This window comes from Tachypleus tridentatus, chromosome 4 (genome assembly GCF_004210375.1).
Source record: "Tachypleus tridentatus isolate NWPU-2018 chromosome 4, ASM421037v1, whole genome shotgun sequence".
Classification (NCBI taxonomy): domain Eukaryota; kingdom Metazoa; phylum Arthropoda; class Merostomata; order Xiphosura; family Limulidae; genus Tachypleus; species Tachypleus tridentatus.
Window position 1 is genome coordinate 47,848,645 of NC_134828.1, and position 103,945 is coordinate 47,952,589.

General features: G+C 35.8%; 2 protein-coding genes and 1 long non-coding RNA gene across 22 annotated transcripts; 2 read left to right on the forward strand and 1 right to left on the reverse strand.

Annotated features, from left to right (window-relative positions):
* Nucleotides 1–36,101: 36,101 nt before the first annotated feature.
* On the forward strand, nt 36,102–58,040 carry Polr3B (RNA polymerase III subunit RpIII128). Of its 15 annotated transcripts, none has more exons than XR_013027500.1 (5): nt 36,102–36,240; nt 42,277–45,878; nt 47,058–47,114; nt 50,212–50,347; nt 52,078–58,040. XR_013027500.1 is itself a non-coding variant. In XM_076498269.1 (4 exons), the coding sequence occupies exons 2-3, from the start codon at nt 42,563–42,565 to the stop codon at nt 47,099–47,101; spliced, it is 3,360 nt and encodes a 1,119-aa protein (XP_076354384.1). In that variant the 5' UTR covers nt 36,102–36,240; nt 42,277–42,562; the 3' UTR covers nt 47,102–47,114; nt 52,078–58,040. The 15 variants fall into 15 exon arrangements, 13 of the variants coding, with proteins under 13 accessions (XP_076354384.1, XP_076354374.1, XP_076354386.1 ...); XR_013027501.1 differs by having other exon boundaries at nt 50,220–50,347; XM_076498269.1 differs by lacking the exon at nt 50,212–50,347.
* LOC143249070 (osteoclast-stimulating factor 1-like) lies at nt 50,432–78,462 on the reverse strand. Of its 5 annotated transcripts, none has more exons than XM_076498275.1 (9): nt 78,210–78,447; nt 75,690–75,790; nt 72,909–72,955; nt 72,488–72,601; nt 71,441–71,532; nt 70,470–70,589; nt 67,899–67,977; nt 66,527–66,628; nt 50,432–50,662 (listed from the first exon to the last, which is right to left on the reverse strand). In XM_076498275.1, exons 1-9 carry the CDS (start codon nt 78,243–78,245, stop codon nt 50,649–50,651), a joined length of 705 nt encoding a protein of 234 aa, XP_076354390.1. In that variant the 5' UTR covers nt 78,246–78,447; the 3' UTR covers nt 50,432–50,648. The 5 variants fall into 5 exon arrangements, with proteins under 5 accessions (XP_076354390.1, XP_076354391.1, XP_076354389.1 ...); XM_076498276.1 differs by lacking the exon at nt 50,432–50,662 and adding an exon at nt 59,023–60,404 and having other exon boundaries at nt 72,488–72,605; nt 78,292–78,462; XM_076498274.1 differs by lacking the exon at nt 50,432–50,662 and adding an exon at nt 59,023–60,404.
* Nucleotides 78,463–90,140: 11,678 nt separating this feature from the next.
* Nucleotides 90,141–93,192, forward strand: LOC143249072 (uncharacterized). 2 transcript variants are annotated; one of them, XR_013027502.1, is made up of 3 exons: nt 90,141–90,369; nt 91,698–91,740; nt 92,696–93,192. It is a non-coding gene; the product is annotated as an uncharacterized LOC143249072 (long non-coding RNA). The 2 variants fall into 2 exon arrangements; XR_013027503.1 differs by having other exon boundaries at nt 92,699–93,192.
* The last annotated feature ends 10,753 nt before the right edge of the window (nt 93,193–103,945 follow it).

Consider the following 103,945-nt stretch of genomic DNA (forward strand, 5'->3'; position numbering starts at 1 on the left):
CACACTCCTTGCACCCCGTTGCTAGGTAAAATTCTTCAGTTCTTTCCCCCGTTGCAAAGGAAATTTCCCCCTATTCTTGCTGCCAATTGTTTGGAAATTTTACCCAATTCTGTCCTCCCATTGCTAGGGAAATTTTCCCCTCTTCTTTACTCACGTTGCTAGGAAAATTTTCCCATCATCTTGCCCACATTGCTAGGGAAATGTTTCCCAATTCTGTCCCCTCATTGCTAGGGAAATTCACCCACTCCTTGCCCCTCATTGCTAGGTAAAATTCCTTCACTACTTGCCCCTAATTGCAACGGAAATTTAACCCACTTCTCGCCGCCATTGCTAGTATAATTTCCCTTACTTATATCTCCTTGTTACTAAAGAAATTTCCCCCACATCTTGCCCCCGTTGCTAGGAATATTTCCCCTACCACTTGCCTCTAATTGCCATGGAAATTTTACCCACTTCTTGCCCCCGTTGCTAGGTAAATTTCCTCCAATTCTGTCCCCCCGTTGCTAGGAAAATTTCCCCCACTTCTTGCTCCACGTTACTTGAAAATTACCCCACTTCTTGCCCCATGTTGCTAGGGAAATTTTCCCATCTTCTTGCCCCCGTTGCTTAGGAAATTTTCCCCACTTTATTACCCACGTTTCTAGAAAAATTATCCCCTCTTCTTGCCCCTTTTCTCGGTAAAATTCCCCCACTTCTTGCCCTTCGATGCTAGGGAAATTTCCCCCACTACTTGCCCCTAATTGCTAGGGAAATTTTACCCACTTCTTGCCCCTGTTGCAAAGGAAATTTCCCCCAGTTCTTGCCCTATGTTGCTAGGAAAAATTCTCCCTCTTCTTTCCCCGTTTCTAAGGAAATTTCACCCACTCCTTGTTCCTCGTTGCTATGGCAATTTTTCGTAATTCTGTCCCCCCGTTGCTAGGGAAATTTTCCCCACTTCTTTTTCCACGTTGCTAGAAAAATTCTCCCCTCTTCTTGCCCCCGTTGCTAGGTAAAATTCACCCACTTCTTGCTCCGGTTTCTAAAAAAATTTCCGCCACTACTTGCCCCCGATTCTGTCACCCATTGCTAGGGAAATTTCCCCACTTCTTGCCCCACGTTGCTAGGGAAATTTTCCCCTCTTTTTGCCTCCGTTGCTAGGGAAATTTCCCCCACTCCTTGCCCCCATTTGCTAGGTAATATTTCCACACTTCTTTCCCTCCTTTGCTAGGGAAATTTCCCCCACTAATTGCCTTCAATTGCTGGGGAAATTTTAACCACTTCTTGCCCCGTTGCTAGGGAAATTTACCCCACTTCTTGCCTTACGTTGCTAGAGAAATTTCCCCTCTTCTTGACCCTGTTGCTAAGAGCATTTGACCCACTTCTTGCCCCTCGTTGCTAAGGAAATTTCATCAATTCTGTCTTTCCGTTTCTATGGAAATTTCCCCCACTTCTTTCCCCACATTGCTAGAGAAATTTTTCCCTCTTCTTTCCCCAGTTGCTAGGGAAATTTCCCACACTCCTTGCACCCCGTTGCTAGGTAAAATTCTTCCACTTCTTGCCCCCGTTGCTAGGGAAATTTTCCCAATTCTGTCCCACCATTGCTAGGGAAATTTCCCCCACTTCTTTACTCACGTTGCTAGGAAATTTTTCCATCATCTTGCCCACGTTGCTAGGGAAATGTTTCCCAATTCTGTACCCCTCATTGCTAGGGAAATTCCCCTTCTCCTTGCCCCTCATTGCTACGTAAAATTCCTCCACTACTTGCCCCTAATTGCAACGGAAATTTAACCCACTTCTTGCCGCCATTGCTAGTATAATTTCCCTTAATTATATCTCCCTGTTACTAAAGAAATTTCCCCCACTACTTGTCCCCATTGCTAGGTAAATTTTCCCTAATTCTGTCCCCTTGTTGCTAGGGAAATTTCCCCCACTACTTACCCCCAATTGCTAGGGAAATTTTTACCACTTCTTGCCCCGTTGTTAGGGAAATTTCACACAATTCTGTTCCCCCGTTGTTAGTGAAATTTACCCCACTTCTTGCCCCTCGTTGCTAAGGAAAGTTTATCAATTCTGTCTTTCCGTTGCTAGGGAAAGTTCCCCCACTTCTTTCCCCACATTGCTAGGGAAATTTCCCACACTCCTTGCATCCCGTTGCTAGGTAAAATTCTTCCAGTTCTTTCCCCCGTTGCAAAGGAAATTTCCCCATATTCTTGCTGCCAATTGCTTGGGAAATTTTACCCACTTCTTGCCCACATTGCTAGGAAAATTTTTCCCAATTCTTTCCTCCCATTGCTAGAGAAATTTCCCCCACTTCTTTACTCACGTTGCTAGGAAAATTTTCCCATCATCTTGCCCACGTTGCTAGGGAAATGTTTCCCAATTCTGTACCGTCATTGCTAGGGAAATTCCCCGACTCCTTGCCCCTCATTGCTAGGTAAAATTCCTTCACTACTTGCCCTTCATTGCAACGGAAATTTAATCCACTTCTTGCCGCCATTGCTAGTATAATTTCCCTTAATTATATCTCCCTGTTACTAAAGAAATTTCCCCCACTTCTTGCCCCACGTTGCTAGGGAAATTTTCCACTCTTCTTATCCCGTTGCTCGAAAAATTAACCCCTCTTTTGCCCCATTACTAAGGAAATTTCCCCCACTCCTTGCCCTCGTTGCTAGATATAATTTTCCCATTTTTTGCTCCTGTTGCTAGGTAATTTCCACCACTACTTTCCCCCAAATGCTAGGGATATTTTCCTTTTCTTGCTCCCGTTCTTGGGAAATTTCTCCCAATTCTGTCCCCTCGTTGCTAGGGTAATTTTTCCGAATTCGACAACCCGTTGCTAGGAAAATTTTCCCCACTTCTTTTTACACGTTGCTAGAAAAATTATCCCCTCTTCTTACCCCTGTTGCTAGGAAAAATTCCCCACTTCTTCCCCCCGTTGCTAGGGAAATTTCCGCCACTTCTTGCCCCCAGGTGCTCGGGAAATTTCCACCACTACTTGCCCCTAATTGCTAGGGAAATTTTACCCACTTATTGTCCCCATTGCTAGGTAAATTTTCCCTAATTCTGTCCCCTTGTTGCTAGGGAAATTTCCTCCACTACTTGCCCCCAATTGCTAGGGAAATTTAACCCACTTCTTGCCGCCATTGCTAGTATAATTTCCCTTAATTATATCTCCCTCTTACTAAAGAAATTTCCCCACTTCTTGCCTCACGTTGCTAGGGAAATTTTCCTCTCTTCTTCTCCCGTTGCTAGAAAAATTAAAAACTCTTCTTGCCCCCATTGCTAGGGAAATTTCCCCCACTCCTTGCCCTCGTTGCTAGATAAAATTTTCCCACATTTTGTCCCTGTTGCTAGGTAATTTCCACCACTACTTTCCCCCAAATGCTAGGGATATTTTAACCTTTTCTTGCTCCCGTTCTTGGAAAATTTCTCCCAATTCTGTCCCCTCGTTGCTAGGGTAATTTTTCCGAATTCGACAACCCGTTGCTAAGTAACATTCCCTCACTTCTTTCCCCACGTTGCTAGGGAAATTTCCCCTTTTCTTGCCCCTGTTGCTAGGGAAATTTCCCGCATTCCTTGCCTTCTGTTGCTAGGTAAAATACCCCCAATTCTGTCCCCCCATTGCTAGAAAAATTTCCCCAACTTCTTGCCCCACTTTGCTAGGGAAATTTTCCCATCTTCTTGCTCCCGTTGCTAAAGAAATTTCACCCACTACTTGCCTTTCGTTGCTACGGAAAATTTCTTCCAATTCTGTCCTCCCGTTGCTAAGAAAATTTCCCCAATTTCTTTCCCAACGTTGCTAGGGAAATTTTCCCCTCTTCTGTACCAGGTGGCTAAGGAAATTTCCCGCACTCCTTGCACCCCGTTGCTAGGTAAAATTCCCCCATTTCTTGCCCCCGTTGCTACGAATATTTCCGCTACCACTTGCCCCTAATTGCTAGGGAAATTTTACCCAATTCTGCCCCCCGTTTCTAGGGAAATTTCCCCCATCTGTGGCCTCCGATGCTAGGGAAATTTCCCCCACTACTTGACCCTCATTGCTAGGGAAATTTTACCCACTTCTTACACCAGTTGCTAGGTAAATTTCCCCCACTTTTTGCTCCACGTTGCTAGGGAAATTTACCCCATCTGTGGCCTCAGATGCTAGGGAAATTTCCCCCACTACTTGACCCTAATTGCTAGGGAAATTTTACCCACTTCTTACACCAGTTGCTAGGTAAATTTCCCCCACTTTTTGCTCCACGTTGCTAGGGAAATTTACCCCACTTCTTGCCCCATGTTGCTAGGGAAATTTTTCCCTCTTCTTCCCCATTGCGAAGGAAATTTCACCCACTCCTTTTCCCTCGTTGCTAAGGAATTTTCCCATCTTCCCTCCGTTGCTAGGGAAATTTTCCTCACTTCTTTTTCCACGTCACTATAAAAATTCTCCCCTCTTCTTGTTCCTTTGCTAGGTAAAATTCCCCCACATCTTGCCCCATCTTGCTAAAGAAATTTTATTCACTTATTGCCCCTGTTGCTTGGAAAATTACCCCAATTCTGTCCCCCATTGGTAAGGAAATTTCCCCCACTTTTTGCCCCATCTTGCTAGGGAAATTTTCCCCTCTTCTTTCGCCCGTTGCTAGGGAAATTCCCCACTCCTTGCCCCTCGTTGCTAAGGAAATTTTTCCCATTTTGTCCGCCCGTTGCTAGGGTAATTTTCCCCACTTCTTTTTCCACGTTGCTAGAAAAATTATCCCTTTCTTGCTCCCGATGCCCCCTGTTTCTAGTGAAATTTCCGCCACTTTCTCTCCCCGATGCTACAAAAATTTCCCCCACTACTTGCCCATAATTGCTAGAGAAATTTTACACACTTCTTGCCCCCGTTGCTAGGGAAATTATCCCCAATTCTGTCCCCTCGTTGGTTGGGAAATTTCCCCCACTTCTTGCCCCACGTTGCTAGGGAAATTTTAACCACTTCTTGCCCCGTTCAAAGGGAAATTTCACCCAATTCTGTTCCCCCATTCCTAGTGAAATTTCCCCCACTTCTTGCCTTACGTTGCTAGTGAAATTTTCCCATCTTCTTGCCCCCATTGCTAAGGAAATTTCACCCACTGCTTGCATTCCGTTGCTATGTAAATTTCCCCCACTATTTGCCACCCCGTTGTTGGAGAAATTTCCCCCACTACTTGCCCCATTGCTAGGGACATTTCTTCCACTGCTTGCTCCGTATTGCTATGCTAATTTCCCCCCTGCTTCCCCCAGTTGCTAGGAACATTTCTTCCACTGCTTCTCCTTGGTTGCTAGTGCAATTTCTCCATTGCTTACACCCCATTGCTACGGAAATTTCCCCATTGCTTGAACCCAGTTGCAAGGTAAATTTCCACAAAATGCTTGTCCCCCGTTGTTAGAGACATTTTTACCAGTTCTTGCCCCCGTTGCTAAAGTAATTTCCCCCACTGCTTACCCCGTTGCTATGCTAATTTCCCCCCTGCTTCCCCCAGTTGCTAGGAACATTTCTTCCACTGCTTCTCCTTGGTTGCTAGTGAAATTTCTCCATTGCTTGCACCCCATTGCTATGGAAATTTCCCCCACCAGTTGCCTTTTGTTGCTCGGGAAATTTCCCCCACTGCTTTCCCCCCTTTGCTAGGGAAATTTCACCCACTGGTTCCCTTTGGTTGCAAGGGAAATTTCCCCACTTCTTTCCCCGTTGTTAGAAACATTTCTTCTTATGCTTCCTTGGTTTGAGGGTTGTTTCCCAGAAATGTCCCCACTGCTTGCCTTTGGTTGCTTGGGAAATTCTTCCACTGCTTGCCCCTGTTTCTAGGGATATTTCTACAACTGCTTTCCTCCCGTTGCTAGGGAAATTTCCCCGACTCCTTGCACCCCGTTGCTAGGGAAATTTCTCTCACTACTTGCTTCCCGATGCTAGGAACATTTCTTTCACTGCTTGCTCCCCGTTGCTATGATAATTTCCCCCTTCTTCTGCATTGCTAAATACATTTCTTCCACTACTTGCTCTTGGTTGCTAGGGAAATTTCCCCCAATTCTGCCCCCCGTTTCTAGGGAAATTTCCCCCATCTGTGGCCTCCGATGCTAGGGAAATTTCCCCCACTACTTGACCCTAATTGCTAGGGAAATTTTAACCACTTCTTACACCAGTTGCTAGGTACATTTCCCCCACTTTTTGCTCCACGTTGCTAGGGAAATTTACCCCACTTCTTGCCCCATGTTGCTAGGGAAATTTTTCCCTCTTCTTCCCCCGTTGAAGGAAATTTCACCCACTCCTTGCCCCTCGTTGCTAGGGAAATTTTCCCAATTCTGTCCCTCCGTTGCTAGGGAAATTTTCCTTACTTCTTTTTCCACGTCACTATAAAAATTCTCCCCTCTTCTTGTTCCTTTGCTAGGTAAAATTCCCCCACTTCTTGCCCCATCTTGCTAAAGAAATTTTATTCACTTATTGCCCCTGTTGCTTGGAAAATTACCCCAATTCTGTCCTCCCATTGGTAAGGAAATTTCCCCCACTTTTTGCCCCATCTTGCTAGGGAAATTTTCCCCTCTTCTTTCGCCCGTTGCTAGGGAAATTCCCCCACTCCTTGCCCCTCGTTGCTAAGGAAATTTTTCCCAATTCTGTCCGCCCGTTGCTAGGGTAATTTTCCCCACTTCTTTTTCCACGTTGCTAGAAAAATTATCCCTTTCTTGCTCCCGATGCCCCCTGTTTCTAGTGAAATTTCCGCCACTTTCTCCCCCCGATGCTACAAAAATTTCCCCCACTACTTGCCCATAATTGCTAGAGAAATTTTACACACTTCTTGTCCCCGTTGCTAGGGAAATTATCCCCAATTCTGTCCCCTCGTTGGTTGGGAAATTTCCCCCACTTCTTGCCTTACGTTGCTAGTGAAATTTTAACCACTTCTTGCCCCGTTCAAAGGGAAATTTCACCCAATTCTGTTCCCCCATTCCTAGTGAAATTTCCCCCACTTCTTGCCTTACGTTGCTAGTGAAATTTTCCCATCTTCTTGCCCCCATTGCTAAGGAAATTTCACCCACTGCTTGCATTCCGTTGCTATGTAAATTTCCCCCACTATTTGCCACCCCGTTGTTGGAAAAATTTCCCCCACTACTTGCCCCATTGCTAGGGACATTTCTTCCACTGCTTGCTCCGTATTGCTATGCTAATTTCTCCCCTGCTTCCCCCAGTTGCTAGGAACATTTCTTCCACTGCTTCTCCTTGGTTGCTAGTGCAATTTCTCCATTGCTTACACCCCATTGCTACGGAAATTTCCCCATTGCTTGAACCCAGTTGCAAGGTAAATTTCCACAACTGCTTGTCCCCCGTTGCTAAAGTAATTTTCCCCCCTGCTTCCCCAGTTGCTAGGAACATTTCTTCCACTTCTTCTCCTTGGTTGCTAGTGAAATTTCTCCATTGCTTGCACCCCATTGCTATGGAAATTTCCCCCACCAGTTGCCTTTTGTTGCTTGGGAAATTTCCCCCACTGCTTTCCCCCCTTTGCTAGGGAAATTTCACCCACTGGTTCCCTTTGGTTGCAAGGGAAATTTCCCCACTTCTTTCCCCGTTGTTAGAAACATTTCTTCTTATGCTTTCCCTTGGTTGCGAGGGAAATGTTTCCCATTGCTAGGGAAATGTCCCCCACTGCTTGCCTTTGGTTGCTTGGGAAATTTCTTCCACTGCTTGCCCCCGTTTCTAGGGATATTTCTACAACTGCTTTCCTCCCGTTGCTAGGGAAATTTCCCCGACTCCTTGCACCCCGTTGCTAGGGAAATTTCTCTCACTACTTGCTTCCCGATGCTAGAAACATTTCTTTCACTGCTTGCTCCCCGTTGCTATGATAATTTCCCCCTTCTTCCGCATTGCTAAATACATTTCTTCCACTGCTTGCTCTTGATTGCTAGGGAAATTTACCCCACTGCTTACCCCCTGTTGCTAGGGAAATTTCAAACACTGCCTGCCCTTCTTTGCTAGGGAAATTTCCATCACTGTTTGACCGCCGTTGCTAGGGAAATTTCCCCACTCCTTGCCCTTCATTGTTAGTGAAATTTCCCCCACTGCTTGCACCCCAGGTGCTAGGAAAATTTCACACACTGCTTGCACCCTGTTGCAAAAGAAATTTGCCCCACTGTTTGCCTTTGTTCATTAGTGAAATTTCCCCCACTGCTTGCATTCCGTTGCTAGGGAAATTTCACCACTGCTTGAACCCAGTTGCAAGGTAAATTTCCACAACTGCTTATCCCCCATTGTTAGGGACATTTTTACCAGTTCTTGCCCCCGTTGCAGGGGATAATTTCCCACTGCTTACCCCATTGCTAGGAAAATTTCCCCAACTATTTGCCCCACGTAGCTGAGGATATTTCTCCGAATGGTTGTCCCCCGTTAATGGAGAAATTTCGCCAGTTGCTAGGGATATTTCTACAACTGCTTGCTGACTGTTGCTGGGGAAATTTCCCACTGCAACCCCCATTCCTTGGGAAATTTTCCCACTAGTTGCCCCATTGCTAGCGATATTTCTTCCACTGCTTGCACCCAGAGTATTGTGAAATTTTCCACACTGCTTACACCCCGTTGCTAGAGAAATTTTCCCCTCTGCTTGCCCTTCGTTGCTAATGAAATTTCACAACTGCTTAACCTCCGTTGCTAGAAAAATTTCACCCACTTCTTAACCCCCGTTGCAAGAGAAAATTCCCCCACTGCTTGCCCCCATTGCTAGTGATATTTCTTCCACTGCTTGCCCCATTGCCAGGAAAATTTCCACACTGCTTGCATTCCGTTGCTAGGGAAATTTCCCCCACTCCTTGCCACCCCGTTGCTAGAGAAATTTCACCACTGCTTTTCCCCGGTTGCTACAGTCATTTTTCCAAGTGCTTGACCCCACGTTGCTATGAACATTTCTTTCACTCCTTGCCCTTGGTTGATAGGAAAATTTTTCCCATTGCTTGCACCCACTTGCTAGGGAAATGTCCCCCACTGCTTGCGCCACGTTTCTAGGGACATTTCCACCATTGCATGCTACTTTGTAGGAAACTTTTTCCCACTTCATGACCCAGTTACAATGCTTGCCACGCCATTGCGAGGGAAATTTCACCACTGCTTGCCACCCTGTTGCTAGGGAAGTTCCCCACTGCTTGTTCCCCATTGCTACGAAAATTTTCTCCACTGCTGCCCCCCGTTGGTAGGAAAATTTCTCATAATGGTTGCCACCCGTTGCTTCGAAAATTTTCCCAACTGCCAACCACCGTTACTAGGAAAATTTCACCCACTGCTTACCCCGTTGCTAGAGAAAATTCCCACACTGCTTACCCCAATTGCTAGAGACATTTCTTCCACTGCTTGCCCCGTTACAAGGAAAATTTTCCCCACTGCTTGCTCCTCGTTCCTAAAAAAATTTCCCCTTCTCGTTGCCTTTGGTTGTTATAAAAATTTCCCCCACTGCTTGCACCCCATTGCTAGGGAAATTTCCCCCACTAGTTGCCCCTGTTGATAAGCGTATTTCTACATCTGCTTGCCTCCCATGGCTAGGGAAATTTTTCCCACTGCTTGCCTTTGGTTCCTAGGGACATTTCCCACACTTCTTGCACCCCGTTGTTAGGGAAATTTCACCACTGCTTGCCACTCTGTTGCTAAGGAAACTTCACCCAGTGTTTACACACCATTGCTAGGGAAATTTTCTTCACTGCTTGCTTTTGGTTGCTAGGGAAAGTTCCTGCACTCCTTGCCCTTGGTTCCTAGGGAAATTTCCACCACTGCTTATCCCCCGTTGCTAGGGATATTTTTCCCAATCCTTACCCCCGTTGCTAGGGACATTTCCCCCAGTGCTTCTCCATAGATACAAGGGAAATTTCCTCTTACTACTTTCTCCCCAAATACAAGGGAAATTTCCTCTTACTACTTTCTCCCCCGTTGCCTGGTAAATTTCACCACTGTTTGCCCTACGTTTCTAGGAACATTTCCACCATTGCTTGTCTCCCTTTGTAGGGAATTTTTCCCACTGCTTGCAACCCGTTACTGGGGAAATTTCCAACACTGTTTGCCCCCCATTACAAGGGAAATTTCCCCCACTGCTTGCCCCCCGTTGCTATGGAAATTTCACCACTGCTTGCCCTTGGTTGCTAGGAAATTTCCCCAACTTCTTGCACGCCATTGCTAGGTAAATTTCCACACTGATTTGGAAAATTTCCCCCACTGCTTGCCATTGGTTGCAAGGGAAATTTCTTTCACTTCTTACCCCCACTACTAAGGAAATTTCCCCCATTCTTTGCACCCCGTTGATAGGAAAATTTCGGATACTGCTTACCCCACTTGCTATGTAAATTTCCTTCAGTGCTTGCCCCCCGTTGATAAAGAAAATTACCCCACTGTTTGCAACCCGTGGTTAGGAACATTTTTCCACTGTTTTACCCCATTGCTAAGGACATTTCTTCCACTTCTTGCCCTTCTTGTTGCTATGGTAATTCCCCTCCTGCTTCCCCCATTGCTAGGAACATTGTTTCCACTGCTTTCCCTTGGGTGCTAGGGAAATTTCAACCATTGCTTGCACCCCGTTCCTAGGGAAATTTCCCGCACTGCTTGCCCCATTGCTATGGAAATTTCCCCCACCATTTGCCTTTGGTTGCTCGGGAAATTTCCCCCACTGCTTTCCCCCCTTTGCTAGGGAAATTTCACCCACTGGTTCCCTTTGGTTGCAAGGGAAATTTCCCCACTGCTTTCCCCATTGCTAGAAACATTTCTTCTTATGCTTTCCCTTGGTTGCGAGGGAAATGTCCCCCACTGCTTGCCTTTGGTTGCTTGGGAAATTTCTTCCACTGCTTGCCCCCGTTTCTAGGGATATTTCTACAACTGCTTTCCTCCCGTTGCTAGGGAAATTTCCCCGACTCCTTGCACCCCGTTGCTAGGGAAATTTCTCTCACTACTTGCTTCCCGATTCTAGGAACATTTCTTCCACTGCTTGCTCCCTGTTGCTATGATAATTTCCCCCTTCTTCCCCATTGCTATATACATTTCTTCCACTGCTCCTCCTTGGTTGCTAGTGAAATTTCCCCATTGCTTGCACCCCATTGCTAGGGAAATTTCACCACTGCTTGAACCCAGTTGCTATGTAAATTTCCACAACTGCTTGTCCCCCATTCTTAGGGACATTTTTACCAGTTCTTGCCCCCTGTTGCTAGGGTAATTTCCCCCAATGCTTACCCCATTGCTAGGAAAATATCCCCCTGCTTCCCCTGTTGCAAAAAACATTTCCTATGCTGCTTGCCCCCCTTTGCTAGGGAAATTTCTCATACTGCATGCAACCCCATTGCTAGGAAAATTTCCCCAACTATTTGCCCCACGTTGCTGGGGATATTTCTCCGAATGGTTGTCCCCGTTAATGTAGAAATTTCCCCACTGCTAGCCCCCAGTTGCTTGGGAAATTTTCACCACTAGTTGCCCCCATTGCTAGGGATATTTCTTCCACTGCTTTCACCCAGTTGCTTGTGTAATTTTCCACACTGCTTACACCCCGTTGCTAGGGAAATTTCCCGCACTGCTTTCCATTCGTTGCTTGGGAAATTTCCACCACTGCTTGCCCCCCATTGCTAGGGTCATTTCCCCCACTGCTTGCTTCCATTGCTAGGGTCATTTCTTACACTGCTTGCCTCCGTTGCCAGGAAAATTTCCACACTGCTTGCCCTCTGTTGCTATGGAAATTTCCACCACTGCTTGCACCACAGTTGCTAGGGAAATTTACCCCACTGCTTGTCACCCCGTTGCTAGGGAAATTCCCCCACTGCTTGCCACCCCGCTGCTAGAGAAATTTCACCACTGCTTTTCCCCGGTTGCTATGGTCATTTTCTCAAGTGCGTGACCCCATGTTGCTATGAACATTTCTTTCACTCCTTGCCCTTGATTGATAGGAAAATTTTTCCCATTGCTTGCACCCAGTTGCTAGGGAAATTTCCCCCACTTCTTGCACGCCAGTGCTAGGAACATTTCTTCCACTGCTTGTCCACCGTTGTCAGGGAAATTTCCACCACTGATTGCATCCCATTGATAGGGAAAGATCCCCACTGCTTACCCCATGTTTCTAGGGACATTTTACAACATTGCTTACCCCCCATTGTAGAAAATGTTCCCTACTTTTTGCCCACCATTGCTAGGGAAATTTCCTCCATTGCTTATCCCGTTGCTAGGGAAATTTCCCCCCTGATTCCCCATTTGCTAGTAACATTTCTTCCACTGCTCGCCCCCGTTGTTAGGAACATTTTACCCACTTCTTGCCCCCGTTGTTAGGGACATTTTCCCTACTGCTTGCCAACCGTTGTTAGGTTAATTTCTTCCATTGCTTATCCCCGTTGCTAGGGAAATTTCTTCCACTGCTTGCCGCCGTTTCTATGGAAATTTACCTCACTGCTTGTCCTCCGTTGTTAGGGACAATTCTTCCACTGCTTTACCCCCGTTACTAGAGACATTTTTTCCACTACTTGCCCCCCGTTGCAAGGAAAATTTCGACTACTACTTGCCCCCAGTTGCTAGGGAAATTTCCCCCACAGCTTGCCCCACGTTGCTAGAAAAAAATTCCCCACTGTTTGCAGGATGTTGAAAGGAAAATTTCCAACACTGTTTGCCCCCGTTGCTAGGGAAATTTCCCCCTCTTCTTGCACGTAATTGCTAGGTAAATTACCACACAAATTGCCCCCCATTTCTAGGAAAATTTCCCCCACTGCTTACTCTTGGTTGCTAGGGAAATATTGCCCACTGCTTGCAACCCAGTTACTAGAGAAATTTCCCCCACTGCTTGCCACCCTGTTGCTAGGGAAGTTTCCCCACTGCTGCCCCCCGTTGGTAAGAAAATTTCTCATAATGGTTGCCACCCGTTGCTGAGAAAATTTTCCCAACTGTCAACCCCCGTTACTAGGAACATTTCCCCCACTGCTTGACCTCCATTGCTAGGGAAATTTCCCCCACTAGTTGCCCCTGTTGGTGGGCGTATTTCTACATCTGCTTGCCTCCCATGAATAGGGAAATTTCCCCCAATGCTTGCCCCTCGTTCTTAGGGAAATTTCCCCACTGCTTCCCCATGTTTCTAGGGACATTTCCACCATTGCATGCCCCCTTTGTAGGAAACTTTTCCCACTTCATGCCCGAGTTACAAAGGAAATTACACTCACTGCTTGCCCCCCATTGCTGGAAAAATTTCACCTCTGCTTGCCACCCTGTTGCTAGGGAAATTTCACCACTGCTTGCCCCTACGTTGCTATGGTAATTTCCCCCTGCTATCCCCATTGCTAGGTACATTTCTTCCTATGCTTGCCCTTCGTTGCTAGGGAAATTTTTCCCATTGCTTGCACCCCATAGCTAGGGAAATGTCACCCACTGTTTGCCCACCGATGCTAGGGACATTTCTTCCAGTGCTTTACTCCCGTTGCTAGTGGCATTTCTTCCACTACTTGCCACACGTTAGTATTGTAATTTCCCACCCCCTTCTTCCACCTATTGCTAGGAACATTTTTTCCCCTGCTTGCCCTTGGTTGCTAGGGAAATTTCCCCCACTGTTTACCCTTTGTTCCTCGAGAAATTTCCCACGATACTTGCACCCTGTTGCTAAAAAAATTTCTGACTCCTTGTCCCATGTTGCTTGAAAAAATTCCCCTACTGCTTGCCCCCATTGCTAGAAACATTTCTTCTACTACTTTGCCACCATTGCTAGAGACATTTTTCCACTACTTGCCCCCCGTTGCTAGGAAAATTTCTCGTATGGTTGCCCCCCATTGGTAAAGAAATGTCTTCCACTGATTGCTACCCATTGCTATGGTAATTTCCCCCTTGCTTCCCCCAGTCGCTAGGAACATTTCTTCCACTGCTTCTCCTTGGTTGCTAGTGAAATTTTCCCATTGCTTGCACCACATTGCTAAGGAAATTTCACCACTGCTTGAACCCGGTTGCTAGGTAAATTTCCACAACTGCTTGTCCCCCATTCTAAGGGACATTTTTACCAGTTCTTGCCCCCCGTTGCTAGGGTTATTTCCCCCACTGTTACCCCATTGCTAGGAAAATATCCCCCTGCTTCCCCTGTTGCTAGGAACATTTCCTCTGCTGCTTGCCCCCCTTTGCTAGGGAAATTTCCCATACTGCATGCAACCCCATTGCTAGGAAAATTTCCCCAACTATTTGCCCCACGTTGCTGGGGATATTTCTCCGAATGGTTGTCCCCGTTAATGGAGAAATTTCCCCACTGCTAGCCCCCAGTTGCTAGGGATATTTCTACAACTGCTTGCCCCCTGTTGCTTGGGAAATTTTTCCACTGCCAACCCCCATTGCTTGGGAAATTTTCCCCACTATTGCCCCCGTTGCTAGGGATATTTCCCCCACTGCTTGCCCTTCGTTGCTAATGAAATTTCACAACTGCTTAACCCCCGTTGCTAGGAAAATTTCCCCCACTTCTAAGCCCCCCGTTGCAAAAGAAAATTCCCCACTGCTTGCTTCCATTGCTAGGGACATTTCTTACACTACTTGCCCCCGTTGCCAGGAAAATTTCCACACTGCTTGCCCTCTGTTGCTATGGAAATTTCCCACACTGAATGCACCTCGTTCCTAGGGAAATTTCCACCACTGCTTGTCACCCCGTTGCGAAGGAAATTCCCCCACTGCTTGGATTCCGTTGCTAGGGAAATTTCCCCCACTGCTTGCCACCCCGTTGCTAGAGAAATTTCGCCACTGCTTTTCCCCGGTTGCTACGGTCATTTTTTCAAGTGCTTGACCCCATGTTGCTATGAACATTTCTTTCACTCCTTGCCCTTGATTGATAGGAAAATTTTTCCCATTGCTTGCACCCAGTTGCTAGGGAACTGTCCCCTACTGCTTGCACCCCATTGCGAGGGAAATTTCACCCACTGCGTGCACCCCGTTGCTAGGAAAAGTTCCCCACTACTTACCCTTCATTGCTATTGAAATTTCACAACTGCTTAACTCCTGTTGCTAGGGAAATTTCCCCACGGCTTGCATTCCGTTGCTAGTGAAATTTCACAACGACTTAATCCCCGTTGCTGGAGAAATTTCCCCCACTACTTGCCCCATTGCTAGGAACATTTCTTCCACTGCTTGTTCCCCATTGCTATGCTAATTTCCCCCCTGCTTCCCCCACTTGCTAAGAACATTTCTTCCACTGCTTCTCCTTGGTTGCTAGTGAAATTTTTCCATTGCTTGCACCCCATTGCTACGGAAATTTCCCCATTGCTTGAACCCAGTTGCAAGGTAAATTTATACAACTGATTGTCCCCCGTTGTTAGATACATTTTTACCAGTTCTTGCCCCCCCTTTGCTAAAGTAATTTCCCCCACTGCTTTCCCCGTTGCTAGGAAAATTTCCCCTGCTTCCCCCATTGCTAGGAACATTTCTTATGCTGCTTGCCCTTGGTTCCTAGAGACATTGTTCCTGTTGCTTGCCAACCGTTGCTAGAGAAATTTTCCCCTACTGCATGCCACCCCATTGCTAGGAAAATTTCCCCAACTCTTTGCCCCACATTGCTGTGGATATTTCTCCGAATGATTGCCCCCCGTTGATGGAGAAATTTCCCCACTGCTAGCCCCCAGTTGCTAGGGATATTTCTTCCACTGCTTGCCCTTGGTTGCTAGAGAAATCTTTCCCATTGCTTGCACCCTACTGCTAGGGAAATATTCAACACTGCTTGACAACCCATTGCTAAAGAAATTTCCCCCTCTGTTTGCTAATCCATTGCTAGAAAAAATTCCCCCACTGCTGGACCCAGGTGCTGAGAAAATTTTTCCAATGGTTGCCCCCCGTTGCTCGGGAAATTTCCCCAACTGCTCGCATGCCGTTCCTACGGAAATTTCCCTTACTGCTTGCCACCCTGTTGCCAGATAAGTTTCACCACTGCTTTCCCCCCGTTGCTATGGTCATTTCTTCCACTGCTTAACCCCACGTTGCTATGTTAATTTCCACTGCTTCCCCCGTTGCTATGAACATTTCTTCCACTTCTTCCCCTTGGTTGCTAGGACATTTTTCTCATTGCTTGCACCTACTTCCTAGTGAAATGTCCCCCACTGCTTGCCCCCCATTGCTAGTGAAATTTTCCCCAATGCTTACCACCCATTGCTAGGGAAATTTCCCGCACTGCTTGCCCTTGGTTACTTGGGAAATTTCCACCACTGCTTGTCCCCCGTTGCTAGGGAAATTTATCCCACTGCTTGCCCTTCGTTGCTAGTGAAATTTCACAACTGATTAACCCCCGTTATTAGGAAAATTTCCGCCACTGCTTACCCCCGTTGCTAGAGAAAATTCCCACACTCCTTGCCCCCAATTGCTAGAGACATTTCTTCCACTGCTTGCCCCGTTACAAGGAAAATTTTTCCCACTGCTTGCACCTCGTTCCTAAGAAAATTTCCCCCACTCGTTGCCTTTGGTTGTTAAATTTCCCCCACTGCTTGCACCCCATTGCTAGGGAAATTTACCCCACTGCTTACCCCCTGTTTCTAGGGAAATTTCAAACACTGCCTGCCCTTCTTTGCTAGGGAAATTTCACCACTGATTGAACCCAGTTGCAAGGTAAATTTCCACAACTGCTTGTCCCCCATTGTTAGGGACATTTTTACCAGTTCTTGCACCCCGTTGCTAGGGTAATTTCCCCCACTGCTTACCCCATTGCTAAGAAAATTTCCCCAACTATTTGCCCCACGTTGCTAGGGATATTTCTCAGAATGGTTGTCCCCCGTTAATGGAGAAATTTCCCCACTGCTAGCCCCCAGTTGCTAGGGATATTTCTACAACTGCTTGCTTCCTGTTGCTGGAGAAATTTCCTCACTGCCAACCCCCATTGCTTGGGAAATTTCCCCCACTAATTGCCACTGTTGCTAGGGATATTTATTCCACTGCTTGCACACAGTTGCTTGTAAAATTTTCCACACTGCTTACACCCCGTTGCTAGAGAAAATTCCCCCACTGCTTGCCCCCATTGCTAGAAACATTTCTACCACTGCTTGCCCCTGTTGCTAGGGAAACTTCCCCCTCTGCTTCCATGCTGTTGCTACGGAAATTTATTTCACTGCTTGCCCCCATTGCTAGAAAAATTTCCCAACTGCTTACCCTCAGTTGGTGTGGAAATTTCCACCACTGATTGACCCACGTTGATAAAGAAATTTTCCCCACTGCTTTCACCTCGTTCCTAAGGAAATTTCCCCACTCGTTGCCTTTGGTTGTTATGGAAATTTCCCCCACTGCTTGCACCCCGTTGCTAGGGAAATTTCCACCATTGCTTAACCCCTATTGCTATGGAAATTTCCTGCACTGCTTGCCCTTAGTTGCAAGGGAAATTTCCATCACTGCTTGCCCTTCATTGTTAGTGAAATTTCCCCCACTGCTTGCATTCCGTTGCTATGTAAATTTCCCCCACTATTTGCCACCCCGTTACTGGAGAAATTTCCCCCACTACTTGCCCCATTGCTAGGGACATTTCTTCCACTGCTTGCTACCAATTGCTATGGTAATTTTCCCCCTGCTTCCCCCAGCTGCTAGAAACATTTCTTCCACTACTTCTCCTTGGTTGCTAGTCAAACTTCCCCATTGCTTGCACCCCATTTTCTAGAACAATTTCCCCTCTGCTTGAACCCAGTTGCTAGGTAGACTTCCACAACTGCTTGTCCCCCGTTGTTAGGGACATTTTTACCAGTTCTTGCCCCCAGTTGCTAGGATAATTTTCTCCACTGCTTACCCTGTTGCTAGGAAAATTTCCCCATGCTTCACCCGTTGCTAGGAACATTTCTTCTGCTGCTTGCCCTTGGTTGCTAGGGAAATTTTCCCCTACTGCATGCCACCCCATTGCTAGGAAAATTTCCCCAACTATTTGCCCCACGTTGCTGGGGATATTTCTCCAAATGGTTACCCCGTTGATGGAGAAATTTCCCCACTGCTAAACCCCAGTTGCTGGGGATATATTTAAATCTGCTTGCCCCCAGTTGCTGGGGAAATTTCTACAATTGCTTGCCCCCCGTTTCTGGGGAAATTTCCCCACTGCCAATCCCCATTGCTAGGGAAATTTCCCTTACTAGTTGCCCCCATTGCTAGGGATATTTCTTCCACTGCTTGACCATGGTTGCTAGAAAATTTTCCCATTGCTTGTACCCCATTGCTAGGGAAATGTCCCCCACTCCTTGACCCCTCCTTGATAAAGAAATTTCCACCTCTGTTTGCCAAACCATTGCTAGAAAAATTTCACCCACTGCTGGCCCCCCGTTGCTAAGAAAATTTTTCCAATGGTTGCACCACGTAGCTGGGAAAATTTCCCCACTGCCAACCCCTATTGTTAGGGAAATTACCCACTGCTTTACACCAGTTGCTAGGGAAATTTCCGCCACTGCTTGCATGCCGTTGCTACGAAAATTTCCCCCACTGCTTGCCACCCTGTTGCTAGAGAAATTTCACCACTGCTTTCCCCCCGTTGTTGTGGTCATTTCTTCCACTGCTTAACCCCACGTTGCTATGTTAATTTCCCCCTACTTCCCCCGTTGCTATGAACATTTCTTCCACTGCTTGCCCTTGATTGCTAGGAAAAATTTTCTCATTGCTTGCACCCACTTGCTAGTGAAATGTCCCCCACTGCTTGCCCCCCTGCTGCTGGGAAAATTTTCACCACTGCTTTCACCCTGTTGCTAGTGAAATTTTCCACACTGCTTGCACCCTGTTACTAGAGAAATTTCCCCCACTGCTTGCACCCCGTTGCTAGGGAAATTTCCTTCATGGCTTGCATTCCGTTGCTAGAGAAATTTCCCCCACTGTTTGCACACCGTTGCTAGAAAAATTTCCCCCACTGGTTGGATTGGGTTGGGTTGCTTGGGAAATTTACCCCACTGCTTGCACCCAGTTGCTAGGGAAATTTCCCCCACTGCTTAACCCCCGTTGCTAGGGAAACTTCCCCCACGGCTTGCATTCCGTTGCTAGTGAAATTTCACAACTGCTTAACCCCGTTGCTAGGAAAATTACCCCCACTGCTTGACCCCCGTTGCTAGAGAAAATTCCGCCACTGCTTGCCCCCCATTGCTTGGGACAATTCTTCCACTGCTTGCCCCCATTGCTAGGCAATTTTCCCCACTGCTTTCACCTCGTTCCTAAGGAAATTTGGAACTCGTTGCCTTTGGTTGTTATAAACATTTCCCCCACTGCTTGCACCCCATTGCTAGGGAAATTTACCCCAATGCTTACCCCCTGTTGCTAGGGAAATTTCCAACACTGCCTGTCCTTCTTTGCTAGGGAAATTTCCATCACTGTTTGCCTACCGTTGCTAGAGAAATTTCCCCACTGCTTGCCCTTCATTGTTAGTGAAATTTCCCCCACTGCTTGCACCCTAGGTGCTAGGAAAATTTCCCACACTGCTTGCACCCTGTTGCTAAAGAAATTTCCCCCACTGTTTGCCTTTGGTTGTTAGGGAAATTTCCCCCAGTGCTTGCATTCCGTTGCTATGGAAATTTCCCCCACTATTTGCCAACCCGTTGCTAGAGAAATGTCTTCCACTACTTGCTATGGTAATTTCACCCCTACTTCCCCCAGTTGCTCGGAACATTTCTTCCACTGCTTCTCCTTGGTTGCTACTGAAATTTCCCCATTGCTTGCACCCCATTGCTAGGGAAATTTCCCCCACTGCTTACCCCCCGTTGCTAGGGAAATTTGCCGCACTGCTTGCACTTGGTTGCTTAGAAAATTTCCTTCACTGCTTGCCCTACATTGCCAGGGAAATTTCACAACTGCTTAACCCCGTTGCTAGGGTAATTTCCCACACTGCTTACCCCGTTGCTAGGGAAATTTCCCCCTGCTTCCCCCGTTTCTAGGAACATTTATTCCACTCCTTGCCCTTGGTTGCTAGGGAAATTTTTCCTGTTGCTTTCCTTCCAGTTGCTGAAGAAATTTTCCCCTACTGCATGCCACCCCATTGCTAGGATATTTTCCCCAACTACTTGCCCCACGTTGCTGGCGATATTTCTCTGAACGGTTGCCCCCTGTTGCTGGGGAAATTTCCCCCACTGCTTAACCCCCGTTGCTAGGGAAATTTGCCGCACTGCTTTCCCTTGGTTGCTTAGAAAATTTCCACCACTACTTGCCCCACATTGCTAGGGAAATTTCACAACTGCTTAACCCCGTTGCTAGAGAAAATTCCCCCACTGCTTGCCACCCATTGCTAGGGACATTTCCTCCACTGCTTGCCTCCATTGCCAGGAAAATTTCCCAACTGCTTGCCCTCTGTTGCTATGGAAAATTCCCACACTGAATGCGCCCTGTTGCTAGGTAAATTTCCCACACTGCTTGCACTCTGTTGCTAGGGAAATTTCCCCTACTGCTTGCATTCCGTTGCTAGGGAAATTTCCTCCACTATTTGCCACCCCGTTCCTGGAGAAATTTCTCTCACTTCTTGCCCCATTACTAGGGACATTTCTTCCACTGCTTGCTCCCCATTGCTATGCTAATTTCCCCCTGCTTCCCACAGTTGCTAGGAACATTTCTTCCACTGCTTGCTCCCCATTGCTATGCTAATTTCCCCCTGCTTCCCACAGTTGCTAGGAACATTTCTTCCACTGCTTCTCCTTGGTTGCTTGTGAAATTTCTCCATTGCTTGCACCCCATTGCTAGGGAAATTTCCCCACTGCTTGAACCCAGTTGCAAGGTAAATTTCCACAACTGCTTGTCCCCCGTTGTTAGGTACATTTTTACCAATTCTTGCCCACCGTTGCTAAAGTAATTTTCCCCACTGCTTACCCCGTTGCTAGGAAAATTTCCCCCAGCTTCCCCCATTGCTAGGAACATTTCTTATGCTGCTTGCCCTTGGTTCCTAGGGAAATTTTTCCTGTTGCTTGCCCCCCGTTGCTAGGGAAATTTTCCCCTACTGCATGCCACCCCATTGCTAGAAAATTTTCCCCAACGATTTGCCCCACGTTGCTGGCGATATTTCCCCACTGCTAGCCCCCAGTTTCTTGGGATATTTCTACAACTGCTTGCCCCCATTGATGGGGAAATTTCCACACGTAAAACCCCCATTGCTAGGGATATTTCTTCCACTGCTTGCCCTTGGTTGCTAGAGAAATCTTTCCCATTGCTTGCACCCTATTACGAGGCAAATGTCCCCCACTGCTTGACCACCCATTGCTAAAGAAATTTTCCCCTCTGTTTGCCAAACAATTGCTAGAAAAATTTCCGCCGCTGCTGGCCCCCCGTTGCTAAGAAAATTTTTCCAATGATTGCCTCCCGTTGCTTGGAAAATTTCCCCACTGCCAGCCCCCATTGTTAGGGAAATTCCCCACTGCTTTTCACCCATTGCTAGGGAAATTTCCCCCACTGCTTCCATGCCGTTGCTACGAAAATTTCACCACTGCTTTCCCCCCGTTGCTATGGTCATTTTCCACACTGCTTGCACCCCGTTGCTAGGGAAATTTCCCCCACTGCTTTCCCCCCATTGCTAAGGACATTTCTCCCACTGCTTGCCCCGTTGCCAGGAAAATTTCCCCACTGCTTGCCCTCTGTTGCTATGGAAATTTCCCACACTGAATTCACCTCGTTCCTAAGGAAATTTCCTTAACTGCTTGCACCCCAGTTGCTAGGTAAATTTCCCCAACTGCTTGCCACCCCGTTCCTCGGGAACCTTCCCTCACTGTTTGCCCCCCGTTGCTAGGGATATTCCCCCACTGCTTTACCCGCGTTGCGAGGGAAATTTCCCCCACTACTTGCATTTCGTTGCTAGGGAAATTTCCCCCACTGCTTACCACCACGTTGCTAAAGAAATTTCATTACTGCTTTTCCCCCCATTGCTACGGTCATTTCTTCCACTGCTTTACCCATGTTCCTATGTTAATTTCCTTCCTGCTTCCCCCGTTTCTAGGAACATTTCCCCACTGCTTGCACCTCGTTCCTAAGGAAATTTCTCCCACTGCTTGCTCCTCATTCCTAAGGAAAGTTCTCCCACTGCTTGCACCTAGTTGCTAGGGAAATTTCCCCCACTGCTTGCACCGCAGTTGCTAGGGAAATTTCCCCCACTGCACCCACATCGTTGCTAGGGAAATTTCCCAACTGCTTGCACCCCGTTCCTTGAGAAAATTCCCCTACTGCTTGCCCCACGTTGCTAGGGAAATTTGCCACACTGTTTGTCCTCTGTTGGTAGGGAAAATTTCCTTACTGCTTGCCTCCTGTTGCTAGGGACATTTCTCCCACTGCTTTACCCCCGTTGCTAGGGACATTTCTCCCACTGCTTGCCCACCATTGCTAAGGAAACTTACCCCTCTGCTTATCCCCGTAGCTACGGAAATTTCTTTCGCTAGTTGCCCCCGTTGCTAGGAAAATTTCCCCCATTGCTAGGGAAATTTCCCCCACTGTTTGCATCCCATTGCTAGGGAACTTTCCCCCACTCCTTGCCCCCCGTTGCTAGAAAAATTTCACCACTGCTTGACACTAAGTTGCTGAAAAAATTTCCCCCACTGTTTACACCCCATTGCTACGGAAATTTTCCCCACTGCTTGCCCTTGGTTGATAGGGAAATTTCCACAACTGCTTACCCCCTTTGCTAGGGAAATTTCACGACTGCATACCCACCCATTGCGAGGGAAATTTCCCCCACTCCTTTCCCCCCGTTGCCTGGGACATTTTTTCCACTCCTTGCAACTGTTGCTAGGGAAATTTCCCCCACTGCTTCTCCCCAGTTACAAGGGAAATTTCCCCTTACTGCTTGTCCCCCGTTGCTAGGGAAATTTCTTCCACTGCTTGTCCCCTAACAATGGGGGCAAGCATTGAGGGAATTTTCTCTAGCAACGGGGGTCAAGCAGTGGGGAAATTTCCCTAGCAATGGGGGGCAAGCATTGAGGGAAATTCTCTAAGTAATGGAAGGCAAGAACTGGGAAAAGTTTCCACTGCTTCCCCATGTTTCTGGGGAAATTTCCACCATTGCTTGTCCCCCTTTCTAGGGAACTTTATCCTACATCTTGCCCCCATTACTAAGGAAATTTCCCTCACTGATTGCCCCCACATTACTAGGGAAATTTCACTAGTGCTTGTCACCCCATTGCTAGGGAAATTTCACCACTGCTAAGAACATTTCTTCCACTGCTTGCCCCCATGTTGCTATGCTAATTTCATCCACTGCTTCCCACATGTTGCTATGGTAATTTCACCCATCCTTCCCCTATTGTTAGGAACATATCTTCCACTGCTTGCCCACGTTGCTAGAAGTATTTCTACAACTGTTTGCCTACAGTGGCTGGGGAAATTTCCCCCACTGCTTTTCCCCCGTTGCTAGGGACATTTCTTCTACTGCTTGCCCCAACGTTGCAAAGGTAATTTCCTCCCTGCTTTCCCTGTTACTAGGAAAATTTGCCCCACTGCTTGCCCCCTTTCCTAGAAAAATTTCTCTGACTGCTTACACCCCGTTGCTATGGAAATTTCCTACTGTGCTTGCCCTTCGTTTCTTGGGAAATTTCTTCCACTTCTTGCCCCCGTTACTAAAAAAATTTTCCTCACTGCATGCCTTTCTTTGCTAGGAGAATTTCCCCGTTTGCCTCCCGTTGCTAGGGAAATTTCCCTGACTGCTTGCCTCCTGTTGCTAAGGAAATTTCCCCCACTGCTTCCCCCCATTGCTAGGGAAATTTCTTCCAATGCTTTACCCACGTTGCTAGTGACATTTTTTCCACTGTTGCCCCCATTGCTATGGTAACTTCCCCCTTCTTCCCCCGTTGATAGGAACATTTCTTCCACTGCTTGCCCTTGGTTGCTAGGGAAATTTCCCCCACTGCTTCCACCTCGTTGCTAGGGAAATTACCCACTGCTTGCCCTTCGTTACTAGGAAAATTTCCCATACTACTTGCCCCCTGTTGCCTGGGAAAATTCAACCACTGCTTCCCCCCGTTGCAAGGGACATTTCTTCCACTACTTTACCTCCATTGCTACAGATATTTCTTCCACTACTTGCCCCTGTTGCTATGGTAATTTCCCCCTGCTTCCCGCCATTGCTAGGAACATTTCTTTCACTACTTCCATTTGGTTGCTAGGGAAATTTCACCCATTGCTTGCACCCCATTGCTAGGGAAATTTCCCCCACTGTTTGCCCCCCATTGAGTGGGGGAAATTTCCCCCACTACTTGACACTAAGTTGCTAAGAAAATTTCACCCACTGTTTGCTCTTGGTTGCTAGGGAAAATTCCCCACTGCTTGCCCCATTGCAAGGAAAATTTCCCCCACTGCTTGCCCCCATTGCAAGGAAAATTTCCCCCACTGCTTGCCCTTTGTTGCTAGGGAAATTTCTTCCACTTTCTACCCCCACTGCTAGTGAAATTTTCTTCAGTGCTTGCCCCCCGTTCATAGGAAAATTTCCCCACTGCTTGCAACCCATAGCTAGGGGCATTTCTTCCTCTTCTCGCCCTTCTTGTTGCTATGGTAATTCCCCTCCTGCTTTCCCCCATTGCTAGGGAAATTTCCCTACAACTTGCACCCTGTTAATAGGGAAATTTCCCCACTTCTTGCCTTCGTTGCTAGTAAAATTTCCCCACTGCTTGCCCCACGTTTCTAGGGACATTTCCAGCATACCTTGCCCCCCTTTCTAGGGAAACTTTTCCCACTTCTTGCCTTCCATTACTTAGAGAATTTCCCTCAATGCTTGCCCCCCGTTGCTAGATAAAATTCCCCCATTGTTAGGTTCATTTCTTCCAGTGTTTTACCCCTGTTGCTAGGGAAATTTCCCCCACTGCTTGCCACACCATTGCTAGAAAACTTTCACCACTGCTTTCCCCTCCATTACTAGTCATTTCTTCCACTGCTTGACCCCACATTGCTATGTTAATTTCCCCCTGCTTCCCCCGTTCCTATGAAAATTTCTTCCACTGCTTGCCCTTCATTGCTAAGAAAATTTTTCCCATTGCTTGCACTCAGTTGCTAGGGAAATGTCCTCCACTGCTTACCCCCCGTTCCTAGGGAAATTTCATCCACTGTTTGCACCCCGTTGCTAGGGAAATTTTCCCCTGTGCTTGCACCCCTTTGCTAGGGAAATATCCCCAATGCTTACCATTCGTTGCTAGTGAAATTTCACAACTGCTTAACCCCCATTGTTAGGGAAATTTCCCCCACTGCTTGCACCCCAGTTGCTAGGGAAATTTCCCCCACTGCTTGCACCCCAGTTGCTAGGGAAATTTCCCCCACTGCTTGCCACCCCGTTGCTAGGGAACTTTCCCTCACTGCTTGCCCCCCATTTCTAGGGAAATTTCTCCAATGTTTGCCCCCGTTGCTGGGGAAATTTCCACCACTGTTTGCCCCCGTTGCTGGGGAAATTTCCACCACTGTTTGCCCCCGTTGCTACGGACATTTCTTCCACTGTTTGCCCCCAGTTGCTAGGGAAATTCCCCCTGCTTCCTCTGTTGCTAGGAACATTTCTTCCACTGCTTGGCCTTGGTTGCTAGGGAAATTTTTCCCATTGCTTGCACCCAGTTTCTAGGGAAATTTCACGCACTGCATGCCCCCCTGTGGCTAGGGAAATTTTCCCCACTGCTTGCACCCCGTGGCTAGGGAAATTTCTTCCACTGCTTGTCCCCTAACAATGGGGGGCAAGTTAAAAATTAAAACATTTTATGAAAAAATATGAGTGGTCATAGTTTTCATGTTGCCTAAGGTTAAAGTTGAAACAAATGTGATTGAAAAATAGTACTTTGAAATCTAATCCTACATGGAGTATCGTAAAATATGCCCCAGAATGTTGTGACCAATCACTTTAACATCATGGGATCAAGAGAATTATGAAAAAATTTTTGGATTAAAGAAATTTTATTTATCAGAAAAAATTTCTGAACTCAATATTCGAGACTGGATCAAAATGTCAGTTTTGAAACTTTTCTATGGTTTACACATTTGTATACTTTACAAACATAGCTGTGATTAAAGTACTGTTTGAAACAAATACCTAAAGAATATGGCAATATTTTTGTATGAGCTGAAGTTTTTAAAGATTCACTTCACTTTTACAAAATTAAGTAGCACAAAGTACCAGGAAACATTATGTTATTGGTTTGCTACAGTTGGTATACTATAAACCTCGGAAGCTATAACTGTGGTTAACGTCTATTAATCGGGAAACTCGGATATTGATAAGGAACATTTCTAGATTTTAAACACTACAAACTATTTAATTTCAGCTAACTAAGATCAAATGTTAGTATTGTTATGAAGACATTATATAACTTCAGCTGTGAAAAACGTGTGATTAACAAAGAGTTAGCTTGCTCCACATTGAGTGAATTCTAGTGATACAAACTTTTATATTAATTCCCTCATTCTGAACTCTCAATATGATATCAAGAAAGTTCCAGATCAAGTAAAAAGGCTATATTGTTTGTAAATTTGTACAACTTTTGAATATAAATTATTTGTAATAACTGTTATTATATATTGTATTGTTGTCTGTGTGTTAAAATATATTTATCATAAAAAAGAATACTGTGTGTATCAATCTTGTTGGAAAATATCACAATTTTAATGCATTTCAATAGTTAATTAGCTTCTGAATTTAAATTACAATTTAGCTCAGTTTCTGGCTATTTGAAATTATAACATGTAATATAATGTATTGGGAGTTTATGTCCAAGATCTGAATCAGAGAAAAAAATGTATTTTAAATTCAAATCATAATTCAATTTATATTTATCAGTCTGAATCACCCTCCCTCGAGCAACTAGAAAGATACAGTCATGTGAAAACGTTAAGACACCCTATGAAAGCCTGTGTACTTTTGTAACATTTTTTGACATATAGATTTTTAATCTCAATTTCAACAATACTGAGAGATTATAGGAATATAACTAAACAATTAAAACTGAAGAAAAGACTTTTCAAGATTTTCTGTAAATGTAATTCTACAAAAATGCATATTCCAACTGAGGAAAAAGTTAAGACACCCTACCCCCTAATAGCTGGTGTTACTCCATTTGGCTGAAATAACTGCAGTGAGATGCTTCTTGTAGCCATCTACCAGTCTCTGACATCAGCCTGAAAAAAGTTTGCCCCACTCCTCAATGCAGAATTCTTTCAGCTGTGAGATGTTTGAGGGGTTTCTTGCATGTACAGCCCATTTCAAGTCATCCCACAGCATCTCAATGGGATTCAGATCTGGGCTTTGACTCAGCCATTCTAGGACTCTCCATTTCTTAGTTTTCAGCCAGTCCTTGGTGGATTTACTGGTATGTTTTGGGTCATTGTCATGTTGCAGAGTCCAGTTCCGCTTCAGCTTTAATTTTCGTACAGATGGACCCACATTATCTTCAAGCACCTTCTGATACACACCAGAATTCATGGTGGATTCTATGATTGTGAGCTGTCCAGGTCCTGCTGCAGCAAAGCAGCCCCAAATCATGACACTTCCACCTCCATGCTTCACAGTTGGTATGAGGTTCTTTTCCTGGAATGCTGTATTTGGTTTATTCGAAACATGTCCTTTGTTCTAGTGTCCAAATAATTCAATTTTGGACTCATCTGTCCAAAGAACATTATTCTAGAAGTCCTGGTCTTTGTCTAAATTCTCTCTGGCAAACTTCAGTCTGGCCATGATGTTTCTCTTCGAGAGCAAAGGTTTCCTCCTTGCAACCTCCTATGCAAGGTGAATTTGTGCAGTCTCTTCCTGATTGTAGAGGCATGCACTTTCACATCAACAGTAGTCAGAGCCTGCTGTAGGTCCCATGATGACATGTTAAGGTGTTTGGAGACCTCTTAGCATCTTGCAGTCTGCACTCGAGGTGAACTTACTTAGACGACCAGACCTGGGCATGTTGGCAGTTGTTTTGAAAGCCCTCCACTTATTGACTATTTTCCAGACAGTGGAATGGCTGATTTCAAAATCTTTTGGGATCTTTTTAAACCCCTTACCCAACTCATAAGCTGCTACAATTTCTTTCTGTAGGCCTCAAACAACTCTTTTGCTCTCACCATGGTGCTCACTCTCACTTCAACAGTCAGGAGCACACCAAACTAAATGTCTGAGGTTTAAATAGGGCAAGCCTCAATCAAAATGCCGAGTGACGATCTTCTAATCATATGCACCTGGTGTGATACACCTGTGTGTGAGTTGAGCCATTTTAAGTGGGAATAAATGTGGGGGTGTCCTAACTTTTTCACATGACTGTATGCTGTAGGCATAAATATGTATTTATTTTTATATAATGTTATTCAAACATTAACTTTTGGAAAAAAAACATAAATTTACAGTATTAGTAATCTCAAAATCCCTGTAATTTTGTAGGGTGTCTAAGTAAAATATATATGTGGGTTGAAAAAATCCCATTCCTATTCAGAGAACAGACTTGTTGATCACACAACTATAGTATTTAGTTTTGAGGAAAGTATTTCACTTTCCCAACTTAGATGTTCAGATATATGAGTGTCCCCTTTCATCCCGCTTGGAAATATATTGATGAATCAAGGAATTAAATGTTTCAACAGTATAGATTGAATGGTCATTAGGTGCCTGTTACAATATTTGGTAAATGCCCAGTGACCGTCGAGGATGAGTGAAGTCCAGGGCTGTTAGTGATGAAGATGACGAGTAACCAGACATAAGAAAAAAAGAAGCAAGTCGATAGCGTTCAAACAAAACATCACATTAACGGGTCTTTAACAGGGCCACTTGGTGGCGGGTATCAATAAATCCAATGTCTTGGCTTGAATGAATTGAATAAGCCAGTGAATTAGATATGGGAGGAATTTTCTAACAAAATAAAACTATGGCAGGTATTTAGTTTAGAGAAAAAGTATTGTACTTTCCCAACTGGGGTATTCAGGGAAATAGATTATTTCCCGTTGCCATGCATGTGAATAATTTTATTTTTAAAAGTCGAGAAATTTCTTCTTTCGAAGCCAGTAGAAAGTTCAGTTAATACCTATTGCGAGATTTGACAAAATTTAGTAAATACCAGGAGCTCATCGAGGCAGGTTTTTGTTCTCAGCAAGACTTCATATTTTATGTTATTATCTATAACTCATTATTTGAGTTCTGTCACTTAACCAACCTTGTAACTATCATAAAAAAATTAGGAAATAAATATAAATTATGCTTTTTCTGTACTAAAATGACTAATATTATAGTACAAAAAAAAATACAAATGTTTAGTCTAAGTAGTTTAAGTCTCATTATGCTATCTATTTACATATATATTTATTATTTTTTAACACACTGATCTTCCAGTTATTCCTACCTAACATTGCACAACTTGCATTGATAAGGTGCGCATACATTCAGATCATGTATCCAGTGGTATAAAACTTACCTTCAGTCTTCCCTGTCTTAACTGTGTTTTAGTCAACTAGTCACATTTCAATTATTATACATTATGCATGTGTATATAGATTATTACTATTTAGAAATAAATTATTAAACTTGTTTTTCTTCAAATACACAATAAATCAAAAAATAAAGCAAACAATTTCCCTTGTAGAGGATGTAAAACAATGTTGTTTTCTTGTTTTATATACCTTGTTGAATAGCTAAATAATCATAACTACACTGATAATATAGAATTTCACTAATTTGTTATGCTCAGTAACTTATATGTATTGAAGTTTTAAAGAATATTTAACATCAAGCATAACCCACCCTTTTGAAAATTTGGATTGAAAGAATGTGGTAGTAGACTTTTCAGATATTAAAATGGCTGAGAAAAATCATTCTGGAGACATTTTAAGCTGTTGACTGGTTATTCAAGTGTTATTTACTGTAGTAAGAGTTGAATGGGGCCAATTATGTTTGATTCAGTATGCAAACTATATCTCAGTAAAATAAAAAGATACAAGGCTCTTATTACATATTCTGGCTTGCCAATATCAGTGATTTGAGTTCATAATTGGTATGAAAGAATAGGCCCAGTATTTTCACATCACAAACATCTAATTTTAAACAGTGCTGCATTCAACATACCATGTGGTTCATTAAAATCAATATTCATAGAAGTTATTTTAATATTTACTTCTAAATTAAGAAATTAATTAATATATAAAACTCATCAACATAAATTCATAAAATTGTGGTTCAATAAAATTGAATACAAGCCAACAAACCTGTTAACAATCACAAAAAGGTTAGACAAGAAAAGCTGGAAAAGCATCACAAACTAATTGCCTAATGTTTATGTTAATCACGGATAAACTAGACACAGTATTACTAACCACACTGCTCAAACAAAAAAATATTGTGTATTCAGAATCTTCCAATATAAATGACTTACCTACATGTATTGTGAGTATACTGATACTTGACAGTGAGAATCTGTTAATATTCTTCCAAACTGTGCTATCAGTGTTTTTTATAGTGCCTTATGTTCTATTAGCAAAACTGCAATACTTAACAATTTTCTAGCATTAATTGCAAGCTCTTTAATTGAGAAACATTTAATAAAACCCTTCACTTCTTACCTTCAAGTCAATTATTTATCAACATTTTGAATTTTCTCCCATATACTGTAAAAATAGAACTTAATTATCCACATGAGAGAAACCTTACTGTAAACCTTCTGCATGTCTAAATACGCATATCAATGGGAAATGAACAATCCACACAAAGAAAAGCTTTATCAAAAAATGGTAGCACATCAATAAAACAAGAGAATTACTACTTACTAAAGTAATGCTGATAATTTATCAAATTCCAGCTTCCAAGGTTTTCTTAAAAGTAATCCTTACAATGAATTCCAAGTTAGACAAGAAATTAGAGATAAGTTAGTCTTTCTTAAACAATGTTTTTGAAAATATTTATTACACTTGCAACATTCCAATCAGATATTTCTCATGTCTAAAGATTAGATTTAGTTTCTGAGAAAAACAATCAATTTATCACTTAATCTCTTTAAAAGCCTTTTTAAGATTCACTATCAAAGCATTCTATGCATTTCCAAAGTAACAATTTTCTTTAATAATATTACTTATAACCACTTTATGTAGATTTAACAGTAGTAAAAAAATATTATCAAACAAAAACATACAATTTAACATTTCAGCAGCGTACTTCACTGCAGTAATAAGTCATCCTTCTCAGAAACTCCAACACTGACACTTATCAGAAGTTACAAGGTTACTTATTTATTGACTTTTATTTTAAAGTTTGTTTTTGTTATTCTTTATAACAATTTAACATTCTGGGCAAGTTGTTAAAAACTAATTAAAATTCACACTACTGACATTAGGCCTACTATAAGTAAAATAGTAGTACTACTACTAGTAGCAATAATATGTTAATACTGAGAGCAATAATAAATAGCCTACTTTTATTACATCTCTACTAATATTAGTAAAACTTTATTAGTAGCATAGCTGGTGAGTGTATCAACTTTCCCCAAGTACAAAAAGATCAATCTGCGTTTGTGTTTCTGCTAAGTATTACTACTAAAGTATTATTAGTTTATTACAATTAGGGAACTGGCATGGCCTAGCGCGTTAAGGCGTGCGCTTCATAATCTGAGGGTCGCGGGTTCGCGCCCGAGTCGTGCCAAACATCCTCGCCCTCCCAGCCGTGGGGGCGTTATAATGTGACGGTCAATCCCACTATTCGTTGTTAAAAGAGTAGCCCAAGAGTTGGCGGTGGGTGGTGATAACTAGCTGCCTTCCCTCTAGTCTTACACTGCTAAATTAGGGACGGCTAGCACAGATAGCCCTCGAGTAGCTTTGTGCGAAATTCCAAAACAAAAAAATTCCAAAAAACATTTATTACAATTGGAAATAGTATTAATATAACAATTAATATTAGTACATACCATACAGCAGATAACTGTAGAAATAATTATATATGTAAAAAAAGGCTGGTATGGTTAGAGAAAGTACTATGTAGAGGAGCGAACAACGTTTCTATCTTCTTCAGCCGTTTTCTACATAAATGCAGAGAAATATAAACTAATTAACGTAGTAAAATACTTAAAAGACATACACATGTTCTCACATTCAGATATTCATCAACCGAAAAACTTTGAAATCGAAACAACCAAATTTGAAATTTATTTACAACAATAGTCGGTACAAAAACATGACAGTAAAGAGAAACAAAAAGAAAAGTAAAAACATGAGATATATATACAAAGAAAAAAAACAGTAATATATACAACAGTTATTATTAAACATTTATAAGTTGTTTTGTATTAAGCACAAAGCTACACAATGGGCTATCTGTGCAGTCATCCAGAGAAAGGACGGTTCCCAGGTACCAGACCAAGGGGAGAATCCTTCTCCGTGCAACCTCTGCCCTGTCAAACATGTTGGCAGGGAAGTAACGGTAATCATGCACAGCTGAACCAACACGCTGAACCATCCCCTCCCAAGGAGCCCCAGGGCCCGCGAGAAAATGAACCCCAAAGCAGGTGATCGGGGAGGGGGTACAATCCAGACCAAACGGGGAGTCGGAAGACGAGGCCCATTTGCCAAAGCCCCTCGCAAGAGACTTGGGGACATTCCCGAGAGTAGCTATGGACGATGGCCAGCGCCGAACCTAAGGATGTTAAGTTCTCTTGGAACAGGTTCACATCGCACGAACCCCCTGGCAGCTGGAGACCACGCACCGAGACTGAGTGGAACAGATAAGAGAGCAGGCCCTCGATAACCAACACATAAAGCGTTGGGGACAACGGGCAGCCCTGACGAACCCCCCTGCAAGATGGGAAAGGAGGACGTCAGGTACCCGTTAACCAAGAACCTGCTCGAAGCAGATGTGTACAAGGCTTTCACGTAGTGAACAAAAACTGGAGGGAGGCTACACCTCTCCAGAACAAACCACAGAAAGCCATGGTGAACCCGATCGAAAGCTTTGCTCTGATCGCGGGACACAAAGACCGCACAGATATCCAGATCCGTGATGTAATGAAACAGGTCCCTGAAAAGCACCAGATTTTGTTGGATGCTCCTACCCCACACACAACATGTCTGAGTGCAGTGGACCAAGGAAGGCATTACCGCACCCAAATGGGCACACAGGACCTTAGAAATGATCTTTGCATCCATGTTCAAGAGAGAAATGGGCCGCCACGAGGAAAGATCATCAGAGTGGCTGGGATCCTTACAGAGAAGCATAATGAGCCTATCCAGGGTTCCCGGTGGCAGAGACCCCGCAGCTAGACAGTCGTTAAATAGGCGGACGAAGGAGGGTCCGACGACATGCCATATATAGCTGTAAAATTCCACCGGCAGTCCATCCGGCCAGGACACTTACCAAGCGGCATAGACCGAATGGCCGACCAACACTCACCCAAGGAAACAGGTTTCACCAGGTGGTCGTGAAAAGAGGGATCGAGGGAGGGCAAAAACTGTGTAATGTCATGCCACAACCCCTCGTTCACAGGTGAGGCTGAAAATAAACGGCGATAATAGTCGTGGCACGCATCCAGAATGTCGGAGATGTCAGACGAAATGCGACCGTTCTCCAACACCAGACTGGAGACGTGAGGGGTCTTAGCCTTCTCCCGTGCCTTGCACAGTGTAACCCTGGTGGCAGCACTGGGATCAAGTGAGTCGATCAGACTAGAGACGCTCGCCGCTCGGAACAGCCTGAAATAATCCAAATCTATATCCTAATGCAGCGTCTCAATGTTCGAAAGGACCCAGCGATTCGACGGTCTGCCACGAAGCAAGGCAGCCAAGATGTTCTGCTTGCCCCGCAGAGTCTGGCGGCAAACCCTCGAAATCTGCATGCCTGCTTGCCTCAGCAAACAGGCACAGGCCTCCTTGAGCCCCGCCCACCATGACCCAGTGACAGACTCGACAGAACAGAGTCCCCAAACAAGGGCAAGCAAAGCGTCTCCCACCCCATCCTCGGCAAGGAGGGAGACGTTGAGCCTCCACACATCGGGGACCCAAAATACGGGGACAAGATCCCGGAAGGTGGCAAGAAACGCCCGATGGTCAGACACTAAAAATGAGACACAACCTGTATATAAGAGACTTCCGAACACGTTCTAGATGCTAAATCACTACCAAACGTAGGCACTTTATTTATTTGGTATCATTGAGTTATAAATAGAAAGAGAGCTCTGGTAACGTGACCGTGTGACGACATGGGAAAGTTACCGCCATTGTTAAAAAGGACATCTGTATATCACTAACGGATAACTGCCAAGTTCTCAAACAATGCCCGAGAGATTATTGCACAAATAAGCGTAAAAAGGCCTCAGGAATCTCCTTCCATAAGCAAGTATTCACATTTATGAACTTTTCTTTCAAAATGAAAGATTTGAAGCTCGAGTAGTCGCAAACTATCGTCTGCTTTGCGTCTGTCAAAGGCCAAACTGTATTGTAATGTACTAATTTCTACTAGGCTAAACACTGTAGGCCTAGTTAAGATATTGGACAACAGAATTTGAGTTATACATGGTACTGATTTAGACTGAGGTATTAAATATACCAGGATTTAGGTACGAATAATCGATCAAGCAGCCAAATCATAAATGGCAAAGTCCGCTGGTGAAAATTAGGTGCAGACTAAACATGTGTTTGGTCCCAATGTTGTTGTTTTTTCATTTCTTATTTTAAAAACTGAAAAGAAGATTTTTAGATAGATGTAGCGGAAAGATGTCAGAAAGTGTATCCTCAAAATTAGTTACAGTACAATATCATTTTTAGGTTCTCTTCTGATGATGTACTTCATCAACAATGATTGAAAAATATAAGTCGTGAAGGATTTTTGGCGCCACAGGGTATGCAATGAATACTTTCTGGTAAATGATTATATGAGATGTATAAAACCACTTGGATAATACTGTCAATACTTATTGATACTTTTGAAAAGAAAATTCATATTTTTATTTTTGAAAATTTACCAATGACTTTATAACATATGGTGTTTGTGTTTTTCTTATAGCAAAGCCACAGCAGGCTATCTGCTCAGCCCACCGAGGGGAATCGAACCCTTGATTTTAGCGTTATAAATCCGGAGACATACCGCTGTACTAGCTGGGGGCTATAACATATGGAAAATACATCATAATGATTGTCTATGTTTGTTACTGTTTATAGGACATATATCTTTAATATCGGGTATGTTTAAAAAAAAGGAGATAACAAACTATCATTAGCGTTCTTTGTGAAAACCTGCTGCAATCACAAAACTTACAAAAATAAATTTCATTTATTTCCAGGAGACATGAAGGAAGATAGCATCTTGAAGTATGAACTGAAACCTCTGGCAGTGCCTCCAATCTTTTCATGCCATTCTCGACATAAGCAAGTTGTACAATCACAAAGCAGGCCACCTTCAAGAAAATGAGCTCCTAAAATCAGGGAAACATGCCTAGTACCTGCCAATAAGAAGAAAAGACATCAAGTGTCAAGCATTCATACTGTTCAACTGTCCCAGTAGAATATCAGCTCGAAGCAGCTAAGGACAAGCTAAAACAAAAATACAAAACAATTTGAGAGTATGCAAGCAAAAAGTGAAAAGAAAAACTGAATGTGTCGCAAAACTGCTATAAATCCTAAAAGAAAAGAATCTTCTCACCAAAGCGTAAGTTGATTCGATGTCACTAAACTTCAGTGATAAAACTCTGGATCTTACTGAGAATGAACTGAAGGCATGTGAGACTGATCCCAAAGGAATGCGTTACTCAAATCATCTCAAACAATTTGTAATCACAGTATGGCCAAGCGCGTAAGGCGTGCGACTCGTAATCTGAGAGTTGTGGGTTCGCGCCCGCGTCGCGCCAAACATGCTCGCCGTTCCGTACCATGCCAGGGCGTTATAATGTTACGCTCAATCCCACTATTTGTTGGTACAAGAGTTGGCGGAGGGTGGTGATGACTAGCTGACTTCCCTCTAGTCTTATACTGCAAAATTAGGGACTGCTAGCACAGATAGCCCGCGAGTAGCTTTGTGCGAAATTCCAAAACAAACAAAGATAACTAACTAATATAATTGTGTTCTTTCACAATTTACAATGTGTTTTTGTGCACTTATTAACCTTCTTTTGATTCGAATTAAGTATTGTCAGGGCTTTCTTTTTCTTAAATACAAATTATGAAGTAAGTGGACATTCAAATTTTTAATAGCAATTTGGATTGTTTATTGGCAGATTATATATATATAACATTCAAGTTGATTGGTTTGGTATTTTATGGCGCAAATAGCCAAGGTGCTTTGCGCCATAACATATATGAAATTAACTAAATTACTACATAGTTTGTAGAGTGCGTATCCTGAATAAACAAAATCACTGAGCACTGGAAGTGATTTAGCATTTAGTATTACTAAGTTTCGTTTGTCGTGTGAACCTCAATCTAAAGTTTTGTGGCTGATGAATATCTGAGTGTGAGAACATGTGTGTCTTTATTTTGTTGTTGTTTAAGTGTTATTATTACGTTATTTAATTTGTATTTCTCTGCATTTGTTATGAAGTTTTCGATAAATAATTAGAAAGATAGAAAAAGTTTTTTGTTCAAAACTGCTGTTAGGTATGGTATGTACTAATAATAATTATAGTATTACTATTTGCAATAGTAATAAACTAATGATATTGTAGTAGTAATGTTTAGCAGAAACACAAAGGAAGGAAGCATTGTGTATTTGGAAGAGCTGATAAACTTATCAGCTGTGCTGTTAATAAAGTTTTATTAATATTAGTAGAGATTAACGAAGGTGGGGCTATTTATTGCTGTCAGTATTAACGTATTATTACTAGTGTTACTATTATTTTACGTACAGTAGGCTTAAAGTCAGTAGTCTGAATTTTAACCAGGTTTTATAACTTGACCAATATGTTAAATTGTGTAAACAAAACAAAAAAAACAACAGCAAACAAACTCCAAAATGTTTGTGTTTTGAATTTCGCACAAAGCTACTCAAGGACTATATGTGCTAGCCGTCCCTAATTTAGCAGTGTAAGACTAGAGGGAAGGCAGCTAGTCATCACTACCCACCAAATAAAAGGCAACAAATACGTCGCCTTGCTACGTACGAACTTTTGCTCAAACTAAGTTAAAGTTTAAACCTCCACACATTGTGTTAAATGTTCGTTTTCATAAGCTAGGAATTTTTAATTCTGAAAACATATTTACAAAATTTTAAATTTAATAGTATCTTATATTGTGAAAAAGACAAAACTTAAGCTTTTTTCAGATTAGAAATTGTAGATTTTGGAGCTTGTCAAGATCTTTCTGAAGATATAATTGTTATTCTCTATTCAACTGCACTGATGCAATATACATTGTAGATGGCAAATTTGTATGTATTTACTGTCAGTTTTAATACATAATACCACTTAGTTTAAGTTACTGTTAGGCTTTTATAAATTTTGTTATGCGTATTGTATACTTTTTTTGGTGTACTACTTTTCACTGGTTATGGTATCAGCAAATAGCATGTAATATTGAATTAATTATATGTGATGTGGAATTTGTGTTTGGTAACTGTTTTTAACTTGGTATGTTCAAGAATTATGATGTATTAACCTTGTTTATACTTGTGACAATGAATAGGTTAAAATTATAATTTATATTTATATTTTGAAACTTAGGGACACAATCCTTGTTTATTCTACATCTGATATTAGAAAGGCTAAGCCTTAGAAACTAACAATTAAACTAGTTTGATTAAATAAACTAACTTAAAACAGAGGACTTGTATTAATTTATTTTTACTAAGTGTATTAAATTTGTTGAGAAAATTATATTTTTTGTACATTTCTATGGTCAAACAGGTGAAAATACTAAAAAGTGAACACAGTTGTTCAGTGTGTGATAAGTGTTAAAGTTGGAACTTCCGGAGAAGGGTGACTTATTACTGCAGTGAAGTACACTGCTGAAATGTTAAATTGTATGCTTTAGTTTAATAATATTTTTTGCTAACTTTAAATCTACATAAAGTGATTACTGTTTAATAAGTTTAAGGTAGTGGTTTTAAATGATATTTGTGAAGAAAACTTGTTTTGGAAATGCATAAAACTTTTTGATAATGAATCTTAAAAGGTTTTTAAAGAGGTCAAGTGATGAGTTGGTTTTGTGAAAACTAAAATCTAATCTTTGATAGATTGTTTAGGCAGAGTATTCGTGATGAAACTTTGTAGAATGGATGATAACTGCCTGTTGTGGAGACAAATGTAGAGGATGATGTTTTGAAGTCTTCAGCATTTCGTCTTCAGGTTGACTTTCAAAACGTCATCCTCTACACTTCTGTCTCCACAACAGGCAGTTGCTGTCCATTCTATAAAATCTAATCTTTAAATATGAGAAATATCTGATTGGAATGTAGCAAGTGCAATAAATACATTCAAAAATTGAGTGTGAAAAAGATGTGAAATTAGAGGTAAGTTAGTCTAACTTGTTAAATAAATTTTTGTATGGGAATTCATTGTAAGGATTGCTTAAGAAAACCTTGGAAGTTGTAATTCGAAAATTATTATCATTACTTTAGGAAGTAGTAGTTCTCTTGTTTCACCAATGAGTTATCAATTTTTAATAAGGCTTTTATTTGTCTAGATTATTACTTTCCTGTTGATATGTTTAAACTTGCAGAAGGTTTTTACAATAACGTTTTTCTCAATAAGTGGATTATTAAGTTCTATTTTTACAGTATCTCTGAGAATAATTGGAATATTGATAAATAATTGACTTGAAAGTAAGAAATAAAAGGTTTCATTAAATGATCTTCATTCTGTTTGGGAAAATGTGAGTAATTAAAAGCTGTTTCCTTTTTTTTTAGTGTGGAAAAGATTGTTAGTATTATGATGAGAGAAAGGAGTTTGGCTGAAACCTTTTACTGATTATTTGTTAATAGTGTAACAAGTAAATAGAATGCTTGGATCAAATTATAGAATGTTCAGGAATAAGGAAGTGATCACAATGTGTAAAACTTTGTCAAGGAAAAACTTTTTAGGAGACGAACTAAACTACCTTTTTAGGATATGTGTGGGAGTTTTGGAAGGTTAAGGGTGAGATCCAAAATAGTAAATATAAGCTTTTAAAAGTTTAGGCAAAAAACGAAAAAAGACATCTTCCCTGTTTTTTAGTGATTAACATTTTTTATAATTTATTAAATAATATATGTTGACAGTTTGAACTTTTGTTAAGTCTTTTCTTCAATAATTGTGTGGATATGAAAGGATATGTGTGGTTTTCTCAGGATAATTGGTCTTCTGTTGCCTTGTATGTTGTTATAAACTTGTAGTACAAATGAAAAATAATGTGTAATAGTTTGGAAATTCTCATTATCATCAAAGAATGATTAAGTTAATGTCTCTTTTTATGTTAAAATGTGTAAAGTGTTTTGAAATATTTTTGTGTAGTTGCTTATCATGGGGACACTATACATTTTTACAGTTTGTGATATTGCTACATGGTACATTGTAGAGAATTTTCTAGGTGATAAAGTATATGTTCCATAGTTTGATTGCTAAATTAATATCTATTTGTTACATATGAGCTTAGCTTATAAAATTTGTATCAAATATTTTGTAACATTTTTGTAAATGACACTTGAGGTACCTCAATTAAAGAAACAGGCAGAAATTTTAGTTAATGCTAGAAAATTGTTGGTCAGTGTTGTAGTTTGCTAATAAAACATGAGGCACTATTAAAATAAATTGATAGTACACAATTTTGAATAATATTTGCATATTCCCACTGTTTTGTATCAGTGTACTCTTGATACATGTCAGTCATTTATATTGCAAGGTTCTGAACACATCACTGTAATTAACAAGATTTTCTCATTTGCGAGTGCCATGCTGGTTATGCAGTTGACGTGATCTGTGTGGCAAACCAATGCTAAGTATAAGGAAATGTGAAAACAAGAAAGCAACTCCAACTTTTTTGACTGTTTCCTAAGACAAGTAGCATGCGGGCCGGCTGGTTAGGCGCACAGTATTTGGCCTGAGCAATGTGGTTAGCAATACTGTCTAATTTGTCTATGATTAATATAAATGTTAGGCTATTAGTTTATACTGCTTTGTCAGTGGTCTGTGATGATAAGAAAACCCACTTGTAGAGAAAGTTATATATTTAAAAACAGCTGGTATGGGTAGAAAAAGCACTAGAGGAGCGAACAACGTTTCTACCTTTGGTAATCGTCAGGTTCACAAGGAAAGGGTTACTGACCAGTAGCTGACCACATGTTTGAAGGCAGTTGTGTAATTCAGTGTAAGAATGTAGAGGGCTTAGATGTTGGATATATTTATTAATATAGGTATAACCAGGCACAAAACTAAGGTTTATATCATGTAAAAACTACATTGACAAACACCACACCAACATTATTTATAAAATACAATGTGATAACTGCCACGACTTCTATATTGGAGAAACAAGTAGAAAAATGGAATCCAGATTCAAAGAACAGTCACCTTCACACGTTTTCGAAACTGAAAATCAAATAAACATAACATAACCATAGAAAACACCCAAATACTATACAAATGCAAAATTAAAAAGCCTTACTTATACAACAACTCACTCAAAATAAACCAATACAAAGGAACACCTTTGTACCTATATTAATAAATATATCCAACATCTACATTCCGACAATCAATTGCACAGCTGCCTTCAAACATGTGGTCAGTAACCCTTTCTTTCTTTGTGAACCTAACGATGACCGAAGAAGGTCTAAACGTTGTTCTCTCCACTAGTGCTACCCATACCAGCCATTTTTAGTTTATAATGCTTTGCCAGCTTTTCTTGTTTAACCCTTTTATGATTGTTAACAGGTTTGTTGACTTGTATTCAAAATTTTATTGAACTACAATTTTATAAATTTATGTCAGTAAGTTTGGAATCAAATTGTAGATTATAATTCAACTTTGATATTATATATTAATTAATTTCTTAATTTAAAAGTAAATATTAAAATAACTTTATGAATATTGATTTTAGTGATCCACATATGTTGAATGCAGCACTTTAAACTTAGATGTTTGTGATGTCAAAATACCAAGTCTATACTTTCATACAAATTAGGAACTCAAATCACTAATATTATCAAGCTAGAATATAAATTAAAAGTCTGTATTCTTTTATTTTGTTGAGATTAGGCTTATATACTGAAACAAACATGGTGGCCTCTTTCTATATTTTGGAACAGTCCATTATACACTTTTACTACAGTATGTGAAATTTGAATAACCAATCAACAGCTTATAACATCCTCAGACTGATTTTCTTGGCCATTTTAATCTGTGAAAAGTCTACCCCATCCCTTTGATTGAAGTTCTCAAGGGATGGTTTATGTCTTTAGTCTGTCCGAAGTGACATTTTGTAAAATGTAAATATATTTTAATCACTAAGCTTGCCAAATTATCGTGAAATTGTATGTTATCAGTGTAGTTTATGATTTTTGATTATTCAACAATATATACATAAAACATAAAAAAACAACAAAAACTGCTTGATATTCTCCACATTAAAAATTTTGAAAGGCTTAGCAACCTGTGTCCAACAACAACCAAGTACAAACTGAGAAGAGATAATTGTTTGCTTTACTTTTTAATTTATTGTTCTATATTTTAAGAAAAATAAATTATGTAATGTTAGGTAGACATGACTGGAAGATCAATATAATAATAATAATAAAAAAAAGTAAATATATAGCATTTTGAGACTTAAGCTACTTAGACTAAACATTTATTTTTTATAGTATAATATTAGTCATTTTAGTACAGAAAAGGCATAATTTATATTTTCTAATTTTTTTTATGATAGTTACAAGTTTGGTTAAGTGACAAACTCTTGATAATTAGTTATAGAAAAGAGCATAAAATATAAAGTCTTGCTGAAAACAAACATTTGAAATGTATTTAAGAGATTTTATGCAAGTAATATTTGTGATTTTTTGGGACAAAAAATAGTTTGTTTTTAATCATGATATCCCTTTCTTGATGACAAGAAACCCACTTGAAATAAAAATGTATTTCAGAACATCTGGTATGGATATTAACATTTTTATTGATAAGGAGAGAACAACATTTTGACCTTCCTACCATGTGAAGTTTGATAGTTAAAATATATTTTAATCCTATGTTTCATGGAAGCTTGTTTTAATTTGTTATGGGTTGGTTATATCTTTACTCAGACTTCTAAGAGGTTTTCATATTGGATGATCTTTATAAAATCAAGTATTATTTTGTTTTTAATTGTTTCAAATGTTTTTCTTTGAAGTACCATCAATTTATTTCGAACAACCATCCATTCAATAAAATGTTAAGATTATACAATAGTCTTAGACTCGGGTGTTTCTGAGATTACTGAAGGGCTTTAGAAATAACTTTATCTAATTGTTCTTTACTATGCTTTTTAGTTTTAAAATACAGTGAAATTAAAACTTAAGAATATTAATACACACAATAATGATTTTTTTGTTTTTTCAGATGACATGAATTAAAATTGGAATGTGAAAACTAAATTCCACTACAAGGTCAGTTGGTTCCTCTAGGCTTAACCAAGTCAAAACAAAAAATTATTTAATGATTTATTCGCCATTGATACGGTACGAATATGGATGCTGTTTTTCTTATGTTATATATCTGCTAGTATTTTTATCACTCAACATGTATAGGATTTCATATAACGTAAAAATTAACTGTATGGGTTTCACAATTTCTTCACTGTAATACTCTTGCAGAATATAACTCAAGTGACTAATCATTTCTAATTATGTGGAATGTAGTGAAAGATCCAACAGTGACAAAACCTATTAAAGAACTGGAGGATAAATGGAAACTTCTTCCTGCTTTTCTTCAGGTGAAAGGTTTGGTAAACCAACATGTTGATTCATTTAATTATTTCATTACAGTTGACATTAAAAAGATTTTAATGGCAAATAGCAAGATTACTAGTGATGCTGATCCTTTGTTTTATATGAAATACTTAAACATTCACATAGGAAATCCTGATGTAGAAGAAGGATTTAATGTTACAAAACCAACATGTCCTCATGAGTGTCGTCTTCGTGACATGACATATTCTGCTCCCATAACAGTTGACATAGAATATACTAGAGGGCAGCAGAGAGTTGTCAGAAATAATGTTCCAATTGGTAGAATGCCAATTATGTTACGCAGTTCCAAATGTGTACTTACAAGGAAATCTCCAGCAGAACTTGCTAAACTAAATGAATGTCCACATGATCCTGGTGGCTATTTCATTGTCAATGGCATAGAAAAGGTGATACTTTGCCAAGAACAGTTGTCAAAAAATCGAATGATTGTTGAAGAAGACAGTAAAGGTGGAATTGCATGTCAAGTGACTAGCTCTACTCATGAACGAAAAACACGTACCAACATAATCGTTAAGCATGACCATTATTATTTGAAACACAACAGTTTTTCTGAAGACATACCTATTGCTATTGTGTTTAAAGCTATGGGTGTCGAAAGTGATCAAGAAATTGTGCAGATGATTGGAACTGATGACCACACCTTGTCAGTATTTGCTCCTTCTCTTGAAGAATGTCATCGAGCTCAAGTGTATACACAGACTCAAGCTTTAAGATGGATGGGAAATAAAATCAAACAACGTCGAATTTGGGGAGGTGGACCTAAAAAAACACCCATTGAAGAAGCTCGTGATTTATTAATAACAACTATTGTCGCCCACGTACCTACAGAACAGTTTACTTTCAAGGTAAAGGCCATGTATATGGCTCTTATGGTTAGAAGAATCATTGAAGCCCAGACAAATCCCAAGCTAATTGATGATAGAGACTATTATGGAAACAAGAGAGTTGAACTGGCAGGATCCTTGTTGTCACTGTTGTTTGAAGACTTGTTTAAGCGATTTAATTCTGAGCTGAAGATGATTGCAGACAAGAACATTCCTAAAATTAAAGCAGCCCAATTTGATATCCTTAAGCACATGCGTCAAGACCAGATAACAAATGGCTTAATCACTGCTATTTCAACTGGGAACTGGACAGTGAAGCGATTCAAGATGGAACGTGTTGGGGTTACACAAGTTCTTTCAAGATTGTCTTACATCTCTGCACTGGGAATGATGACAAGAATTAATAGTCAGTTTGAAAAAACAAGAAAAGTCTCAGGACCAAGGTCTCTGCAGCCTTCTCAGTGGGGTATGTTATGCCCTTCAGATACACCAGAAGGTGAATCCTGTGGTTTGGTGAAAAATTTGGCATTGATGACGCACATTACTACTGACATGGAGGAAGAACCATTGATTAAACTTGCTTTTAACTTAGGGGTAGAAGATGTGCACCTTCTAAGTGGAGAAGAGCTTTCAAATCCAAACATTTACATGGTTTTTTTAAATGGGGGTATTCTAGGAGTCATAAAAGACTACCAAAGATTAGTGCATACTTTCCGTCTCTTGCGTAGAGCTGGTTACATCAATGAGTTTGTTTCTATCTTCTCAAACCATACCCATCGTTGTGTTTACATTGCCTCAGATGGTGGCCGATTGTGTCGTCCATATATAATTGTCAAAGAAGGTCTTCCAGTGGTCACTCAAGCACATTTAGAAGAGTTGTGTTGTGGTGTTCGCCAGTTTGAAGATTTCATCCATGATGGCTTGATTGAATACCTAGATGTCAATGAGGAAAATGACAGTATTGTTGCTTTATATCAAACAAGCATTAGTGAAGAAACAACACACCTTGAAATTGAACCGTTTACTTTATTAGGTGTGTGTGCTGGCTTAATACCATATCCTCATCATAACCAGTCACCACGTAACACTTATCAGTGTGCTATGGGTAAACAAGCTATGGGGACAATTGCTCTCAACCAGAGGAACCGAATTGATACTCTCATGTACCTTCTTGCGTATCCTCATCGTCCAATGGTAAAATCTCGAACTATCGAGTTGATCAATTTTGAGCAGCTGCCAGCAGGACAAAATGCCACAGTAGCTGTAATGAGCTATAGTGGTTATGATATTGAAGATGCCATTGTCATGAACAAGGCTTCCCTTGACCGAGGATTTGGACGATGTCTAGTTTACCGTAGCCAAAAATGCACACTGAAACGATACATCAACCAAACATTTGACAGAGTTCTGGGTCCGATGATAGATGCAACCACTCGTAAACCAATATGGAAACATGAGGTTTTAGATGCTGATGGAATTGCTGCTCCTGGTGAGAGAGTGGAAAGCAGACAAGTTGTAGTCAACAAATCTATGCCAGCAGTTACTATGAATCCAATTCAAACTACACCAGGACAACCACAGCAAGTGGAGTACAGGGAAGTCCCAATTGTACATAAGGGATTAGAGCCTTCTTATGTGGAAAAGGTAATGATTTCATCAAATAATGAGGAGGCATTTCTCATTAAACTTTTGATGAGACAGACTCGTCGACCAGAAATAGGAGACAAGTTTAGCAGTAGACATGGACAGAAAGGAGTTGTAGGTCTTATTGCCCAGCAAGAAGACATGCCTTTCAATGATCAGGGAATTTGTCCTGATTTGATAATGAATCCTCATGGATATCCATCTCGTATGACAGTTGGTAAGTTATTAGAGCTTGTTGGTGGTAAAGCTGGGGTGCTAGAAGGACAATTTCATTACGGAACAGCATTTGGTGGAAGCAGTATACATGAGATCAGTAAAGAGTTGATAAAACATGGATTCAACTATCTTGGTAAAGATACATTGACGTCTGGAATCACTGGGGAACACCTCAGAGGATACATTTATTTTGGTCCAATATACTACCAGAAGCTGAAGCACATGGTGATGGATAAAATTCATGCTCGAGCTCGAGGCCCTCGTGCTGTTTTAACCAGACAGCCAACAGAAGGAAGGTCACGAGAGGGAGGATTACGATTAGGTGAAATGGAGCGAGACTGTTTGATTGGACATGGAGCAAGTATGTTGTTATTGGAGCGACTAATGCTATCTAGTGATGCTTTCCAAGTTGATGTGTGTAATCAATGTGGCCTGTTAGGCTACTCAGGCTGGTGTCACTATTGTCAGTCATCTTGTCAGATTGCTTCAATTCAAATACCTTATGCATGTAAGTTATTATTTCAAGAGCTGCAGTCAATGAATATTATTCCCCGCCTTAAATTATCAAAATATTTTGATTAAGGTAAAAGAGGATTTGTTCTGAAGGAATGAAATACCTGAATATAAATCTGTCTGTTAACTATACATAGTTAATTAGATTTAAACATTTACTTTTAAGAATACTAACAAAAAACTTAAGTTTGTTGATATTTTGAATCCTAAGATCACTAATATTGCTTACTTCATTATAAAATATTATTTAAAAGTTCTGGACAAATATATTTTGACAAGTGGGCATTGTTTTTTTTCATTTAGTTAATGTAATGCTTTTTTTTCTTTATAGGTTGTTGTATCATTTTGTCTTTTTAAAAAAGCATCAAGCCTCTTCGTACTAAATAACTGTTTTGATTAAGCTCCACGTAGTTGTCTAAATATAGTTAATAACTGTTAAGGTTTTTTCAAGTTTGTTGATGTTCATACATGAATGTAATTACTCTTCAGTATTTAAGCTTGTAACTATTAAGAACAAGGTATGAAAGTGATGCACTGCACAAACATTTTGGAGTTCAACATTTTAAAGCTGTTGTGAATAAACTTTGTATATAACCTACTGTATATCCATCAATAACATGATGCAACAAAACCATTGCTATCTGAATTTCCATCTATCCTCTTAGAAAAGTTTCAAAAGCTACGATGAGTAATTGAAAGGTATTATATCTGAAAAGAGATGCAACTGTTTTGTGTTTGTACATGTAAATGTTTTATTCTTGTTTTTTCAACCTCATTAATTCTGTATACCCCAAGATTGAGTTCACCTGTGAACAGGAAAAAACTAATCAAATAGCATTTCTCAAAACCTCAACTATTTTTACAGCATAAGCTTTCACTGATATCACGTGTTTTCTGGTATTTTCATTTGATTATAATAGAATTACAGCATTATTCTTGTAAAACTTTTATAATTAATAGTTAATGGAAGAAAAAATTGTCCTAGATTAAATTGAATATCTATTCTAAAGGTGGCTGGTATAGATATTAAAACTTTAATTGAAATAAAGGTTTTATTTGTTAAAAACGTGTTTTTGTTAATCTGAAGATGACCTATGAAGGTCAAAACATTGTTCTGTACCTTAAAGTTTTAATACCTGTACCAGGTGTCTTTAGTAATACATTTTTATTTTAGGTGGGTTTTTCATCATCATAAATTGTGAATACTTTGCACCATAGAGGAGACATTGTGGTAAACTTTTCATTATTATTCATTCAAATAAAATGTTCTTGCCTTTATTCATTAATTCATCGTTTAATTTTTATTTTCTAGACTAGCTTAATGACTATTTGAATTTAATGATACTGTGCTCAGATATCTTTGTTACATGTCATTTTCAGTTTGTTTTTGAGAGAAACATTTTTTATCCTTGTGAGTAAACTACTAAAATTCAGTATGTATCAGATTATCTAAAATTAAGTGATAGAAGAGGTGTAATATTTATTCCTTAAAACATTTTGTACCTAATAGATTATTTATTGCAAACTTTGCTATGTAAAATGAGGTTAAACTATGAACTTCAAATATCTGTATTTTGATTCAATAAACTTTGGAGAATTATTTTTAAATTGTAACAAACAATCAAAACTTGAGATAAGAACTTGTATATCTGATTTTCTTTATTAATTTAAACTTGAATGAACAGTTTTGATGTAAAAGAATTACATTCAGTTTGATAGTCAACATGTGAATACATTTAAGAAACTGAAGATAAAAATGAAATGGGTAAACAGCCCTTCTGAGAAGATGCCAGTTTGTTAGCAGTCAAAATGCACGATAAAATTGGTTATTGTTAGTGTCTAATTAATTTTTTCTGGATTTGGTGTCCTCTTACAGAAGGTTTGCTGTCATTGTGTGCCTCTAATGCTTCCAGTGTAATCCAGTTGTAGCAATTTGCATACGTTTTTCATTCAGTTCCTTCTAGTCTGTTTCCATTGGTTTTTGCCCTCCAGTAATGTTCTCTGTTATTGTCTGCTCTAACCACATAATCGATGCTTTATTTTAATGAGTTAGGTAACATTCTGTTATCTTTGAAACTACAAAGTACGTTTTCATTGGTTGGTCTATATAAGATACTCAGCATCTTTCTGAACACCCACATTTCAAATTTGTTGCTCTTATCCATAGTCTTGTTGATTGTTAACATTTTCACCTGCATATGCAAAAGTAGACTGTATATAGCATTAAGTTATAAAATGAATAGTAAAAAAAAAAGTTGATTAAAATCTGCTAGCTACAATTTTATATTAACCTCCAATATGAATATCTTGAAGAGTTTACATAAATATATTTTAAATTTGTGTGTGTGTTATTTTTCATTTATTAGAGTAAAATCAAGCACTTATAGGGTGCAGGTTTTGGAAGTATAGGAAGAAATATTTTCAATAACCTGCAGCTTGTGTATTCTATTAGGATAACTAGGAATTAGTTGTAATTGCAGATGTCTTAGCTACTGTCCATAACTCACTATATATACTTATACACGTAAAGATAAGTTGTTTTTGCTGTAGGATATAAAATTAAATGAAAGCTCTATGATTGTTACATATTTAAATAACTAAATAAATAGTTCATGTGGGTTTGCTGTATTTTTTAACTAATGGATATAGAAAATAAGAAGGGAGTAGTTTAAAAGTTTACAGAGCAAACTTTGTTAATGTGCATCTACTGGATGGAGAGGGAAGGATTTTTAATCCTGGGCACCAGAATTTCTGGCTGTGGCTCTGCATAACTGATAGTGGGATTAAGCTATGAAACCAAATTTTCAAGGTTCATGATCCATCATTATAAAAATACTATGCATATCAAATTTGATAATGAAAGTAATATTTAAACTAAACACAATGGGCAAGACCTGTAACTTCAAATTGTCACTAAAAGACAAAATAATGTCGTATAGCCTAGCAAAGATGATAGTGAGCTCTAGGGTTACCAATAAATCTTGGACAGTTTTTGCTCTTTTTTCTTAAATTTAAGTCTAGAATAAATATAACTAGCAAAATAAAGTACCAAAAGAAATTGACCAAATGTAAAATGGAACCTTCTATTCAATTATTTAAAAACAACTTGGATAAAAAGTTTTGTTTTGTTTTTTTTGCATTTAAGACAACATTATGGAAATTTTTTAAACTAAAAAAAAATGGTTGTTGCACTGAAATTGGTTTCATTCTTCTGTGACTGTCTTAATAGACAACTACCTATTTGAGAGGAGGGGTTATCGCTAGTTAAAAGCCTGATAAACACTCAGTGTAAAGTATCTTAGTACTAATATATGACAGAAAAGTTTATTTGATTGTGAAAACAGTATTCAGCATGAATTACTGAGTTTAAACTAGGTAAATTTGAATTTGGCCAATGTCTCAAGTGAATGCACCAGTCAGCTCTCAACATAAAAACAAAGTTGCTAATTGGAAGAACCGTTGATTGTCTGTAGTGCAGACAAAGATGAGTTTCTAAAAATGGCAACCAAATAAATGTATTTGGAGAGGCCGACAACTGACTTCATATCAACATTTAAGAAATAACTGTTCTCTGATTTGGGTTCATGATTTCATTATTTAGATTGATTTACTGTGAAAATTGTCAGCCAGTTCTATGAAAAAAAACAACAAATCTAGTCTTAACCAGAACAGGTTCCAAAAGCTAGACTGTTTACGTGTTAGGGAGGTAGCAATACATCATATATTCAAGTGATGTACTATGGTTTACTATGGAGGTATTGCTAACACACAAAAATAGTCTGTCTAAATTTAAAGCAGGTCATCTGTCGAAGTGCAGGTGTACCAGTGCTAGTCTGTACTGGACACTTGAATATTCTGCCCCTAGCTGGAATAACAATTAGAATATACATAAAGACAAGTGATACAAACATGCCAAGTATTTAGTGTTGCAACCACAGCAGATCTATGAATTTAATGTGTACAAGTGTGATTTATAATCTACTTCAATATTTTCTTTAATTTTCTTCCTAATAAGATGTGATTATTTTGAAGTGCAAGCTGAATTCTTTCCTTTTTGTTTTCAGGTGAATTTAATTTAGTTTTTGCTTGACATACAATCACTTTTGTATCCAATTATTTTTAATACATTTGTTTCATTCTATTTAAATTTTATACATATAAAGGCATCACTGTTATTTGGTTTATATTAAGCTTATTTTATTTAATTCCTTTCTTTTGTTCCTGGTTACAATTTTATTTTTGAATCCAATGCATTTAACTTTAACTTGCCATCAGAATGTTTTATAATGTATTTAATTTTGTAATGAATTCTTATTTCTTTCTATGAGTTCATTAGTTATATGTACTAGAAGAATGGATCTAAATTCGACCAAATATATGGAGTTGGAATATTTCACTCCCAGTCACACTTGTGATACCAGGACCGATCAAAGAGTGCAGGAGACCCGAGTGCAAGAAATAATGGTGGGCCTCCCTGCTACACTGAATATAAATTATATTTGCATGAGAGACAGCAAGATAAAAGACAAAAAATATAATCATACATGATACATCTGAAACTCAGTTTTATGACCTATACAGTTTTCAAAGATAATGTGGAAGCAGATGCAATAATAACAGTGAAAAAGAAAATGTTTACAAAATTCAAGTAATATTATATTTTCTTATACTATCACTGGCCCACTTTTCTATAAGGTTTTTAAAACTGCAGTGTCTTGCTTCCTCTCTCTCGGTTGACAAGACAGTTAAGGCTTTGATACGGTCTTCAGTCATGGTTCACTGTAAATATGATCATATTACCTTTAGTTTACCAAATGAGCATCAGAACCAGCCACTGTAACTTGCAGGGACAGATAAACTCAGAGTCACAAGAACATTTGGAAATGCATCATATCTGCAGTTAACTAAAACTCTCAACACGGACTCTATCAATTTGACTGACTATATGTCCTCTTCGTAATTTTAATGCAACTAACTTTTTAATTTAATAAGTATAAACATTATAAGTATTTCATATACAAAAAAGATATTTTTAGTTAAGTAGTTTTTATTATTATTATTATTATTAAATACTAGGCAGCGTACAAAGTGATCTTTATGTTAAGAGTGAATCATGTGTACTGGACTTCGAATTATTTTTACCAAATAATTTAAAACTACTCATGTAACAACAGAACATGGTTGCAGCAGTACCACACATGATGTTAAGTGGTGCTATTATAGATATGGCGATCTAAATATTGAGTATAAAAGTGTTTTCTTATACCAAAGCCATATGGGGTTATCTGCTATGTCCACTGAGGGGAATCGAACCCCTGATTTTAGCATTGTAAATACGAAGACTTACCGATCTTCCAGTGAGAGACAGTGTACAAGGGATCCAAGAAAACTAAATGTCAATGTGTGAAAGAAGGATACCTTTAATTGGGTTATAATAATGCCATTTCCCTCTTAACATAGTATAAAAAAAGCCCAGTCTTAAGACAAACGTGTTTCTTACTAGATGGTAAGATTAAATATAAATTATTTGCAAATCCTTTCATGTTTTGAAATTGTCATCTAACCTAAACATTTAATGAAGGTTAAGAACAAAAGTATACATCTTAATAATAAGAGTATTTTGTCTTTAGTTAAAGCATGTCAAACATCTAGCTTTTATATTGGGAAAAGTTAGCTTCAATTTCAACAGCTCAAATGTAATTGGATACAGAAATCCACTAATAAACTTTCGCCATAAAATCACAAGTCGCAGCCCACAAGATAAGGAAATATATAAGATATGGTGAAAATAAAGCAGCAGTTCTGTGTTTGCAAGACAAATTATTAAAATCATGATTGTTTGAGTAATTTAGGTACAGATATATGGAAACCCAAACTTTTAATTAAAAGTTTTCATCTTGTATGTTCATGAGATACATATAAAAACAAAATCCAACAAGATATTTTAAACAACTGGAGTAGATTATTTGATCAACTAAATTAACTATACTTCTGCATCATATAAAACTGAGAAACAATTAATGACATTAACTGGGACTAACAACAATTGATCTAGTTTTTGTTCTCTTGGAAGATAGAAAAATAATTACTGGGCACAACCAAAGTTATCACAAACTCGTAATGCTAATGTAAGTCTAATATTTTTAGTTCGTTACTGGCTTTCTTTTATATTTATTTACCATCCTTTCATTTAGATGTTCACAGTGCTCAAATTGAGGGGGAACAAGAAAGGACATCTTATTCTATCTATGAGATAAAGGTAAATGTTAAACAAAAACCTCAGAACCATCCCTCATAATTAGAATATTTATCAAGCTTTCCATTACGTTCCGTCAACTGCATCTACCACACCCAAAGGCAAGCAGTTCTAAAGTCTAACAAAAAGAAGTAAAACCAACAGAAATGGCATTGTCAAATGCTTAATTGTGAGAACATATATTTGTAGGTAGATTATAGCAGTAATAAATCCTGTTAATTTCTACCAACTATCGTGCTGGCTATATGTTAATCATCAAAATGTAAATAAGTGTAATCTTTCAAATATTTAAACAGAAATAATATTATTGCTGTCTCAAAATACCAAAAATAATACTTTGCTTTAATGATGCTTTGGATGAAGTGTCACTTTATCTAAAGTAATTTATTAAATATATCCAGTAAACCATCACGTGAACGTGGTGCATTTAATGAGTAATGACTGTAAGTTGTTAACAAATACACATCAAATTTGTAAGAATGTTCAAGGCTTTATCAAATTCACCTTATCAAAGCAATATTATAATGTACCACACAATAAAATATATTTGAAAATGCATTAAATAACAATATTTATTTTGAGTTATAACAAATATTGTTATTTAACATAATTACCTGATACTGCACTTTGACCTTTTACTTCAGTTGGTAGAACACTTGTTAGTATGTGATTAAACTAAGGTTTCACCCAGAGGCCAGAATATACAAAATGAGATTAATATCATTATGGATCATTCTGAGAAAAGAAAAGGTGATTTTAATTGTTGAAACCCTTTAATATGGTGAATAAAGCATTTGTCTCGTATGTTAGAGGTCTGTTTTAATCCTGCTTGCCTAAGCCTGAAATGTTCTGTCGGCATAATACAGTAATGTTTATATTTTTGGTGGTTATGATCTGAAAGTTTGTGATTAAAAATATCGATTAAAGATAAAAAAAATTTATTCAGTCATACAATATATGCATATTGGTACTTTGCATAAATTTTTTTAATAATCATAGCATTACATTTTATTTTTCACATACTTCATGGGGAGAAGTGGTTAGTGTACCAATAATTAAGAAATAAACACAGTTAAATCTATTATTTTAGTAGTGATTGTCTTATTATGATTCTGATGATCATTATTATTTCTTATTTAATATTAATATTTTTGAACTGAACAATAGTTGAGATCTGCTATTGCTACTAGAGCATACTGTTCTCATGTTCATTGAAACTGTGATCATTTTTTAGAATTCGTAGCAATGTAAAGCTATAAGGCTGTGGAATTCAACAGAAATATTAACTTGTATAGATCAAAACTGAACTAAATATATCAGTTTAGAAATACAGTCATAAGGCAACTTGTAATGGTTAGAAAGAGAATGCATTGATTTTGATGGTTATATTCAATAAACGAGTACACTAATTATTAATTAGTTACTTTTACCAACATGTGATTAACATGATTAAATTTCAGTTAAGTCTTAGGTTTGCAAGAAACAACTAAGAACAGGTACATGGAGTACAGTACTCCATGTTTAAACACTTAACAACAAATTGCTTATTGTTTATATAAATTGCGCACAATCAGCACTCTTAGTGTTACTGGTTACTTCATATTTAGGGCCGGCATCGCCAGGTGGGTTAAAGCTTGCGACTCATAATCTGAGAGTCGAGGGTTTGCATCCCCATCGCACCAAACATGCTCACCTTTTCAGCCATGGGGACGTTATAATGTTATGGTCAATCCCACTATTCGTTGGTAAGAGTAATCCTAGAGTTGGCAGTGGGTAATGATGACTAGCTGTCTTACACTGCAAAATTAGGGATGGCTAGTGCAGATAGTCCTTGAGTAGCTTTCCGCGAAATTCAAAAAACAAACTTCATATTTAATGTGCTATGAAAATTGTTTCATCAATTGCAAAAGCTATAAAAATAACCCTTTTAAATGGTAAAATATTTATAACTTCATAAAATAATTTTAAACTGTTGCATGTAATACATAATATGTCAGTTAACTCATAACTTTGAAGTAATATAGCAAGTGCTTAAGTAAAAAGTAGTGTAACTTAGAACTTATGGCAGAACTGTAAATGCACATTTGTGCATCCATGTCACACTGTGCTCTTCATGATGCATAACAACTGTATATGTGTGTGTGTGTGTGTGTGTGTGCATGGAAGATTTCCATTTCCTTCCTTACAGTACTTTGAGTACATACACATTTATTTTTTGTTAAATTTAAAAAAAAACGATCTAGATTTAAAAGTATTACCATCAAAATAATTTCTCATTGTAATGTTTACAAGGAAGTCAACAGTACACTATTAGTCCATAAAGACACAGGTAAAGGCTTTTGTTTAAAATAGTTTCAGAGACAATAGCCTTAAAAATTCTCTCTTAAGATGTTCTAAATGTATTTATTAAACTTTATTGTTACTTATTTATTAACCTAGTATTTCTCTCATTAAATTGTTTACTAAGCTTAATTTATATAGTAGTCTTTCTGCTTGTTAGTTCTTGATTAGATGACTTTACTCCACAAACTAAAGCAAAAGTTTGACACCATTTAAAACTGTATAAGTATGTGGTTAGAACTACTGTATCTATCATATCTCAGCCATTCTGAGACATATGGTATTGGATGTAAGGTCTCATTGATACAAGATATAGCAGATAAGGTGTGGTATATACATCTTATACAGTTTTTACTTTCACTCAGAAGTTCTTGGTAATATATCAGTAAATATTCATCTAGTGTACGACATTCGGTTTTCTAAGTAAGATAATTAAATAATATGGTTGATATCGGTATCAACTAAAACAAAATTGTGGTATGTGATAGCCACAGATATCAGTGAAGTTTCTCTAGACCCTTAAATTTTAAAATACTTTAGGGCCTCCAAACACTCAAGCTTGGATGAAGCTTAGAGGTGGATTTTGATTCTGCAGTTTCATCTAACCTTTTAAGTACTATTATTAACAGTACTCTATTTTATGATGGCAACCTTAACCATTTCATGATAAAAAATACTTGTATCAGTTTGTGATAATACTAAGCATTTTCATCAAGCCTGAAACTAAGTCTAAAAACAACAACACTTTAGTGAAAATAAGGAATGAATGGTTAGGTAAAATATGTAACATGTAGCAACCCTACTATAGTTGACTGTAGACTAAGGAATAAGAAATTACTTGCAGTACTTGTTAATTTGATTTTTTAAGTTTTAAATGTTGGTATGTATGGATAGACTTAATCAGTCTTGGTTTATTTTCTATGCAACCTGAAGCAATTACTTTTAGGTTTACATGATAAATTTTTAATCTATATTTACCAATAAATTATAAGATTTAGATATTTTTTGCTTTTAGAGATTAGAGGATATGTAAATTACATGTTAGTGTTTGTAATACTAAATACTGTTTTAAGATAATTTTAATTCTGTAATAGGTTCATATCTGGGTTTAATCAAACAGTTATTATTAGACCTCAAAGTTCTTGATTTCTCATACAAGATTTACTTACTAAATGTATGGACAAGGATCTTAGAATATTGCTATTTTTGTTTTTAAAGTTTAATGAAAAATATACAATGTAGTGAACCATGCAATTAAAAAGTAATTTAAACATTTCATAAAATAAATGTTAACATAGTGAATACTTAAATACATCATGTGTTGTTCAATCATTGAAAATACATAATTAAGAAGTTAACAAATAATAAATATTTTTGTGTTATAGCTACAACAAGGAACAGTTGTTGTAACTAACTCATGTTAGTGTCAATCCTGACTTACTGTTTTTGCAAAATAAGTGTAAACTGATCCTTAACTTACTTTGTCAACATGAAAGTCTATTAATAGTTTATATTCACAAATGTTTACTCAGTAATAAAGAATTTAGCCCAGTAAAGGATTAGCTTTTGTTTTGTTTTTTAATTTTGCACAAAGCTACTCAAGGGTTATCTGTGCTAGCTGTCCCTAATTTATCAACTTAAGACTAGAGCGAAGGCAGCTACTTATCATTGTTGACTGCCAACTCTTGGCTACTTTTTTTTTTTAAACCAATGATAGGAGGATTGACTGTCACATTATAATGTCCCTACAGCTGAAAGGGCAAGCATATTTGGTAGGATGGGTAGAGCATAAAAAAAATATTTCTTAATAAGGCATACAATCACTTTGAACACTAATGCAAATTTTACAGAAATGTGGCATTACAGAAGTGAGTGAATCATAAAGAATACTGCAGTTAAGGCTATGGAGGATTTAGTTTTTTGGCTCACGACATTAAATATGTTTTCTTCTGGTTATTATGTAACTTAAAAACAACAACAAAAAGCTAAGAATAAATTACTTTTCTTTAAGATTGAAATGGGAAACTTATAAAGTGTATAATTTAACTTAAGTTTTAATGCCTTTCATAATGTTTTTGTGCAAAGCTTCACAGTGAAATATTTTGCACACTGTCCACTGTGGAGAATAGACCTCCATAAACTAACCACTAATTCACCAGGGAACTTTATTAAAGAAGTAGAAAAGAGATTACTTATCTCACAAACTTAATAAAGCTGGGTAATGTTTTTTAATTATCTATTTTCGAATTAAAAACACCTTTGAAAAAAATGAAAAAGCTTTGATATCTTACTTAAAATAAAGAAATTGAATTGGTAAAACTTATCCTGTAACCATTTAAGAAATTATTAGACATTATGAAAATGCCTTACAATTGAAAACTGCTAACAAAATTCTTATTTTTCAAACAAACAACAAAAAAAACTCAGGAAATTACAAATATGAATAATGTGGCTTCTTTTATTCTCAAGATTTTAAAATTTGTTCTCACTTAGAACAAATTTGCTTTTTAGCACTAGAATTACTAATGAGTTCTACGTGGAAACAATTTGCTTATTAAAAAATTATTCTGAACTGTTTATGCACCATTTGTAGTTACATGGCTTTGCTGATTATAGAAGTCCTAGAAATATATTAGTTCCAGTGAAAAAAAAATCTATATTGCAGTTAAATCCACTTACTGCTGCTGTGAAACACTGTATACTTTAAATATATTCCACTCAGATTTTTTTAGTTAGTTCTATACACTGAATGTCATAAAAAAAAAAACACCAAATTACTCAATACATGATTCTCACCAATTCAAATTGCTATTAAAAAAAAACAAGTAATATGAGGGTTAAATAATTTCAGAGCAGTATTCAACATTTGACTACATTTTGCTTCTTGAAAAATATCTGGAAGGGGAAAATATTAGGTTAAGAGCAAGTGTGAATTTTATTTTTTTCCCAGACTGGGAACATTTCTGCTGAGATAGCAGTCTATTTGGAAAAAGTGTAATTTTTTTACATTATTTAAATCAGGCTTAAGTTCTGAATTTCCTGTTAACAACTTATTGCACTTTTTGCTCTTTTTTTAGCTTAAGTTCTGTAATTATATGGTAATAGAGGTCTACAGTTTACCAATACAGGTAATGAAAGTACTAAATGTTTTCTTGTAAGTGGGCTGTTTTGCACAATGTACTTTTCTTTAGTTTATGAATTGTGTGAAAGTATATGTTATGGACTATGTTGCATTAAATGTAGCACATCAATTAGTTTTTCATGAACCCAATCTTCCTGACCTCGTTAGAGTCCATCTAAAAATAATGTTCAGATACTCCCCAGTCCATCCCTGGCAGTATCAAAGATTTAAAGATAATTTAAACTATAAAAGGTTTTTTTCTAAATAAATTGGTTTGTGTCTGCAGAGAAAAGAATATGATCCAATTTATAACTTAATAATAAAAAAGGGGTGTGTGGTTCATCATAAAATAGTTATTGTTTCCTTCTGTAAAAGTACTTATTTTGCAGGTCTCTTAAGAAAGATGAGTATGTTTAAAAAATAATAACCCAACCTCATTTCAGTAACCATTCTAGGCACATCCAACTTAAGCACATGTTGAACTAGTTTCTGTAAATATTAACTAAACGTGTTGAACTTTAATGTCATCAGCTTATAATGGACATGTGTTAAACCAGGTATCAGTTAAGAACTCATAAAGCAGCAAGATGAATGTTATTTTCATAAAGCACTGATTATTTATGTAAGCTAATTTTAGCCACATGATGTATTTTACTGTGATGAAATTTTTATTTATAGAATATTTCACGAATTTTCCTATTTGCTTTATGATTATTTTTCTTTTTCCATTGATTACTTGAAACAATGAAAACAAACATAAGGTCTTGATAGAATGAAATATTACTTCCTGAAGTATTTCTTGAGATATCTTACATGTGATATACTACATTCCTACCATATAGCCATAACCATTAACTGATCAGACTGAAGTAATTTAACCTGTTTTCATGGAAATATTTTCAACTTAAACGTAGCACATTTATGAAATTTGTAATGTGGGCTTATGTGCAGTACCTAGGATTATTTTTATTGTTATATATAGTTAGGGTCAGCATTTACTGAAATATACTGTGCTTTTCTGCAAAGTGCCTCTATATATACAAAACAATTATGTTCAATTATATCAGTTTTTTTTATAATTAAGTAATATACATATTTTACATTAAATTTATAAAACAATGCAAAGCAACAGGATCACAAGTCATAATCAGAGTATAGTTATTGAGTGTATTTGTACTATAGCAATGCTTTTCTGTCCCTGTATGTGTTTTTCTATGAAGGCATTGTACACATCTGTTGAAATTTCTTGAGTTTCCCTTTTGACCAGAGAGTTAAACATGATTAACCCTGAAAATCCTGTTAAAGAATTCAGGAAATATATGATCCAAATGGATGAATGAAATAATTAATTTATTCTGTTTTTGGCTGAAACAAGGTTTCAGACTATGTTAAAAAAAAGATCAAATATCTCACCATATCAAAGGACCACACAATTTAATAGCCCTGGGAGGCTGAAAACAGATAGAAATGAGGAATATAATTACAGCAAAATGGATGGCAAAATGAAAAAATAGATATTTAACAATAAATATTTTATATATTGGTGTTCATATCAAAATTACTAAAATTTAAGGTTTTAGCAATTTGAAGTACCTTTACTGGCTCTATGTATCAAATAAACATTTTTATTAATGATAAATTATTGTAACATTTTTCAACGTTCATTTTCTCTTACTTAATATTATATTTGCAATCTTTACAAGTCCTACAAATTGTTGTAAGTACAAAATAAACTGATGGCTGAACACAATACACTGCTAAGTTTATATAAATGTGTGCAAGTATATTTTTATAACACGTAAATATAAAACCTACACTACAATGCTTGAGTTGGGCTTTTAAGCCAAAGTTTTAGAATGAATTTGATTGTAGACTATTTTCTGAACAACTATGCAATTTCATATAGAACATGCATACTTTAATCAATTTTATTTCTTACAGAAATGCTACGTGGATGTTCAGCTAGAATATTTTCCTGTTGTAGGTACAGGAAATTATTATGCAGTTTTCTTGTTAACCTTTAACTTGCTAATTTGTTTTTATACATGCTAAAAATGGGGTTGATCCACATATTTTATTACAATGAGCAATAGTTGTTTTTGCCTGGTGCAACTGTAAGTGATCCCACCCTCACTCATTTTCTATGTAATATCGTAGAAATTATTTGCAGTATTAATGGAATTTTTCTTTACATTTTGAATTATCTGTGACTGATTCATTATTAAAGACACTGTAATTAAGCCATAAGTAATTTGATGCATAAATAGCACAGAAAAATGTTTAAAAAGCCCCAGTCATTATTCTAGAAATAAATATACCAGGATATTGTGAGTTGCCCAAATGCTCATTTAATAATTAGAAATACTTGTTTTAATGAATATACATACACAAGTATTTAAAAATAGTTCTATGGAGAAATTATATCACTCAAAAAGAAAATTACATGACTGACAAAGATACTTGAACTTCATGGTATATGTCTACCTATTAATAATTTGTTAAATCGCAAAACTTCCTTACTCATAGTAGTGTGAATAAAAACCTGAGACACAAGTTGCAAGTTCATGGTTCTCATTGTGTTTTTTGTGTATCTAAAAACTGGGTGTTTTTGGAATGAAACAGTGTAACCATTCAGTGCTCCATTTTAATGTTTTATGACTTTTCACAGTGGGAGCTCAACACGTTTCCTATGGAAAGTGCTCAGAGATGTTCAAAGTTATGTAACGATATGCTTCAAATACAAACACTTTAGTCAGATTCATCAGAATCACCATATTCTTGACCTTCAACAGGTGGTCTATGACCTTGAAAACAACAGAATAAAATTTATTTTACATTTCCAAATATTAACTAAATCAACTATAATTTTTATAAGAACTAGTAACAATTGCCTTCATTTGTTGTTAATTCCAATCCAAGTTATATGCATATTTTAAACTCCTTCACTGTCATGTTTATGTTTAGATATTTATCTACTAACTTGAATGTTTAAACTGATAACTTCCAAGAAGTTTGAAGGTAAATACCCTTACATTATGGTGGTACAAAATCCAAAACCTACATTAGCAGTGCTCTAGAGACTATAGACCACACAAACAAGTACATTAAATTATAAGCCTTTCTCTATACTACAATTTTATGGCCTGCCTTATAATTTTTTCTTCTTTGACTTCCTTATAAAACATTTGTTTCCTGAAGTGGTTAACCTTATTTTTGGAAAAACATGTAAATATACTTATAAGAAAAAACAAAGTTTTGTATCTACATGTCTTTTTCTTAAGAAAATTATTAAAATTTTCTCTAGGACTAATATTTAGATAATGTAAATCTCACACACTTTTTATACCATGTAATTAATTGAACAAAAGTAACATTTCGTATAAAACTTGAACAGAGTAATGAATGTATGAATAGAGCACATAATAAACCTATCTTTACATAGTGTACTGTTCCTTAAAATCAAAATCTCAAATGAAATAAATAAACGGTGTGAGTGTGTTACAAATTTAACCCTTTACAGACAAGAAGGGTATCTCTGACATTCCTTGATCCTTTTTTCTTCACCAAGTAGAAATAATAAACCAAACTGCATGATATACTTTACCAACACAGAGCTCTTGCTGGATCACACCAATCTAGTGACCCCAAAGTGGTTATCATGGGTTCCACACTGTAACTTTTAACATTATGTATCTTCATGAAATTTTTCAAACTTTCAATAAACATTACAAGTATTTTGTAAACACAAATAATCATAATTTCTGATTACATATTTGTTCCTAGATATAGGGCATCAAAGTGTTGACTACTCTGAATGTAAAGTTATTTCATGTTAAGATTAAAAATACTGTTCTCCATCAAAACATTTTCAAATTTCAGTTGTGCAATGTCTAAATTCTTATAAATATCAAATTTTTCAAATTTGTATTTTATCTACTATTTTCTCTACCTTACCTCTAACATAGGGTTGGTGAATTTGCCTGACCTCATAACCGCCATAAAACTTTAAAAAGTTAAAAAAGTGCAAAATAAAGTGACTGGTACTTTTCTATCCTTTTTTTTACTATTCACCATAAAGCTCCAAAGTAATGCTTTTTAGAATTCATACTTCTAACTTTTTCATACGTATTTCCTGTATTTATTTTATTGTTAGCAACTGAAGTAGAAACTAGCCAAAAATAAGCAATGAATTGCTATTTACATAACACCATAACATGACACTGTCGACAGCAAATAAGCTGATACAATGCATTTACCAGAATGTTTTTACATGTTATTGTAATCCTAGCTCTGAGAACCCAGAGGGAGAGGATTTATCAGTTAGTTTACAGTACAGTGGTTGCAACAAGAATTATTTAAAGTAATAAAAGTGCAAGAAATTTTTATGTTGTGGCTCTGTACTAGATACTCATAAACACTTACCTTTTAGTTTGTTTTTTAAAACATAAAACAATAAATAAAAAATTTATAGAAAAAGAGTGACTTCTAGACTTAAAACATTAAAAAACTGATTTCCACTCATGTGCAAGATAATTTTTTTAAGATGCATTTTAGAAAATCTAAAAGTTATCAAATTACTAAAACCACTAATTTATCTGACTTTCTACCTAACAACTGTGATTTAACTTCATTTTCAGTGACATTACAAGTTTCCCCTTCCAGCCAATTATAAACAATTGTCAGGATTATGCAGTTTGGGATGTGCTCATTCTATTGATTATAAACATGTACTTATAAGTAGACAAGAGATTTCAAAAGAATGGAGTGGGCTGGGCTACTACTGTACATTTGCAAAATATAACAATATCTCAGTAAATCAAAAAGGAACAAAGTTCTTATTTTATATTCAAGTTTGTAAATGTCTTAAATTTGAAGTTTACTTTTTATTTGTTAACCACTACAGACATATAAACTGAGCAACAAAACAAGAAGATATATGACAGGCAAAAAATGAATATTTAGCATTTTGTTTTAAATATTTTCTTTTAAATTAAGAAACTAAAATATAAATAATATTAAAATTTGGATCATAAACTTAAGTTTGTGAAGTCAATTTTATTGACATACAAGGGCAATAAAGTTGTTTAATTAAATTTTGAAAATAAAACAGCATGACATGGATGCTTGGGTGGGGGTGCAAATTTGACAGTCCTGAGGGTTAGCACTCTGGAAACAGTGCAATAAGTGATAAGTGAACAAAATCCCCTTAGTGTGTTTTTTCTTATAGCAAAGCCCCAACAGACTATCTGCTGAGTCCACAGAGGGGAAAGTTCCCTAAATTATTACAAACAAACTGATCCCGATTTATTTAATCCAATGACTGGCAGAAAAAAAAATCTTTAGCTTTACTAATGATAGTTCATGATAATATAGTAACACCATCTGGAAAGTGCCTATATGGTCTTATGAAACACCTCATTTTTACAGAGCCTTTTGCAATGAGTACCAAAAATAATAAAATTAGTTGATAATGTGAAACTGGGTTGAGAGAAGCAGCACACCTGTCTTGGTAACAAAGGGGAATCCAGTGGAAACAAAATGTAAGGGGTCCTGGAAAATAAAGAGACGATACTGTGACAAACTGGACTCGTAAAAATGCAATGTAGTAAAGGCAAGAGATAAAAAACAGAAACCAAATTCTCCCCAAGATCAACAAAATGGCAACTCCAGAAACCCAGAAAAAAACACTCCAGGATAAAAACATGGATAACTCCTGAAAGTACCCCCTTGCCACCTAGAGATGCTAAATAACAAAGGAGCACATGAGGTCAGATTAGTCACCTTGCTGACAACAGTAATACAGGAATTCAGACCCACAAATATCAAGCCTAAATTAGTTTATATATACATACATACACACATCTTTTTTTTTTTGTTTATTTTTATAATTGTAAAGAAATCTACAAGGCAGCATGAAAATCTCAATCCACAATGATACAACACAAACATTCCATCAGACATGTGTTACCAATGTTTTGTGGAGAAAAAAAATGATTGCATTATCTAAATGAGGTGCTTATATACAGTACCAAGATAGAGGGCACATTAACAAGAGTAGAGAATTTTGGAAATTAGATATTGCCAGAGGCATTTAAGTGGGGATGAAAGACCAGAGTATGTATTGTCAGCAGATAGTAAGTATGCTTTGGATGCTTACTATTGGTTGGCTGATTCAAAAGTAATTTCATTTACTTTTCTATAATTTTTGTTCATTGTTCATTTTACAGTAAGTAAAAAAAAAAATATTTGACTTAAATTTTGGTTCTTATTACTGAAAAAAGTTCAATTTTATATATAAAAAGTTTGAAGTTGATTGAAATTCATTAAAATATTTATTTTTGACACTTTGCTGATTGTAGTAGTCACCTCTTTGGTCACAAATTCATAAACAAGACAAAGATTTATCAATGACCTGTAACCTGATATGTCACAATGGTGTCAGGTCAGGCTAGGCAATAATATGTTTATTAAATTTCTTAGTTGAGATCGATTTAAATGTAAAAAATAGTTTCTTTTCAATAAATATGTTGTTACATCTCTACATTGTTTAAATATGACAAAGATACACAATAAATAATAATTTCAATCATATATGAGTCATCAGAATACTTTAAAGTCACCTTCTATGCTCTCTAAACTTAACTAGGCTTATCTAATGTTACCAACATTTAATTTAATTTTAAATGGAAACATTTTCAGAAATAAAGATAATTATAGAAACTATAACAATTCCCCAGGTCTGTGGTTTGTTTCAAAGCCTTCTAAACATCACATTAAATTTCATTGTTCTCTTTCAATTTCTTTTTCTCAAAAATACAAGTTACTTTTAAAATCCATTTCATTCTCTCTTTACATTGATATAAGGTTTATAATTTGCTCTGCTCAATGGTACTTAAACCTATTCTGTATGTATTTTAAAAAGTTTTATTAATATTTCTTCAAATCACATGCTGTGAAGTTATGTGGAAGAGACACTATTCTAATAGTCAGAGAAAGTATGAAGGTTATATGATAAATAAGAGGATTGAAAGTTTCTCGATAATGTATACCTCTATTTCAAGAGAGTCCATAAAGAAATTATAGGTGCATTGTTTATGAAATTTGATAAGGTTTAGTAAATTGCAAAAAGCAAACAAGTACAGAGTTTGTATCTTGAAGAGAACTGTTTGCTATACTTCTTCACTTACTATTCTATATTTTAAGAAAAATAAGTTTTAAACTTATTTGTAAATAGTAATAATGTATATACATATACAATGTATTATAAATGAAATGTGACTGTATTTCACAAAACATTAGTCCATTAAAATGCAGCCAAGACAATCACTTTGTAAAGGTCAATTTTATATTCTTGGATAGAATAACATGAGTACATATGTGCCACCTGATTGCAGTATCTTTACTGTTATCCAAGCACGGATGAAAGGTCAATATTATAAGAATATTAAATACATATAGATGTATTATGTCAAGGTTTAAGCTACAAATTTGTTTTCACGTCATAATCCACAATCAATCTAGAATGAAAAAAACCATTTTATATTTATTTTCTAATTTTGTATGGTGATTATGAGGTCAGTCAAGTTTAGCAAACCTATACAGATATGCAATAATAAAAATAATTGACTTTGCATGTCAAATTTGATACTTTTTTTTTCCATAAGAGTATTTCTAATCTTAAAATCAAAATCACTTTGTATATTGGATGGTCAACATTCAATAAAAAAAAGTTCCAAGAAATATGTTATTTAAAAAATCTTGAAACTGATGAAAAAAATCCAATAGTTTGTATATGAAAGCCTTGTAATACTAACTGATAACAAGAAGTTTCATGAAGTTACAGTTACTAATTTATAAGTTATAGCATGAAAACTATAACAAGCACAAAATGGTTATGAGTTTGGTCCCTGGGACTAAGTACATGGTGAGAAAGTTAATTGATAAATTATATTACCTAAGAGCAGTGATTATATTGGTTAATATCCTTTAATTAATGAAAAACTGAATTAAATCAATTAACCAAAATTCCTATTATAGTGATTATCATAAAAGTAAACACCTAATTAATATCAGTATTTCAAATTATTCCTGTTTTTGGTTATTCTAACAATAAATTCATCAAAATTATGATTAAATCTATTGATGATAATAATCAAGTGATCAAAATTACAGTTTTCAATTATTACTATTTTTTATTATTCCAACTATTCAAGTAATCAATATATTGCCAATAAACTATCTCATACTATATTTGTTATGACAAAGCTACTAAAGCAATCTGCCTCTGTAATAAATTTCTAAGTTTTGACTCTCCAATAGTATTTAAACTTTTCCCGTAAAGTGAACTGGCTGGCAGCATCTGCCTCTTTCCTCCTATTCTTCTTGTTGCTGAATTGCTGACCACCAGCTGTTTTATTTTTACTTATATGTACCATTGTTTGATGTTTGAGGAACACTGCACTAATCAGTTAAATGAATGTAACTGATGAGAAAATACCACTTATCATTCAACTCTACTCATTTTGTTGACATTCACTTACAAAGTGTATGTTCTGCTGGAGATTTTATAGTTTGTAACATGTGATACCTCTTCACCGTTAATGCAAACAGTAAAGAACTAGTATAGATATACTCATATACAATCTGCTCCTGAGAAGAATTTCTAATGACATTAAGATAATATAAATTGCTTTGAAACAACATTAATTATTTGCATTAATTAAGTTCTTTTACTATAGAGAAATGACTGGGTATTTAACAAATAAATCAACCAATAATATCCTTAAAAAACAAGAAATCTGTTAACTTGTGTTTGAAAACATGACAAGAAAGTGTGGTAATGAAAGTTACCTTTTCAAAAACATTAGTAAGTCTACATATATATATTTCATTTGTTGGAAGTAACAAACATGATTAATAATCTTACCAGTCTTTAAGTTATATGAATTCAAAAGGGCAGCACATTCAACATTCTTGGACAAATCAAATGGGGTTTTTCCTTCCTTATTGACCATAAATGGTGCGGCATCTGTAATAGTTATATTCATCAAGTCAGAAGATGTTGCTATTTAGACATCCTACAAAATAAAATCTGTATACTATTCATAAATAATTAAAATACTCTTATGTAATATATACATACACACATTTAGATACATACATACAAGTTAATTTTTTTGTATACGATGAAAAAATTTCTAAAATGATAAATTATAGAAATCTCCTCATTGTATATAAAAATTTTAATCCTGTATGTATGTGTGTGTGTATATATGTATAGAATTATGTACAGTATTTTTATTATTTAATTGAATACCCTCTCTCTCTCTCTATATATATATATATAATACATACAGACACACACACACATATTCAGATACATACACATAGGATTAACATTTTTTGTATACAAGCAGGAGATTTTTAAAATGATAATTTATAAAATTTCTCTATTCACCAAACAACTAAACATTGAAAATGTTTTTATTAGTACCCTTGAGATGCTGGTAAGTAACTGTGACTATACAAATTGATTATTTCTTCTCATAAGCATCACTGAAAATGGCAGAAAAACCCCAAAGCTGCAAGATCTATGCTAGATTGACAACACTGTGTTCTGCCACCTCATGTGCAACAATCTTGACCATTTGCTGTATACACTCTCATATCCTCATTTTGTGTGTGAAAACAAACTTGCACCACACACTCTTTCATCCTCATCATGTGTGTGATAATCAGCATGTCCTATACAATGTCAAAATGTTCGAAAACCAGTCCAACACATTATGAATCTCGAATACACGTTCAAATAATTTTATAAATTATTTCCAAAAAATGTATTAGCATTATTTCTAATACAGAAATTCTTGACTAAGACAGTACCAAAACTGAACATCAGGAACAATGTTTGTTCTCCAATGCAAAATGACACAGTCTGTAAAAAAGAACTTAAATATGAATTATTATTGTCAAGATGAAGTTCATAACAATATACAGAAGAACAACTAGGCATTTTTTTCAACAACATTTATCAATAAATATATGTGGATCTAAGAACAAGGACTTAAAAATACCAAAATTCATGATCCCAATTAAAACATAAATGTATTCAAACCTACACTCAACAGTAAATTATGCCTACTTTAATAAATGAAGAACTCACAAATGAAACATTTCTACATTACTCATACTACAATCAACAGAATTATAATTTGGATTCTCAGTACTCTAATGCAAGTTAGATTAACAACACAATGAACTAGAGTGAAATCATAACTTAATACTAGTAAAAAACTCACCATTATCAAGAAGAAGTTTAACAATATTATCACTACCTCTCCAAGATGCTGAATGAAGTGGGGTGTCTCCTAATTTGTTCTAAGAAAAGAAAACGTAAAGAAATATCAGTTACGAACACTTTTGTCTTGTATAAATATCCAGTTTAATTAATTATGTAACACTGTTATTTGTATTTATAAGTGGTTATTTTGCTTCTCACAATATTTAATGTTAAGCATAAAGCTTCTTGTTTTTAACATCACAAGTAAGTAAAAAAGGAACACTACATCAAGTTTAGATTAAATTTGGTTTTAGTATCTTATAATTTATTTATGAACAGCTTGTATGATAATCTGAAATGTTATTCAACACTTTCACTTCATGGCACAATTGGGGGATAGATCATCAATATTTTTCTATAATTTTGAAAAATATTTTGGACATTGCTTTCATTAAAGTAAAAAATGCTTTAAAACTGTTATGTTGACTATTTAGTTAGAATTCAATACATGATTTTTCAAATCTTGCTATGCCTAAAGTTGAAAAATATATGACTGGAGGAATTTTTATGTCTTTTAATTGCCTTATGCATTATATTTAAATCTGCTCGAGTTCCATGTCCCAAATTCACTGTTAAATAATAAACACAGCCAGCAAAACAGCTTCTGCAAGTTAAAAAAAGCAGTTAACCAAAATGTCCTGTCATACTGGTTTACATTGAATTTGTTCTTCCACTTAGGCTAAGAGATGTAATCTGTCTACCATTTTGGATGGTGTTTCCTTTATCACTAAAACTCTTTGTACCAAACTTGTTCACTCATAAGTTTTCAATAATAAAGTTACAATTTTTCCTATTATCTTTGGAATCCACATTCAAATCTGAAGGATGACATTTCACAAAAAATAACAGTATCATTTAATACAATGCCCAAAGCATCTTCACATCATGTGACATTAGAGAGGTCACAAACAGCCATGAGCATGAGATGCAGGTCATGAAAAAAACCAAAATTTACAAATATCACAAGAAAATTAACTATAAATTATTAATTTTTTTATATTTGATTTACTTGTTGTACACTTTAATTTATAAAATAGTAATTATGAAACTCTAGCTTATTTATAAATTATTTCACTTAAATGTTTTAGTGATTTAAATAATTTATTAGCGAATATAACTGTCAATAAGTTCCAGTTTTGTGTGTATTTTGAAGTAAGATGAACTAGTAATTGCTTTCTTTATGTCATAGAAGAGACCAATATAACATTCATGATTTTTTTTAATACATGAATGAATTTGAATTTTTTTTATTTAGAAAATTATTCATGTAAGAAGCATTTTATAGTTTAAAGAATATATTATGTAACAAAAATGTTTTAGTTAGAAGTAAAGCCTTTTCTACTATGAAAAAAAAAACTAAAATCAATTCAAAAAAAGGAAGCATTTTGCAAGTTATAGTCCAGATTCTTCCCAACAGTGCTTTCACCTATACAAGGTGTTTACTGATTATGTATGGTATTGTAGAGTGCTTTTGTATGAATCAATTGCAAGTTTATAGCATCATATTTAGCTGTTACATAAAAATTAATTTTTTTTTAAAACATATAATGGGGAAGCACTGCTTCTCTTGCCTTCATGGACCACATGCCTTTGATCACTAAGTACATAACATAGATGTAACATTAATACATCTTAAGATCCATCATAATGAAATATTCAAAAATTAAACAATTTATTTTCCTGATTCATTTTGTAATTAGAACTTGAATATTGTGTTTGCCCAAATATAATGTACACTTTTTTTTTCCAAATAACTCTTGAAAAATGACAACTCATTATATTTGTGTGTGTTCAATTTTGATTGGTATTTCACTAGAAGCTATCACTGAAAATCATTAAAGATTTCATAAAATGTTGCATATCCAATGCAATGTACGGGGTGGATGATGACATGCTGTGAGAATCAGAAAGGGTGAAGCAAAGATTCAAGGAAGCAAATCTGATGAATGCAATGGTAGTAAAAAGTTTTAGTGATGATGAAAATTTATGTTTATCATGTAGAAACTATTCAATACATTTTGTAAAATTAACACCTAAAATTTTTTTCAGTGTAAAATTTCCAAAAATATTTAATACATTGATAGGTGTTTAATGTATTTAGAAACTCTTTAATACATTTTGTATAATTGTGTACAAAAAACAAATTATTTTTAGCCTTTCAAAATTGGATGTGCATTCTATTCATGAAAATACAGTACGTACAAGGAATTGCAAAGAAAAAAGTCTGTATGAACAACTAAGTAATTTTTTTCATGTTTATTTCATTTCCATATCTAAAATAACTCTGTTCATTAATTTTTTGTTCTGAGCAAATATTATTTTAAATCTTGTACCTAAAGCTTGAACTGAAATACTACTTGACATCTGTAACTAAATGTTAAGTGTGAGAACACAAACTCGTTAGTAGAAATTAAATACTTTTACCTTAAAGATGGTTTACAGAATGAATGCTATTTTTGGGGCATTATGAAATATTAATCAATTCTTGAAAATATGATTTACTCTAGTAAATGATAATTTTTTTTCACACCTGAACATTGATTTGTACAGATGGTACTCTAAGAATCTCTTGCACACAGTCCTTATGCCCACCGTGTGCAGCCCAGTGTAAGGGGGTACAACCAGCTTTATCTAACCCATTTACTGAAATCTAATAGGAATGAAAAACAATCATATAAAAATTGAGCCAAAAATCACTGCAGTTCATTACGATCTACTAACACTCCTGAAAAGAGCTTTAGTATTTTGTGTTTCTAAAATTAATATTTAATTCACTGTAAAAGTGAAATCGATAACTAGCATCCAGACAACTTTTTGAAAGGGCTACTGTTGAAATTTAATATTTCTATTTCATTTTGGATTTTTTTACTATTCAGTTTCTACAAGTTTTTTTCAAATTTTTTAACATAAAAAAAGTAATATGAACAAAAATTTCAAAATAAAATAAGCTATAGCATTTTAATACTCTCCATCAATAGAATATTGTGTGGTTAAAATATTTCACTTAACATCTGTAAAAGTAACCATATAAATTCTTGTTTGTTTGAGAGGTTCAAACAAATTGACACTTAATTTTCAACTGAAAGACCAGATGGAAGACAACTAGTCAACAGCATCAACTGCTAAGTCTTGGGCTACTCTAATAGAACAGTGGGATTTGACAATCACTCTTCTAATTGACTAACAGCCCTGAAGTGGAAAGTACATTTTTGTAGCAGTAAAATGTAAACTATGAACATTCAGGTTCACAGTCTGCCATATTACTCATTAAGTCATACCATGCCAATTTTTATTTAAGTAAATGTTATCACTGATGACAAAAAAAATCTATAAGTATGATGTATGTTGTACTATAATTTCTTAAATTACAAAGAAACAGTGAATCCATTCTATAAAGCAATTTTTTTTTCTTAGAATGATATCACTTTAGTGTTATCAATAAAAAAAAAAGGTAAGGTGACACAGAGCAAACACTAACCTTTGCACAGGTAACATACATACTTTATTAGCAAGACAATCTAGGAGAAAGCTAAAATTTCCACGTTTGGCAGCTTCATGCAAAGGATGAAAAATTTCTTCTGTATTATCTTCAACTATATAAAATATAAAGTATAAAGGCATTTAATTAAAACACTAAAACACTGTTGGTATTCAAAACAATATACAAGATTTGCATTATTGAAACTGATGTGAATATAACTGCTTCTTTTATGATTTTTTCTTAGAAACTTAAGTTCTATTTGCAGTGAAAATTTGTATTGGACCAGTTGAAAATCACTTAAATGAGATTATTATTAGTCTTATTGTAATGTGATATGAAACATAAAACCATAAAGGGGCAATGTTTTGCCAGCTCTGGTCTTAGATACCACACAGTTCCATTTATGTAAAATCATCTCTCGATCTTAAACATTGTAACCCAGCATCTCCCTCCCATAATGACTTGATATTGAACAAAGCAAATTCTGTACAGAAAATTAAACATGTTAAAATTATATATTCTTTCAACTGCAATTTTGCAATAACAATAATAAATGGAAATCATTAAAATTAACATCAACCATATGAAGATGTCCATTATGCCCTTTAGTCTACAAATAAATTAGAAACATATGTTCACAAATATAATACACCTATTGTGAGTTACTTTTAGGATGATAGAGAAAACTAATGACAATAACAATACAATACTTTACCGGGTAAGATAAAAAATACCAGTTTGGATTAATTACTTACATTTTTGTTAAAGATCCAAACAGGCATTACAATTGTCCTTATGCTCAATTCAAATACAAATCTCAATGTAAATTATATAAATATATTTTCAGCATCATGATCATCTAAAATAAATTATACTACTTAAATTAATCCTTGAAATTAATGTTTTTTTGGCAAAAACCTGTATATATATCTATCTTTCTTGTACACTAAAACACTTACAATTTTTTTAATATGCTAAAATGTAACTGTATGAATTTTCCCACTTCTATAAACTGTTCAGTAATTGCCAGTAATATTAAAGAGTACTACAACTTAAAAAATACTCACTGTAATTACTGGGTATCAATCCTACCTTCCCATCACAACTTGCCTTCCACCAGTTAGGGTTTGTGATCATATCCAGGATGTATAAAATATCACCTTCTTCAAAAGATAACTCATCTGGCTAGAACAGAAAATTTTGCTTCAGAAAAAGTCAACAGACTCATATACAACTCATATGCTCAGTTTCTTAAATTTCACAAATAATACAGCTATAGTTAATTAATTACTGTAGTATTTTCATGCTAGTCATAACAACATAAACAAATTTACTTTACTGCAACACAAATAGAATAAAACTTCCCTGTTACTACTACAATACAGTTAAAATACAATTATATTTCTCATGAATGTAAGGTTACTTGTTACACAGCATACTGAGATGACTATATTCTCACCTCAATGCAATAGTATCATCTAGACTTACCTGCTGAGCAGAATAGTGATACCGTGCACGTACAACTTTCACTTGGCCTACAAAGAATAAATGAGCAGATAAAAGAGATCAAAGATATTAAACAGGCTATCATTATTCCATTACATGTGTATTACAGAACAAAGAAATAGATATTTAACACGGTTGCTTAAAGCTGCAGATGCACCTCCTTTGTATATTCAACTAATGTATCTCTACAATCAGAATGACAAAAATAATAAGTTTATTAATATTTTAGCTGAAACTATTTTCATAAAAAAGTAATCATAGAGGATAAAATAGATGCAACCCACAGAATATACATCTCAAGAACTGCATCACGATGTTTAGGTCAACAGGCATAGGTTATACAGCACAAGCCTTAAGTGCACTATGTTGGACAGTCTCAGTTATTATACTGTAGTTTCAATTAGAACTCTACTGAAAATATGTTTTTCTCAAACTATGATTAGTATAATGAAAGACAATGCATTAGTTTATTTTATGATCACACACAAGATTGTGCTTTAATTTTTTTTAACTTGGAAAATATACTTAGTAACTTAAATATCATTTAATTAAAATTCAGAACTTTCTATGATTTCAGGAACACTTAGTATTGATAAAATAATTTTCTACAGTTATGTGCACAGCACAGTGTAAAAGTGTTAAAGTCAAAAATTAGATTTCAGGCTATTTTCAAAAAACAATGGAAGGTAAAACATTGGTGAAACATCAAAGTTTTATTAATCTTCATATTTAATGCAACAGAAACTCAATTGAAGTGCTTGAGTTCAGCAAACAGTTAAGATTTTCTACGTCCCCTTTTGGTTTAATAACTGCAGACAGTCTTTCACACATTGTTGCAGTGTCCTTTGGGATTTTACTCCAAATGTTGCTAATACGCTTCCATAAAGTTTGTTTGGAAGTAACTTTTGATTTGTCAAGTTTTTGAACAATCAAATCCCAAATTTGCCTAACTGGGTTGAGATTAGTGCTTTGTGGAGGCCACTGCATCATTTAAATAACTCCAGCACTTTCCTTCTTAGCTAAGTAATTTCTGCATAGGTAAGATAAGTATTTGGGATCATTATCTTCTTGATAGTAGAATCCTTTACCAATAATACACAAACCATTAAGTATACCATGATCAGTATCTGATCCATTATTCCATTTATTTTGCAAATATCTCCTTTCAACCTCAGCAGAAAAACATCCCCAACCCATTACACTGCTCTCCCCATGCTTTATGGTAAATACTATGCATTGGAATAAGTGTCTTTCACCCTTTCCTTCTGCCAGACATACAACCTATACTTTGAACCAAATATTCCTGTCCATGATACCTTTTCCACTCAACAGTACATTTTTGTACTTTTTAGTAAATTTCAGTTTGTTGACAGCATTTAGATATAGACGTAAAAGTTTTTTTAAATTGTTACACAACCAAATATTCCATTCTTATTTAGTCTTCTCAATATTATAGTTCTGGTCACTTTTCTATCATTTGGTACATACTGTTTATCTTATGCTTCAGATCAGTGGCAGTCTTCCTTCTGCCTCAAAGGCTCCATAAACAAAGGTTCTTAACATCAGTATCATTGAGCTTAAGTATTCTGCCTCTTTCTTTCCTATTTTCAAATTTACCTGTCCTGATCTCTTTATTCAGGTTGTTTCTGACAATGTTTGGAGAGTATTTCAAGTCTACAGCAATTTGTCAGAGAGTCCAACCAACATCATGTAAAGTTTTTATGTAAACTGTCTGCTCTACTGGTGATTATCTATGTCTTTTGGGCAATGGCATGAAACAAAACTTAATATACAAGATTAATTGCTGTTTTTCTCAACATTTATTTGTGGAGTGCCATTACATTGATTTATATAAATATATACTGGTATCATATGCTAACTCTTTTCCTAGCTTCTTTCTAATAAAGTTAAGACACTGCTTGGGGTACTATGACAGTCATTTCAGATCATAACTTTGATTAATACGTTCATTCAAGCAAAGTCGTTATAATTAGCTCTTGGGAATTCTAACAAATGATAAGTATTTTCACCCTGACTCATTCAGTTGTCAACAGGGATCGGTTAACTATCACCAATGTTAAAATTTACATAATAGCATTTAGCATAAAATTTACATTTACTTTAATAGCATGGAAGAATTAGTTTCATAAAATAAAAAGAATGACAAAATATTCTTTTCTCATAACACTTTTGCACAGATAAAAATTAGTGGTGTATACTCTCCAGAGTTACTGAATTTTGGCAAAAAGTTCATTAGAAACTAATATTTTATCTTGAATTCTATGATATTTTTTGTTAGGTTTACAAATTATAAAATTTTAGTCAACAAAGTAACAGCCAAAAAAATTAAATTTTTATGGAAACCACAGCCTCCAATACTGTCAGAGAAATATTTTGAGGTTGGTACATTGCCTTAAATAAGACATTTATGGAACCACAATTGAAATGACGTTACCATCACTAATGTTGTCTTTATAATTTTCAAAAGCCAAGTTAAGGTTTTCTTTATATATATATATTCTATCATTTATGTTCCTTATTGGAATGTCTTTGAGAATGACACTGATAGTCATAAGATAAACTTAGTAGTTAACATTTTTACACCCTTCTGTAATATTTTGGTTTCAATTTGTTAAAGTTAACATTTATTTATCACGAAACTTTCTTGACTCAGGGTCTGTCTACTTGAAACAATTTAAAAGCCACACTAAAACTGCTAATCACCATATTACAAGTTATATAAAATTTGTATCTATTACTGACCTGGCTTTGGAGCAGGTTTTGGGGGGGGTGGAGCAGCTTGAAGTAACTTGGCCATTTAAAGGTAAAACTTTTATGATACACTTTGGAGAATTCAGTTGTGGCTGAAAAATACACAGATAACAGATGTAAAACAAGGTTACTGGCATTTATACTTAAGAGTGATTATATCTATAAGTTTGTTTTTTATAACAGATCCATAAAGTAGATTATAAAATTACAAGTCTGCAAAACCATGTTGTAAATATACTCTTCAAAAAAAGAAACACAAAAGGGATATTTTTGTTATTTTAAAGAGAAATATATGTAATAACGTTACAAGCTCAGAGTATGTGATGTTACACGTGTTAAGGCACTGATTGTCAGACCAAAATGACAATAAAAGTTGTGCACTTTGAAAACAGAGGAAAACATCGGATTTTTCGCCAAAACGCATGCGTGTCCAATAACTTTGTTTGAGAGATCTGCATGTTCTGCAAGTGCAACATGTGCAAAATCCTATAAAAGTGACAGGTTTTCAGTTTCCATAGCTCAGTGTCGGTGTTAAGCCACCGACACGCAATACAGTTACGCCAAGACTGACTGAAGCACAATGCAACAATGCTATTGGTCGCTTGGAAGCAGGCAAATCTCGATCAGATGTTGCCAGAGCTGTGAATGTCCACCCAAGCACCATCACAAGGCTATGGAATCATCACCAACAACATGGATCAACTCGTGACCGTCCACAATCTGGCAGACCTCGTGTGACCACGCCCGCACAAGATCGCAACATCCGGTTATATCACCTTCTTTTTTGAAGAGTATATTTAGTTATGATTACTCATTTGATATGTATGTCTACATAATAGGTGTTTATATGCTACACCATAAAATATTTTACTGCAAAAAAAAGTAATTTTTCTGGCTTAGAAAATTAACAAAATTGACACATAACTCTTTACAAACAAGTCTTACTAATTCTTCTGTGAGAAAACTGAAAATTTTATTTCAAAGCTTCATGAGGATTTTCCATTAATTTTGTAATGTACAATTTGTTTATTCTTTTATTGGTAAGATTAGACCATAAACATGGTCTGACTCATTTTTATTTCCTTGCAGTGAATAAGGTATATAAAACAAAGCTGAAATCTTTTTCTGAGGCTAATCCTACCAGGCCTTAAGGCATAACAAAACTAAAGAGTAATGCTTATTTTTGAGACAACAATACAGTTGGGAATTTGTTTTATTAAAACAAATAAGCCAGCTGTTATAAAAATACTGTCCAAATAGTATGGACATGTAAAGAAAAAATATTTCAGAGAAGAATGTATGGATGGTTAATATCAATCATTCAAAAATAACATAAACAAGAGAGTATGAATGACATTTGCATCACATATACAAACATATAGTGTGGTAGGATGTTAACAAACACCAGAATAAATTAAATTCAATTGTGATTGAATAGCCATATGTGCGTGTATATTGCAAAATGTCAATTCTTGCCTGTGCAACTGTAATAAAGCTAACATCAATGGGTAATGATAATATTACTGAAACTAGAGTTATGACTTTTTTTAAATTATTACTAGTGGTTAACAATAATTATAAAGTAATTCTGTATCATTTATACAAAATAAGCTATGTCTGTTAACAGTAACAAAATATGACAGGTTTACTTGTAATAGAAATTTTAAATTTCTGATTATGTAAAATGGTTTTATCTATTTAACCAACTGCAATTAGTGACTAACTAGAGGTTAAAGAGCTGGTAATATTAAAAGGTGAAAACATAAAGTAAGCAAAACAGCATGGAATTTCACCACTGTTATCCTTGCATCTTTGAGTCACAAAGTAAAAAAAACGTCCATGTTGAAATTAATGGAACTGTGCATTGAATTATTCTGGGATGGCCCTTAAAAAGCACAAATGGATGAAAGTCAGCATTAAAATAAAAAAAAGAACAAAAAATCATTTCACACTTGTTCTGTTTGATATTACAGGAAAACAACAACACTGAAGTTGAGTATTGTAGTAGAAAAATGGAATAATTTAGTAACGCACAGAAAAAGACATTTACTGATTTAGTGTTGAACTTGAAAATGTATGCTTATTGAGAGTCTTTTATGTTACATAAGACTATATTTGAAAATAATTTTATGTGATTATTGTATGTGTCACTTAGTGCCATTTTAATAGGTTCCTTTCTTACTACCCAGATAACTGATATGGTAAGTTACTGTCAATATCATAAATGATTAGTTATTGCCTGAAATGAGCCAAAAGTATCGTTACTGTATTTTAGTTTCATACTGATTTTCAGAAATTTGATCTACAATTTCAAATGTTATCTGAAACTGCCTATTCTACTTTAACTTAGTAATAGTTTGCATTTTGTTTCTAAGAGTAACACTAACACCATAAGACCACTAAAATAACATGAAAAGGTAAATCTCTGACATCGCATTCTTCAACATACATAGTTAGATTTTACCACAGACGGTAAATAGAAATTAGTTTAGATTAAACTGCAGTCCGTACCAAATGAATTTGTTTAGACTTGTAAAAGTAATTCATAACAGATTTTTTCTTAACAGGAATTATAAAAGCGAAAATTACGTACGTCTGTGCAAGACTGTTTTTAAAACTTGAACCTACACTTTTAATTTATATTTAAAGTTATGACGTAAATTTCCAAAAGCTAATATTTTCTCCCCAGAAATCTGAAATAAATGAAACTATTCAAATCCTTGAATATGTTATTTCCGACAAAACCACACTAAGCGACATCTATAAATTTAGAATTACAATCTTTCAGATTTTAAATCTTAATTTATCAATTACAGATAAAAAGGGTAAAAAATGTCAATCAATGTGTCTTCTATTACACATTTTAGGGTATAATGCTGCTGTTTCTTTACACCATGATTGATCACAGGCCCAAATGAAATGCTCACATTAGATATTTGTTTCTAATCTTTACGATTACTATATGATTTACGTAAGTTTGTTTGTTTTTTGAATTTCGCGCAAAGCTGCACGAGGGCTATCTGTGCAAGCCGTCCCTAATTTTGCAGTATAAGAGTAGAGGGAAGGCAGCTAGTCATTACCACCCACTTCCAACTCTTGGACTACTCTTTTATACGAATAGTAGGATTAACTGTACATTATAACGCCCCCACGGCTGAAAGGGCGATCATGTTTGGTGCGACGGGGATTCAAACCCGCGACCCTCAGATTACGAGTTGAACGTCTTAATCCACCTGGCCATGCCGAGCCCGATTTACGTAAGAAAACAGGCACTTAAATTTCCACATCCGTTATAATGAAGTAAATCAATATAATATTAACGGTTTTGTTCATGAAGACAATGATGTGTCTGTAACATTAAATTGTATTTCATAACGCTTAAAGCAAATATTTAAAGAAATGTTAACAAACTATTCTAGATATATAAGTTTATTTTTCGAATAGCTGATTATTGTATAATTAAAAATATTTAAGTAAGCATATTTATATCATTCAGTTCCCCTCTGGTACAGCGGTAAGTCTACGGATTAATAACGCTAAAAGCAGGGATTCGATTCCCCTCGGTATATTCAGCAGATAGCCCGTTGTGGTTTTGCTATAAGAAAACACACATACTCACTATTTGTAAATCATTTAAATTAAAATAAGTTTTACAGTTATATTTTGTTATGTCTCTAATTCAAACGTTTTAAGGACATATTTTTAAAAATCCGGAATTTACCCGAGGGTGACACAGCTGATAAATTTTTTCTCAGCATGTCATCTTCCATATATTATCCACCACCCTTCGAAAAAACGAAATTAAATGTAACTTACTTAATATAAAATCGTCATTGATCAGATAAACCATAATTATCTGTTACTCACTGTTTCAGTCTCATTTACTATATTATTGATGAAAGCTTTCTCTACATATCACAGTCTTTCTAATACCTTTATATTTTTCTATTTGTTTCTCATTCCTATTTCACTTTTCTTTGTGTTACAATGGTGTTATGCGTTTATGACATTATTCGTGTGTTTTTTTTTGTTCTTGTATTCTCAGTACGTACATTTTCTTTTATAGTTTGACTTGATGAAAAACGAATTTTCTTACTAACTTAGGGTTTTTCTAATATTTTACGTTTTAACTTTTTCTTTGCAGTTTCTTTCTTTATCTATTCTTCCCTGTTTTTACTATTGATTCACGCAGTTTACCGCGGTATTTATATTGATTTTCATTTGTATCGTTTTATGCGTTTTATATATTTGACTTCAAGCATATGTATTAACGTTTCTTTTTAAGGTTTCTCGTTTTTTTCCAAGTTTATTATACTTCTACGGATGTTTTTTGCGTTATTCATTGTTTCTCTTCGCTTACTATTGTTGCACGCGTAATTCTATGTGTAATTCTAGATTCCTTTCCCCGTTACTCATAACTAACATTGATTTTTGCAGTTTTTGTATTTACACGCTTAATCTTGTTTCCTACACTTTTAGATTATATCTCTCTGTATCTCTTTGTTTCAGTATCATTTCCTGTATTATCGATTTAATTGTTCTCTACGCGTTTCGCATTTTCTTACTAACTGAGGATTTTTCTAATATTTGTATTTTTAACTTTTTCTTTGCAGTTCCTTTCTTTTTCGATTGGCTCACGCACGCAGTTTACTGCTGTATTTCTATTGATTTTCATTTTGTATCGTTTTATGGGCCCGGCATGGCCAAGCGTGTTAAGGCGTGTGACTTGTAATCTGAGGGTCGCGGGTTCGCATCCCGGTCGCGCCAAACATACTCGCCCTTTCAGCCGTGAGGGCGTTATAATGTTACGGTCAATCCCACTGTTCGTTGGTAAAAGAGTAGCCCAAGAGTTTGCGGTGGGTGGTGAAGACTACCTGCCTTCCCTCTAGTCTTACACTGCTAAATTAGGGACGGCTAGCACAGATAGCCCTCGAGTAGCTTTGTGCGAAATTCAAAAACAAAACAAACAATCGTTTTATATATGATATAACGTCATTCATAAATATTAACGTTTCTTTGTAAAGTTTCTAGTTGTTTTTTTTTCCAAGTGTTTACACTTTTACCGTTTTTTTAACCGTCAGTCACTGTTTCATTGTGTCATTTATGTTTCTGCTCTCTTAGTATTATTTCACACGGGAAAGACTGCGGGTAATTCGTGTAATTCTAGATTACTTTATCCGATACTCATTTATCTAACCCTGAATTTTGCAGTTTTTGTATTTACTCGCATTATCTTATTTCCTATACTTTTAGGTTCTGTCTCTCCGTTACTCATTGTTTTAGTATCATTTACTGTATTATCCATTTAATCGTTCACTACGTGTTTCACAGACTTCCTTTATATTTTTCTATTTAATTCTTCACTGTTATTTCACTTTTCTTTGTGTTACTACGGTGTTACGCGTTTATGACGTGATAAGTCTTTTTTGGTTTCAATTCTAGTATTCTCAGTACATACACTTTCTTTGTTAGTATGATAGGTGTTAAAGTTTCTTTGTTAAGTTTCTCGTTTTCTTCCCACTTCATTATTTCTCAGAGACGTTGATATGTGCGAGTGACGTCGTATCATATATAAAATGCGTAAAACGCACCAAAATAAAAATCCAAAGTAAATACCGCGGTAAACAGCGAGAGTCAATAGTAAAAGCCCAAACCAATGGAAAACGAAAGAAACTTTAAAGAAAAAGTTAAAATATAAACATTTTAGAAAAACCTAAGTTACGAAGAAAACACAAATCAAACTATAAAAAAATGTATGGACTGAAAATTCTAGAACTGAAACAAAAAACGCGATTCATGTTATAAACACGAAACATCATACTAACACAACGAAAAATGAAATATCAATGAAGAATTGAATAGCGTGAAACACGTAGAAAACGCTTAAATCGATAGTGGAGGAAATTATACTAAAACAATGACGAAAAGAGAGATGAGATAAAACAGAAAAGTATAGGAAACAAGATTATGCATGTAGATATAAAAACTGAAAAAATCAGTGTTACGTAAATGAGTAACGAAGAAAGCAATTGAGAATTTCAAAAATTACCCACAGTCATAAAGATAACTCGTGAAACAATATTAGGAGAACAGAAACACAAATAATACTCTGAGACAATAATGAATAACGAAAGAAAACGAGAAACTTTACAAAGAAACGTTATTACATGTGATTGACGTCGTATCGCGTATAAAACACGTAAAACAATACAAAATGAAACTGAAAACAGGGAAAACCAACAACTGATGTGAAACGAAAGAAACTGCAGAGAAAAGGTTAAGACACGAACGTTTTAGAAAAAAACTAAGTTACTAAGAAAATACGTTTTTCAAGAAAACACAGATTAAACTATAAAAGTAAATATATGTGCTGAAAATACGAGAACTGACACCAAAAAGATGAATCATGTAAGAAGTGCGTAACACGATACTAACACAAAGAAAAGTGAAATTAGCAATAAGAAACAACTATTAAAATATAAAGGTATTAGGAATATTGCGAAACGCTTAAATTGATAATACAGGAAATTATTGTAAAACAATGAGGAACAGAGAGGTGAGATATTGTTTTTTTTTATTTCGAATTTCGCACAAAGCTACTCCAGGGCTATCTGTGCTAGCCGTCCCTAATTTAGCAGTGTAACACTAGAGGGAAGGCAGCTAGTCATCACCACCCACCGCTAACTCTTGGGCTACTCTTTTACCAACGAATAGTGGGATTGACCGCACATTATAACGCCCCCACGGCTGGGAGGGTGAGCATGTTTGGCGCGACACAAGAGTATGCGTGTAAATGTAAAAACTACAAAAATCAATGTTACATAAATGAGTAACAAAGAGAGCAATCGAGAATTACACGAATTACCCGCAGTCATGAAGATTATTCGTGAAAAAATACTATAGAAGAGAAACACAAATAACACGGTGAAACATTGAGTGACGGATAAAAAGATCGTAAAAGTATAAAAACTTTGAAAAAAAAAAGTAGAAACTTTGAAAAGAAATGTTAACACTTATGAATGACGTGATATTATATATCAAACGCGTAACACGAAACAAAAGAAAACTGAATGTAAATCACGCGGTACTCCGTATGAGTCAATAGCAAAGACAGGATAAAAAAGAAAACATTTGAAAAAGGAAAGAAACTCACAAGAGTAAGCTACACCTTAAAATATTAGAAAAAAAACTATTTATATTATTATGTCTATTTCTATAGCAGAGCCTCATTGGGTTATCTGATGAGTCCACGGAGGAAAAACGTTCTAAATCATGAACAGGAGCATTAACAAACCCCCTTCAATTCCTTGAGCAATAACAGACTCATCAGTGGCAGAACTCGAACCTGAAGAAAAAATACCTTGTAACAACAATGACTGAGTATCACATATATATATAATAGGAATGAGTACGGAATTGACACAAAAAAGTATAAATTCCTCACTGTCCACATCAACCTTTATATCAGTGGCCGAATTAACAGTATCAGGTGATGTCGTGAAACTACGTTTATACGAAAGCACTGGGTGTTGCCTCTTTTTTTTCTTTTTTGAAACACCAACAATTGGACATAGCATAACCTGCTTATTTTTACAGAAATTATAGACAGGAACTTATGGTTTTAATAAGAGGATTTTTCGAGAAATTCTCAACTTTAGTGGACTGAACAGGTTCAGAGATGGGAGAAGTTCTTTTTTTATGAAAATAGCAGCTGCTTCCTCCAGTGTTTTAATTTTCTTTGTTCGTCAGCTATAGGCAGTTATTATCATACCATACAACCCCAGATGAAATGGACTTTGTGAGAGTGTCAGCAGTCTCAAAGGACATGTTGAAGAAGATGTGCCAGGAGAGACCACCTGACTGGGACAAGTATGTGCAAGAATACTAACAGGTACAGTTACTGAGACACAAATGAACATAGGAGATGTAGCTGTCATAGTTGTAGGATCAGATCACAGTGATTTTATCACAGAAGACGAAGATTTACTAGATTTAGGACCATTGGGTAGAGATTAGACATACAATAACATCGGAAATAATTGAAAAACTGAATAGCAAGTTCTATGTGTTATAATACGAGTCTCCGATTTATTATGTTATGTATTACGATTTCCAATAGCCAGGAGTTTGAATTTGAGTTTACAAGTTAATTCAGTGTCTATATGTATCAAATTTATATTTGCTAACAAGATTGATGCAGAAAATTTTATTTCTTTAAACAAATATATTTTAATGCACTAACAACAACACAATTTATAATTGTTATTACAAATAATGGTTTATATAGAAACGCTTTACAAATTTTTAAACAATATTCACTCTTCTCGTTAGTATAGAATTGAATAGTGTGTAGAAATGTTTGAAAGTATAAATAATGTGTTTTATTGGACGTCTCGGGTTCGAGCTTCTTTTGCTTGAACTGTAAAGCCTTGAGTTAGTGCCTATGAGCTCCACTCGCCACGACATTCTCACTTAAAAAATAAATTTTGCATGTGACAGCGGATTGTATTGGTCGAAGCTCCAACGGCGAAACCGATTCAACCCACTTAGTCTGCCCGCAGGCCAGGCCACGATCCCGTCACATGACACTTTGAAGGCACTAGCTAATAGTTACCAGTTATTTTTCCCACTAACCAATTGATATAACTACAACATTATACTTCACTGAAACTAACTGTCTCATAATTATTCTGTGTATTAAATGTCAATAACTAACATTTGCTAATTAAATTATTCTTTAATAAATACAAAAATATATTAAATAAATACAAAGAAAGTAAAAATCAGAAAATTTTTTACTAAAATTACTAATAATTAAGTTAGTTAAAAATAAGGTCATTTAAGAACTTGGCGCTACTTTATGAGGATGTACACCTTGAGCCCCATGAGCACGACAGGTTGGTTTGTTTTGAAGATGGTGCAAAGCTACACGAAGGCTAAGTCCGCTAGCCGTCTCTAATTTTGCAGTGTAAGACTAGAGGGAAGGCAACTAGTCATCATCACCCATCGCCAACTCTTGGGCTATTCTTTTACCAACAAATAGTGGGATTGATCGTAACATTATAACGCTCACACGGCTGAAAGGGCAAGCATGTTTGGTGTGACGGGGATTCGAACCTGCGACCCTAATATTACGAGTAGTACGACAGTCACTTCACTAATATGGTTCAATGTCGTGTTGATAAGTGCCTCTACAATATTGGGGGCAGAAATACTAACTTCAAGAGATAAGTTTTATTTTACTTACTCCCAAATTTTCCATATTTTTATTTTATTTATATATTTCTCGTCTTTTTATGTTTATGTTATCCTTATTTTAACTTGGGAGAGCAGTCACATTCCAATAACTGTCTGCAGGTAGTGAAGGGTGATATAGGTGTGGGACGTTGTGGGTTTGAGCATCCACATCTCGTTCTCCTAATTTCTAATTTTCTTATATGAGACTAGCGAATTGGAGGTTAAGACTGATAGATGGTGTATTCTCACCACAATGTGGGTTCTACTTTTCAGTCACCTCTAAAACCTAGGATACATTTTATAATCCCACGTTGTAATTTGTACCCTCAGATCTTTTTTAAAATATGCAGCATATTTTGCTTAATTTTAAATCTAGGATCGTTTTAATATGCAGCATATATGTTTTTAAATGTTAATATGTTTTGTTTATGGATTAAGAATTTATGGTTATCATATACATACACATATACAAAACTTGTAGGACATTTTCGTTTTAATTATCAAAACTAATCTTCAACAAATGTGACATTGTTTATATTTTAACTGTTTCATAAAAGCTTACAAATGCTTAATTTGTGTGGAACCTGATGAATACAAGACCACAAGCAACTGGATAAGCAGTGTGCAGTGTTTCTTAACCACCATTCTCAAACCACTTCAGGCCCACGGGATTTTACAAAAACAAAAAAAGATAAAATACTCATATGTAAAATGTATTTTTTATTGTACTTGCATTTTAATGGTCTGCACCAGTATATAAGGCAGCAAGCCAGTCCCTGAAGGTAAAAAAGTTAAGAAATTACAAATTTATCATTAAATTCGATATTCAAACACAAAAATAGACAACTTCATTTAATGCCTGTGTATTAAAATAAGTGTAGCTTAACAAAAATAGATTGTTCTGTATTCTTTACGTACTATTATCTGTCACCTATAGCATACTTTCTCTGGAATAATTTTGTGCTTACCTACAAACAAGCAAACAAAAACTGTCAGTATACCTATACTGTTAGTTTATGTACGCCACACCACAGCAAGAGAGATACTTTTTAACAAATCTCTCTTGTGCATTGCCGACGAGGCCTTTCGCTCAGTATCAGATTGAGCTCATCAGATCAGTTTAATATACAGTACAGTAAGTCTCGACCTAAATACTGTATATATATCATTTGTTTTACTATAATTAGCCATATCCAGACAAAGTTGATCTACATATGAATAGTTTTCGTAACATTTAAGTATTTTTCTGTGTGTGTGGCGTAAAATTTTGATTAGTTTGTTTTTTTGTTTGTTTTTGGAATTTCGCACAAAGCTACTCGAGGGCTATCTGTGCTAGCCGTCCCTAATTTAGCAGTGTAAGACTAGAGGGAAGGCAGCTAGTCATCACCACCCACCGCCAACTCTTGGGCTACTCTTTTACCAACGAATAGTAGGATTGACCGTAACATTATAACACCCCCACGGCTGGGAGGCGAGCATGTTTGGCGCGACGCGGATGCGAACCCGCCGACCCTCAGATTACGAGTCGCACGACTTAACGTGCTTGGCCATGCCGGGCCTAAATTTTGATTCACGCCAATTTTTCAAATAATTGTATTTAAGCCTGCATTAAAGGGTTTATTCCTTTTTCTAACAAAAAAAATTCCGATTTAGCTGCGTTACATATTGTTTCTGAGTTCAGAATTGTAACCTAGAACTTTGTTCATTTATATTTCACTCAATTTACATTTCTATTTGATTTCAACCTGTATCTTGAACTCTGAATGTGCTTTGATTTCGAATTCAGTTTATTTAACTTTGAATGTTTTTATATGGATCTTATGTGTTGTTTTTATGTAACTATCATAGCATCGTGCATATTGTTTAAGGAGGTCACTGATGATGGTTAAAGAAAATTACGAGCTCGTTCGTTAATTTCTTATCCAGTTTTCTAAAATTTAATTATATTATTCGAGTCTAGGAAGGTCTTAAAACGTGTTATTAGTAAATCATTATCAAATTTTAGCTTTTCATGAGGAAACTAAACATATATTTTTTTATATTTATAAGCTGTGGGTGTATTTTAAGTATGACGGACCATCTTGGCTTCGCTTCCTTCCTTCTAGTCAACAATTCAAAATTAGGGATGGTAGCAGAAGCCATATCAGCTTCAATATAAAGGCAAAGTACAATACAAATACAATAAGAAATAAAAAAAATATGTAATATTTTTCTTGTTGCTTTCCTACTTCCACTATTATAAATATTATTATTAGTGCCAGGTTTTTATAAAGGCCGGATTATTTACGGTAGACGTCTATTATTTGTTGGCCATAATTTAAACAGCAAAGGGACAGTACAGAATCTACTTGTTTTGAAATAATCTGTTCTAAAAAGCCAAATATATGAACAAAACTGTGATTAAGAAATCAGTTATTGGTTATGTAATGATTTAATTAATTAAGGAGACAATTGTTTCCTCTATACTATTCATGGGTCAATCATAATGTGGTTAAGGAATCAGTTATTTGTCATTTAATTATTTAAATAATGAAGGAGGAACGTGTTTCCTCTATACTAGTTGCGGATTATTTCTAATTATTTTTGTAGTGGAATTATCGGCTCAATTTTCTTGGTGCAGCTTTTATTGTTTATAATAATGGTATACTTATTATGGATTTACTGTTCAAGAGCTTACTAACTGCTGTGAAATCACGTTTAATGAGATTGGTTGTGGGTATGATTTCTGCAGGATATATTATCCACAGTAGATAAAATATGTTTTATAGGGACAATTTTAGGTGTTAGACCAATCTAGATCATTTTATAAAACACTTACCTTATCATTGAAAAATTTATTTCTTGTTCAGCAAATAAACCACTGGCTTGTTACATACCAACATATCAGAAGAAAAATCATTATGAATTCTCCTAGTTATGAAATTTTTATAATGTTTCCCTTTGCTCTACACATTTACATGTTAAGGTGTTTTGCGAGTGGTCAAGAGAATTATACTGAAATCTACGATTATATTATGTAATTAATTTAGCCTTTCAATCACACTAGGAGATTAGGATCTTTTAACAATGGGGTATGAACACAGTTCTGCATTCTTGACAGATTGAAGACGTTTTTAATCGATACCTGTTCCAGTAATCAAACTAATGGAAAGCTATAACTGAAACTTTGTCTAATTTGTTTGTTTTAAGCTAAGTACAAAACCACTCAATGAGCTATGTCCTACTCACCAAAGATATCGAAAACCGGTTTCTAACGTTGTAAAATCATAGAGATACCTCTATGCCACGAGGGGTGATTTGTTTAATATAGTTTCACTAAACATATTTATTATTCTTTATTGTATATAGACATTTCAGTTATTTATTTTGCTGTTTGTGTTTAATTTAATATCGGCCCGGCATGACCAAGCGTGTTAAGGCGTACGACTTGTAATATGTCGCGGGTCGTGGGTTCGCATCTCCGTCGCGCCAAACATGCTCGCCCTTTCAGCCGTGGTCAGTCCCACTATTTGTTGGTAAAAGAGTAGCCCAAGAGTTGGCGGTGGGTGGTGATGACTAGCTGTCTTCCCTCTAATCTTACACTGCTAAATTAGGAACGACTAGCACAGATAGCCCTCGAGTAGCTTTGTGCGAATTTCAAAAACAAATAATAATTTAATATTTGAAAAACTTGCGGTTTATTGCGGATCTTGAGACTTATCTGTTGAACAGAGCGAACCTTAATACTACAGTGGTTTTGATTGGCTCATCAGAGGAAATATCAATTGTTTTCGTGAACCTTCAGGATGGCAACCATTCTGTGTTAGAAAATATCATGTTTTTCTTTGAATCAGGCTATATTTGAAAGTTGCGTTTGTCTGAGAGGAAAAAGAAACCTTCATGAATTTGAGTAAATTTAAATGTTTATCAGAGTTCATAAAACATTCTTGAGCCTAAAATAACAGATTACAAAAATATTAGTTTTGTTTGATAATTTATTACTGGAGTATTTAATGTAATTTTCTCTCTCTTTCAGTGATGTTAGCTTAGCCGTTTGAATCTTTCTATTAATTCCAGAGTTTTTACAACCTTTCGGTATCATGTTTGTTTGAAAGCCTCTGTATATTTTATTTAAAATGTAATTATATGGAGGAATTTAATGTGGACGGAGTGGAAGTTGTTGTTTTGAATATATTATAATCTGTCAGTTGATTTTCTGTAAAAGACCTTGTTTTTATAAAATGTCAGTGAGTAAGTAAAGGTAAACTTGATACATTTGACATAAGAAAACTTACAAATGTTTTTTTTATTGACAATTAAAATTAAAACTTCATCATTGTAGGACAGTGGTTCCCAACCTTTTTTATGCCCCGCACCCCTAAAAAATTTAATATGTTCTCGCACCCCTCACAGTAATTATTTATTTAAGAATAAAGGTGAAGGTGGCCAAAACAAATTTTTATAATTAGTTTTTAATGATATATAAACAAAAACGAAACATGTGGAAAAGAAAAAATATTGTAAACAAACTAAAAGTTGCATAAACCCCATATGGCCTACGAAAAAAATAATTTTTCATCCATGCATGAAATGAAATTTCTTTGAATTTGAAATGTTCATAAGCCAATTTAAATTTAATGACTTTTTTGTTCCTGTTTATTTCATGTGAGTTTTTCAAAGCGTGGCACAATTTTTGAATATCTAGGACAGTACCCTGAATATAAACAAAAAAAAACAAAAAAAAACTGAATTGTTATCTCGCACCCCTGGTTGGGAACCACTGTTGTAGGATATTCAAATATAATAGTTTGCATATTACTTTTTAAAATTTGGTTTTAAACAACACCATAAAAGCTATTAGCAAAGTACTCTGTTATTTTATTACCTGCAGCAGTATTATTATAATGCTTATTTTAATACTGGTAGCAATACTCTTTACCACGCCTATTTTGGTATACGTAATAATACTATTATCATGCCTGTTTTAGTTTGTTTTTCTTGGAAAACATTGCATGTATGCAGTTATTTCTCCAAACTTGCAATGTTTAACTAAATTTATTTGATTACAAATTTATAAAAATTAAATCAAAACACGAAAACAATAAAAAAACTTGTTATTAATTTGATTTTCCTCAATTAATTTGGAAAACGAGTTTTATTTTGGATGTTATTGGTCAGAATTAAGGAAAGTTAATACTTGGAACAATTTACGTATTTTCGCTGTGACAAATTCTTCTGTCATACAAAAATACGAACTAATAAAATTATGCATTGGAAAAATTCATCCTCGATTATAATCAATCTTTCGTCAAAAGGTGGCGTAACACTTTTGTTTTCGTGCGAATTTGCCAACATGGATTTATCGAATTTATTAACAGTGTTAAAAAATGCGCAATCGGATATTTTATACGAACTTCTTATTTTTGCAGAATGGTAACAGGATCCAGAAGTATTGGTAAGATATTTAATTATTGGAGTTATTTTGTGAGTAAGTAATATTAATAGTACTATGTGGTAATATTTTAAAATTTGCTGCTGCTGAAATTTAAATAAAAACAAAATTTAGAGTTTGAGACAAACATTACACATGCAACTAAGTAGATTATTAAATATTTTGATTTTATAATATGATGACTGTTGTGTTCCGCCAAGGAACTTTGTCGTCAGGTGCTCAAAAAAGTAAGTTCTAGCATGCTAACCATTAAGCTGTTAATTTAAAAATAGAACATCAAGACTAATTTTTAATTTATTACTTACATATGTGAAATAAACGATAGATTTGTTATTGGAATGTTTTTGTTTTTTTCTAATCGGTGAGACATTTAACATACGTATCAAAGCCACCTAAAGCAATATTAGTATTATGGACCAAGAATCATCACCATCAAGAAACAAAATCTGTAACTTGTAGGGAGACATTGTAACTCTTAAGAAGCTGTATTTGTTGGTGCAGTACATATACATTATTGAAAAATTACAAGCTTTCATTTTGCAACTCATAACACTGTATCTTACATGATTTCTAATTTGTCATCTATAGGCTGTATTAATTTTAAATGGATTAACAGTTAAGTATTTTATTTGAATGTGAATTAATTCCCTGTGGAATAAGTAACACATAAAACAAAGGAACAACAATCCATACATTTGAATCCATACAAAATCATCCATTATGATTAATTAATATAATTTCTTTTTAAATTCTACTAATACACTTTAATCATACATATACTTCAGTCTCATGATGAATAGCAAAGTGGTACTTACTGATGGGGATGAATTTGACCCTTTGGGTCCTTTAAATTTCCTAAATGATTTATTAAACAAGTTACTTTTGAGTCTCTGACTTTGTTGGTTACAAAGTCCCTAATAACATTAACATTGCAGTTGTTATTACTATTTGTTGTAAGTAGAAAAAGTGGTTTCACTTAAACTATGGGGATTTCCTTACATAAAGTATTACAACATAAAAACATAGAAATTATACAATGTGATACATTGAATTCCACTAAAGGTGAATTGTATAAAAGAGACAAGTTGAGGTTTAATAACAAAATTTATTTCATAAAAGTATAATCTTTAACTTCACTGTAGTGAATAATGTTTTTGAAGTTATTATTAGAAAGAAATTAATAAATGTTAAAATTGGTTGTTTGTTATGGTACTGAGAAGGTAATGTACAGAGTAGTACCAGATAACATGCTTGTATTGGAGATGTACATTGATAATAATTATACATGTAATTCCTGTTGTTTTAAGTAACTTTATATCTTTAATTTATAGGGTAAAGCTGGACACGATAAGAATGAAGACAAGCAGATTAGAGGTAAAACTCGTTTATATAATCAGCACTAAATTGCAGATCTTTGCTGTATATAAATATGTTAAAAAGCAACATTTTAAAACCCATCTGTTGAGATCCAAAATTGTCATAAGAATGTGTAAAAAGGATAGTAGTTTATTTATTTTGTGAGCCAGATTGTTTTTTGCACTGAAGCTTTAAATGGATCAAGAATGACTCTCAGTTTTTACAAATAATTCATGAACCAAGAAAAGGTTGAAAACCATAAACTTGAAGTCCATGTGTTAGTCAAGGGGAATATTCCAGTTTAATATCATTTTCATTTGTTATAAAAAGAAAAAAATATGTTGAATGGTTTCTTTTGTTTGTCTATACATACATTCACTTATATATTTTTACAAGTTTTTCTATAAATTTTGTGTTGATTTTTTGTTTACTTCCAAATTTATTAGACATTTACCTAATTTTAAGCTAGATTTTCTGTTGTCATTAATCTGTACACTTTAGTAATATATTTTTACATTAAATATATTTATCAAATTGTTTTCTACAAAAAAAATTAATTTTATAACTTTCTTTTGAAAAACTGTTATCAGTTCCTCATAACTTATGTTTACAAAATGAAATGATGATGAAGTCAGACCAGATGTGATCACAGAATCTGTATGTTCTTATGCTGTGCATCACTTTTATGTTGTAACTGTAAATGACAGCAGTTTTATGTCACAAGTTTCTGTTATTTTTTTTTTTAATTGTGGTATTTTAGAAACAATATTTATATTTATTCATGTAAGATTTTTCTTCTTCATAATGCACTTTTTTCTGAATTTCATATTAAATTTGAATGATTTTCACTAAAATATAGTTCATTACATTAATTTTGAAAGATTACTAGTTTCATAAATGAAACAATACTTGTTTCTTTGTGGATAGTAAGTGTAATTAAAAATTGTCTTGTTTGCATTATACTATTTTTCAGCAGGTTTATGGAGCTGGATGGGTTCATTTACAAAATCTCCAATCATGCCTGCTCTTCTAGAGAATTTGAATAGCCACAAAATGGCATGGCAGTTTGCTATGGGAGGGTAAAATCCTATTTAATATGTATTGAAGTGTTCAGTTTTTAAAAAGAAAAATAATATTTTTTTCTAAAGCTTAAAAACAAATAATAAGATGAAAGTAAATACATAATTTGCTAGTCATATTTTTTAATGCAGTTAATTGGCAAATGGGAATTTAAGAGGCTTAAAATGACTAGGTTAAAGGTTTTTTAAATAAAAAGAGACAAAACAAAATATTTTGAGATTTAACCCTCTACATTTAGGATCAAAGTGCACATATCATGATCCTTTTTAGAGTTATATATTATTAATGTATGTCAATAAATTTTTTCATCAAAATGTAGTTTATAATTCAAATTTTTATATTATCTGTATTTTAATTTCTTAGTTGGAAAATAAAAAATTTGAACAACTTTTCCTCTCTAGTCTTATTACTGTTTTTTTCATTTTGGCACCCATATGTAGTTAGCCATAGGTTCCTTCCATGTTATCAATGTTGTTCAACTCTGAGCGGATAACAGAATTTTTTTAAACCTATTTATAAATTATTACAAATCCAGTTATTGTAATTTAGGGAACTAGGCACATCCAGAAATAGATATGAAAGAATATGTACCCCAGTCATGATAAACAAAATGTATCATTGTGCTGAGATTCTTTGGTGACAAAGGCCATAAGCAAAAATCCATTTATATGTCATAGGCAACAGTTCATACCATAAGAAGGATCTTCATCTGGAAAAGTGACACAGGTTGCTTCTACAACATATCAGTTTAAACATTACATATCTTAAAAGGGAGAGAATAAAAGGAGTATCAATGCTGTTCTACATGAAAATAATGGTCAAGTTTTTGGATTAAGCACCTGTAGATTTCTGTAACATCATGCTGTTGAAACAGATACTGAAGGACTGTATTACTTGTACATTAGATGGATTATGGAAAGCTCTGAGGGAGAACAATATCCTTTGTCCTGAAACCTAATGATAGCAAACCCATCAGTATGTATCTATCTGTACTTAAATTTTATTTTATTACCCTTTGAAACCTGACTCACTGCTGTTTCCATTATTATAAGTTGTAAATAAATTTAGCAAATGTGCAACTCACATTACACTATTGAATTACATAACTCATGAGCATATCTTATGAAAATGTTTTTATTATTAAATCACCTAATACAATGTTACATAACAGAATTATTTTTACATTCTAATTACTGTCATAATGATAATTAAATGAATGCACATGAAAAACAAGAAAGAAGTACTTTCTTGGATTTTTTTTTTTCCTTTTTTGTCATTTACTGTAGATGAAACCTTTCATTAACCCTGCATGGCCAGATAGTTAAGGTGCTCAACTTGTGATCTGAGGGTTGCAGGTTTAAATCCCTGTCACACCAAACATGCTTACCCTTTTAGCTGTGGGGGTGCTATAATGTGATGGTCAATCCCACAGTTCATTGGTAAAAAAGTAATCCAAGAGTTGGTGGTGGGTGGTGATACTCTTGTGTTACACTGCTAAATTAGGGATTGCTAACATAGATGGCCCTCATGTAACTTTTATACTCATGATAATACTGCACCAAATAATTTTTTTTATTTAATTAAATAATGCACCAAAGAACACAGGAAAATAACATGCAAAAAGTAAACAATGCATTATAACTCTCAAGTTTTCCTAGCTTTCTAACTGTGTAACAATAGCTGTTTAAAATTGATCTAAATTCATTAATGAGTTTTTCATGGGAATTATGCTTGAAGTGAGAGTAAAACTGATAATTCTTTTTGTAGAAAACAACATAATATAACATGTTACTTGGCAGATGAAAACCTTGGCTTCCTGTTAGCTGTAAATATAGTTTTGAACAACAGAGAGTACTGTGATAGGTGGTCATTGCAAGAGAGGTCTGACTATTTCATGGGTCTATAACCAAATAAGATTGAAAGTTATAAAAATTATTTGTTGCCTGAGCATTGATGGTATTATAATGGATAATTTATGGTAAATTTTGCAATTCTTGTAGGGAGTGCTAAATAAATTAAAGAGAAGATGCCAGGAGAGCAAATGTCACAATTCTTGCAGTAGAAAAAAGTTTAGATTTTTTAAAAAAATATTACTTTTTAAAAGTAAGAACATGAAACTTGTATACTCTTAAAATATGGATTATTAGCTATGTTTTTGTTATATTTGTTGGTATATCATGACAAAAATATAGTTTAAGGTTTTGAATGCAACTCGCTAAAAATGCTTAACATGCACAGAAAAATATTGTCGTTGAAAAAGGGATAAAGATTATATAAGGATTTTTACACAGAGAATGACATTATTGTAATTTAAGTCTTTGGTAAAAATATGTTAATCTCTTGTAGTTATTTGCACTCAAATTCTGAATAATTTGAGTGCCAGGTGATTTTCATTTTAAGAATAAAAACACTTCTTTTCATCTTCCAATTTTTGAATTTTATTTGCTTAACAGCTGATACCTCCTAAATGAAAAGTTTTGAAGGTAAGTGTGTGTATCTTATTTGTCATTTTCTCTATCATGTCATCTGGAAAGACCTGTGATCAATCAGACCTTGATGCTCTCGTTGAACAGTTGCTGTCTCCCTTTTTAATCCTGGGGGACCTTAATGGCCATAATCCCTTCTAGGGAAGTGCTGATATTTATGGGGAGGGATCACTTCCTAGATCTATGCTTTCCAATCACAACCTTTCTCTTTTCAATACTGGTTATTTTACTTATTTTCACACACCTAGTAAGTACTTTACTGCTATTGATCTCTCAATTTGCTCTCCTTCACTATTCTCCCACTTTTCATGGAGGGTTGACAATAACTCATGAGGTAATGGTCATTTTCCTATAATTTTGAGAGAGACTGGCCTTGATCGATGCCACCCGACCTGTGTGCCCCGCTGGAAGCAGGATCAAGCAAACTGTCCCTCTTTCACTGCTCTCACAGAACTTGATCCTTCCATCATCTATAAGCCATCAATAGATGATTGTATGGCAGCCGTAACTGACTGTATTATACAAGCAGTTGCTCAATGTATTCCTGAAACCTTGGCATGTTTTCTACAATATCCTCGTCTATGGTGGAATCCTTCCTGCCACATGGTATTGAAGGCTCAAAAAACAGGCCTGGGATACTTTTCGTAGGTATCCCACACTTTTGAATGACATTGCTTTCCAGCAGGCCTGAGCACTTGCTTGCTTAGTGGGTAAGACGTCAAAGCCAGAATAAATCTTGGTTTAAGTTCACAACCAACATATTTTCTATTACCAGTTCTAAAGTCATATGGAACAAGATTTGAAAGGTGAGTGGGCAATATAATTCTGTCCCCCTCTTGATCTTGCTCTCTGGTGGTTAGGAAGTAGATAATACCCAGAGCATTTCTGATATTCTAGGTGAAAGCTTTTGCCAGGTATCTAGCACTTCTGCTTCATCCTCTACCTTCTTAGCCATTGAGACTCAAGCAGAGCAATCACCTATGTCCTTTTGAGCTGATTGTCTCTGACTGTAATTGTCTCTTTACACTGGTGAACTCAAACTGGCCCTTCATCAGTTGGACCTGATAATGTACACTACAAGATGCTGTGCCATCTATCTTCTGCTTCTTTTGCTATTCTACTGATTGTTTTTAACCATATCTGACAGGAGAATGTTTTTTCCTGATGCTTGGTGCTGGGTTATTGTCCCACCTTTTTCCAAGTCTAGAAAGAATCCCAAAATTCATTCAGAGTACCATCCAATTGCTTTGATGACTTGGCTCTGTAAGATCTTAGAGAGGATAGTTAATGCTCGTCTTGTTTGGTTTCTCGAATCAAACAACCTGCCCTCGCCCACCCAGTGTGGATTCCAATAACAACGCTCCACCATGGACCACCTGATTTGACTTGATACATCAATCAGAGAAGCCTTTCTCAAAGTACAACATCTTGTATCAGTGTTCTTTGACATCGAGAAGGCTCATGATACTACATGGAAGTATGGCATTTTATGAGACCTCCATTCATGTGGGTTATGTGGTCATTTGCCCATTTTTATTAAAAATATTTTAATGGACAGGTGATTATGAGTTTGTGTGGGTTTGACACTATCCTGATCTTTTCTACAGGAACTTGGTGTCCTTCAGGGCTGTGTTTTGAGTGTCACTGTTTTCAGTATAAAGATTAATGCCATCACTGAACAACTCCCTCTTACTGTTGCAAACGAGCTCTATTTCGACGACTTTTACATCTAATGTCAGTCGTCAAACATGAAGTATGTTGAGCGGCAGCTATAGACTGCCCTCATTTGTTTACTGAAGTGGACCACAACAAATGGTTTTAACTTCTCTCTTTTTAAAACCATTTGCATGCACTTTTGCCACCAATGGGGTATTCACTCTGATACTGAACTCTGTATCGGTCAAGTTGTGCTACCTGTGGTCCCTGAGACAAAGTTCTTGGGACTTATCTTTGACCTTACGCTGACCTTTATACCACACATCAAGCAGCTATGAGTCAAATGTACAAGAGGATAAGAGTTAAAGATATATTGTGCTCTTATTTGATTAAAACTAGAATATGGATCTTTGGGTCTGAATACTGGACCCCATTCATCATCAGGGACTTTGGCTCTGCACCAGGGCTTTCTGCACTTCCCTGGTTCAGAGGTTATATACAGAGTCTCATGAACCTCCTCTACACCTCTGCCATTTGCAACTGTCTTTACTGTATGTTTCAAAACTTTGATCCTTACCACAGCATCCCACGTGGGATTGTTTTCTTTCCTTGGTGGGCCGTGGTTTTTCAGAACAGACAATCTGCCATTGCTCGTTTTGGTCTTCATTTCCAGAAGTAGTTAGATGAATTGGGTCTGTTCTTGGATAACATTGCTGTATTCACTGGTCAGCCCATCCTACCATATGTTTATTACAATCACCAAATATGATCTTTCTTTAAGTCATCTGAGAAAAGCAGATACTCCTGATTGGAAATACTGTCTGTTATTTGCTGAACATCTTTCAAACCATCCTTCCATTCCCATTTATTCAGATGGTTTGAAATCAGATGACTCTGTGAGCTTTGCCATGGTTTGGTATGGTTTGGTGGTTGTGTGTAGAATCCCCTCTACAATTTTTGTATTTAATGCTGAACTGTACACCATTTCTCTTGCCCTGGATCACATAGAAGCTAAGCAGTACTCAAATTGCACTATTTATACTGACTTGATCAGTTCTATACTGGTCCTGGAATCACTTCAGATTTGTCCTCACCCTGTTCTTGCTGGCTCATTTCTCTTTAACATCTACTTCTATCCAGTTTTTCTGGATACCAGGCCACGTTGGTATTCACAGGAAACAACTTGCTGACACCTCAGCTAAACCTGTCTCCACTGGCACTATCACTGGTGTACCTGTTCCACACATGGACTATGGTCCTGTATTGAAGGCTCAGCTCCATGTCAGTTGGCAGTCGACTTGAAGTGAGCAACATGAAAACAAGTTTTTCCAAATTGAACCCTTTGTTGGACTTTTGCCATCTTGCTTCCATAAGGATCAGAAAGAGGAAGATGTCCTAACTAGACTATGTATTGGTCACAGTTTTTTAACTCATTGTTTTCTTTATCTGGGGTTGATGCACTAATGTGTTGTCTGTGTCACAATAAGCCACATTTTACTGTCTTGCTGCCATTACATCTCTCAATGACAGCACTATTTTAAACATGTTTTATCCCAAGGTTTATCAGTAACGTTAGACAATGTCATTGGAAATGATGACGCTGTCCACCATAGAAACGTTTTTAGTTTTTTAAAGGCAATTAATCTTTTTAATGATATTTAAGTTTTTAATTTATAAATTAGGCCTATTTTTAATGTGATTTCCTTTTAAGAATTAAAGTACATCTTGTTTTATTTGAAATTAGAAAATGTCCATCACGTCAAATAACTTAACTAGGACTGAAAAGGCCAACTTCAGGTGACTAATGCTGATTTCTGAACTTACTCATTAGTTACCCTGGGGAGTTATGATAATTACAATCATGCTACAGAAAGTCATTTATCACTTGTATTACTGTAGGTTTTCTCTTACTGCTGTAGATGAGATATAAAAATTGGATTTTATGCTATTTATGTTTTTAATTCAAAAATTAAACTTTGTTTTGTTTTACCTTAATTTCTTTTTATGAATAATAATAATTTTACTTTAATTTTAACTTTTTACCAGATGTTTGACTCAGATAGCCTAATTGCTTTATGCCATAAAACACCAAACCAACCAACCTATCATGTCATTCAATCATAGAAATTATCATCAGCAGATAGTGCAATGAAATGTTTAAAATAGAAAAATGTACATGCCTTTAATTTTTTTAGAATATTTTAAACTATCTTCTTTTAGTGATATTTTTGTTTTCACTTATGTTTAATTTTTACTATTTTATTTCCTTTCCTTTACCATTTATAACACATCATTGATGCCTTTGCAGTATATTACAATATTTTTGGCACAGATACAAAGCTTTCAGCACAATTATCTTATACTCACAAAAGATCACAATGTTAAGAACTGAGGCAATTTAAGATACATTAAAAAAATGTTTAAACCTTTCATTTGTGCATTTTAAAGCATAAATAATACGTAATTAACTTAGACATCAAAGTAACAACTAAATGCAGTTTAATTGTTCATAACTAGTATATATATATATATTTAGGTGAGAAATAACTGTGTTATCATGGATAAAGCAACCAACAATACTACCAGCAGATACTTCTTCCTGATTATAACTAACAACTGAATTACAATTTCAAAATAACTTTTGTTGGATTATGCTGTAAAACGAGCTCTTTCTAATGAAAGAGCAGCAAATAAGTCATTTCACTTGTAAATTTAAAGGCCATGTATAGAATGTAGGTATGGCATCTGTCAGGGGTTGTCAGTCAAGTCAAGAAGTTATATTCTGGGGACATCTTGGTGGAAACATCTACCCCAAAATACAGTGAACTCCTCTCGAATTTGAAAAGTATTGGGGATATATACCCATGCTCTTTGAATTCCTTGTGAGAAGTATTGTTAAGAGGGGTTTGAAGAACATCCCCATGTCAGAAACCCTCACTGGTTTCTCCAGTCAAGGAGTTTCTGCAGTCCAACATATCTCTATTCATAAAGAAGGAATTATGATGGCTATCAGTGTTCTTATTCTGACATTTATGTTGCCACATTCACCTGCTTCTGTGAAGGCAGGTTATCTGAACTATAAAACAAGTCTCTGTGATGATGAGAAAACCCACTTGTAGAGAAAAAAATATATATGTAAAAATGGCTGGTATGATTGAGAAAATTCTATGTGGAGGAGCAAACAATGTTTTGACCTTCTTAAAGGATTAAAAAGGGAGACGACAACTGTTCAATGAGAGCATCAAGTCTGACTGATCATAAGTATCTCCAGGAGACAGGTAGGGAGAAGAAACGGTGATTGTATGACATAAGGAAACACAGATGGCTACTGCCTTAGAGGGTGTAGCAAATGGCACAGACAAGGGGAGCACAAGCTGGTCAACCAGCATTGCCACCTCTGAAGCACAAGATAATAAATATCCTTAACCATTTTTAATTGTTGTACCTCTTTCTCCTCCACCCACTTATTGTAATATTGACAGCAAGAGAAGTGGGAACAAATGCAGTTAATGCAGTGAGGGTCTAGTTCACACTCATAGGCATCGTGGGCTTTACCACTACAAGGAGCACACATCACAGAACCACAACAAGATGCCTCTGAATGACCAAACACTTGTCACTGGAAAACTCTGAGAGAGTTGGGAATATATAGATTTGTATATATGAAAAAGCAGTTGGTATGGGTTGAGAAACTTGTATGGAGAGGAGCAAACAGCGTTTCGACCTTCTTTGGTCATCGTCAGGTTCACAAAAAAAGAAAGAGGTAACTGACTGATAGCTGACCACATGTTTGAAGGGGGTTGTGTAATTGAGTGTAGGAATGTAGAGGGCATGCTTAGATGTTTGATTATATTTATTAATATAGATTTAAAGGTGTTCCTCTGTATTGGTTTATTTTGAGCTTGAGTTGTTGTATAAGTAAGGCTTCTTTAATTTTTTATTTGTTTATGTTTGTTTCTTTATTTAGTATTTGGGTGTTTCTTATGGTTATGTTGTGTTTATTTGATTGCAGTGTTCAGAAACGTGTGAATGTGACTTTTGTGTTCTTTGAATCTGGATTCCATTTTTCTACCTGTTTCTCCAATATAGAAGTCGTGGCAGTTATCACATTGTATTTTATAAATAATGTTGATGTGGTGTTTTTCAGTGTAGTTTTTACATAGTATAGACCTTAGTTTTGTGCCTGGTTTTTGAATAAGTTTGCTATTAACTGGAATGTGATATTTTGTTACTAGTTTTTGCCAAATGTTGGTTATTTTTCTGCTGATGTCAGGAATATATGGTATGCAGCAGTATATGGTTTCGTGATTTTGTAATTCATGGGGTACATTTAATTTTGTTAGTTGATTTTACTTTTTGTCTAGGTGTGTGCATATAATGTTTTCTACAGTTTGCAGAGGAAACTTATTGATGTTGATAAAGTATTGTTTTATTTTGTCTAATTCGTCATTAATTTTATCTGGTGAGCATAGTTTTATGGCTGTGTTTATTTGGTTTCTTAGTATGTTGTAGTTTTGTTTTATGTGCTGAGTCCCAAGGAATGTATAGTCCAATGTGGGTGATTTTTCGGTGGATTTCTGTTTTAAATTGTGTATCGGTTCTTGTAATTTTGAGGTTAAGAAATAATATTTGATTGCTTTCTTCCTGTTTAGATGTGAAGTTAATGTTGGGATGTATAGAGTTAATGTGATTGAAAAAATTAAGTGTGTGTTCTGTAGATCTGAATCCCACAATTGCATTGTCTACATATCTGTACCAATATAGTAGTGGAATGTAATGCTGTGTTAATTGCTTGTGTTTCAGCTTGTATCATAAAAATATTGGCTAGAACAGGTGATATTGGGTTGCCCATGCTTAGACCATTTGTTTATATATAGTTGTGGTTGTTGAACAAGAAGTTTGTCTTCATCGTGATAAATTCTATGAGGATTGCTCATTGGTTGCTGGGAATGTCAATTGATGGGTTATGGTCTTGGATTTTGAGTTCTAAGGCTATCTTGCAGGCTTTAGCGGTTGGGACTTCTGTAAAGAGAGATATAACATCGAAACTGGCCGTTAAGGCTTTATGATTAAGTTGATTAAGGTTAGACTTGAAATTAAGAGTCCTCGATGAATGAGCTGGCTGATGTTACATATTTGGAGAATGCCCATGCTATGTATTTACCAAGATTGTAATCAAACGATTCATGTGTGGACATTAATGGTTGTAATGGACAATCTGGTTTATGAGGTGTGGGGATGCCGAATATTTGTGGTGTGTGTGAGTCGGTCTTGCATAGGTAGGAATAAAATGTTTTTGAAATTGTGTTGGCTTTTTCCATTTTTAGAAGTATTTTGTTCAGTTGCATTTTGTGTGTCTTTTGTGGGATCTGTGTGTATTGGTTTAAATTTCTTTGTGTCTGATAGGATGTTCTTCATTTTTTGGATGTATTTATTTGTGTTCATTATGATTATAGCATAATGGTTATATGGACATTTATCCATTTGTTTCAGGATTTTTTACTTGATGTGATTCTGAGTCCCTGTGAATTCGACTCTTTCCTGTTCTCTTGCACAGAATCTTGAAGTCTCTCGTACTGCATGTTGAGTGTCACACTTTTCATTTTCAAGATCAATGCTATCACTACACTGGCTTTATGTTGATGACTTTCACATCTCATGTCAATTGTTGAGGTTTATTGAGAGGCAGCTTCAGACTGTAGAAGTGGATTACAGCAAATAGTTTTTACCTCTTCTTTTTCCAAAACAATTTGTATGCATCTTTGTTATCAATGGGGTCTCTACACCCTGATTCTGAGTTTCGTCTTTGTTATCTTGTTCTTCCAGTGGTCCCTGAAGCAAAGTTTTTTGTGCTTATTTTTGACAGGAAGCTCACTTTCATTTATCACATCAAGCATCTACATGTTAAGTGTGCTCTCTTCTATGCTCAGGATTTATTGTACCCTCTTTTGATCCAAACTGGACTTTTGGTCTCTGGTCTATCATTCTGCTAGGTTCTCGATCTTAAAAATGCTGGACCATATTCATTATATTAGGCTTTGGCTCTGCATGGGGGCTGTCCACGTTTCTCCTGTCCAGAGTTTGCATACCAAGTTCCATAAACATCTCTTCATCTTTTGACATTTGCACCTGGAGTTGTGTCTTTTTTTCCTAGATGGTCTTTATTTCCTTCTTTTGATCTTTTTAGTCAGGTTAAACTGGATGAATTGGGTCTGGTATTGGATGACATTGCTGTCCCCAGTGATCAGCCCATTCTACTATGGCTTATAACCATCCCCAGATGTGATATTTTCTTAAGTCACCTGAACGTCTTTCAAACAATCCTTTTATTCCTGTTTACACAGATGGTGTGAAATTAGATGATTCTTTAGGCTTTGCCATGGTTTATTATGGTTTGGTAGCTGCATGCAGAATTTCCTCTACATTTTCTTTGTTCACTGCCAAGTTGTATGCCATTTCCCTTGCTCTGGCTCATGTAGAATGTAGTACATGTAGAATATGCAGTACACTAATTGTAATATTTACAGTGACTGTTTTCACTCTCTACTGGCCCTGTAATTGCTTCATGTCAATTCTCTGTTCTTGTTGATATTTAACAACAGCTGGTCCATTTTTCTGTATACCTGGCCACATCACTATTAATTGGAACAAGTTTGCAGACATTGAAGCTAAGTTTGTCTGCTCTAGTGCTGCTACAGCTGTGCCTGTCACGTAAGTAGACTTTGGTCCTCTGTTGAAGTCCTGGGTTTGTGCCAGTTGGCAGTAGACTTGAAGTGAGCAGTGTCATGACAAGCTTTCTCAGATCAAACCTTTTGTTGTACTTTGGCTGTATTGTTTGCATAAAGATCAGAAGGATGAAGATATCCTGGCTAGGCTATGCTTTGGTCACAGTTTTTAATGCACTATTTTCTTTTATTTGGAAATGATCCACCAAGTGGGTTCAAATCCCTGTCATACTAAACATGCTCTCCCTTTCAGCTGTGGGGGTATTATAATGTGAT

What these genes read in the sequence shown, in the direction of transcription:
- Polr3B (XM_076498259.1), top strand. Translation starts at nt 42,563, where the DNA reads ATGTGGAATGTAGTGAAAGATCCAACAGTGACAAAACCTATTAAAGAA. An exon ending in AATTCAAATACCTTATGCAT is followed by an intron (nt 45,879 to 52,077) that starts GTAAGTTATTAT and finishes CCTTTCATTTAG; the next exon opens with ATGTTCACAGTGCTCAAATT.
- LOC143249070 (XM_076498274.1), bottom strand. Translation starts at nt 78,245, where the DNA reads ATGAATTACTTTTACAAGTCTAAACAAATTCATTTG. An exon ending in AAAACCTGCTCCAAAGCCAG is followed by an intron (nt 72,956 to 75,689) that starts GTCAGTAATAGA and finishes TATTCTTTGTAG; the next exon opens with GCCAAGTGAAAGTTGTACGT. An exon ending in ATTGATACCCAGTAATTACA is followed by an intron (nt 71,533 to 72,487) that starts GTGAGTATTTTT and finishes TATTTTATATAG; the next exon opens with TTGAAGATAATACAGAAGAA.